The sequence below is a fragment of the Triturus cristatus genome, chromosome 10 (assembly GCF_964204655.1).
Source record: "Triturus cristatus chromosome 10, aTriCri1.1, whole genome shotgun sequence".
NCBI classification, from domain to species: Eukaryota; Metazoa; Chordata; class Amphibia; order Caudata; family Salamandridae; genus Triturus; species Triturus cristatus.
The window spans coordinates 330,313,133-330,443,609 of NC_140593.1; the positions used below are offsets into that span (position 1 = coordinate 330,313,133).

Below are 130,477 nucleotides of genomic sequence, written 5' to 3' on the forward strand. Positions count from 1 at the left end.
ACTTACCATTCATGTCACTGCCACAGACACACATAGGGCCTGATTATAAGTGGTCCTTTAAATTACGATGTCACTGGTACCAAGCCATATCCAGCTGATGAGCCCATAACTAGGGCAAAACCGGTCCCAGGATGCTGGTGTTCTGGTTCTGGGAGGACCTGGCTTGGCAGTTCGTGCTGGGCTGTTCCCATGAGGAACAGGGTCAAGACTGATTTCCATATGGCTGGGTCCAAACTGAGGTGGCATGATGAGCTAAAGAACAATGGGTTGGAGCGCTACCCTGAGCAATTGCTAGTGGTTATACTTATTGCACGAAGCCTCTCATCAAGTTTTGTGTGTTTCATGTACCACCCTAAGTGTCATGGGTATCCCCAGATGTAGGTCCAATGCCCACTGTGTCACTGGAACCATGCTGTACCCTGCTGATGAGTCCATAACTTAAGTGAATCTAGTCCTGGGTTGCTTGTGTTCTGGTTCAGGGAAGACCTGGCTTGGCAGTTTGGACTAGAATGTTCCCATAATGAACTTGGTCAAGACTGAATAGCATATGGCTGGGTCCAAACTGAGGTGGCATGGTGAGTAAAAGAATGATGAGGTGGAGTGTTACCCAAGCGATTGCCAGTGGTTAGACTTATTGAAAGCAGCCTTTTGTGTGTTTCCTTTAAATTACAATCCTGTGCAAGCACCTGTTGCACATTCATTTAGGCCTAGAAAAATAACAAAAATGCTACTGTACCTGCAGGTCTAGTCGCCTGAATAACTCGACCTAACTGTAATGCACCGGACCCAAAATCTTATCTCAAATTATGTGATCCTAGCAAATATTTGATTTTACAGCGCTGCCTTTTTCTTCATTATCACAAATGAGAGCACCTTCAATTATGCAAGTTCAGCATTTCTGCTGTACAAAAAACTATTTTGTTTGATTTAATAGACTAAACTTTTTCTCCACATATATTAAGAATCTAGCTCAGATATAGGGTAGACATAACCCCTGACCTACCTCTTAGTTCACTAATAGCTTTGTCATCAGACCAGAGGCAGGAATGTTTCTCCATTCATGTTTAAAAATTCACTTTTAATAAACGTATTACTAAAGCATGATTTGGTAGTACACTGCCATTTACAAACAGCATATTTTCCATTGAAATAGCCACAAACTTTCCCACTAACATGCAATTTTACTGATAAAAACTATATAAGGTATAAAAATCTGTGGAAATTGGCTTTCAGCAAAAATGTTTATCATTTGCACATCACCAAGTAAAGTGTTCGTATGTTTTTATCCTATTAAAAAAAAATCATATCACAGAATAACAAAAATAAAGTGCTTTCATAACTATAAAAATATATTTTGAAGTGCTTGAACAATTAATTTACAAGCTATTTAAATGTTGTTAGAAAAACACTGACATCCTACAGCCTTTCATTTCACACTCTTTGTACAGCACGATTGTCAGACAGTTCGCTTTATAAAATCCTCTAACTTTGCTGCTTATTTTATCCTGGAGGTTACTTTTCTTTCTCGGACTGTAAATTGTAAGACATAAGCTGACATTTGACCTCTGTCTCTGAACACAGAGCAAACATAACAAGATTTCCTTTCTGAGAGAACAGACACCTGTTCCTTATCAGCTCGCCAGAACGGATTATGGGGGGCGATCAGGAGAAATTCCGTCTTGAGTGCGTTTAGCAAAAGGTGAATGCGGGTTAACCATTGTTGGGTTTTCAGTAGGGCGCGGGTAAGAGTTTTTATATCTTCGGGTGAGGAAACTTTCAAATATAATTGTGCATCATCTGCGTAAATGTGGTAACGTATGTTTGAGTGTTTAAGAATTTTGGTAAGAGGTTCCATGAAAAAGTTGAAAAGCAGGAGCGATAGTGCGGATCCTTGAGGTACTCCAATAGAGACAGGAGTAATGTCCGACAGGGTTTGATTATCTTCGATACGCTGAGCTCTATTATGAATAAAACAGGAGAACCAGCTTAAGACGAGACCAAATAAACCCATCCTTTTCTCCAAGAGGTCAATCATGCGGTCATGTTTGACTGTATCAAAAGTAGAGGAGCGATCCAGGAGCATAAGCAGGCAAGGTTTGTTCTGATCAAGTAGTCTCAGGGCATCATCTACAATGTGGGTTAGAGCATTGTTAGTGCTTTGGCCAGTTCTGAAACCAGATTGGCAGTGATCAAGGAGCTGAAACTGCTCGATGTGGTTGAAGATGTATGCATTTCTCTAGTAGTTTTGCTAGTGTCATAGTGTTAGTAATCGGTTGGAAATTATTGAGGTCTGACAAGTCTGCATTTGATTTTTTTTTTTTTTGGGATGGGGTAACCTATCCTATTTTGAGGCAGTCCGGAAACATGCCCTGAGAGAGAGATGCATTGACATTCAGACCAAAGTGGGATTATAGAAGATCTAACTGGCACATGCATCAACAATGCCATTTGCGATTCCTTAATAGCGAAAAATAAGGACTCGCTAATAAGGAATAGCAAAAGGCTATGCATGTAGAATTCGCTTACAAAATAGCGAATCCTAAACATTCCTTAATTGCTACACGGATATTGCGAGTCGTAATTAAGGAATACCTCCCCATTGATTCCTATGGGCCTAGAGGCCCATAGGAATGAATGGGAGGACTTTCTCAATTTGCTAATCTCAATTAGAGAATCGCAAATTGCTCATGCTATTTCAAGGGTGCCAGGGCGTCAAAAAGGACACCCTGTTGCACCCCTGAAATCTGCATATGAATACATCTTGCACACACACATGCCCCAAGGGCATGTGTGTGTGTAAAATGGAACTTTGAAAAATGAACAAAAGTGCATTTTTCAAAGTTTTTGCAAATTACCATGAAGTTCAACTTCATGGTAATTTGCTCCCCCTATTAGCGAAATCGCTAATTTTTAAACTTTCATGCATTGCATTTAAGGAATCTCAATTTGGGATTCCTTAAATGCAATCGCAATTTAAGGAATCGCTATTTAGAGATTCCTTAAATAGCGATTTTTGCATTTGGGATGATGCATCCCAAATGCAAAAATACCGGTCGCAAAGGGGCAGATTCTGCTAATCTGCCCGTTTGCGAGCAGGTTTCTCGTTGATGCATATGGCCCTAAGCTCTTTGACGAGTTTGACAGGCAGAGGACCTTTGAAGTGATTTGAGGGTTTTATCGATATTATTTTATTGAGTATCTCAACTTCATCCGGAAATTTGAAGGTAGTCCATGTAGCATTATTTTTAGTAGTAAAATAAGTGTGAGAGGACCTTTATTATGGGAAGCATTGATAGGAGATTGGGTTGGTCCTGGCTAAGTTGATGTCGAGAGGCGAGTTGAAGTTATGATTCAATCTTCCTCGTCTTTTTAATAAAAGGAGTGGAGAAATCATCACCACTAGGGTGTGATAAGTTTTCTTTGGAGTGGTGGTTGGATCTGCCATTAGCTTGCTGTTTGATGATTTCGGAGAAAAAAATTAAGGTCTGTTTTTGCATTGTCCAGATGCGACCTAAAGTATTCTGCTTTGGAGCCATGAATGAGTTTGCTGTAGGAGCTTCTTTAAGTACTGAAGGTAAGTTGTGGAAGGAGAGATTCTCCATGATCTCTTGACAAGCCTTAAATAACGCCTAGCCTCGTCAAGGTGGCCGTTAAACCAGGGTTTGGAGTGTCTACTGTGTATTCTTTTAAGCTGCTTTGGAGCAATTGTATCAAAAATGTCTGACACGGATTGGATGTAATGTTGAGTAAGGTCATTCAAATTAGTCATATTTGAGGTTGTTGTTAATGGAGGTTACATCAGTTATGTTAATATTTCTCCGGTCTCTGGACTATTGCCTGGTTTTGCAGAGTTGGCCTTGTCTAATCATCACATTATCCAAGATGAGGAAAGAGATTTGGTAGTGATCTGACCAGTTGCAGGGTAAAATGGATTTAAGTTGTAGGACATTGTCCTTGGCAATGATTAGATCAAGGTGGCGCCTCTATTGTGCATTAGGCCATTACAAGACTGGGTATGGTTGAGGTCAGAAAGGAAGGTTTTAAAGGTGTTCAGTATGGGGTCATTCAGGTCGTTCCAGTGAATGCTTAAGTCACCAAGGAAGTTCTGGTTAGGGGGTTGGTCTATGTTAGAGGAGATGATTTCCATTAAGTGTTCAATGAAAGTTACATTATTTCCGGGGGTTTGGAGTAAGCATACCATCTTGTCATTGTTCCATATTTCGATGCCTAGGTATTTACAGGAGGACACTGAAGCAATTTGTGCGTATTTTAGGGTGAGTATGGAGCAATAGATGCAAGCTATACCGCCTGCCACTCTTTCAGTTTTATCGTGGCTGACGTCATAATTAGGAGGTACTAGAATGTCCATAATGTTTGCGGAGGTGTCATTAAGCCTTGTTTCAGTTAGAATCAGAATATCAAGGTCTTGTGTGAGAATGAGATCAGCGATGTCCGCTGCGTGCTTTACCGCTGACTTGTAATTTAGAAGCATACACTTGATATGTGATTTAGCAACTACTACCTCTTGTTGTGCAATGGAGGCATGCAGTAAATCATGCTTGTTCATAGTCCTATAGTTGAAAGTGGATTCTCCAAGTGGGTTGGAGGGAATAGTTTGGATATTGACCAGAGGGGGTAACGAGTCCTTAGGTGTGGTGTTGCATGAAAACAAAAGAGAGTAAATGTCAGCATCAGATAGATGATAGTAACCCTCTGGGGTCTGGAGAAGGAGTTGCGATCTCCAGTGCATGATAAGTGGGTCCTTCATGCTTGAGGACTCGAGCAAGGAGTGCCTCACCCTTGTGGAGGGATTGATTTGTTTAGTATCTGGTATAGGATTCAAAAGCTTCTCAAGTTTGAAGGTTATGTCTATATGGTTCTTTAGGTCACCCTAAACTAATCGAAGTTCACATTTAAGATCTGCGAGCTTGTCCTCAGGGGATGGACAGTTTGCAGTGCAGATGGGAGTGACGGCTGGCCTAGAGTAGCTAGCGTATATTGCCCTTCAATGGTGGGGGGGGATGATCAACAGAACAGATTGAACGTGGGTGGGGAGGGAAGTGTTCGGGTAGGCAATTGGATATGGAGGGTAAGAAGATGGTATATTAGAGGTGATCTATGGGAGAAGGGTGGAACGATGACTCAATTGAGAGTCATTGACTGGCATTTTGTGGGTTTGGTCATTCGCTGCGGAAAGGTTAGGTGCTATAGTGGTCAAGAGGGGCGCCAATCGGATCACAAAAGGTTTAGGAGACATAGAGCATTGGCTAGAAGGAGGGTAACTAGTAGACCAGCCATTTGCAAAGTTGCTGATGCTTCTCGAGTGGTTAGCATAATTTCCCATTCTATCTTGAGCTGGGGGAATCTACAAATGTTGGAAAGCCCACAAAAAGGTGGCCGTCTGAGGGTTAGGTTTGCTGTGAACGTCCCAATCTACCATAAAATTTACAAAGGAGAGAAATAAACAAGCAGAAGCAAAAATGTAACCAATAATTGAGCTAGCGGCCCTCCCAATGAACGTGGGCGTCCACTCTTAGGCACTGTGTTTCCCCCAATTTAAAAGGTTAACTAAGTTATAATCTGGAATCAGATTGTTTATCATGTCCCCTGACTGGGTGTATTTGAGAAGGACCTGGTCAGTGAGTGGTAACAGATTTTCAGAATCCACATTAGTGTGACAAGCCATGCAGGGATGCAAGTTGAAATCCCCCAACAACAAAATCATTGTGATGTTAGACAAAGAATGGGGAAAAAATCATCTAAAAACCTTACGAGATTTATGACCTTGTCAAGTTAATCTCTGAGAATTATAGATCTTCACAATTAACATACTGTACATAATTTGGAAAGATCAAAAGAACGCCAAGAATCTTAGACGAGTTAGAGGTGATCAACTCTACTTTACAGATCGAACCTAGGTTAATGAGTGTCACTAGGCCCCCTCTGGCACACATGCTTGAGGAGAGAATAGCAGTGGCGGCAGCCATAATGTAACCGTCCAAGTGCCAAAAACCCTGAGCATCCTAGGTCTCTTGGAGACAGATTATATTCTACGTACTCAGCATCGTAGTCCAACACTCAGCAGAAACTATGACCATGAACTCCAGCTACATTCCAGTTTATCACCCTTAGGTCAGTAGGTGGGCTAGATACTTCGGCCACTACTAGGTTACGGGCCTTAGGTGTTGGGATAAATTAGTCAGGATCGTCAAGCTGAGCTCAAAGAGATTACTGAGCAACAGAGTAGGGGTCTTGTCCGGGCAGGAAAGACTGGCATGACCACCGTACAGCCCTGGGTGCCCCCCCCCCCCAACTCCTTTCCCCCCGGGGCCTGGCAATATGGTGCTGTTAAATAAATAAAAATAAAAAGTTAATACAGCAGGAATACTGAAATTCTGTTGCTCTGGGAGTAGTAGAATGTGGCTCGCCCACATGACATTGCGAAAATATAAGAATATGCAATCGCCAGGGCGTGTTTTCTTGGAGAACCCTAACCAAACAAATCTACGGACCATAAAGATCTCTTTGGATAAGGACTGTTCTGGTTCAAACCTGGTTGACAACCAGTGAATGACTTTGTTTTTGAGCTGCCGGAAACTCTATGATTCCTTATTCTTGAGAGGGAGAAGGTTTGTCATTATAAGTACATAGGGGGTAGAGGCAGGGGGCAGCTGGATAACTACATCACATGGATTCTCCCCATGGATGGCCATATGCGGGGGGTAGTAAGCACCCACTTTGCTGCCTGGTGCTTGCACCCAATGCTGTTGAATGGTGGGTTCCTGGATACTTTGGGTGATGTTAGAGTAGTTCAGTATATGGTTATCCAGATATTAGCTAAAGTAGTACCTAGAGCAAAAAATTGTTCTTTCATTTTATATACTTTCTTTACAGGAACGATCATCAGTAGACACAGTTTCATAATTTATTCAGCAGTGACCCGGTCACCTTATGTAGATCTTCGACCACTTTGTACCAGAATTCTGAGATTATAGGGAATCGTCAAAGCATATGAGCAGTAAGCAACAGACTGCCCATGAAGACCACCTTCCCCGATATATCCTCACCAGTCTGAGGTTAGATCGTGGTCTTGTGGACATAGTGAAATTAGACCATTCTGAACCCAGCACTAGTAGATATTTTTTACATATTTGCATGCTTTGCTCCAGTCTGTGCTTGCCACTAGGCCAGAGCCCTCCAACTATTACATGCCTTGTGCGTCTTCCATGACTTTTTGCTCCATCGTGGATCAGTGCTATGTATACATTTTAAGTACTTTCCTAATTCCTGCCAGGCTCAAGATCATTGCCAATGTGTCAGATATCGGTGATGCATCTGGGAATGTAGTCCAGATCTCTCTGGTCATATGTGCCAATCTGACTTTCTGAGGAAATTGTCCCGGTCTTACTCTAATCTCTCCTGTGCTTTGGTAAATGTAAGGAATTACAACACAATAAAGACATCTCTTTCATTATACCCATAAATAGTTTGATATTCCATAAAGACATCTTGGGCGAACAGGGAGCGTTTCAAAACTATTTTTATCTTCTCATAAAGTATTCCTGTTTGTCTAATTACTTAAGGGTAGTTGCACCGAACGTTTCCACCCATTATAAAGGCTTACAGCAATGTTATTAGCGGGTAGATTTAAAGATTTTTCTCCCAGATGGGGCATTCAACAAACTAACTTGGCGCACAGGGCAACTGTGCTGCTGTGTAATAAAGGAATTGGCTTTGAAGCTCAAGTTTTCTCACGCCCAGGGGTGCTTCAGAGCTGCCGGCATGATCTGGTTGCATTTGCCTGCCCAAACTAGGGCGCACCCAACTCTTTAAATATTATAGTCAGTATAGGGCACATGGAGTTTTGCAGCATGTAAAAGCACTGTGGCAGAAAGATCATCTTGGTACCATATGCTAAATAATGTGAGCATTTCCAACAACTCAACTGAATGTCCAAGTCCCTCTAGAAATCGTCCCATATTTAGCGACTATTGCTCCTGTTTAGTGTACGTAATTTAAATGTTTAAATATATGAAGATCCTCTTTCCCCATTTTATACCAAGATTTAGCTCTTCTATTCTCTGCAGGCCGCTGAGCAGAAAATAAATGCGATTCCCAACCAGTTGGCAAGTAAACATGATGCGTCCTTGAACCGGTCTAGTTCGTTAAGGAGAGGGATTGATTGATCTGATTCTCGAAGACACATTTAAGTGTTGCCTGCATACAGTGATACGACATGTTTGTTGCCCACCACTATGCCGTACTCCGCAAGACTGATCTACCATTTGCACTCCAAGGGCTCGATAGCTAATGTAAATAAGGGCGTTTTTATGCTGGCAGTGGGCTTTTTAAAAACAAATTTTTTTAGAGTTTCATATAGCTTGAACTAGACCCGAGACCAGTTTCATTACAGAAGAACACATTCATTTTTGTTAGGCATGGGGAGATTATGTGATTTGCCCAGAATCACAGGATGTGTTGAGCGTCGTTGCCGAGACACGAACCGGGTTCCCCAGCTTCGAGGTCGACCACTCTAGCCTTGGGCTACATCCTCTCCCACTTTAGGAGACATCTAGCTTGTCTCAATCCTTTCTGTCTTCATACTGCTCTTGTACAGACTAGGCCACTAAGCTGCAAAAAGCACAAATGTTGGGAATACCACACTGGCCCTCCAGGTCCCCACAAGTACTCTCCCATTCCACCATCCCAAAGAAAAATCACCAGGAGTATTTTAATGGGTCCTGTCAAACAACCAGAATGAGGTGCAAGTAACACAGTAGATCAGGGCCACGTGGAAGGGCTGGAATAATGAGGTGTTAGAGTTTATCACATTTCTTACACATACATCAAAGCCTACTGAAAACAACTGCCCCGGCACATAGCAAATGAGTAAACGGTGAGAACTGGCACAGGTCTTGCATCTAACATGGGCATTTCCACCTCCCAAAGGCTTAAAACCAGAAACATATTCTACTTACAAGCTGTCCAGTGAGACTTTAACTGAATACTGACAAAAAGGAAAACACAAAAAACAGTAATGTAGAACTGTAATGTACAGTGTGAAATGTTCCAAGTGAGGAAAAAGAGATGGGCGGTTTGACAACTACTACTTAAAAAAATTACAATGTCAAATTTTGAGAAAGAAACGTCAGCAGTGCACATTGATGTTCACAGTGTAAATGCATCTTTCTCATATTGAGTGGCGGACTAGTGGTCCACCAGAAAACGATGCAACCATTTACTCTCAAGGAATCCAACTTAATTCATGAAAAGAAATTATGCAGAATGTAAAAAGTACCAGACTTATAAACACCGAAATTTGAGGTTCATAATTTTGAAAGCATTGCACTGAGAGTGAAAAGGCAACAGGAGATACAAGGCATACTTTTTGCTACTTCCTCTTAAATGCAAATAAATTGTGGTTGAATCCTCATTGGTAAGGCTGGTCCTCATGACTTTGTTGTAACAAATTGTCTTGAAGCAACGGTTTTCAGGTTGCTCTAGAAGCAAATATTACACTAAGGTATCAGCGAGTAGGTATTCAGATATCCAACTAATGTTTTCAATTTCAAGGGTTTCCTTGTTCACCACTGTGTTGAAACCCCTCTTGCAAAGTTTGCTTTTCAGTATTCAGTCCAAAAACAAAATCTTCAGGCAATATCTCGGTTGCCATCTTTGCCAACTGGTCATCATAAGAACGCAATGTCCACAACTTCTCCAGTTCATAAATCTCACGAGTTTCTGGGAGCATGAAATGCACTACCATATTTCCTGTTTAAAGAGGGGGAAAAAAACAAGTGGATCAGTACGTACTCCTGCCCTACTCAGAACCTGTAAAACTCAACACTGCATTAGAGGTTTTATCATCATTTATACAAAAGTGGCTACATTGACTGGGATGTCATCCTATATGCACGAGGACACTCTAAAATATGGTAAACTGCAGAGAAAACCTTCCAAATGGCGTAGAGGCTGGATGCTTACTAGCAGTTTTAGTTCCTCGTTTTTGGACAAAAGTGAACATGGAGAGTTCAACATCAATGCAATTCTTAATCACTCAGTGTTCATTGATGGAGATAAATCAAATAATAAAGATTCAAAATTCGCGGGCCAACATAGAAATGGGGAAAACCCAACACAGTTCACTTTGACTACTCTTTGATGGTATCAATGTTCAATAAAACATTCAATCGGGCACAAGTGGATAGTAAAAAGTATGGTAATAGTAAATGAATCTAAAGGGGAGGCGATGTTTACAGATTCTAGTTTGGTCTCTCATATTACTATATACTTTTCTATACATTAATATATATTCTAAATGCGCCGCTGGAGCATCACTTTTTTGGCCCTCCTGTGGCACAAGGTGCTGCAGCATATTTACAAGGCCGCGCAAAGCTACTTTCCACGGCATTGTAAATATGTGTATCTTTCACGCAGAACGGGGCATTCCATATATGGTCTGAAACCGCCACAAATGTTTAGCTAATGCACTTGAATGCAATGAACTAAGAGTAGTAACGATGCCACTGTTCTTGTTTCCCCCTTATTCCATCCCTCCCCCCTCTCCCTTTCACCTCCCTCCCTCCCCCCAGTGCCCCTTGCGGCCTATCCCCGCAAGCTGCGGTGTGGACCGCTTTGACCGGATTCTTCAAGCACAGTTTCATTGGGAATAATATAGTTAGAGGTGGGGGCGGGGAAGAGTTGAGCAGTCTGCTCCGAGCTGGTATTTGTTGCTTCAAAATAACAAGCACAGCAATTCGCACTCCAAGATGCATGCTTCATGTCATCAAAGTTTATAGTATGTTATACGAGAAATGTTGAAATGTCCTGCCACCAACAATATATAATGTATGTAGGCTGAATCTACCATTGTGTTATTACCGCAGTAAAATATGGAGTACATTGTAAAATCAATAAAATTGTGTGTTAAAAAAAGGGGGAATTTCAGTGGTGTTGCTGTGGGTGTTACCATGCCACACCCATGGAATTTGAAGCATTCCCAGATTTACAAGGAATTGCAAACCTGGGAATGCGTCTGATTGTAATGCCACCCCAGGGGCAGAACATTAGGGAAGTTTAACAAGGAGATTTTTTTTCATTTCTCCTCATTTTTTCCTCTTTTTATATGTGCTGCATTGTGCAACACACATAAAAAGAGGAAATCGCCTCAATTGTTTGATCTTGTGCAGAAAGGTGTTCCTTCCTGCACACAAAATCAATCAGCCCCGCAACACAGACACCCGTGCACCATGCCTTGGCCCATGGCAGCTCATTGTGCGCCACCGTAGGGGAAAAGGGCAGGAATGAGCCATTTCTCATAGCTACGGCGCATTCCTGCCCTTTTCTTTTTACGCAAGGTAGCACAGCAAGATTCCTTGCGGCACTGCCCTGCCCCAAAACCTTGTAAATGAGGCCCACAGTACGGGTGGAAGCATACAGTAAATAGGATTTGGGAAAGGGAAGGGTCCGAACTCAAGCTGGACAGCCTAAAACAAATAAAGCCAGCAAATCGAAGGCAAACAAATGTGACTTGCAAGCCACAAAGCCACTGGTAAGCAATGGGTGGAATGAATTCCCAGAGAACCTTTCCGAATGTCCCCAGGATGTCATTACCAAACCAGACATCTGCGCTGGTTGGTAGGCTTCCACCTGAAAACAAAAACATGTAGGGGACCCCCTCTATCCTGCCGCAAGCAGTCACACGGTACAGTGTGTTTATAACATGCTTGCTGGCGCAGTTCTTCAGCACTTGGTCCAATTAGCTCCATCAGCAGGTGCATTCGCCTACTGAGCTACAATCAGAGCATTATGCGCAAACATTGACAAGCCCGTGGGTTTCATTTTATATGCGGATTTTACAATGGATTTTAAAATAGTGGATGAATGGCTTAGATGGATGCGAGTGCATGTGATCGCACCTGTTTGTTTCTGTATAACAAGTGTATGCAATTGGTCGTTTTTACATTTGATGGAACCTCTTGATGACTCCTTTTCAGTTATTGAAGCCAAATGCTCTCCTTTCATGCGTTTCCGTCTCACACACTGGCAGGCGGCGCAGGGCCAGGAGCCATGCTGATGCTAGATTGATTGAAAGAAAGTTTGCTACAGTGCCTCGCTTTTTGTGGCAGTGCTCTGATATCATACTTAACGTTGGCTGAACATGTAAAAAGGGAATAGAAAGGTAAAGATGACCTGGCCGACAGTAAGCATTCACGAGATCTTGTAAAATAGTAATATCTAACGAGGCTTGGAATGTAAACAAGCAGAAATATTAAGCCAGGAGGCAACGTGCCCGTCCTTGGACAAATTAGTTCGTCTTCCCGTGAAGAAATCAAAAGGCTCCTGTGGGCGGGTCAGACACAGAAAGGGAGGGACGCCACCACCAAAAAAACCAAGGCAACCGAGACTGACACTGAATCAATCCAATCCAATCTTGGGCAAGGATTGGCTCTGTGGAGTAGTGCAACAATACAGCCTGCGACGGACAGGTGGCTTACCTGTCCGCCGCAGGCTGCATTGTAGCCACCTTGGATGCTTGCATGGTGGTGTCCATAACAAGACTGCAAAAAAGAGGGAAAGTGCAGATATTACGCATCACGGCTTCTCGGTCACTTTACAATCATTCAAAGCCAATGCTACCATTTCTTTGTTCCAATATGAATATTTTGCTGTGATGTGCATTAAAACTAAAAGGAATGTGTATACCTGGAGCTGCCCACCTGATGCCGCCTGGTTCCATTCTCTTTTGGCAGCCATCTGATGCCTTGCCTACAATTGAAATAATAAACCGGCAGCAAAGTTTTCTCATCCACTACTGGCGTGGCCTTGTTTTTTTCTTACGGTCTTCAGTCTACGGATATCCGCATTTCAACCAGGGCAGTGTGTGTGGTGGGCTCTGGAATTTCGGCGCTGTGTGCTATGTGCACCCACTTTGTGTGAAGAACCTCCTGTTCTATAATTATATGTGAAGGTTTTTAGCGTTACATTTTATTGCAAGCATGTGGATGAACATTTAAGGGGTGGTACGTAGTTGTTTATGTTTGTGGCACGTGCGCGCAGTAAAAAAACGCGAAAAGAAGTCATTCCCGTTTGCAAAGTCCGGATCTGTTGGCTTTGCCAATGCTTGTCGCTCATTGAGTCCTCTTTTAGCCCCCGTCTGGGACATTGGTCTTCCTTTGCTAGGAGCGCCCTGTGAGTGGAGTTTGAGCTAGGCGTGGGTGAATTCGGACCTAATTCCATGTGTTTTGGGTTCGCGCCCAGTTACACTAGTGGTTGAAAAGAAACAACCTGGACTCGTTGAGAGGTCAGGGGTATCTGTTCAGTCCAGCTGTTTTCCTTCCTGTGCTTTTAGGTACATCCATTACGATGGCGACATGTTTTTTTAGGCTTCTGCATACGGCTCGAGGACAAGAAGGAATATCAGCCCAGCAACTCCCCCAGCCTTGTTGTCAAGGGCCTCCTCTTTTGGCAGGAAAGGAACAGGCGTGATTTATTGCAATTATTAGTCGTTGCACTGAAAAGATTTGTAGTTTTTGAATGTGTCTTATTCTTGCTTTTATAAACCGGAGCCCTCTGGGACTCGTAGTCCTGTCTGCTCCATTTCAAGCACCTGGATTACCAAACCCGAAGCCGGGAACAAATAGCATCAAAGAAAGCCCAGAACTAGAAACCTGGCCTCGCCCTCGCACGGATTCCGAAGCAAGCTTAAATATTATTGTAAAAACTATTGGAGTGCGGTGCAGCTAAAGATTTCTCCTTTTGCATTCATGACGCTACTTAGTTTAAGATTGCTCCAGGGAGGTGAACTGGGGAAAGCAGGTGTCGGTGGAAGTTTAATCTAAAGACACATCTGAAAGGAGCCAGTCATGTGAGAGCATCCCTGCACCCGTCCAAAAGGCCTGTTTCTTCGGATTCCAGACAGTGAGTCAGAGGCACATGAGCGAGGGATCGCTGGGGGTACAGAGAGGCGGGCAGCGTCCCGGCCTAATTCCATCACATGACGGGCCCCGCAGCAGTGGCGCTCCTTGGGCGGGAGGGGGCAGGCTGCTAATCAGCCTCAGCTGCCGCCCTAGCGGGGCTTTAAAGGGGGCGTGGGCGGCGAGAGTTCATTCTCTCTCACAACATGAAGTCGACGGTGGTGCTGTTCGGGGTCCTGCAGCTGGTGCTTTGCGTGGGAGCTGTCACGAGTGAGTGATTTCCCGCTGGCGACAGAAGTTTGCGCGGCATTTGCTGCTGTGGGTGAGAGGAGCGCAACGCCGGCGGCGTAAGGGGCCCTCGCTTATTTTGTAGTTAGCTGTGCGAGTTATAGCCACGCGCGACAGGTGAACTATGGGAGGGCTCTACGCGAAGTCTCCGGTGGGGAGGTCGCTGGGCGCGTGGTTTCTGGTGCGCCAGGTGAGCGCTGGGCGCGTGGTTTCTGGTGCGTGGTTTCTGGTGCGCCAGGTGAGCGCTGGGCGCGTGGTTTCTGGTGCGCCAGGTGAGCGCTGGGCGCGTGGTTTCTGGTGCGCCAGGTGAGCGCTTTGCTGTTTCTGAACGCTGTGTGATTTCTGGTGCGCCAGGTGAGCGCTGTGCTGTCTCTGAGCGTTGTGTGGTTTCTGGTGCGCCAGGTGAGCGCTTTGCTGTTTCTGAACGCTGTGTGATTTCTGGTGCGCCAGGTGAGCGCTGTGCTGTCTCTGAGCGCTGTGTGGTTTCTGGTGCGCCAGGTGAGCGCTTTGCGGTTTCTGCGCGCAATCTCTGGGGCTCATGGTACACACAGACGGAGTAGTCCACATATCGTTGTAGTGTGCGGCTCTTAAGAAATTTGCAATAATGCGTGCAGTTTAAATGGACTGTCTGAAATGCACGTTTATATTTTTTTTTAAAGCTTGCTTCTAAAATCCGTGATGTGAAAAACGGTATGGGTGTAAGTGTTGGGCGGGCGCGTTAAGTGTTAGGTGTGTGTGTGTTTTTTTTTTTTTTTTTAATGTGCGCTCACTTTGCATTGAAGAGAAGCATGTGACAGCGTCTTCATTGTGTACTGTATTTAATATAGGTTACCAGGTTTTGAAAACCGGGGGCATTTTTCCAACCATGGCATGAAGGGCTACAATTCCACAACCACCGACGGGTATGGAACAACAAATCAATCCGTTTTTTTGTAAAGAGCAGCTTATCACCTGCGAGGGTATCTAGGCGCTATGCTGCGGGTGTTCAGTCGAAGAGCCGGGTCTTCTCAACCTGGAAATGAGAACGAAGCCCTAAAGGGATATATTCAAAGGAACTGGAAGCTTTACCTCGTGTGGGGTGGGTATTTATTTATTTTTTACTAAATTGCTTTGATAAGGGCCGATAATTCGTCGTGATCGGAACACATTAAACTTTTCTTTATTTTCTGTTGACCATCTCTGAACTTGGACGTGTATTCGCCGAACTTTGACGGGGCCGCTGGTGGAAACGCGGGAGATCCTAGACGCCTGGTCACCCGAATTAATGCCGTTTATTGTGCGCATCAGCCCTACAGGGCCGTGTGCCCCCAGCCGGTGAGGGGTGATTAGCGGGGTCTCGCAGCTCCTACACAGGGGCGTAACACCCGCCGCGGTGCGGGGCGCCCAAGCTCCAGGGGGCCCCCTCGGCACTGCACTCTGGCCAGAGAGCTCCTGATTGAGCCTGGAGGGGGCCCCTCTTCGTAACGTGCAGGGAGGCCCCCTCAACTTTCGTTACGCCAGAGCTCTTACAGCGGGCCCTCCGCACCTGTCCTCATCGGCACGATGTAGCGTTTTAGTTGCTTTACTTTAGATCACTTTATTTCGGTCAAGGACCATAAAAGTGCAGATAAAATAGGTACATACATAGCACATCCAATTAGAGAATACAAATATAACATTTCGTAAAAAGTGAGATTAAACAGGTGAGTTATCAAAGACGGTTAGAGTAATTTAAAACTAGACCTACAACGCCACATGCCATAAAGAAATCGGGAGACAGCAAATACAATATGCGGAGATGTATCATACTTAAGGACTCTGCGTGCCTGCACACAGTATCGAAAGCCCAAGTTTTTACATAGTGGGATAAGCCAAGCTTTACGAAGGTTACTGTATGCAGGACAGAAAAAAAAGACATGGATAAGATCTTCTCTCTTATAATTACATATTGGGCAATATTCGTTTTCAGACTTAGCCCATTTTGAAGTGAATGATCTAATAGGTAGAGAACCATGCCTAAGTTGGATATATAATTTCCTCGCAAGGGGGGGTTGGACCTCATCCAAAAATTTCTCCCACCCCCTTTCTAATTTAATTGTGAGGAAATCAACGGAGAGCCTACCATGAGTGGTAGAGCTATGTAGAACGCATCGATTATACTGTCTCACCATGCTTAAGAGCTGGGCCCTGGGTATCCTCGAACAGCTCACCTCAGGAGACCCCCCCCCCCCCCCCCCCATAATTGAGGCAGGCCTATTTTTAAAGAGAGGAGCATAATGTGAGAGCCAGGGAATATTTTTATTTTTTAGCTGTTCCCAGACCTCCTGAAATTCAGCTCTGAAGGAAGCCAGCTCAGGTGTTGACCAGAGCCTCCTCCAATAGAGTAGGGTTCGCACATCTACCAAGTCCTCAATAGGTTCCATTGCCATATCCATTTGCAAAGGGATAAGGGGTGTACTTATCGGTAATCCACCAAGTTTCTCAAAAATGCCTGTTCAACCCTCGAGAGGCTTGACACATATTTACGACCCCAAAATTCTGCCCCGTACAGAGATGCAGTCCGGGCCTGTAGTCTAATTCTCAAGGGCCAGCGCAACCAATCTAGATGTCGAAGCTCTCTGGAATTTACCAATGCCCCCAGCTATTTGCGACAGTTTCAGGGCAGAATTGGCGGTCTGGTGACCCCAGCCAAAATCCTCCATCAGCGTTATCCCAAGATATACAAAGGTTTTGACTCGTTCCAACGGAACTCCATTCAAAAGAGGGTTCGGGAGCGTGCGCCTCGGGGGACTGAAGATCATAAACTTGGTTTTTATCAAGTTGATCTCCAGTCGCAGCGCAGAGCCCACAAAACCGTCAAAGACACGCTGAATGCCCGAAGATGTTCGCGACAACAGGGTGTCGTCAGCGAACATTAACGCAGGTACACGTCCATAGGCCAACCAGGGAGCATCATTGTCCTTAACTTCGTTTAAGGTTTCGATAAGACCATTTATAAAGAGGGTAGGGGCCAAGACTCACCCCTGCCGGACGCCTCTAGCAACAGGAAAGCGATCCGAAAGGGCCCCATATCTCCCACACCTGACCTGGGCATAGTTTACAAAATGCAGACGGGTCAGAATATTAAGCAGATAGGGCGGTAGGCCCAAATCTGCCGTAACCACCCACAGTTTTTCCCTAGGGACCAGATCAAAAGCGGCCCGCTGGTCCACAAAGACCAGAAAGAGGCTGCCACCCTCAACCCTGGTAGTTTTCCAAAAAAGGACCTGGAGCTGGAAAATCTGGTCCAAAGTTGAAATTCCAGATCTAAATCCAGCCTGGAGAGTGGACAGTATTTCCCGTTCCTCCATCCAGGCTTGTATCCTGTTCAGGGTAATTCTGCCCATTAGTTTTTGAGTTGTCTAACAAACTAATGAGCCTATAGTTAGAGGGGGAAAGAGGACAACCTTTTTTAACAATGGGGACAATCTCGGCCCGAGCCAAGTATCAGGTGGGTCGGAGCCCATTAGGATCGCATTAAATAAAATAACAAGATAGGGCGCCCATATTTTCGGCTGGGATCTAAACAGATCCCCAGGCAATTTTTCAAGGCCGGGTGCTTTGTTTGGCAGCAAGTTGCCTATAGCAGATTCTACCTCCTTCAGGGTGATGCTCACTAGAGGGTCTGGGGGAGGTGCGCTAAATGTCTGTCCACCGCCCAAGGCCCCCGCCAGTCGATGCTCATGGCGGGGGGCTAGGGCAGGGGGCCGTGCGAGTATCGCAAGTGCCTCCCGGCCAGTACCAAGAATTGGATTTAAACCTGGCTGAGGTGGATCCTCGTGCTCCACGCATGCGTATAAAGCCCCAAAGTGGGCCTCCCACACTGAGGGCGTGATATTTGGAATGATGGCTTGTCCGCCTCCCCTAGAACCCGTAATCACAATGGCCCAAAAGGACTTAGCGTCCCCTGCCAACGGCGCTATTCTCATCTCTTCCCACCGGGCTTCCTCCCAATCCCTCTTTGCACCCTCAATGGCCGCCTTATAGAGCAGACGAGACGCTCTGATTAATAAACTATCCTGGACTTTGATTGCGTTGAGGAGATCTTTCTTGGCTTTCCTGCAGGAGTGGTTGTACCAATGATATGTCTTGACCCCACCCCGACCGGGCATAGTTGATGGGGGGGAAAGGACGTCCCCCAGGGCATTAACCAGATGACTATGGATTGTAACAGCATGGCTATTTGATGACAAATCAGCCATTGCAGCTATCCAAGGTAACGCAAGCTGATAAACTTCACACAGCTTAGTTGGTGAATTCTGTAAGTGGGGCCAATTGACCGTGCGACGGTTATTCGAGACTATGAGTGGGATGGTCATAAGTGTGATGCTGGCTTCGTGGTTAATCAGCCCGAAAGACCCTGGTTTAAGTGTTTAAAACCAGGGCATTGTGATCGCTATCATGTCTCGGGTGCACTTGAAATTCTAAAAGCTTATCCCAAAATCTTGCTTCCATCAAGATGTAGTCGATAGTGGAAGTATGTGATAACCTATTAAATGTGGGAAGTCCCAGGCGATCAGGGTCCAGTCTCCCATTGCACGCCTGCTATGACGTAGCAAGCGAGAATGATTTTTTTTTTTTTGGAGGACCAACCGGGTCCAAGCCTTTACCGAAGGGATCTTTGGTTCCGGGATGCACCAGAGCAGATCTTCGGCATCCTGCACATCCCAGTCCAGGTTGGCCAAGGGCTCGAATTGACAATTGAAGTCCCTGCCAACAAATTTTTATGACTGAGGGAGCAAGTGTCTGGAAAAAGAAATCTAAAGCTTTAAAAGTTTCAGACTCCAGCCCACGACTGACTGGTCTGGAATAGATAATAATTATGGCTATTTTTGGTGAATTTGGGGGTGTCATTAATACACATTGGATATCAGGGTAGTTAGTTTGTATTTGAATAGCTGTAATGCCCAGATGAGTGCCAATCCAAATTGAAAGACAACCCGAAGGACGCCCCCTGCCACCAGATACAGCCAAAGTATGAAATATTGCATAGCCTGGATAAACGCTCTCCTCTAAAGCCCACGTTTCCTGGATCAAACAAATATCATAATTAGCCATAAAGGTGCCCCTATCAGGATTAGATAGTTTACTTTTTATACCAGCAACGTTCCACGAAAGGATTTTGATGGTACTGTCAACTACTTTACTGGTATCAAATGGGATTCGTATTACCGTGGTGGGAGGACGGTCACAGGTAGGAGGCTCTGGTTGGACCTTGTTCTTTGAATTTACTATACAAGATACCAGCCATCTTGGGCGGAGACTTCTTGCACAAACCCCACGGCGCCTGCAACCCTCCCATCATACCCTTCAAACCTGCTTGCACCACCAGACAGTGAAACCACTGGAGGGAAGGGACTCTTAGTTCTTCCCTGAAATGGAAATATGGGAATATCAATAGTGATGTTCAAGGGTATCACCTTGTCAGATGGGCGTCAATCAACCTGGTTCAGTACACTGAACCTATTACTGTGCTCAAGGGATGACGGAGGAGCATTATGGACGTGCGGGCCAACCCAGTTTACTTGCCCCGGATACACTCCAGAGGGACAGTCAATACGGCCCTCATTGTGTCTAGCACCTTTAAAGGGGACAGGTCTCAGAGGTGGCACAGGATAAAAGTAAGACAAGTGAAGAGAGAGAATTTGGGTATTTAATCTAGGAGGGGACGACCCACAGATGTATTAGACAGCAGCAGTGTCCCTTAAAATTTATAACCACATAGTTCCCTGCAATAGTTTTGGGTCCCTTCCCAATCCAATCTACACGTCTTACGGTGAAGATATCCCCCGAGATATAGGGGGGAAGGGGTCTATTAACGTTTAGCCACTGCATACACTTATTCTTTAGCTCAGTGTGGCTTTCGTTTTTCTCCTGGGTTAAAGGTGGCACCCCCGTTAAGACTACAACATAAGGTAGGGACTCAGGGGGAAGATTAATAGATTGTAACTCCGCTGATGGACCTGCAGAGAATAGGTGGGACTGAAACATCTAAGGGCCTCCTTTCGACTCCAGTTCTTGCAGGTCCTATCTTATCTATACTAAGAGTGGCCATTGGAGTGGTTGAAGCGAAAACTGAAATTGCAGCTATATGGGAACCATCAGTGACATTAGATGTACTTACGGGAAGGCTAACTAGACCAGTGGCAGGCCCATTATTAGTAGGGGTTGGTCGTGTAGCTTTATTCCCTAAAAGAGTATTGGCTACTAAGTTAGTCCCAGATTGGGAAGCGCTGTCACCAGCTCCGCTTGGAGCAAAGTTTCCATTAAGGATCGTTGGAGACATCTTTCCCAAACCCTTATTGTTGATAGTGGTAACTAGTCTGTCAATCCTAGATGCCAAGGATTTAATGTTTGCCAATGATCTGTTCTAAGAACAGCTGGATTTCAGCTACTAAACTAGTAGCCCAGAGCGGGGCTACCATATTTACTGGAGAGGGGCCTGTGGTAATTGGTACAGAGACAGGGTTTTGACCTGTGTTTTTACGTTGCTTCTTCACAGGTCTCCTGTTCTTACCTCGAGGACCCGAAATATTAGTTATAATAGTGTTTGAAGGGGGGGTGGGGATAAACTTATAGATTCATTATTTACTAAAATATCTGTAGACGCCTGGGCGCAGGGTAAGTCCACAAAAGATGCAAGAAAATAACTTGCGTCGGGAGGATTAGTAACAGATATAGAATAATCCCCAACCTGCTCTGTTAAAGGTACCACAGGGGTAATAGATAATCTACGCTCCGTATTTTCAATAGCGTTTGCCACTACTCCAATAGTTTTTTGGAGCATCTTGTCAATAGCCGTGAGGGAAGGAAGAGGTGGTGCCATAGCCAACTGTTGCCTCGTCAAAGGGCGGGAAGCAGAAGTCTTTTGATTTTTAACCATTATAAATTTGGGTTTTAGTTGCATGGGTGGGCGGTCTCTGCTGCTTCAGAGGTGGGCAAACCACCACCGCCGCCTTAGACTTGCGCCAGGAGTCCTGGTCCTGAAAACTAAAAGAGCAGCTCAGCCCTCCGATGACCCGCCATATTTATTAGATGTGAGGAGAGACCCAATTCTACTAAAATTCGCTGTTTGTGTGGGGGTCGGTTAACCATAAGCGAAGCAACTCCTCTGATGCTGTAAGTTTGCAGTGGAGTGTAGTAATGTTCCCGGTGACATGGAGTTTTCTGGTAACGTTACCTACTGTGGAAGTTTGGGTTTTAGCCCACGTCACAGTATCTAAATTTGTCACCAAAAGAAGTCTTTCGAGAGGTAAGTTTGAGCGGTTCTAAGTTTATAAATAAAGCAGCTGGTAAACCGTGCGGTCATTCACACAAGAACACTTCTAAGCTTTGTATAGAGCTTTGCAGCGATCTGCTCCTTTGGGGGCATATTATCAAGCCAGGCGATAAAATTATCGCCGCTTTAGCGGCAGAAAACTGCCGCTAAAACGGCGATAATGGGCTTGATAAATACGCTCTATGTAAATACGCTCTATGGAATTCCAATTGAAGCACATGTTAGATGTCATTCACATCTAACATGGGTTTCAATTGGAATTCCATAGAGCGTATTATCAAGCCCACTATCGCCGTTTTAGCGGCAGTTTTCTGCCGCTAAAGCGGCGATAATTTTATCGCCTGGCTTGATAATATGTCCCTTAAGTGTTTAAATTGTGGTTTAACCCACAGCTATTTTCGGAGAATCCCTACACCCCAATAATAAGAGTATTAAACTAACTTGGCAGCCCATCTAGTCAGAAGGTGCAGCGTTTTCAGGTTACACTATGGTAATGCTAACTGTAACGGTCTAGTTGTTGGGCTAGCCAGTAACCCCCGGAAGCATACACACACTATGTAGCACTCTCTGGCCAGGCGTGGCCAGAGAGTATAAATAAACGGGTGGAGGTCGCTCGTGACCTTCCGGCCCACACCAGTACACGTGCAATCATTGTGTGGTTATTTCCCAGTGTCAGTCTCCACGTGGCCCCGCAGTCAGGGGCCCTCAGTAGCAGCGGTGCCCCCACCACAGGGGGTATTTACACTGGCGACGAGGGTGAGCAAGAATCCTCGCTCCCAAAAAACTCCGTAAAGTGAGACTGCGCCCCCGACACTCACTAGGTGCACCAGAAGCTGCGGTGTGCCGGCGTAGATCGGGCAGAGTCTCGTCGATCCCAGCGTCGCATCCTGACTGCAAGCGGCACCTGCTTTCCCACAGAGTGCGTGCTGAACATGTGGACGAGCCCCAGCGAAGCAGTGACTGCGCGAGCCTGACGCGCGGCCCATCGCGACGGCGACAGTGCCGGTAAGCCCAGCAGACACCACGCACACGGCGGAACTCCCAAGTGGAGAGCACCGAGGGGAGCTTTCTTCATGCCACTGCACGAGGACTCTAGCGCTGCTTACAGACATCGTTCACGCACGGTGTCTGCATGGCCCTATTACCGTGTGCAAGACTGAGTGAGGACATAACAAGCATTGGCAAAAGCACAGGGCAATTGGCAAAAGCACAGGGCAAATCGCTCAGTTCTTCAGTACTCTTCACTCAGCACCACAAAGGGGACATACGCAGAGTGGTTGCATGCAGTCCAGAAGAGGGGCATACCACTGCCTGCTGGTCATGTGAATGACACAACAAGCATTGGCAACAACAACTGTCTAATATGGTTCAGGGCGCACCACACGGCTAAATCAACGCAGGGAGGCAAGGCCCGCGCTACACCACGCTGGTAGAGACTCGCTGAAGGTAGCCCGACATTGTAGAGTCGTTCAACATGGTGGACCAAGCGGCGGCTGGACCGAGCCAGCAACCAGTGGCTCCAGCGGCGCCAATTTACTCGCAAGTAAGCGCGCTACCCCCATTCAGTGAACTAATCGACCTGCTACAGCGTCACCAAGATGGAAGGTATGGCTGAGCAGTCTTGATAATTACTTCATAATTAATTCATAGCAGCGAGGGAAACAGACAATAAGGTCAAAAGATCGCTGTTATTGCATTTAGCGGGAGATGAAATCTATAAATTGTTTACGCACCTGCCAAACACTGGGCCAGCAACAGACTATGACGCAGCGGTCAGAGCACTGAATGCGCATTTTGATCCTCAGCTAAACCCAGATTATGAGCGATTCAAATTGCGACAGGCACGGCAACGAGATGGTGAATCTATGGATGTGTTTCACGCCCGTCTTCGTGAACTGGCTAGCACGTGCACGGAGGATGACCCGATTAAGGAAGCACGTGCACAATTAATTCAGGGGTGCCGAAACAAGACTTTGAGGACTCTGATCCTTCGCCAACTCCGCATCTCCCTGGAGGACATCCTAATTCTTGCAAGGTCCCACGAGTTTTCCGATGTCCGGGCGTGGGCAATGGAAGCGGTGCTTCACACTGCGACAGAACAGACGGTGACTGTCAAGACAGAGCGTGCCGATACGCTACACACGATGCCGCGTGGAGGCCATGGAAGGTGGCCTACCAGAACACCACGAAGATTGCAATGTGGGTACTGTGGAAAAGAGGAACACTCACGACCACTGCCCGGCAAAAGGAAAGACATGCACCAAGTGCGGCATCCCAAATCATTTTGCAAGCGTGTGCAGAGGAGGCGCAAGGCCGAGAGGATCATCGGGAAGAAAAACACCGTACAGATAAGTACGACACCTGTCGCTAGACGAACAGACACAAGCAAACACACAGCTCAAGGCCGGCACACCAACAATACTTGAGTGCCATTTCGTGTCATTTGTAAATGACCTAAAACAGCAGCGCCGTCCACAACCAACCTGTGAGATCATGATAGCTGGAACACCAGTCACTGCCCTGATCGACACGGGTGCATCCGTTAACGTCATGGGTTACCAACACTATCAGATGCTCACATCCAAACCTCAGCTGACTCCATCAAAAGTGAAAATCCTCACATACGGGAGCCAGGTTCCGCTCCCACTAAAAGGGAAAATACTAGTAGCCGTCCAATCAGAAGATCATGAGGTCACCACAACATTCCATGTGGTAGACAAAGAATCCGACATTCTCCTGGGTAGCCACACAGCTGAAGACCTTAACTTAGTCACATTCGCCAACCCCGTAAAAACCACGCAAACGGTAAATATTCTGGAACAATTCCCGCAGCTATTCCATGGGCTAGGAAATATCAAAAGGCCTCCCATCAAACTACACATTGACACAGCAGTGAAGCCAGTAGCCCTACGACACCGGCGAATACCCTTCCATCCAAGACCGCTAGTTGAACAAGAACTACTGAAACTCGAACAGCACGGAGTCATAGAAAAAGTGTCAGGCCCGACTCCTCCGTGGGTATCCCCGATGGTGATTGCTGAAAAACCTCGCCAACCAGGAAAAATCCGGATATGCATAGACATGAGGATGCCCAACCAGGCAATCAGAAGGGAACGGCATCTGATGCCCACCGTCTGACGTTCTAGCAGATCTGAACGGATCACAATGGTTTTCCAAGTTAGACCTAAATGCAGGATACCACCAGCTAAAGCTGGACAAACACAGCAGATGCATAACTTTTTCGACGCACCTGGGCCTGCGAAGATACAGGCGGTTGAACTTTGGGATATCCTCAGCCGCGGAGATATTCCAAAACGCCGTAAAAGAAATATTGACAGGCCTGCAAGGGGTCATGAATGTAAGTGACGACATCCTAATACACTCCGCGACGCTGGAAGAACACCACCGCAGACTCAAAGCAAGTCTAGAAAGACTAGCCGAGCATAGAGTAACACTCCACAAGGAAAAGTGTCAGTTCTTTCAGCGCGCTATTGAGTTCTTCGGATATGTCTTTGGTCCGGATGGAGTGAAAGTAGACCCGAAGAAGTCAGAAGTGATTCAATCGGCACCAGCACCCAATACCACCTCAGAGGTCAGGAGTTTCATGGATATGGCCACTTACTGTGGGAGGTTCATCCCGAACCTAGCCACCATCGCTGAACCTCTACGCAGGCTAACAAATAAAGACGCTGTGTGGCAATGGACAAAAAGAGAGGAAGAGGCATTTCAAAAGGTTAAATCAGCCTTATTAGCCAGCACGACAATGGCGTACTTCGATGTAAACCGACAGACGGAACTGATAGTGGATGCCAGCCCCGTAGGGTTGGGAGCTGTATTGACCCAAGAAACTGAACCAGGAACTTGGGCACCACTGGCGTTCGCTAGCAAGGCGCTCACAGCAACTGAAGCCCGGTATTCCCAAATAGAGCAAGAGGCCCTCCATCAAATGGGCTTGCAACCATTTCCACTATACGTCAGTGGACACCCATTCAGAGTGGTGACAGACCACCAACCTCTCCTTCCGTTGTTCCGAGGGTCGGTGCCACATCCCCCACCGAGGATTGGGCGATACAACCCCCAACCCCAACATTGTCCATATATCTCAATGGGCATGCCCGCAGACTGTTTCAAAAGAAGAAATAACGTCCAACATGGTACGTTGGACATGGTTCTCAAAAGAACACTGGACGCAATAGCAAAAGGATTGTGGGATGGTTTTCTCCACAATGTCCAAGGGTGGAGTGAAGCAGAAAGAACACGTCTAAGGAAAATATGGAGAGCCTGGGATGAACTAAGCACGGCAGAATGTGGCCTCCTTCTAAGAGGGTCACGCATTGTTGTCCCCCAGAGCCTGCAAGACCGGGTCACTGTCCTGGCACATGAAGGTCACCAGGGTACCGGAAGAATGAAATCTCGACTGCGTGAGAAACTATGGTTTCCAGGGCTGGAGGAAGCCGCAGAGAGTAGTCAAAAGCTGCCGAGCATGTCAACTGATGGGGAATGCAGAATCTCCAGCCCCAGTGATAACGGAAGACCCTGCCCCAACCCCCTGTTCGTGGGTGAGCCTGGACTTCGGATGTTTCCCCGATGGGAGAGTCACGGCGGTGCTAGTAGACAGCTACACAAAGTATCCCTGTGTCGAGGTTCTGCCATCCACGGCGTTTAGCCACCTAGCCCCAGCGCTCCTGAAGATATTTGCACTTTTTGGCCTACCACACACCATCAAGACAGACAATGGACCCCCATTACAAGGCAGTGAATTTAAAGAGTTCCTGTCCAGATTAGGGATCAAACATCACTGCATAACTCCACAATGGCCGCAAGCCAATGGCGAAGTGGAACGGTTTATGCGGACCATCAACCAGATTTTGCGCGTGGCGGAGCAAATAGATCTGGAGGTAGAACTACACAAGTTCCTGCATGAATACCGCAGCACAACACACTGCACAACTCAGAACTCCCTGGTCGTTGATGCTAACAGGGCCTCGGTGGGACAATTTTCCGGTATCTGATATCTGGGAGCCGGAGCCGTACAACGCATCAGCGCCGCAGAGCCACGACCAATGAGAAGGCTAGCCAACGACGGCGAGCCAGAGTCCGTACCCTTAGGCCCGGGGTGCAGGGTCCTCATAAGAAACAGGAGAAGTGGAGGAAAATTCCGGACGCCCTATGAGAACGGTCCATTGTCAGTACGAAAGATCCGAGGAACAGCAGTAACGGTGGAGCGGAATGGAGAAGTAGTTACCAGGAACATTTCGTGGTTTAAGGAAATTCCGGAGACAGCAAATGAACGTCAGGGCATTCACCAAGTTCTGATATGATCCTAAGTGAAGCAAGACCAGCCCATACCGATGAAACACAACAGAATACGGCACCAACACGAGAAGAAGAGACTGACCGGCCAGATGAGAACATCGAAGCTGGAACTACTAGTCCCACCAGAGGAATGAGTACAGTGCGACACAGATACAACCTGCGCCCTAACCCGCGACCGAATAGCCAACTAACAGAGTTCGCATGGGGTGCGCAGGTTGGAGATGAAAGAAAGAACTGATTTGAAATGGGATGTAACGGTCTAGTTGTTGGGTTAGCCAGTAACCCCCGGAAGCATACACACTATGTAGCACTCTCTGGCCAGGCGTGGCCAGAGTATAAATAAACGGGCGGAGGTCGCTCGTGACCTTCCGGCCCACACCAGTACACGTGCTATCATTGTGTGGTTATTTCCCCGTGTCAGTCTCCACGTGGCCCCGCAGTCAGGGGCCCTCGGTAGCAGCGTTGCCCCCACGCCAGGGGGCATTTACACTAACCAACATTCTGGGAACCTCTAGAAAGGTGGCGAAGCCGAGAAATGGCAATTGTATTTCTGTACAGTTTCTTTGAAGAAGAGGCAGCTGTAAATTTGAGGAAGCCAAAAATGACATGTATTCTGTCTTTAAAACCTGGCATCTGCAGTCTAAATCTGGGATGTTTGCATGTACGATTGGTGCTGCAGACTATGGCACATCGTTTTAAGGTTTGCGAGGGAAAGAAACGCAGTCTTTTTTTTTTTTGGGGGGGGGGGTTATGCCCGAAGGAGGGGAAAGGCCGGTGGCCTGGCGTTTGCGTCTCGTTCTGTAACTGGTCCCTCAGCTAGGGTGACCAGACTTTCTGGACAGTCCCGGTTTTCCACCAGCTGTCCCGACAGATTTCGGCAATTTTGGCGCATGTCCCGGTTTTAGAGGGGGTCGAGTGAGCAGTGGCGGTGCGTCCATTAAGGGCGCTGGGGCATTGCCCCACAAGCCGCCCGCACCGGCAGCTCCCTCTGCGTCCATCATGTCAGTCACAGCAGACCGCATGAACTCGGACTGCAGTGCCCACCCCCTTCAGATTCTGAAGGGGGAGGGCGGTCCTACGTCATGGTGCTGAGTGACTGTCTGACAATACATGCAGCAGACCAGGGGTGGCGCAGAGCGCACAGCAGGCAGCAGTGCGCATGCTGGGTGAAGGAGGCGAATTTTCGCTCCGTGCCCAGTCATGCGCACTACTGTCTACTGTGGCTGGCGCATGCCCATTAGGAGAGCGAGGGTTGAGCAAAGGCTCAAACCTCGGTCTCCTAATGGGCAGGCGGGCGGTGAGTCACCCTGCTGTAAGCCAATGCTGGCGCTGCTGGAGCAGCGTCACTGCGTCAGTATTGGCTTAGAGCTGCCAACCAGTGCTGTAGTGTTGCCTGTTCCTAAGTTAGAAGAGGCGCCAACGGGACCCGGCCGAGAACTTGAAGCAGAGAGGCGCGCGCGGTCCGGACCTGGTCTGGTAAGCTAAAGTTTAGCTTTCTATTTTAAATTGTAACCCCCCCCCCCCCACCCCCGGCGACCTCCTCCCCCCTCTCCCGCTAGTATTGCGAGTTTTATTAGTGAAGTTGTATAGTTCAATATTTTGTTTAATTAAACTTGCAGCCTCCTCGATTAGCCAACTCTTTTTGAGATGTACTTGATTTGTCACAAGTGTTGCATTTTGGAGGCAACGAGTAAACACGGCTGCCAGAGGATCGATCCCTGGCCTGGCAGCTGCTGTGTGTGCAGCTTATTATTGGAAGAGGTGCGGGTCTCCTCAGAGTTGTGCACACCAACATGATTTAAGCTGGATTGTGGCCACCGAGCGGGATCTCCGCGCTGTGGCGAAACGTGAACCTACGCAGACTTGAGGGCGAAGAACTGGGCAGTGCTAGTAAAGCGCTAACTACACAAAAAATGAAAATAAATTAAAATATTAGACAGAAGGGACAGCTCTGTAGTTTCCTTGGGCATCTGTAGTAGTTGTACAGAGATTGGTGGGTGCTTGGCTAACTCAAGTGTTGCATGTATCATGCAAGGACAAGAACAAGTGGTTGTCTGACCAGTACACACGTAAAACAAACCACGGCAAGAATGATTGTGCTCGCCAATCGCCAAGGCCATTTTTTATTTCTGTGCATGCCAAAATTGGTAAAGCACCAGTCCTCACATGGGAATACAGTTTTTAAAAAGTGTACATGTCTATCTTTACATGTATGAGTTGTATTGTCAAGCTGACTGTGTTTACATTGCCATTTGTACTACTGTACGGAATTTCCTTCCCTTAAATCGCTTTCTGTTTAGAATACACCAAGGTCTGGACGAGGTGCCTGTAAATCGTCTGCAGTATTATCTCTTCTGTAAAAAGGAACGTGTCAGCCGCATAGGGCACAATGTAAACACTCTGCTTTTAGGGTTGTGTGTGATGCGTGTGAATGAGTGCGTTCGGTTATATGCTCGGTGTGCGCGTCTGTGGCGAGTGTGAATGCAGGCCTCTCTAAGCTTAGAACTTTTTCAGCTTGTCTGTAATTGTATGTGTATCTGTGAGGGAACTGGGTTTCAGTCTGTTTTTATTTCTGTACCATTCAATGTGCATGTATTTTTTCCAATCGTTTGTGTTTGGACTGCAATTAATGGTTGTTTTTATGTGATTTTTTTTTTTTTTTTTTACTTTATTTAAAATGGCCGGTTTAGATGGGCTGTTTCCAAAGAACATGGGGAGTTTTATATATTGAACATGAAGGGTTTACACAGTACACTGTAAGATTGTTGTTATATCTTACTGATACATGATTTTAGAAACCTTGATTTGACTGGGGGTGGGGGAGGGATCATATAAGTATTACTTTACTGAATGGCGCACTGAGGAAATTGATTTTACACTACTACATTAAATTACATCACACAATCACTGTTATATAACATTAGGCATATTTCAGTGGTGTAGCGCGTGCCACAGGCCCTCATGTCCCGGAAGAGAAGAGCGTGCCCACACCCTCTACTCCCGCTGGCTGCGCAGTAAAATGCACCAATAATCAGGCTGCCGCCATTCCCCAGACCTACGTGCCCCAGCGCCAATGCTCCTGCTGTCTCATTGAAAAGCTATGTCAATGCAGTAATTTTAGTTCTGAGACAGTGATCTGTAGTGATTTGTCCGAATCGCGCATTTTTTATAACAAACTTCCAAAGCAGGAAATGGCGCGGAAGTTGCGCGGGTCAAATGGCAGGGTTGTCACCAAGCAACCTTTCTACTCTATGGTACGCATGCATGCACGTATTTTGCAGCTGCACAATTCTCCAGTGACGAGCACAGGTGTGTTGGAAGTGTGATGGAGTGTTTGTGCATGCACTAATGGTGTGCGTGTGTGTGTATGTGAAGTGGGCTGCTTATCTGTCATTAAAACAAGAAACTGCAGTTTGCCATAACTTGTAGCAGAATATTTCAAAGCCATTCACCAAATCACGCTTGAAGCTCAGCAGTCGAAACACAACGGGAAAGTACTTAACAGCCTTTCATTTTCTCATTTCGCTTGTTATGAAGAAAATAGCTGATCTATTGCAGCCAACCCCGGTAGGTTTTTCGGGCTCGCTCGCCTCAGTGCAGTACCACGATAACTTTCCGCCCACCACTTTCAAATGTCACCAGCCGCCACTGCGAGTGAGAGGACCTTCAGGGTGTTTTAAAGCTGTGCTAGTTAGTAGCTGTCATGAGAAAGCAATTTAAATAATAAGGTATGTTGGCTGTAGAAATTAAATTTGCATTATTTTCTTAATGCATCTTCAGTGATCCTATGTTGATGAGATGTCATTATGCGCCCCTCCGTGGCTGAAATTCTAGTCCTTAGTCTATTTTTACAAGTCTCGTTTTTTGGATCTCAAGATCTGGTCACCCTACCCTGAGCCAGATCGAAGCCCGAGCCTGTCATGGGACTTCCACTTACACCGAGGTTAAACAAAGCCCCTGCCTTGCTTTAGGGGGCATTCGGTGAACGTCACTGGTTTCCGGGCCCCGGCAGAGCTCTCCAAGCACAGGAACGTTCGCGAATGCCTGACGATTGACGGTGATGCGGCGGTGGCTACAAACCTCCAGAGCGCTCCACTTCGGCACACCTCACCCACCTTGCGTACGCGCATCTATCGCGCCTACCCTCTGGATGAACATGGAAGGGCCCGAGCAGCAGCTGGCATGAGATGGAGGGAGACAGGCATACGACCTTCACGGAATTTTGAGGGGTCCAGAGGTTGGCCGCTAAAGACAGTCGGTAGCCTCGACCTTGGCACGTGCGCTGGGCCGTCTCCTGGAGCTCCCCCTGGAAATACTCTTGGGAGACGGAGGGCGCATGGCACTCACTCTTGGTGCTGGCATACCGCTTGGCTAGGACCCATTGCATGCGACGGATTGCGGCAAAGCACCCGCATACACAGAATAGACACGCACATAAATGCAAGGCTTCAGGTGGTATAAATAAACTGGAGGGGGGGGGGTGGTCTTCGAGGAGGGCTGTCTATAATTATCAAGGGTGTGGCTTAAACACAACACAACGTTGTGCTTACCAAGATGTTTCCAGACTGGTATTTTGCGTCCCCTTTTCATTATCGCATCCAGGTACAACTGACGCTACACCGGACACAAGCTAGGACTATTGGCTTTGTCAATGGTTGTTAGCTGCATATCAACAATGACTGTTGTAAATAATATTGAGAATGCTTCAGTACTGAACTAAGTAACGCTCAATTAATGATGACTCCAACTCTAAAATATTTACTGTTATCTATGGTGGGCTTAAATTTAAATATTGGACAGCAGGAGTCCATGCAGAGGCTTGAACGCTGTACACCCGTTACATTTAGAGTCCGATCTCTGCCCTTCACCCCTCCTGCCCCCCTGCGGATTCAGATCACTGTCAGGTGATCCTCTCTTCCGAATAGCGTACTGTCGTAGCATGCTGCTCCACAAAGGAGTCTCTTCAATTACATATAAGGCAAGTGAATGCTACAGCCGCTGAGTTAAGGTGTGTGTGTGTGTGTGTGTGTGGTTTTTTTTTTTTTTCTCTTTTTTTTCTTCAAGGTGTGGGTGAGGGTAAAATTGAGAGTCCGATAGGAACTGCACTCGACACCTGCTTTGTAAAACTGCCGGTGCGGAGCACCGTCGGAACCCGGCCCACTTAAAGCCCTGTATATATAGAACATATATGGGGTTCTTTGACTCGACACCCGAAGAGTTGGGGGCCCTTGGTGGAGCATTTTGTCTTGGATGGCCTAACCTCCTTTAAGTCGATGAGGCTTGTTGCACAGACGTCATAACTTGCAGCTCGTTGTGCCCACCTGTATCGTAGGACCACGTTTAATTATCGCCAATATGAGCTACACTTGTCGTTTCTGGTTATTATAAACCATATCGCCCATAGTGTGTATTCAGACTGAACTGTCCGCTTGTGTTCTGCTCCTCCACATGTGGAAAGGGCTTGGGAATGTAGCTTTCAAGAATCATTAACTCAGGTCAGTGAGTGCTGAGAATGCAGATGAGCCAAGCGCTGGTTCCGAAGCCCCACCACTGAGGGCTGCGGGAAGGCAGTTGTTTCGCAAGCTTGCACTCCTTGCTGTGTAACTATTGCTAGTTTGGGTTCCCTGGCAGGTGATCTGTGGCAGGGGTTGACTTCCTTACTGTTCAGATCTGGGTATCGACTTATTTGGTTCTAATCTGCTTCCAGAATCCTTGCTCTGGGCCGTGGTACAGCTGTCTGAGTTTTATCAGGCATGTCTCGGTGGATGGCCTGCAATATTACGGAGTGCCATTCATTTCTATAGCTCTTACTACCCCTGGCAAGGCGTCTAAGAACTTTATGATGGGCAGCGCACTACTATAGAGCCTAAGCTTAGGGCTAAGTAAAGTGTTATTGGAAGTAGTCTTGGACACTCAAGCAAACCATGTCATGCCTTCGCTGAAGGAATGTGGTAGAATAAGTTATCAGGAGGTGGGTGCTGTCACTAGTGAGTGTGGGGGTTGTATGGCAGCTCATGTTTGGGATTTGTAGGTGAGCTAGAAGAGGTTGCATAGGAAGGGGATGGCTTTCAAGGTGGTCGGGCTTGTGATCTTTGAAATTAGCTGTGCAAAAGTTGCAGAAATGCCTTAATAGCGCTGCAGGCATGCACGTGACTTGAAGATTGTGCCCATGGAGCGAAGACTTTCAGAGGGTGGGGAAAACAAAAGGCCTTTTGAAAGGGGAAAAAGAGGCTGTAATTAGATTTTAAGTGAACCGTCTGTTTTTCATGCTGGATTTTATGAATATAGACACGTTTTGTAACTACATGCAATTTGAGGATGCAAAATTCGGACAGAAGCAACATTAGTTCTGTGTGAAGATAATGCTGTGTGCTGTACTCCTGACATTCATTAGAATCCGATGAACAGTCTGCAATGCTAGGTTACTGCTGGACCACTGCGTCAGCAAAGACAGCTGATCAGTTCAGGGGCTGGAAGCTTCCCCTGGTGCCTACCTGAGAGGATATCGGTTTTCCACTTGCCTCCAGCTGCTTTGCTGTTCCTGGGCTCTGCTTCGCCTCCCCTGCCAGCAACGAGGGACCGGCCGGGCTTGGCTCCGCCGGCCCCGGAAAACTACAACAGCCAGGATCCCCTGGGCTATGATGCGAGTTTAACACGCGCTTAAAGGTCCGCCGTCTCCCTCGCCCCGCGAGAAGCCTGGACATGGGCGGGGCCGTCTGCGGCCAGAGGCCAGGCCGGGCTACCTTATTGACTCTTACAAACTGAGTAAGAGCGTCCCTTTGTTAAGTGCATTTCAGCCCCGTCACATGTGATTTGCGTCCATACATATTAATTTACATCTGTTGGCCCTCAATTTTGTTGTTAAGCATTCAGCTATTGACCATCCAATTATGTCCAGACGCCGAGCTAAACCAGTAGCGGATAAAAACAACACTTTAGATATATATTTGACTAAAGCAGTTGGTGCTCTGGCAGACGAAATTGATCGTACAGAGACAAATTTCTATGGGGACAGGCACAAGGGATGGGGGCCTAATTGATGTGGTGGCTGAGGTCCATACAACTGGGGAAGAAGGATCGTCTCCTGTGGATTGGGTACTGGCTACAACTTCTGAGATAGCATTGATTTACTTGGAGAACTTGCATAGTTCCCGGGTCTCAATTACATCACTCCCATCCGACTCTGCCGCATTACCCCGACCTACGAATTCTAACAAAGGGGTCAAAAAGAGGAATATAGGCAAAGGAAATGGGTCAACCAACTCTAAGCAATTGGTTACAAAAGAGACGTCGGTAAAACAGAAAATTACATTGAACAATTTAATTGCTCTTTTAATATGGAGATCCTTATTGAAAAAATCACGGAGCTAATTCGGCCACTACTTGAGAAAATTGATATTTTAACTAGCGAGGTCCACACTCGATGGGTACATGGCCAATCAGACTACAAGACAACGAACTCCATTTAAATGACCAGACCAACGTGTTAATAAATACTATCCCCGTTAACCCAGCAATTAGTAAATCGTCAAATGCACTATCGGTTGACCCCAATATAGGTATAACTGTAGATAGTAATTCAGACAATGGGGAAAATGTAGAGGCTACACAAATCACCCCTTGCTGGTAATATTATGCCATCAAACAATAAAGGTAATTTAAGTAAAGAAACCCAGGAGCAGGCAAAAAAATTACGCACTATGGATAAACCCAATAGCATTTACATCCCAGCGGTTATCAATTTGCCACATGAATGTGGGGCGTATGTCGCTGTCCTCTCTAATGTACCCAAAATGCGGGAAGGACAATTAGAAAATAAGGAAACTCTAAAAAAAATAAAACCCTGCATTGGCTATCTAAATATTGCGGTTTTCCCACAATGAGAGCGGACCAGATGATACTTACCCAAAGAGTTGGTTGGATCGCCCCCTCGTAAAGAATTTTGACGGTGACTGTATAATAATTAATTTTAAGTCACCAGGTTGGGCGCACAAATCCCTAATTAATGCTCCTTTACCCTCCTGTTGGAATCGTAACACAACATTATTGCCACTGGGCTTCTTTTACAGACATTTGCTAGCAAACGATAACGTTGCAACTCCAAATACCTATTTTTCAAATTTTAACCCAAGGCCACCACTAGTACCCCAATCCACATGCTTTTCTATCCCATTGCATAATAGATTTCAACCCCTGGGTACATTGGAGGACCATGATTGACGAGAGAGCCATGTGGCTGTACCCCTATCTGATGACAACTGACAGTGGGGTAGTTCATAGGCCTATTGAAGGAGGTAGTGGAATCAGACATTAATCCCAATATTCAAACTCCGAGCAGGTGGTTATAGTACATGCTAGCATTGGGAGTACTGATCCTGCTGTTACAAATAATGTTCTTAAACGAGTCATTGGGTTACAGAATGTCGATACCGCATATAATGAAATGGTAACGACTCCTACCACAAGTCAAATAATGCAATCTACACTACAAGGAGGTTATACATTTGTAACTTGGAATATTGCAGGTATTGGCAAAACTGGATACCCCGTTTTGGCAGGATTTTATTTCCTGTGGCAATGATTTTATCTGTCTACAGGAAACATGGTGTACAGTCCCTGTTGTGGTCGAAGGATACTCTTCATATTGTTTGAATGCGATACCATCTACAATTGGCAGAGCCAAGGGAGGATTGCTGCTGCTCATATCTAATAAATTACTTTGGTGCACAATTAGAAGTTATTCACCTATACACAACCATAGCCAGGTTATGAGAATTGAGCTTCCTAAGGGTAAAGACCTGATATTAATTAATTACTATAACTCTATTTTTTCCAACGATAGGGGAGATCTACTAGAAGCCTTGGAAACGGAGATAGATAGGGTTTTGGCAATTTCTGGTAAATTAGCCATAATTCTCTGGTTAGGTGATTTCAATATACATGCTTGTTCTTTAACTCAAACTAACTCGTGGCTATATGAAAGTTATTAAAAACAAAAATGATAATGATCCGTTACATTTTCCTCACTGTAGATATGGCATGATTTTAAATATGATGATGGCAAAATTTGATCTTGATCTTTTAGACTGTTCATTTAGAAAGGGGCACATTAAATGCCCAACTTTTACTGGACGGAATGCCTCTAGTAATATAGACCATATTCTAATTTCAACAAATAGTTTTTATACTGACTTATGGATATCTGAACAGGTTGTGAGTGACCATAATAGTATTTCCATAGCTATTTTAGATTGGGGCAACAAACTGGTGAATTCCGAGGATCGCATTTTAAACATTTTACCTGTTAGATCTAATGGTACGAGAATTAAATGGATTGGAGTGGATCCATTCAAAGTCCAAAAGGAGGTGATTACTAACTGTAGGAACAAAATTGATTACTGTTTAGGTGACAAGATCATCCCTGATATTTTGCTGGAAGCCTGTTTCGATATTAATAGATCAATAAAGATCCTATTAACCAAGTATAACCAATCCGAAAAAGGTAGGTTCGAGATGGTTTGACTCCAAATGTACTGAAGCATTGCGGAAATTGGCACTAGGGATTTTGCCCCGAAACCAACTGTACATACATGAGTTGCGAGTCGCATATAAGCAAATTTTACTAGTCCATAAAAGAGCTTCAAGCGGCTGCATGGGAGATTTTAAATTTGGCTGCCAACACCAATAACAGTAGACTCTTCTGGGAAACTGTAAATAGTCCTTTTTTTAAAGAGAAGAATGTACCCCAGAATTAACGTCACAAGTAAATTTCACAGAATGGGTTGAACATTTTACCTCCATTTTTAATCCAGATAAGGTGCCCTCAACCACCCCATTAAACAACAATTCCACATGGCCTAAATTGCCTTTGTTAATTGATGTAGAAATACATGAAGGTTTAATTGATAGTAAGGGGGGAAAGCACCAGGCCCGGATGATGTTCCGATTGACCTATACAAGAACGAAATGGACTTATGGGCCCCAATTCTGACACGAGTTTTTAATATCGCGGCTACAGGGAATTTTCCAAAATCTTGGGGTCAATCACTAATCATTCCACTTTTTAAAAAGGGCTCCGAAGCCTGTAACTATCGTCCAATATCTTTATTGCATTCTTCCCTAAAGGTCTTGAGCAGAGTCCTTCTAAAAAGACTAGAAACCTGGGCCTCAGACCATAAGATCTTAACCCCCGTCCAATATGGATTTAGGAAAGGCTTGGGTACCCTTGAACAAAGCGTGAACCTCAATTAATTAATAAATGTACATTAGTCAAAGGGGGCAATTTGTTTTTATGCTTTGCTGATTTGAGCAGTGCTTTTGATCTAGTGGACCACTCTCTCCTATGGACCGTATTGCTTGATTCTGGGGCCCCGAAAGAGATAATATTCTTTTTGGCACGAGTGTATGAGAGACTTTCTTGTAGTGTACGCTACGGGCCAACCGGTGAACTAACCCCCTTTTTTGATGTAAGAAGAGGTATCAGACAGGGGTGTGTTTTGGCCCCCTTGTTGTTTTCCCTTTTCATTAATCAAATAGCCACGGTTTTAAGTCAGATTTCAGCAGATGCACCTATGATAGACAAAAAGGCAGTACCAGTATTATTGTATGCTGATGACGCCGTCCTGTTGTCCCATACCCCAATAGGCCTCCAACGACTAATTAATAAATTTGTTGGTTTTATTAAAAGCAGGAAACACATAATCAACAAATCAAAAACTTATACTATGACGTGGCAAAAAATTGAAATCGTCAAGGTCTTTCTTTTAGACGGTTTTAAAATTCACTCCGTCACTTCCTTTTGTTATTTAGGTATTACCTTTGCAGGAAGCGGTAAATGGACCACTGAACAAGAAAATATTAGATACAAAACGATTAGGATCACAAATGGTATATTTAGGTTTGCAGCCAAATTAGGGGACCGGAGGGTAAAGGACATGGTGAACATATACAACGCTAGATGTGTTTCCTCAGCCCTGTATGGGGCTGGAATATGGGGCCATTATCCTGCTGACAACTCCAACAAGAAGAAAATAGTTTCCTTAAACGATTGCTAAGTGCTCTGAGATCAGCCTCCACGGAGTTAATTCATTTGGAAACTGGTCTCAGTTATATTTCTGATTTGGCTGCTTTGCGGCCTTTACTTTAGTGGCGTTCTATCTGGTCCAAGAGCGAAACAGAGTTTACCTACCCCAGACTATCATAAAGGCAGGCGCGGTGCGTCCATTGGGGGCGTACCCCCCGCCCCTGGAACCCAGAACGCTGCTCTGCCCGCAGCTCCCTCCTCGTAAATGTCAGTCAGCATGACGTCGGACCGTGGGCGGTCCGGCGTCATGTTGACTGACATGCATTGTCAGACCCCAGGGAAAGGCAGCACAAGTGGGCATGGAGCTTTATTTTTACTCCGTGCCCAGTCATGCGTACTTGTGTTTATACTGCCTTGCGCATGCCCATTAGAAGCCCCTCGGTCTCCTAATGGGCAGGTGGCGGGCGAGGAGTAGGCTGTGCCGTCAGCCAATCCTGGCGCTGCAGCAGCGCCAGGATTGGCTGAGGGGTTGCCACGCAGTGCTGATGTCGTGCTGTTCCAGTTGGAAGAGGCGCCAACGCAGACCAGGAGAAGAGGCGGTCAGGTAAGTGTCTTTTAATTTTAGTTATAGGGTGGTTTGGCTGGGTTGGGAAGGTTTGGCTGGATTTGATTTGTTTGGGTTGGTGTTGGGAAGGTTTTCCAGTGGTTTGGCAAAATTCTATAGAGTTTTGGCTGATTTTGGGGTGATTTTGCGGGGGGCGCGTGTTTGATCAAAAAGTTGTACCCCTTCCACTGGATGGATTTGTGTAATTCCTGGTGAGATTCTTCGTAATCGCTGGAACTACTGTCCCAGTGAGTTTCAAGAGGATCAAAGTAGGGGAAGTGCAAAAAAAACGTTTTTTTTTAATGCTCGAAATGCAATGTTATCCAATGGGCGTTTTTGAGGTGGTGAAGTGGTTTTTAGGGTGTTCCAGTTGCTCGAGAGGAACGGGGCTGCTGTGAGTGGTAGGGAGGGGGAATTCATGGGTGTGCAGGAAGTTTGGGAGGAATCCATCAATGGGAAGTGCTATGTAAAGTCACATATTTTGTGCAGGCAACTGGTGCAAGTGTCATGCAAGCGCTCCAGAGATGCAATAGATTTGTATAGCACAGGATGTTGATTTTGTTAACTTTTCTACAAAAAAACCAATTTCTGAAACCCTAAAAAGGCAATCAATGTGAGGTGTGTGTGCTGCAACCTGTTTCTGGCACTCATGCGCTGCATTATAATTGTAAAAAAATCTTCATCCAAGTTAAGTGGAAGGCCAATGTAAAACAGTTATATAGTTTCTGCCATGTGTAGGGCCTCAGAGCCCTCAAGTTCCTTTCTGGTTGTCTCTTATGAAGGGCTAAGAGCAAAGAAGTCATCAGGCAGTACAGGTGGCTTGGATGTATTTTCTACCTGCAGAGAGAGGAGAGCAAGCAGTCCTGGAGTGACAGGAGGGGATTTGTTTGTATGTGTAAAGGACATGTGTGCACTACAGTATGCATTCCCTTGCCCGGAATGTAGGACAGCAGGGCCTAGGGAAAGAGACTGAGGGAGAGCGGGAGCTTGGAGGTGGCAGAGACAGAGGCTGAGAAGAAACTTGAAGGGAGAGACTGGCAGAGGCCATGGGACAGCTGAAACTTGGAAGCGGAGGAGAGAGTGCAGAGACTTGGAAGTGGAGGAGAGAGAAGCTGAGGCTTTGAGAAGGGTAAGAGAAAGGTTGAGGGAGAGTGGAAGTGCAGAGGTACATTATTAACCTTCTTGCTTTCTCAAATTTGCTTGAAAGTGGCCCCCCTTATGCCAGTAGGGCTCGCTCGTTATGCTCACTAATCACAGGCTACTAATCTACAACTTTTACGCCTACCACTTTCAAATGTCACCAGCCGCCCCTGCATAAAGGATTGTTTAAAGTTGGATTTCTGTACCTCTATTCCATGGATAAGTTACATTAACCACTGGTACACTCTTTTATTTTAATAACTTTGACGAGTCCAAATATCCAATAATATTGTCCAAAAAAGAGATGAGTCTTTCCTATTCTATAGGGGGGAGAAACGAGGTAGCAAATTACCAGGGACCCAAAGTATGTTTTTGTTTTATAAACAACTTGACCTTAAAAGTGGGTTCCAACAGTATCTGGTTGATGTGACTAGACCCTCGCACGTTTTGTATTATCTCGCCTTCGGTTAGGAATTGCTCATCACTTAGCCTTCCCGGTTATGGGACGTTTTGTATTATCTCGCCTTTGGTTAGGAATTGCTCATCACGTAGTAGCCTTCCCGGTTATGGGACAATGTCCCAAAGAAGAGTGTCCATGTTTTAACCTCTCTAAACAGAGTTGCCACCATTTTTTTTCTATTTTTTGTAACTTTTATGTATAGCTTAGTGTTGGAAATACTCCACTCCCACACCGGAAGGGTTGGTGGTAACGGGGTCTCTCCAGACATACACAGTGGTAGCTTGGCTCGAGTGGTCCGGAATCAGGCACCGTGCTAAGCATACGTCATACCCATACAATAACCATGCGTGCATCCGTTCCAAAAACGACTACACCGTAAAAATTATGAAAATATCTGTTTATCTTCTTTTTCTCTTAGTTGCTGATTAAATAAATAATAACACAATCACAATATACAAGGCTTTTTAAATAGTGCAGGTCAAATACTGTCTTAATGATTCAATAAATAGGGGTGATCATAAATAATTAAGGCATAAATATAAGTGCATTACATACAGGCAATTATTCTGAGGCAATAAATACTGCAAACCAATAAATATTGTGCGACAAATACTGTGGAACAATAAATACAGTGAAGCAATAAATAAGTTAAATACAATAAATACAGTGCTCTCAATAAATAATTAAAAGCTGACAGTGACACTTATAGAATCAGATCACATTTGAGATTACTATGGGCTGATTTGGCCCAGGCACAGCTTGTGGTTAGGTGGATGGCTTGAGGGTGTCTACTCCCTGGCTTGGACAAGGCTGAGGCCTAAACTGAGGTAGTTCAAGGGGGGAATTCTAGAGACCTGGCTCTCTCACTCTACACAACCCCTCTGAATTAGTCTCAGCTCACCCCTGGCACAATCAAGCTGGTTCCAGCACCTCTCTAGCCCCTAGGGTAGTCTCTCAGGATTCCACAGGGCCTTAGGCGCCCTCTATTCCACTTACTGCCCTTTTTCTGAAGCTCCGACGCCGCTGGAGTCGTGTCGACGCCGTGAGGCGGTTCCGGTTCGATGTCGGCGGCCTCGGCTCGATTTCGACCTCCGCTTCGATGACGTCTGGCAGTCTTGGCTCGATGTCGACTTCCGGCGGCTCCGGTCCGATGGCGACCTCAGGTTCGATGACGGCCGGCCTTGGCTCGATGTCGACTTCCGGCGGCTCCGGAGTGTGACCTCCACTCCCGACCTCCGGTGCTCCTCTCCTCCGGTTCCGGCGACTCCGGAGTGCGATCTCCACTCCTGACCTCCGGCACGCTTCACCTCGGTCTCTGGCGACTCCGGAGGGCGGACTTCACTCCCCCGTCGACGCCGCTCACTCGACCTCGGGTGACTTCCTCCTCGACCTCTGGTACTCCTCACGACCTCCGCCAGCGCCCTCTCTCGACCTCTGGCGGCTCCGGGTACGACGTCTGCTTTTCCAGTCAGCGGCGCTTCTCCACCTCGGGCTCCGGGTCTCTAGCTTCTCGACGTCAGACTCCAGGGAAACCAGTATCCAGGTCAGGATTTTGCTGTTCTTGGATTCTAAGGCCTGTTCCTGCTGTCCAGGTCCTTAAGATGGTTTTTCTTGCTTCTTCCCACACAGGGCTCCAGGCTGGGTTCAGTCAGTAGGGACTAGTATCAAGGGTGGGTTTATGGACCCCACTCCAGGCACAAGTTTCCACCCCTGCTGCCTCACTCCTTCCTCCTTCAGGTTTCTGCTGCTCACTCCTCACCAGTCAGGTGCCAACTGCCAGCTCCCAACTCTGTCTTAGCTTCCCAACATTCTAAACCGCCTCCAACTGTCACAGGGCTCCAGAAGGTTCTAGTAAGTGCTGGTGATGTCACAGGTGGCCACCATTTTGTGCTCCAGGCCCTCAGGACAGAAGTTCCAGGGGTAGATAAAATGGCTCCCTGAATCTGCAGCAACACTAAAGTCTGGTGGTTCCCAAAAAGGAAAAATACCAACAGGGTTTGAGGCAAAAGTGGGACAAAATAAATAATGATGAGGAGGGACCACCCAAAGGGCTGACAGGTCTAACACTTTAGAAAAATCGGTTTTAAATAGTATTTCCTAAGTATAATACTCGTTTGAATACTACTGCTATGAAATTACTATGTGTTGGAGAGCCCAGACATTTGTTTTCACGTGGCTAATTTTATAATGAAATGTAGAGCTGCCAGAAAGTCAATAGTACCTTGTTAATGCCGTTTTATTGCAATTCTACATACAAACATGTCACTTTCTAGTGAAATTTGTATAGCTCTATGTATCGTAATAGCTGGATAGATTTTGCAAATTTTGCACATTAGTACATGTCACTTTATTGCGATTTTGCACAGCCTCAAAAGCGGGCTAAACGGACAATTGAATATATGGTCAACGGCATTCTATTGCACTATGCACTTTGTATTTTATTAGCAACATTTCAGATTACTTGTATTGATACAGGTGGAGGAACATTGTTAATTCCGTTTCTGTAATGATCATATGTGAAGACTAATTTATAAATGTTTATCACATTTTTTAGATTATTTGGTATGTATTGTCTTTGCCAGACAGATATTGCAATTTGCACAGTGTATGTCACTTTATTGCGCATTTGCACAGCCTTAATAGTAAGATAAATGGATAATTGTACATATGGACAACAGCATTCTTTTGCACTTTTTATGTTTTTATCATGAACATGTTAGAATATTTATACAGGTGGAGGAATATTCTCAATTCTGTATTGGTAATAATTACACATGAGGAGGATCTTGTAAATGTTTGGTTAATTGTTCAGCTTATATGGTTGTATTCTGCAAACCGAATAAAAGCTTTTGAACCGAACCGACTGGCACAAAGCGTGAAAGATTCTGCAAATGCTGGAGCGGGCGACTTTCAGATTGGCTCAGAGTATTAATTGGAAAGCTAAGTTGGATCCATTTTGGATGCCTCTGGTTTGACATGGCACAAGATGTAGGCCATGTACAACTTCCCTACCCAGTGTAATTGTATTGCCTGCATTTCTGTGGGTGGAGGGTATAGGTCCAAACCGTTAGGGAGCAGCTGTTGATTAGACTCTCAGGAGCGCTGCTTCTGGTAGAGGGGGGGGGGGGGGGTGGCACTGCAGATTCTCTTGGGCAAGATGATGGGGCCTTAAGGGGAGGCCTTTGTCTTTGATCACACTGTTGGGTTTATATTAGCCAGTACAAAAACCTCACACATTTGTGTTCCAGGCCAGAATAGCCTGCTGTGAGCCATCTCCAGACAAAGGACGGTTTGGAGCAGCCTGGAATGAACATTTGTAAGAACTGCCCCAAACCTGCTATGAGAAGTTAATCCATTCATAGGGAAAAGGACCTCTTGATGCACAGAGCTACTCGTATGAGGCAGGTTTTTGAAGGGGGTAAGCATGCTGAAGGGAATCCAAAGAATATTTAAAGGCATAGTGTAAGAACCATTCACATGGCCATAAATGGGCAGTCCAAGTACCCTTAAAATAGAAAGCTTGACATAGATGCACATTTAATGGAAATACACTCTTAAAGCCTCAGACACTCGAAGGGTGTACAATCATGCAGGTGATGAGCATCATTAAATACAGCAAACTGCAATAACTTGAACTTTTTTAGAGCATTTGGACTAAAACGCAAACAAATGCATTGAATGTTCTATTATGCCACCTGGAAAACACTGAAATCGCAAATGAATGGAATCGCGGTGACCAGCTGATCCTTAGTCACCAGGACAGTTACGGGTTTTTATAATCTGTCCTGGCAGATGCTACTAAATTCAGGACCTTTGTAAAATGTGCCAGTTATTGGTTTTCAAGATGGGGTCACTCCAACTGGAATGTACTCCCAAGTTCTAAAGCTTTGAAGATGGTAAACGCCCCCCCCCCCCCCCCTGCTTTGGAACACATTATTCCCAATATTAAAGGGGCAGAAAACCAAACCAAGGGGTTAAGAGGGCCATGTATGAAGTGTAACTAGCATTAAACATGCCAGCAGGCCTGGCTTTAAAGGAATGTTGTATGGTAATGTGAAGCTTTGCAAGTAAACTGCATGGGAACGGATATGTTTCTGTGTGAAAGCAAAGAGGTGTAGAGTAATGGCGTAGGGGAAAAACTGCAGGTGAAAGTGGCACTTACAAGGCAGACCTAAACATCATGTTGGTTATTGGCTGCCCTCTTCCCTTCTGTGCTACAGCCAGAGAAAAACGCCATACATTATCTAGCTAATTAAAACACTTTAATAGCATTACAATGTCGGGTGGGTGTGTGTGCCCCTGATGGCTCAAGTTGAGGCACCTGGATAAACAAATGATCACAGCTGTGTGGAGGGTAAGTACTGTTTTAGGGAAGCACACAATGCGTGGTATAGGCATGAAATGCAAAAAGTGCTTGCTAAATGAGGCAAAGGCATGTGATGTATGTACCAGCGTTGTACCATCGTACAACCATATATACCAGGAATGCTGTCTCGTGGGGGAGGGGAAGAAAACCAGTAGGCCTGTCTGCTCTATAACATGGGGTGTTATGAAACATTTTTTTAAAATGTATTATGGTTCGCATGAAGGGTGGATGGGAAGTGATGAGACAATTAATCTATCAGGTCTTGCATTGGCTTGAGGGAGGCATTTATGAGAAACTGTTGACTTTGGCATGAATGGGATCTTTGCATGTTTTGGAGTTTGAGGTTTCCAGGAAAAGTGAGATGAATGTCCTGCATAGAGGAAAATGAAGCGTGATTTCTTTGAATGCTCTTGTTGGATCCAGAGGATATGTAGATGAGGTGACTCTTGTATTGAAAGGAGAGGTGACGGGTGAGATCCAGTAACTTGAATGTTACTGGCCCACCTAGCAGAAGCGATGAGAGGGGTCTGGTAAGTGGATCATTCACATTCAGGAACCTTGTCACAAGACTGAGTCCTGGTGGGTCTACTTGGCTTTCTGAGGTCAATAAAACAAGTACCGTTGAGTTGGGCCGACTTGGTGCTCAACGGATGTTTGTCACCCAAGGGGTGAACTTGTGCTTTACAGAGGCGCTTGTATTAGGATTTATTTCATCTTGAGGAAAGTAGACTTCTACTCATTTGCTGTGTTTTCTGGCATGCTACTTACTACACCCTGAATGACTTGTAAATGGCTGCTTTAATATATATTTTTTGTTGTTGTGGTGTTGTTGCACCCTTAGCTGGAATTCTATGAAGATGCTTATCTTAAGACTATCACGTGGCAACGTCCAAAAATAAGCAACGAGTGACTGGGTCTTATAACAGGTTTTTTTTTTTTTTTTTCGTTTAGTGGTCTGGTCTTAGCATGCATAAACAATGAGCACATTATTTTTTTTTTCCAACACCATGTGTCCAAATAAACGAGGGGCAATAACCTAATTTTGGCCGACATTCTTGCAATAACATTTTAAAATTAACAAAATATTCACTGTAGCAGCAATTTTAATAGGGCATTTTTTTAACTTGTAGTAGTGCCTTGCATTTTTATGAATTGTGAAGACTAGAATAAGTTGCCACTTAACACAGCTCTCAAACTGCAGTCTGCTACAGTGTGACGACTCTTGTACTTTCTAGTGGCAACTGTAAAAATGAGACCAATTGCCATTTTATTTAGGCACCTGAATTGCAGGCAAAGACAGCTAGTATTAAAAATAAATATTAAAACACTTCTTGATGTCACTGAAGAGAAAGGGATTCTTAGATGTGGCCAACTTGCCCACGCTTTGTGCAGTCAGTGTATGCTTTGTAGGCAGAAGCAAAGCATGAATTCCAAATTAACAGACCAATGGCATAAGCTTGCTGACCAATTGGTCCTCTTGTCTATATTATGCATGATTTTATTTGGGAAAAAGGGAGCCTGGCCAGACCACTAGAGTCCTTGACAGCAGACCGAAAAATCAGGATGGGGGGCATTGGCTTCTTCCCCATGATCTTCCACTACACAGTAACTTAATTGTCTACTGGCTGTTAACCAGTTTACAGATTAACCTAACCAGCAGTCCATTGCTGTTCAAGTGGACCATTGCTATTTGAATGTAACCGCAGGCACAGCATATGGGCGGCATGCAGTGGGTGCTACTGCCCGCTACATGCCGCTGCACATGCACTACAGTCGCCCTTTATGAATCTTCCCCAAAAGTTCCTCCATGTTGGTGGCCTACGTAGGTGCACACTCCTGACTCTGGTTTGAAAACCATGGTCTGTTCTCCATTTTAGATTGGCCGGATTCCTCTACTGGAGACTGCACATTCCTGCAGTGTGGGAGATAGGGGACACCTGCCCCCGACTCTCAGCTCATCGCCCCTGGCATCCCTGAGAGCATAATCCGCGTACGCCTCCCTAGCCGGTTACTGGTGTCCTTCTGCCATCCGAATGCCTGGCACCAAAGCCACGCAGCCGTTCTGTGCAGATACGAGGTGGTACTGCAGCAGCTGAAGCACCACCTCGTGAGTGGCCTGTCCCAGCACAGGAGCCTGTGCTGCATGCTACTCTGGGTCAGCCAGGTGCCACTGCGCATGCCACTGCAGAGCGAGGCACTAGTGCATGGTTCGGGATTGTTGTGGTGTCCTCCATGGTGGAGCTGCTGTGCATGTGAGCAGCAGGCTCCGCTCCATAGCTCTCGGCCACAAAGCTGCGCTCTTCTTAGGTCTTGCCTGGCGAGACTTTTTGTGAGGTCTCAAAGTGCTACCACTGTAGCCTAGAGCTACAGTGCATGTGCATGGGCGCACCGTACTTTCGCGGCCGCATGGCCGCTTTGATGTTTGATCGTGATCACTTTCACCGCCGCTTTGATGTTCTCCGTGAGCCAGTTTTTTTCCCCTGTTTATTAGTTCTATGTAGTAATGGTGGCACCCGTGCTTTAGCTTAAACATTTTAGGCTAAAGTCGCGTGCTGGGATTGCTTCATAAGTAAAGAAATAGACAATTCTTTACTTTGGAAGCAATCTCGGCACCCAACTTTAGCTTAAGATGTTTAAGCTAAAGCACGGGTGCCGCCATTACTACAGAGCAGTAATAAACAGAAACCAGCATTGGCATAGCCAATAGGTCTCGCTTTTGGGACCTTATAAGTATTTAGTTATGCAACTGTTGCATGGCTAAACACTTATAAGGTGCCAAAAGCGAGACCTATTGGCTATGCCAATGCTTGTTTTCTTTTCTGGGGGAAAAATAAACTACATTGTAGCGTTCCATGGTGTGACTATGTCAGATTAGAGAGTGGGGACACTGAGCTGAGGCCGCGCTCTAGTGTTTCAGGTGCCCAGTCACTGGTGGCATAAAAAGCATGGCCACAGCATGGGTGCACCAGACATTCGGCCTTTAGCTGGGGGGAATTTTGGAATCTGCTAAATTTAAATGCAAATAACGAACTGTGAACTTGAATGCAAATTACCTTAAAATACTTCTGCACTACTCTGCCTTAATATTTTTTAAAACGTCACTGTTTTTATAAGAATTACTAGTGCCAATTAAATCACCGTTTTTAAGAGACTCGCAAGGCATAGGCTTGGAATACTTACCAGTACTCTGATTTGAACTGTAACACACTCCACTGAGATCCAATCAGAGGGCAGAAAACTGAACAGAGGCAGCGCTCTAGTGTTTCAGGGGACCACAGTAATTAGTGGCACACAAGCATGACCACGGTGGGCGCACCAAAGGCAAGCCTGGCCAGTGCCGGTTACCATGCCGGTGCCAGCTTGGAGGTAAGACCCTCAATCCCCTACACCTCGGCTGAAATACTTCATTTAAAACCCCACATTAAGCAGTGTAACAGCCCTATACTCGCAGACTGCAAGGGTCCTATCTGTTGCTCTTACGTACTCCCGCTGCATCAGTGTTTAATCTGTAAAAAAAAAAGTGGCAGGGCTCTTGCCAGGAGGCCACTGCAGCTTGCACCATACATTGCCCCTGCCTTGCAGCCAATGATAGTAACTACACCACTATTAACTATCACACTTAAAGTGTGACAATTCAGACTATTTCAGGCCTCCAAAGCTATAAGAATGGCGTGGGCGGCAGGTAATAGTCCTTTTTAGTGGATATTGAATTAACTGTTGTGGTTTTCTCTAAACTAGACAGACTGTGCCACCTTGTGGCAGCATGTCCGACAAGCTCCAGTGCTGGAAAGTCAGTGCTGGTGCCGAGCACAGAAACCACCGGCTCAAATTTAGCACTGCTCTGCATCCTTTAAATCAAGGAGTCTGATAACCCGGAGCTGCTGGATACCCACAGGAAGCTAAAATCTGCACTAATAAATGTTTGCTTACTCCAATAACACGCCTTAGACGTATAACTTAATTGAGAAAGAACAATTGGATGTTCTCCTCATGACAACATGGTCAACTGAGGCTTCCTAACCAGACCTAAAAGTTGCTGTGCCAACCCCCACACGCTATGCTTCCCTGCATCCTCACCAAGAAGGGCGGTGGGGTTGTCATAGCCTTTAGGAAATCATTAAAATGTACAACGTTCAGGTTGAAGACCTGGTGGATGCAGAGGCTTTGTAAATGTATTGTAAAGCGCACTGCTGCCCTGAGGCGTCCTGGCGCTGTAGACCGCTGGGGGAACCCTTCCTGGCTATCCCTGTGAGATGGTCCCTTCTGGGTATCTCCAAGGTGAAACAAGGCATCCCCGGCGAATGTGGGGGGCCGTTGTGGAGATGAGGCAAGCTAATGCCCAGAGTTGCCGAGAGTGATCCCTGGTTAGATTAGGCACCGAGGCGAGAATTATCGAGTCCGCTGGCCCTGATCCACGACCCTGCCGCGTCAGGAATTGAACCCTGGTCCCGGGCCATCCTCTGCTTCCGGGTCTGCTGCCTCTAACCAGTGAGCCACACCACTCCACAAGTGGTTCTCTCACCCTCCACTCAATGCTACTTTGCTGGAGTCTTCTTTATTACCCCCCCACCCTGGTAATGTAGGCAACTACATACACTTTCCCAAGCTATGACTCACAAGACTTGTCTTATTATGCATGCTTCACTGTCTTGAGAGATTTCAACATTCAGTTGGACAACTCTTAATAGCCTAGTATCAAAAGTCAGGCTCGCATGACCCTATAGGGTCCCAACACATAAAGCAGACTACATAGATGCTGTAATCTCGAACATCCTGCTACAGCATGGCTGGCCAAAAGAAGTTCTCTGGTCAGATCACTTCATACTACTATTCTCCCGACCCCCTCCAAAGCGTCAAGGGATGGCAGGCCTCTCTCAGAATCACAACTGGAATAAGGTGGATACATATCCCTGTTGAAAGATGCACTAGATGCCACCAAACCTGTACTAATTGGCCTCGTAGTGCTAGATCCGGTCAGAATAAATAACTGGCTCACGAAGGCCGCTTCCACAGTTGCCCCAGAGGTTAATGAAAGGAGCCCTAGATGTGAAAGTCAGCCAGCTGGCTCACCAGTGAATTATCAGAAGAAAGCACTGTAAAAAGTTGGCACGTGTATGGAGGAGAGAACATGAAGCTGACAAAAGCCAGTACAAAGCCGCTCTAAGCACATCACATTAATCTGAAACTTGCTTATTGCACTTTTTATTCCAACACATAAGAGAACACAAAGGAAACTTTTAAGATCTGGTACAAAAGGCACTGCACCCCCCCCCTCCCTCCCTCCCAAGCAAGGGTCTGCCTATATTCTCAACTGACTGCATTCTCGAAGGATAAAATCCTAAATCCAGGGTACGATCGCAAAAATGCAAAGTAACCTATATATTCTACAAAATATGCCTTATGCTATACCCAAAACCCTCTTTCAGAGGGTGGAGGCCAAATTATGTTCTCTGCTCTGGGGCAGAGGTGCCCCACATATAGCGCTTCGTAAACTACAGAGGGAAGTATGAGGGGGGCTTAGCACTTCTAGACATTATAGGGCATCGCAATTGGTTAAGGAGGGTGACAATGGGGAGGGTGCCTTTCACTACTTTATTGTTGTGTAGATCCTATAAAACTATACAGTATCTGTGCGTTTGGACAGCATACACTGTAGGATTGGTGTCAGACTGATTCTGAACACCCCCACTGGGTATGTTGGCCTTTTGTACCAGCTGGCTCACAGTGTCACTAGAATCTCCTCTTACCAAGGAGAGAATAGTTCTTGGCACCCATCGAACATGGCAACCCTGATCCTGCAGGACCATGGAAACCATATACTACCTTTCGCTCACTCGTGTTTACTTGGTCTGTCTCGGAGAGATACATGGAATAAACAGGCTGGGCGTTTTCAAGAAGTATTTATTGAACAGTTCTGGTGTGGAATAGATGAGCTGCAACAACCGTTAGACAGTAAGATATAAATGATTAGCAGTACTATAAAGTTAAATGGATGGTATAGCTCTACCATCTTGCAATAATCATGAATACATAGGAGTATATAAAACACATGATGATTAAAAGATGCGTGCTCCTACTATGCCTCCCTAACTAGATTTACCGAAGTGTACCTAGCATGTGTGTAGGTCTTAAGCCAAGAATCCCTCTAGGATAAAGTCAACACCATTACCTGAAGTGAGACTCGGACCCCGTCCTCCTCTCGAGTTTCACCCCGCGAGGGATGTTTAGACCACTGTAAGCTGTAGTGTCTGCATGCAGGAACCTCAGCTTCTCTGGTCCGTGTCTGTCTGTTGCTAATGAGGGACTTCAGCAGGTCAACAAACTGTACCACTTTAAGTGGAAGCTACTGGGCCTGGAGAAACTTCGGGATGTGAGGGGAGATCAGGCCTAGATCAATACGAAAAACTACAGCAAGAATGCGAAATGGGAAGGGGCGAGTGGCTGAAATACCTACGGCCTGGCCATGCCCTTAGGGTGCACATTTTTGAAGGAGAGGTACTAGCGGAGGCCTGCCCCCTTAGAAGATCAGTTACCCACAGACCTGCTTACATCAGAGCAATATCACGAATATATAAAATAATGAATAACACTCCTGATACTATGGGTCTACTGAACCACGTGGGAGGGTGACCTGGGCAACCTAGATGAGGAGGAATAGGTGGAGGCACTGCAAGGTCCTAGGGAGGTAGCAGTAAGATCCACGTTTAAGACTGATGCAACTTAAAATTTCGTACTTACTATGCCAGAACACAACTACATTGAATAGGGCACTCTGGGACAAGCCAATGCCAGAGGGGGTGTGGCCAAGAGGGGACCTTCTACCACATCCTATGGGCGTGTCCAATCATTCAAACGTACTGGCAAGGGATAGGGGGGATTATGACCAGCATAGATCAGCCAGTACCTATCTAACCCTCGCAGCGGTAGTGGCAAAATGAAATGTGGTAAGATGCTGGGAGGCAGCGGCTTCTCCACAAATTGCAGATTGGAAGTCTGATATGGACTGGTCTAGCTTAGCTCAAAAACGGTATATAAAAGTAGGAGCTGCCCAAAAAAGTGGGAAGTCTGGAGTAGATGGCAGGCATATAGAGGGCTATAAATAAACGGGGAGCCCCTAACAGTCTACTCTTGACTCCAAGGTTGAACGGTGTAGAGCAGAGGGTGGGCATTGAAAAATTGCAATAACTCCGCAACTAGTCATTTTTCGGGGGGGGGGGTGATGGGTGTTTGAATGGGGAAGATCAAAGTTTGATTATACTGCAAAGATATTTTGTATGTGGACGTGTTAACAAAATGTAAGGCCAGAATCTCAGTTACAACACTTGGTAATTGTATGTTGTGTTGAGCACGTTTCAGTAAAGTTAAAAAAAAAAATGCATAACAATGTGCCCATGAGCGATGTAAGTCAACTAATACCTATGGTGCACAACAAATGGTTGCAGTTTAACCCTCTAGGAAATGACTTTCTTCACAAAGTAAATCTGGCTCCCAGCTGGCACCCCCAAGTTACGATGGGGGGGCAGGCAATAGCCTAGGTCCCATTTATCAGGATCTCATTACTACCTCCCTGCACTTTGGGAAAGTATCCCCTTCACCTAATTCAGATCCTAAACGTCTGACTTTAGAGTCCTCTACTTGCTCCCTGGGGTCTTCAAGACTCTAGAAAAAGCCCTTAATGCCCAGCTGACGTCATTCTTGGAAACCTTCAAGCTCCTCCACCCATCACAATCTGGCTTCAGGGCCCTCCATAGTATGGAGACTGTACTCTTGGTTATTAGACTTCCATCAAACTTATGCTGGCCACAATGCTGCATTAGTTTTGTTAGACTACATTTGACACTATTTCGCATGCGACCACCCTGATGCGTGCAAGACGTAGCAGGGAGGAGAATTCTGGCTTCATTGGGCTCTTTCAAGAGCATGGACAGGCATTTTGGCTCCTCATTTTTCACTGAAGCCAAAACAATCCAGTGTGCCGTGCCCCGTGGCTCAGCCATGAGCTCCGCACTTTTAAACATCTGATGCTGCTGATTTACTTTCTGGAATCCTTTGGCAGGCAGGTTGTCTCCTACACCGACAATACCCATATTCTGTGGACCTATTATAAAAGTAGGCCAGAGGACAAAACTAGATTTGCAGCCTGTATGGTATCCGTGATGGACTTGCCTGAGAACCAACCCCCCCCCCCCCCCCCACACACACATCTTCCTGGATCGTTAGGGTCGGGGACAACGAGCTGAACGGCTCCATCTTGAGGTGGCCAGGAAAATAGGGACCTCTTGACACTTATCCCTTGAACTCAGCTGTGGTCACATCTGCCCGCTGGATACTAAGGATGCTGAAGAATTTCCTCAAACGTCTGCCTTGGGAAGGCCAGAAAACAGTGGTACAGGGACTGATCCTGTCTAGGCTGGACTATTTCAATGTCTTGCACATAAGACTCCCAGACTATCTTATCCACAGGCTGCGAAAGGTACAAAACGTGTCGGTCCGCCTCTTATTTAACCTATCCCCTTCCCAAATACTCCATCACCCAGTACCGTAACCAGTTGCACTGGCTACCACAGATAAGGGTCACTTTACTGTCTTGACAGTAGCACACCTCTTTGGACAAGGTAAGTCCAGCTACTTACATGAAAGGTTGACCATATATTGCCCCCAAAGATCCCTGCGCTAAGTCTGCGTGATTACTGGCCGTTCCTTTCACCAAACGAGTGGGTGGTTCTGTTTGTTTGGTTTTGCCTGCTCAACAGTAGAATGAACTCCCTTTACCAGTCAGACGCATACTGGATAAAAAGCGATCCGCAAACAATTAAAAGCCCATCTGATTAAAGAATAAATTGACTGATCCTCCTGATGGTCTTTTACTTTAGCGCCAGGACACTCTCGCAGTAGCCGGCCGCTTTATAAAATAGCGGGGAATCCTTGCATTTAAAGAATACACAAGCCTGGGGCACAACTTAATCGACTATATCCTTACCACATTTTTCTTTTGCCCACTATGGCATGAGACAGTGGGTCGACTTCAGCAATTATGTAACTTCACTATGCATGAGGGCACTATTCTTTTTACGAGGGGCACATGCCACACAACAGCTCCCTTAGTCCCGGGGACTGCAAATGCAATCTGTGCTTTTTGGGATCAAATGTTTGCTTGCTTTCATCTTCCCCATATACGGAATGCCCTGGCATTTGTGGGGCGCTCACCTATACCAACTTGATGCACAGTTTCTGATCTCTAGTTTGTCTGTTTTCCTCATCTTGTCCAATTCCAAGAATGGGAAGGTGGGGATGGGGATTGTATCTTAACTAAACATTACCCTTTCTTGACGGGTTTAAACAATAAAACGCTATTTTAAGGAATAACTTTCTTTAGTTTTTCTCGCAGGCACTGCAACTATGTAATTCTGCCCGAAGGGCCATCTGTGTTAGCAAATACGGAGGATGCGCCTTGTTGGGTGCGTGGCATGAACGCCGTAAAATCAAGGCAATGTTGGAAGAGCGCACGCCTCTGATTGGCTAGACCGGATGGCATACAAGGCTGGGTAGACCATTTATTCCACTGCGCAACCCTGGTGGGCTGGAGGCCCGTTTTGAAAGCCTAGGCGCCTGTCGCTTCCAAGCTCCCCGAGGAAAGCAATTGGAGCGGAGGGTAGAGGAGAGAATAGACCAAGCGACGAAGAGGGTGGTGGGGGTTGCTGCCATCTGAAAGTTTAAAATGGTGAGTTCTTAAACTGGTGGCCCACTGCTACCAGTCTGAAGAATGTCTAACGGCGGGGATGTCAGTCAATGGTGCGGTGCTCCTATATACTTTAGAATATAAAAAATGTCTTACCTCTAGCAAAGTAAGATCTGTCAATATATGATTGCATATCACGCGGACTAGCAGTGCACCGTGTGATCTTAAACTAAAGAGCGTGTTCTCCCGGGTTCCTTTTCAAGTGCTACAAATGGTGCGCTACCTCATAGTGTAGTACTGTGCATGTAGACTTTAGATTAGAATGAAAAGGAGTCTTCGCCATAATCCCTACTTAAAATTTGCCTGCGCGTGCAGCAAATTTACGCTACGTGGGTTGGAACAATAAATTTTCGTTCCTGATTGTAAAGACCCTTTGGCAAATCAATGGGCCTGGCTTTAATCTGTTAACACTGACTTGTACGCATGCTTTTTGTATGCACTGGACTAAAAGCCAGACCTATTGACTTTGCCAACTAAACTTTGGCACTACTAAGTTGAGTAGCGGAGGTTGGGGGAGGGTTTGTGTACTGCGTCCTGTGCTATTGTCCTCATAAACACTGCATGAAGTAGCTGCACTGTGCACCCCCTCTGAAGCTGAAGTAAACCCTTTGTGTGTGCTCACTAAGGACTGCTGGTTAATCGTGCCTGAGAAGCAGACTATCGCAGCTACAAGGCTAGCAATGCCATGCAAGCTACCCAGAGCGCATTATTTTCCCACAATGCAAGATCAGGAGCAGCCGCTAGGGAAATGTAGTGGTGGGGGCAAACTAAAAAAAAAAGCTCTTTCCAGCTGGTCGCCACTGCCTCTCCTCTGCTGTAGTCTCCAGGAAGCACAGACTCCCCTAGCCCTTTTAACTAACTTGTAAAGCGCATAATCGCTGTCAGATCTGGAAGCGCTGTGAAAGAGCCCTAGCCTAGCACGTGGTAGGGGTATAGTTGATTAGGTTGTGCCCCAGGCTTCCGCAAAAGTTTTTAGCTTCTTCCTAAATGGGAGGGCGTGTTCCTTACGAAGGTTCTCCGGCAGCTTGTTCCATAGTCGGGGAATTGAGGTTGAAAAAGCTCTACCTCCTTTGGAGGCCATGTTAAAGCGGGGACAGGCCGGCCTCTGAGATACGAAGTGACCTGCTAGGTGTGCAGTTTACTAGACTATCTTTAATGTAGGTTGGGGCCAGGCCATAAATGGCTTTGTGCTCAATGCAGAGACCCCTAAACCTGGTTCTCTACCTGACCGGTCAATCACAACGCTATCACCAGCATGACCGCAGCATCTTGATTGGTCTGAGCACCCTAGTTTGGCCCTCAGACTGGGATCTGTGCATGTTCTCCACCCAGCCTTGCAGTACAGCCAGGTGGAGAACCTGCTAAGGGCCAAGGTGGCCAGCCACACCGTCATGTGCACTTATGGTGCAGCAACCACTCCTCCCTGTGAGGACAGCAAAGCCCTGCCCTAACCTGGATCAGGTTCCATACAAAAAAATGAAATAACGTTAACCTTGTGTTTTATCATTTTATTTTTCCATTGAACTCAATGTGGCGATGCTCTTAAGCGGCGGAGCTGCTGCTGAATAGGATGCTTATACTTATATTTTGCTGGTTTTTATGACTACTATGTACCTTAAGCGGATTGAACTACTTATTTTCGTTTAGGATTTCGTGATGTGTCCCGACAACGAAGAACCTGTGTTCCAGGTCCTGGCCGTGAGCTGGAAGGCTGGTCTCCAAACAGCAACCCTTGGGATGAGAAGAATTATCCAGCCTGGGCAGAGGGCGACTTTAGATGGGCCAAAAGTTGGAAAGGTGATGACTGGATACTGACATTATTCATTTTAGTCTTCTATTGGTCAGCAGTTTGCTGAAGGTCCTGTACTAGCCCTTTGCTGAAACATTATCCGAGACATGGTTATGTGTTTCTTTCCCATTTCATAGGCGGAAAGGTTGTGGCACGCTTGACCAGTGACAGCCCAGCTCTTGTGGGATCAAATGTGACGTTTGTAGTCTCACTGGAGTTCCCCAGGTGCCAGAAGGAAGATGAGAATGGAGACATAGTGTATGATCACAGTGGGAAATGCAGAGATGGTAAGAATATACTGCTTGGCAACAAGATTGCCTGACTGCCACCACCCCAGTCCATCCTGTGGGCTTCTGAATGGTCTTCTCTCCATGATGCTGGAATGCAACAAATTTAGAAGTTTCAGCAAACTATGGTCTTTAATTGTGTCTTCATATCTTAAAAGGAACACCAAAGTGTTTGAATCTTGTTGCTTATGTTGTAACTATTCTTGAATGTGTTGCAGATCCATCCGTGCTTTCAGGTACATTTGTGTACAACTGGACGCAATGGCTTGACTACAGCTCTCCAGGCTACTTCCCAGATGGCAAGCCTTTCCCTCGTCGCCACGACAGGCGAAGGCACAACTTTATCTACATCTTCCAGACACTTGGTAATTTGGCTTTATGTATCTTGGCGACTGTAGTAATTGGCTGAATGTCCAAGTTGCTGTTCTCTTGGCCCCGCTTGCTAACTTAATTGTCTTGTTCTAGGTCAATATTTCCAGCAAATGGGAGGGTCTTCGGTGGTCCTTTCCTTGAACACTACAGATATCCCCCTTGGCACCCAACAAATGGAAGTGTCTGTATATAGGAGGGGACGCCGGCAACACACCCCAGTGGCCAACGCAAGTGCTCTCTATCTTGTAACAGGTGAGCATCACCATAAGTGTTAATTCCTGTGGGCTACAAAACCCTGATCTCATTTGTGTAGCTTCTCTGTATTTACAGATACTAGAACGGTTTGCAGCATGGCTACAGTGCAAGGTAGCGCTGTAAATTGAAAAATTGGTGCCAGAATCTCAAACTGATTGGCAAGTAGGGCAGTATAGTGACGTCCATGTTAATTTATCTACAAGATAATAGTTTATTAGGATTGGAAATACATGGTTGATCAATGAGCTTTTTTTAAGCCTACAGGTGGAGTTCTTCAGGGGAAGGGTAGAATGACTGGTCTTGGGGTGAGGAGTCTGAATGGAGGGAAGCCAAAGCAAATGTGTCAATGTTCATGGGAGGGGTTATTAGTCTGCCCTCGGTACCCTCCGCTCAGATGAAAGTAGTTAAACTTGCCTGTGCTCATTTTTAGCACTTCGGCAGAGTGTAAGGGCGGTATAGTATGACTGCTCTCTGTGGTGTATCCAATTTAAGTAGCCGTGCAGGGGACCTGATTAAGTGTCATCATTTTGTGACTTCTACTGCTATGCTATAGCAACTCAATTTGTGGATATTGGAGCAGGATCCCTCCTGATGCATATCGTGGCTGGCCTTCAATCCATTTAAACCAGAAGGAATTGCTGCTTTCAGAGAAATCACAAGCTCGCCACTTGGCATTGCACGAGCAGAAAGATTCCTCCCCCATGAAAATGTATTTAAGAACTTGGGAAACTCATTAAAGTAGATTCATTAAGCAACTCTTCAGTTTGCAAAACTGTTGGATGACCGTGATCCTACTTGGCACAATTGATTGCTAAGCACAATGTAAGGCTGACTGGAATGAGGGTGGATACAGTTTAGTGGCTTGTCCGTTGAAGTTCTATGGAGAACCGGGACTTGAGCACCCTCTGGTGCGGAGGAGATGGGACATGGGTTGGGTACAGGTTAGCACTTTATAAAAAATGTCATTTAAATCCTTAAACTGGGCAGGGCTGGAAGTTGTGGCTGAACTGGACTTCACTTTTGGCTACTTTTCATGGGTCCATCTTAGTTGTAGCCTTAAACCTTGTGCTACAAAGTTGCAAGCGGTATCAACTTGGTGGAAACTAAGGTTCCAATTTTTCAGCAGCCACCTGGAACCACTTCTGGGAGAAGTCAAAGGATCCACTCTCTATGGCAAGTTGTTGCTAATACAAGAATATTTCTTGTGTAGGCTGGCTTGTAATGTGCCCCATCTGTCGGGTGTATGCCAAACATAGGATTACTTAACTACTAGTTGTTGCGTTTGTTTAACCTTCTGACTTTACTAATGGCGAATATAGGGGAGCAAAACATTGTTACTGGGAGCCTTCTGTACCTTTTAGATATTTTGACACCTGATCCCTGGATTGGATGGATAACTAAGCAAGTCCTGGGATCCAAAGAAAGGTGTTCGGCAGCAATTTGCTGATGAATTTCAGCTCTAATTTGAGGCATCCATATTGCTTGACCTGCAATTTTTTAAATGGAACAAAAAAAACCTGACTATTAAACCTTTAGCTGTAGTCCTTTAAGACCATATTCTCAAACCAAACCATTCACAAAATGTAACCCTTCCAATTTGTTTTACAAGTATCACTTGCAGCCATTCAATCTTCCCAAAGCACAAGTTACAAAAAACATTGAATCAGAAATAGAAATGTCACTTCTATCAACTTGGACCCTTATCCTATATATTTATCAAACCAGATTATTTAAACTACATGTTTAATAAAACTGAAACCATTAAATGTCAATCTGTACATCACCGTTGAAACCACAGCTACAAATTCAATCCCTGTCCAAGAATTTTAAATCCAGTAAATTGGCATAAAAGGGATTTAAACCTGATCTAAATGTTATGGCACCAAGCATAGGTCTGTTTGGTTAAATATGTAAATGAGGAAAGATACCTTTCTAAGAATATCTCTAGCATAGCGGGTATACATTTATTTAAAAAAAAAAGGCCAAATATCTCTGGTTTTTCACTTCATTCCACAGCCCTTGTAGCAGACAGTTCCTTGTTAGCTATTTCTATGAAGCGATCTGGTTTCCAGTCATTACATTGATTAACTTCCATGCACAAGCAGTTCTCAACATATTGGCCCAGCTTAGCTTGCTGTTCAGATCTACAAAAACTAGACTGAACTGGTAAGCTAGTTGCCTATTTCAGAACTAAGTTTAAAAGCCACACTTCACCGGGCTTTCAAACTGGCTTCCACCCTAACAGCGTGTACCATGGAAAAATTGGGAAGAGTTTTCAGATAATGGCCTACCTTCTCCTAATCCAATTTACCACTCATTCATCTGCAGTCGTGCCAAGGTTTTATGAACAGGCTCCAAAGAGGATCAACCAAAATTCCACATCACCAATTGATGATGCCCTGGATTTTAGAGTGGGTGTAATCTCCAAACTAAATATTTGTAAATTGGTGTGGCAAAAATCTATAAAAAGCTTCCTCTAGCGTTCAAATCCCCAATAGACCCTGTGAAACACTTTTATATTGAACCAAAGTAACTTTGTTCACTCCAAATGTATTTAATTTACAATAGTTAGAATGTACTTTTTGCAACCCAATTTGTGTTCTATTGGTTATTACCAAATCAGCATGGCAAGACCAGTATATAGTGCCCACACTTTTGGCCAAAATGCTTGCGAGTTTGGAAGTGTTCAGGAGATTTGCTAGATTTAATGCAAATGGGGTAGGCATCAAGACACGTCCTTGACACTATGCATTTTCAAAGGAATTCTGAGTCAATGTAGATGGATCAAGCTCTACTCTGGCCCAGTTGATATCATTTATTTGGTTAAGAAGCACTAAGCTTCTGTGAATTTCCATTTGTTCCAACTTGAGTCCCAACATATCTTGGCTAACTAAATCTAATATGGTGCGCAAGTTAGCAAAGCAGGGAGCCACTGGTTTCAGTGGCTTTATGGGCAATCTGTTTAAAACGGTGACCAGTGGCCACGTCCTCCTTTTAAAGCCTACCTATTCAATCTGAGATTATAATCCTCAATCCAGATCAAAGCTTGATTTAGGTTAGACATCGGCTCGTATATTTACTAGAATAATCCTCCATCAATGTTTCGGACCGGAGTGTTTATCTCTTTATGGATGGGCTTTTTTATTGCCCAGTTTCAGCTGCCCAGATAATGCCCAGTTTGGGGAAATAGTACGAAACAGCTAAACAAATATTCTATTCCCCCCCCACCCCCCAAGATTTGGCTTTCATTATTCAGGTAGATGGTCTGTAGCTGCTGCTCTTGATTAAGAGAACAGAATATTTTTTTAAAGTTACAGTAAAAAGAGCGTCTTTCACACTTGTAAAGATCGGCTTGAGGGGCCAGACCATTGTTTGACTAGATTTCTTTCAAATGACCTACCCAGGCTGCTTCAGTAACCATGCATTGTGAGACAGTGGTACCGCTGCTCATGCCAGACATTGAAAAATTCCAGTGCATTTTTAATGACAAATAGCATTTGTTCCAGTTAGATATTTATATTTGGGCCTTATGCTTTTTTTATAATCGACTTGTATTGTCTTCATTTCACAGTATACTTGAGGCTATCACCCCCTTTTTAATCCCCTTCTTTATCCTTAACTTTTCATCTTTGCATTGTGCATTCTTTGTATGAATTTGACCACTTAAAATTATCCTTTTTTCCAGTTGACCTTATATTATACCACGCTATTACCTCCCCTTTTTTTAATTGCGAGATTTTTTAAAACTTTGTGGTTCTGTCTGCAAGTAACGCCTTTTGATTAACATGTAGTTAAACATCCAATCAAATTTCAAAGGGTAGGATAGTTTTCCTTGGATTTAATTTTCAATTTTACTAAGGTTCTCAAAGGGAAGGGATTACTTCCTTTTTATGTAGACTACCTGAAAATCCGCAATTAACTCAAAATGCCATGCTTGAATGAATAGAATTATTTGGACAACTTTGTTTACCCTGCTTAAGTCTGAACTATGAGGTCTCATTTGCACGTAGCATTTTGAAGCACAACTCAAAAATCTTGGTCTGCTACTAACCAGAGGCAGATAAGGTACCGGAGGCCACACGGGCTAATCCTGACCAGCGTAATGCAAGCTGGAAACTGATGGAGGCACGAGGATGCACAGTAGGAGGAGTATTTAAAAGGTCCTGAGGAGCATGTAGCTTGTTGCACAAAGCAAGATTTGAAGCAATTTGTATGCACGTTTATAAATCTGAAATTTCAGCAGTTTGTGCATGGTGCTACATGGCACGATTATAGCTAATCTGATTTCGGTAAATGTAAAACCAGTTAATTTGACACCCTTGGGCATGTCTCAGTATCTGCTTAAAGGTTCATGGGTTCCAGATGTGGGTGGTGAGACTTGTGGCCCACAGGCGTCTTTAGGTTTACACCTAAAGCAGATTGCCCTAAACTAATATGCATTTTGAGAAAAATCAAAAACGATGTTTAAGATTAAAGTGCATGTGGGAGCCTGGTGGTCCAGTTTGTCAGCCCTAGTGATAAAAGGGTCCGAGTGACCACATGAAAGGTGTACCATTAAGCTATTGTGAAAGGTGACTGCAAATGTACTAATATAATGAGAAATGCCAATTATAAACTTTTAAAAAGCAAGCTATTGTGAAAGGATCTGACCAGGCGATGTTAAGAAACAACTAGAACTGAACTCTTGTGATGCCTACTGATGTATGAGGAGCACCTTGATGTAAATTATAAAGGTTGGATATTAAAATAAGTTCAATCCGATTTTATACTTGTGCATTGCAAAGGGCTCAACGCTGTGTAGGTATGATTCAGTAGCACTCTTGAAAGGGCGTTTAAAAAAAAAAAGAACTTTTGTCCCAACTAGTATGACGTTTGGCACTAGAGGATCTGACCCAGTGGAAGACTGCTGAATTGACATCTGCTTCAGCAGGTCTTTTTTAAAGACTTCTTGGCCGTGTGTGATCAGTTTGAATTCCTTATGAAAGTTGCAGCCTGCAATCCAGCGGACCTGACAGACTCCACCTAAAGCACCTCCTACGCCCGCTGCATTACAAACACTACAATTTCCTAATGTTTTAACATGTGATCAATTTGCTACATAAAGGGCTCCAGAGTCAATGCGGGGTTTCCTTGCACGTCCCTAAACGTACCTTGAGATGGCACTCCAAACTGTCTTTGACTAAGAAGGACAGGTCCTGCTGTAATAGACCTTGGACTCGCCCAACACCAGTTTTACATCTTTACAAGCTTTCATTCTGCATAGGGCATAACTTACTCCTCTGAAAATACAAAAGCTTTTCTCAGTGCCCTCCTCGCCATACCACCACTGCACATCTCACTCCTATGGTCTGGGAATGCCTAAAGTTGCGACTGCTCGCTGTCGCCACTCGCTGAATGGCCAAGCTGAAACGCCTTGATTCCTTTTTGAAAGGAAGGGGAGAAACCCCGACTCCAAAGGTCAAAACTCACTACTAGGTTCCTGGACCACTCCAGCTGGTGTGCTTAACTATTACTTAACTATTACCTGAGGCTGGATGTCTTCTGCGCCCGTCTCTGCTGTCCCGGCGCAGGCTAAGGGCACCTCCCGGCACAGAAGTGCAACCTTCACTGTAGTCCAGTCTCTGACCTCTGGGACACACTAGTACATGCCCAGAAAGCAGTGTCCTCTCCTGATTGTCTTCCTTGAAATGCTGTCCTGGCTAGATGACTGCTGTGCTAGGTCCTTGCACTCTTCTCTCCTCCCCCCCCCCCCCACCCCCTACTCCTGATTGCACCCTTTCCTCTCCTGTGCTGGGCCGCCAAAGGGAATTTCTATTCTTGTAGAGCTAGACATTATGATGCTCATATTTGGTATCTGTACTGCACCAAATAATCCTGCTAAATATGCTATGACCATCTGCGCCCCCCCCCCACATTAGTTGTAATTGCATATTAATGTCTAGACCCCAGCATTATGGGGTTTCATTAAACATGGAGTCAGCTACTCTCCTGTAACTGTATTGAATAATGCCGAATTGTGTTTGCTTTAACCCTGTGCAAATCATTGTGTAACTGTGTAATTATAGGATTGCACTAAAATCCATAACCAGAAGGGATCTGGCATGAGTGGCCAGGGCTGTGGAAGCACTTTGAATCTGCTCATCCTGTCACCTAGGCTGCCTGCTGTATTGCAGCTATGCCCCCACCCTGCAGGAGAGTTGGGCAGCTGTGGCGAGTGGGCCCTGTGGTGACTAGGCCAGGAGACCCTGGGACATGCCTACACCAAACCCTGGGCTCACAGCAGCGGTAGCCCCCTTCCTCCAAACCCAGGGTTTGGCAGTCCACCTATTGGACAGTGGAACAAGCAGCGTTGCGAGCCCAGACATGTCCACGTATCTACTACCTCCGTGATACTATCCAACGGCTCGTGGGCCACCTCTGAGGAAGGAGGCCCAACAAGCTAGCTTTAGACTGCTGGAGAATAAAAGCCAGCTGGACCAAGGGAAGTGGAGACCAGGCCTGCAGCTGTATGGTAACGACTGGCAGGGAGGGCTAACTGGCCACACAGTTCATCAATCTTGCCTGACCAACCTTGGAGCTGGTTCACCGATCTCCTCCCCAGATTGCCCCATCGGCGTCTGTTCGGAGCCCCCTTCCCCCAGGGCTGGGGTAATCTGGCTGGTTCCTCTGACACAGCTGCCTATTACCCATACAGGGCCTATTGCACAACACTCTCCATGACCAGATGTGGGGATACCAGGAGGTTACCGCCTTGCAAACCAATATACTGCTTAAGTGTCCTGAGCTGTAAATATTTAGGAGTATATACTTCGTTGAACACTTGCCTTGCATGGAGTCTTAGCCCCCCCCCCCCCCCTTCCTTGCCAAAATGATAGATTTTCGAACTGTGGATAACCTTCCAGTAAAACGACTTGACAACTACAAACATTCACCCCCAGACGAGTTCCCTCTTTTTCTGGTGGCAGCAAAATGATGTTACATGCAAATGGATGACTTTTGCCCCACCTACATGATCCAAATGGCTGGCGAGAAAAGACGTGTGCAAAAATTGGAACCATCAATGTATCTTACATGGGGTTGTCCCTCCAGAAACAATTGAGAATTTGGAGCATGTGGTGGACACTATGGTTTGGTTTTGCTGTATATACGTTCTGTAGGTAGAATTTGAATTGCAGTGTGGGTAAAGCAGGAATGTGTGTTCATTATGTAGAATTTGGTTTATCCAAAATAATTCCAATAACTATTTTGGAGGAAATGAACTTGGGAGGGGTGGGGGAGTTAAAGGGATGTGAAGGGTTAAAATTATCTCAATTTAGCTTCCATGGGAAATTCTCCTCTCCTACAACCCAAACCGCTAAAAGGATTTACACCAAACTTTGCATGAAAGTAGATCATTACTAGGGGCTTGCTTTTGTTTGAGTAAACCATCCATTCAGTAGTTTTTGAGTTACTAGCATGAAGTTGCTAATTGGGCTTTAAAGGATTAAGACTTTGTACAGTTCTGCTTAACGTCAAGCTATGATCCATGGACCCTGTTGGTCATTTTTTTCCATTTTGGAGAAATGGGATTACAGGGGTGCCTCCTCCACAATGGTGGAGCATCGCCACTGGCTTAAGCCAGCAGGTAAAAAATAAAACTCTTTTCTATCGGTTTACTTTTCACCTGCTGGCTGACCCAGCAAACAGAGGGCCAGGGCTGGCCGGGACCATGGGACCATGGGAGAAGGGCGAACTGGTTTTTTTTTTTTTTTTTTTTTTTTTTTTTGTGTGTGTTGCTAATGCTTCCAGTGAAACCATCAAACTGCTTGCCAAGGCCTGCCACTGGTTTTGCTAGTAGTTGTTGTGCTTGGTTTTAATTTATAATCCATGATATTTACTGAACTGCTACTCCAATTTTGCTCTGGAACAAACCACATTTTATTGCCACTGTTCTTCTGTTACAGACCAAATTCCTTTCCATGTGAGTCTCTCTCAGAAGAATGATCGTAATGCAACAGACAACATATTTATTAAGGACTCTCCAATATCATTCACTGTGAACATCCATGACCCGAGCCATTACCTGACTGCTTCGGCTATCTCTTATGACTGGAACTTTGGAGATGGCAGTGGGACATTTGACTCCAATAGTCCTCTTACAATACACACCTACACCCTTCCGGGGAACTTCAGTGTTAACTTGACCATCAAAGCTGCAGTTCCAGGACCATGTGTGCCAACCACTACCGGGCCACCGCCAACCACTGCTCTGCCAACCACTACTGGGCCACCGCCAACCACTGCTCTGCCAACCACTACTGGGCCACCGCCAACCACTGCTCTGCCAACCACTGCTCTGCCAACCACTACTGGGCCATCGCCAACCACTGCTCTGCCAACCACTACTGGGCCATCGCCAACCACTGCTCTGCCAACCACTACTGGGCCATCGCCAACCACTGCTCTGCCAACCACTACTGGGCCATCGTTAACCACTGCTCTGCCAACCGCTACTGGGCCACCGCCAACCACTACTCTGCCAACCACTACTGGGCCATCGCTAACCACTTCTGAGTCTATGCCACCCACTGTCAATATATCCTCCCTAGAGCTGGAAGGTAGGTTTTATTCACAGAATTCAGCTTTGCTAAATGTAATTTCAGTTTATTGTTTGAGATTTAATTTGTGAAGGGTTTTACAGAAAATGAATTGATGAATTTTTGAAGCATTACTTGCTGCAGAGTCAGGACAGCCGCCCCGTGCAACATGAGATCCGACTTGTTGCAGGTGTGAAGAGATGGTGACTTGCCCAGGGTGATTCCTTGCGGTCATGATACAACCTCTGTTTCAGCTTATCAGGTTTGCAGCGAGTCCATGGGTGTCTGTTTGTCCAGAAAAGTGTGCGCTCTATAGCATTTTTAAGTATCTAATGAACCATCTGGATAGAACTACTAGCCCACGCCTTGTATAGCCACTTTTCCAGGCACTTCAGTGTGGTGCAGCTGATACCCGGGGCCCTGCCTTGCAACGCCTGGTCTCTGTTCCTGGCAAAGACTGGAACAAAGTGAGCCCTGTTTATCCTCTAGTTGACACATTGCCAAACTGAAAATAGGGACTGGAGGGGTGATGAATGGTAGTATGTTCAAACGAGTGATGCGGGGGGCTGGCGGTTTAAAGTGTCAATGTGCGGCAGTGCTTTCAATGGCCTTTCCACCATGCCAGTCTTATCCTATACCCCTAAACCTTTCAAGCTAGTTTGTCATCTGACCCTGGTTGGGCCAATAAACCAGTAGAAACTGCTACCATCTACTTATGCTTCAGGGTTTCCCTTGACCAGGATGCTGTGTGGTATAGGGTGCTTCATGTAAGTGTCCACTGACCCTGCGGTTGGTGAGGACTGTGCATAAATGCTTTTTTGGGTTGACATGTTTATTGTTTTGGACCGTATTACTCGGATGGAAACAGGGGGCAAAACCAATATTCCATAATGTTCTTGTGTATATTGTCAGCCAAAACGTCCATTTGACTTTTTTTTTTCCTCTTCTCAACACATTAGCATTTCAACTCTGATCACAAATTTATCGGGTGAGGAATGACAAAGATTGGCTATATAGTCTGACCTGGTTTTCAATATTCTATGGCCATTTGAGATTTATTTTTCTCTCCGCATGATTCCAGTCTGAATCCTAGTGATGCTTACACCAAGGAAAACGTCCACACAGCTACTGTAGGAAAGTGGCAAGGCTGGGTAACCTTGTCGTGTAATATCTCAATACCCCAAAGATGCTCCTTGGATTCATAGGAGTGAGCTAAGGATTTATTACGGAGTGTCAAAAGGCAGTCTGGCTTTGCTAGAGTAACGTGTGTTAAGCATGTCAGAGGACCAACATGGAATAGAAGTAATTGGCACAGCTCAAGCTGACACACATTTATATAAAAATAGGATCTTCATTTCAACACCAGAATGAATGAAATGGCATATATAACGAGTTGTAGATTTTTTTTAAGTATTAGTCACTCAATGCAGTAAATGTGTAGACTGAGTAACATGGTGGCCAATGACAAAATCCACTAGTGACAATCAGTCACTGGCAGGTCAAGTTATTTGGAACCCTTATAGAGTTATGGTGAGGTGTGCCCCAGGCCACAAGTCTGTTTTTTTTTCTTCATCCTTGGTACTAAAACGGCTGCATGTTTTTTGGTTTACTGATTATGACACAAATGTGTACACAGCTGCTGACTTTGTATGATAGTTGCACTGTTCGCTGTAGCATCAAGTGTGTGTGTGAGGAGTGGGGTGGTTACCAGATTGGTAACCAACGAGCCTTGGCAGTAGTAAGCACAGCAAATCTTCTGGCACTTCATGGGTCGTAACGTATTGGCCTGAAACTTTGGGGCAGGCAAGACTGCCTCCACAAGGCACTTAACCACCTGTCCAGATTTAGTGGTGTGGGAGCTAGTAGTTAATGGGCAGCTAGTCCCTGCAGCTAATCTGCCCCGAGGTGACCACATCCAGTGGTGTAGGTCACCTTCTCTACCCAGAATTCACTAATTCATCCTTCCTAATGATGGCAGAATTCGATTTTTAGGTGTGCGGATCAGGCTGCCCACCTTGGTGTGGCCAGCCTTCCTGGATATAAATGACACCTGAATAGCTAACTTCTTGCCTTGCATAGGTGCAAATGCTCCTTGGACATCGCTATTTCTTCCACTGAGACCCCACCCTGATGCATATATGAAGCAGTGCAGCCTTTGAAGCTCACTGCCTTGATGTGCCACTAGCCTGCATGGGAGGAGGGATGTATGAACTTCCATGCCCAAGTCTTTTCTGACTTCAGGGAATGATTGCACTGGCTGGCAGGAGGCCAGAATCCGGTCTTGGCAGCAGGTGTGGGAAAGCACATGCTGATTAGTCTGAGCTCAGTACAGCTGGGGACAATAAGGTGGGCAACTTCAGAGGTGATGCCTATGTGCATGCCACGTCGCCCTGGGCATGATTGTCAGGAGTGAAATGTCATGCTTGGTATCAAATATGCCTCATTTTAGTGGTACCATAATGGAACTGCTAATCTCGTGCTCTGTTGGCAGCCCATTTTCAATGGACCGCTAACACTTATAGTAGTGTCAAATGGTCAACGCCACTAAAAGGACATAGTCTTGCACTTATGTCCTCCCCTTTAATAGACTGCATCTAGCCTCTTGGGCTGAGGAGCCCTACCTTAGGGGTTCCTTACATATATTAAAGGCAGTGTATGTACCACACATGGTAAGGGCACAGTCTAGTTCAAAATGTTTGCACTGCTACAACAGTCTACAATGACAGGCCTGCCAGTTTGCTTTTGTCAGCCCAGGTGGTACAAAACCGTGCTGCAGCACTGGGTATCGTAAGTCCCTAGTATATGGTACCATTAAAGGGTGAAGTCTTTGCCAATTTGGAGATTACCAAGTCGCACATACGTTTTTTGAAGTGGGCACAAGCGTCTGGACAGCTGACTCCAGTGTACCATCACTCATCAGCATTTGGAGCAAAAAGTGGGGGGTGATCGTACAAAAAGGAGCACTTTGCTATGCCTACAGGTTATCCATAAGCACTGTACCTGTCGACTGTTGAAACAAGCTTTTCTATGTAGCAAACTTCCTTCAACCTGACCTAATGCTAAGGTTTGATATTGAGCATGTATGCCATTAAACTGCACAATATAGGTGGTTTGTAGGTTGGAGGGAGCCGCTGCAGTTTATTTCGTTAAACCTTTATTACTTGGAGCACTTTGAGCTGGAGTTGGGACAAATGCCACCCCCCCGCCCCCCCCCCCCCCCCAGTTGTGGCAAACTGTTTGGTTCAGTAGTGCCAATGGTCTGTTCACTTTATGAAACAATCGAACCGGGGGTCTCTGATTCTGTCCGTTTCGGTTCTAGTTGTATTGTGTGACTAAGCCCACACTGAACACCACCACTACCCACAATTTTACTAACCGGCTACACGTTACCCAGGCAAAAGCAGAACTTACTTTGATTTGAAAAGCCCACTTTGGAAATTGAAGGACTGACTGATCCTGGGAAGGTAGCTCATGCATATCTTGGTTTAAAAAAAAAAAAAAAAAAATGTAAACATTTTTAAACCACTTTTGTCAAATATATAGAACAGGGCCCTTAACCCAGGGACATCTGCAAAATAAACATAGCATTGTGACTTTGACCTTTTCAATATGAGAATCAAGAAGAAATACAAAGCGATACAAATAAAACAGAACCACAAAACCCTCCCCGACAACCCCTCCACCCCAACAGCTTCTCAAGATCAACCGAGCCATGAAGGTTGCACCATAACCACGCTCTACTATATACTATAAAATAAATCGGTTTGCACCCGCAGAGTAGAGTTAAATTAAATCTAGGGGTGCCAAGGCTGGTTCAAGCAGCAAACCCCAGTAGTCTGCCCAACGCTTCCAGATTCTAAAATGTTTCTGCGGATAACCCCTTGCAATGAAAAGGAGTTCCAGGCCCATACAAAAGTAAAGTCCCTTCTTCCATGCAGACACTGAAGGTGGTGCCGGTGCCTTATATGCCCTAGCAATGTCTGTCTTCCCCAGAGTGACCCCCAGCAGCATAAGATGGCGTTTATAAATATTGCCCCCAATTCCCTCTGACGTGTAGAAGCACTAATTTCAAAGTGAGGCAAGACCCAGCCCAACACCTCTGACAAGTCAGAACCCCTCTCCAGAACCTTGACCAGGAGAGAGTGCCAAATTGTGTGTCAGGGTCCCCTCCTGCTCACATCTGAGACCTACTGGGGAGGCCACAAGCCCTGCCCGCCACAAGCGAACCAGTGTAAAGTAAACCTGTTGTAGGTATTTAAATTGGACAAGGTGCAGGCGCACCGATATGGCAGCCCCCCATGGAGAGGCAAAGGCCTCTGTCTAGTCTTCCTCGTCCAGTGAACCAACGTCTCCTTCCCAGGTCTCCCTAAGCTTCTGCAATGTCGGAGCAGTGAGTAACTAACTAGGGATTGGTAAATTTTAGATCTTGTGGCCTTGAAGGTCCCCCATAAATACCTTTGCCTCTACCGGACTAAATTTGTCCAGAGACTCCAAACCCTCCAGGCTAGGAGATAGGGCGTGACTGAATTGGAGATATTTGTAAAATTGTTTTTTCGGCATTTGGAAATCGTTCTGTAGGTCTTGAAAGGACTTCAGGATTCATCATGAGGAGATGGGGGGGGGGGGGGGGGGTTCCATGTCAGTGTTCCACCACCCATCTATCTCAAGGCCTGTCTCCAAATCTGCAAAACCACCTGGGTCGCCGGCGGCAGGGAATTGCGTATCTGCGCAGAATGCAGAATCGTGTGTAGAGATTCAAGCCCCCCCCCCCCCCCCCCTCCCCAAGACTCCGTTCAAGGGCGTAGGCTGGTTCGTCCTGACACCCCCCCCCCCCCCCCCCCCCCCCCGTACCACCACTCGCTTGAAACCAGCAGGTGGGAGGCCATATAGTAGGATAGTAAGTCGGAGGTCTGTAGCCCACCGCACATCTTTCCTTTTAAACTTACTGGGCTCCTGACTTTGTCACTTTTGTACACCTTGCTCAGCAGTTAATTAGGCTGATCATCTTTTAATGACCCTTTTTCAATTTGTGCAAAATGCCTTATCTTTCCCTTGTCCCACAAGCCTCCTCACCAGGGTTTGAAATGGAGTCCTTGTCCAGCACCTCCTGACCCGTTGTGATTCCTGAATGAGGAAGGATACTGCACTGGGGCAGCTTAGTCCCATTTGCCCTTGATTACACCTTTGGTAGATGAGCCCCCTTAATTCTCCTACGCCTGGTGTGATGGGAAGAGCAAACCACTGGGCAATAAATGTGAACAGGCCTCACGGAAGGGTGTTTTTGATTTATGAGCAGTTTCTCAGGAATGACCCAGAAAAAAAATCCTACCCGAATTCGCCTGTGTGATGTAAATGCAACTGTTCTGCAAAGTGTCTTGAAGCCTGTCTCCTTATGGCATTAGTATACCTCAGTGCAATGTATAGCCAAGCATTACACTAAAGACCAAGATTTGAAATATGTACAAACTGGTACTTGTAACATTTTGAGGCACAGTAGTGTATACCCTGTGACTACATTGCCAACAGTAGGTGCTGTTATACATGCTGTGTAGTGAATTCTCTAACGAGTGCCTAGCTTACCTATTGGTGTCATTGGTCATGTTAGTTTCCAGCTTCAAAGAAGCCCCACCTGTATCATAGGGGTGACATAGGAGCGAGGCATTGAACTCGTGGGTGCTGGGTTGTCTATTGTACTTTCTTCAGGCAGTATAATTGGCATTTGACATTTGTTGATAACCTACCGTTGTGTTGCACCAGAGATTTGTTTCTCTGTATTGCCATTGCTGGGTCCACACAGCTGATACTGCTCTTATGGCATCCAACCTTAAATGGGCTGCTCACCTGGTGCTCCGGCTGACTGGCATCCCTCGGCTATCTAGAATTGTGAAATGTTAAATGCCACACGGATACAGTTCAGGGGCAATGACTACGTATCATTGGGCATAAGTGCATTCATAAAAAATTGTTTTATGTTCTAGAAGTAATTACAAGAGGGCATGATCTGTCCTTTAAGTCAAAGTGGACTGAGCACATGTTTATAAAGTGCTGTGCTATCCTGTACTGAGGCCTACCTGTGGGTGAGGCTCGGATGGTGGGAGTGGCTGTTCTTGGGTAACCACTTGGGAATAAACCGAACCCCCTTGGAAGGGTAACGCTCATTAAAATGTGTATTCGCTTATACTTAGAATTCAGGTGTTGAGTACTTTTTGTTGGGCTTGCTTTCCTTGCACTTTGGATGGTGGTTTTGCAACGATTTCCTATTGAACGTGCAGATCTCAATACAGGAGATATTTGGAGATTTTGTTAATGCACGCTTCCTATGGAAGAGCCGCACGTGTCTGTGACGGTCGCACGCTCTTTCTCTTTATTTTAGATCTCTTTGAAGTGGAGAACCCAGAGAGAGTGGTGCCTCCACGAGCTGAAACCTCCAGCCCTTCAACTCCTACTGCTGAATGCGTCCTCTACAGATATGGGTATTATACCGGCAACATCACCATTGTAGGTATGGCTTCTAGACTTTGTGGGTAATGGTTGCACTTTGAGACTGTAGGTGGTGCATGCTTCTGCAATTATGAGTATTACTCGAAGATAAGTTTACATATGGCCGGTATAGTGCCACAAGAGGACCTTGTAGAGCGCCCTAAGGAGTCACTAGTCTTTCATTGGCTATAGAATATAAAATGGACTCTTAAATGGGCCATTCTAGCACCTTGGGAAGAAACAGTCTTGAAAGTGTACTGTACTTTAATTTCTTTAACTTTAGCAGGAAAAAGCAGAAATGTAGCTGTTGCAGCGCGGAATGCTAAATCCCTCCCTACTGCCACGGACTAAAAGATCTCGCACACTATCTATATATTCGCTGGTGGGGCCCATAACACCAACGCACACTTACCATTAGTCCGTGCGAGAGGCGACTATCCTTCCAAACGCTGAATAATGAGGGAGGAAGATACCACTTTACCCTAATGAGCAATAAACCTACAAACCCTTCTCATACCCATTCGGCCCTATATTCCACATTTGGTATTATCCTCCTAACCGGGACGGATCTGTTAGTTGTAGTTTTAGTGAAATCCTAATTCTCTAATTAACCTTTACATTTACACGCTTCAATGAATAAACAACCCGACTCATTTCTGTAGATGTTCAAATCCAAATTTATATTCATATTGCAGATTAAATCATTCATTTAATCAAGCTGCCATTCATATTTACCTATTCTGGCTAAAGTCGTCCTCTATGTCAAATCTGGTAGTCTCTCAATTCTATGCCCATCAACTTAGCAGGTTAAGTTCATCAGGAATTTGGGCATTAATTCAGTCCATCAGCTGTCCTGCAGTGTCACCGTCCTCTCCGTCAGCATATCATCAGGAAATTGAAAAGCGCGCTAAACACCTCTATTCTATCATTTATAGTAAAATCAATATCCGAATGTATCAAAGTTAGGGGCATCCGAGTTCGCTGATTGGACAATCGGATCATCCTTTTGGTTTCTCACGAAGTGTCTTTTGGGTTATGACCCTTGTCAGTTTCGGTTCACACAACAGTCTTGGTTTGGAATATTTGGACGGTGTCTCAGACTGTCCTTGAAAGGTACATGTTCATCTGGGGTCAGGTCCAGGCCACTGTATCTGTTATCAGCGCAGGCGCACTTCACCCAAGCCTTGTTCAGCGTTGGTAGTCGGGTTAGGCACCAAAGTCAGCCATCTTTTGGCAGGCCAAAATGGACAACTTAAGCAAAGAAACACAAACTTAATTAATACATAGAAATGATTATTATAATGTTATTCCCTCGCTAATACCCATATGTGTATGTATTTATCTAGCAAAAGCAACACTCCATGCGATTTATACTTACAGAATAAAGCACGAATCACAATTACACCACTAAAGCAACATATATCATGCAACATTCTATTTATCTTTAGTATGCGTACGGAATTTAATTCACGTCATTAATTAGGCCATGCAGATGCAAATCCCATGTGTATTTCGGTCATTAATGAGGTTGGTTAGTTATTCTCGCATCACTCCAAACCATTAGTACAATTATAATTAATTAATCTAATTAATAAGATGACATGCAAAATGGGGTGGGTATACAAAATTTTGCATAACCCGCTCCAGCAATCCCCCCTTTGTTGATTTTATCACCACACCACCCAAAAATGTTGTTCCGTCTTTACGGAATCTTTAAAATGTTTTCTTCCTCTTAATCATAATTCAGTTTCACCTATGTCTTCTCTTTTTACTGATTCATACATGCACTCCTTCCACTCCTCCAATTCTATTTCTTCAATTTCTCTTTCTTGTTTCTTATCTTTTCTTTTTGAATTTTCTTTTTATTCTTTTATTATTTTTCTTGTTTATACAGCACATACAACATAATCTTATCATTAAAACTATGCAGATTACACATGTTAATGGAAACAATATTTTACCTAGAAGTGTACTACCTATTTTTACTAAAATTCTTAATAGCAGCTATTTTCTTTCCCATTCTATCCCAATCACTTTCAACCTCCGGTGGTGCAAGTTCATCATGCAATTCAGTAATATTCTTAATATAAGTTTTCAGATCTTTGCTTTCGTCTGGAATGTAAGTACAACAATGTTGAACTTTCAGCATTCCACAGACTCCACCCTCTTTTGCCAATAAAAGATTAAGGGCAAGTCGATTTTGCATTACCATAGCACGCATGGCAACCATTTCAGTATTAACCAATAAAAATCCTCCAGCGGTGCTTGTTGACAAGCGATCCACTACTGTTGACAATTTTCTAATTGTTTGCATTCAGTTATTCCCACTGCTGGTATCAATGCCTGAAATATCACCTACAATTTCTGCCCAAGATTCTCTTGGTCCTAGCTAAATGATTACTTAAGCGATGTACACCATATTCTCCTCTATCCATATGAAAGATTTTTGGAAAGACCAGGCCTACGTAACATGTGCCATACCAATGGTCTGGCAAACTATAATATGCCCTGTTCCCACAAATCAAATATAATCCAGGAAAGACTGGATCTCTTCCACCTTTGAATCCCCACCCACCCATTGACGTTATGTATCATGGCACTCACTATTACCTAGAAAATAATTATCATGTGCCGTTTGATTCCTTCGAATGCAAAATTTCCCTTTCTGAGGCCAATCTAAAGCTATAGTTGGACTAGCTTCTCCTTTCAAATGTTTTTCTTTCTCTATATCCCAGATTGTTTTCTCCACTTTCCCTTCTGCTGCTTTCCTTTGCATTTTCAATCTTTCCTCAACCATGTCTAGGAATGTCTTTTCCTCCTTCAAATTGCATGTTAAATTGTTTATAAAAAAGTACTCTAATGTTGTTCATTAGTTTCCAAAAAGAATTCACCTAATACCTTAGCAGGCTTTACTTTGTTCAATTTGTTATAAGAAGGCACTTGTGCAAAAATGTTATCTACATCTGAAATATTTGATCTCATAAAACAAACTAGATATCACACTACATGTTATACCATACGTTGCTGGAAGGTGATGTCACTCCCTCAAACAGATGCAGGTAACTGCATACATACGTAGCAGTCCCGTACGTCCATTGTCTTTACATATTCATACAATAATTTTGAAAACACATTAGAAAAATCTGTTATTGACCTGTCTTTATGCAAATTTTTATCTATTCTAGTCGGAACTACTTTTGGAATCTTCCCTATATTAGTTTTATTCTCACTATGTCCATCTAAAGTGTCTACAGTAGCCTTAAAGGAAATGACAAGAGCAAGGATGCTCCATAAAAGCATTAATAATCCTGTACAACAACACATTTTACACCATCTCTTCCTGAATGTACATCTACCTTTACTACTTTCTATGTTGGCCTTTTTATTAAAATGGACCTTGTCTTTTGACTTCGCCTCTTTCACTTCACAACTAGTTTTTCTAACCTAAGGTTCTAACACCCATTTGGTTCTACCAGTCACTATTTTTAATTCCATGTTTTCTTCATCAATAGTTTTCTTAACTTATTCAGTTTGGCATCTCATCGTTCTCCACTCTCCTCTCGTCTTCCAAATATGGATTTTCCTGAACTTCCATTTCTTCTTCTCCAATGTCGGACAAGAACTCTCGCTTTCCGATTCCATTTCATCCTCAACCACTTTCAGTACAGCCTCCCCTGGATTTCCTTGACTATCTGCCTCTTCTCCCTGTTCAGGCAGAGCCACATACGTCCATTCTGGTGACTTGTACTTCTGGTTAGGTTTCCTTGTTCTTCTACTCTTTGTTTTCAGTTAATTCGTCGTCTTTTGATTTTTCTTGACTTGTCACTTCATTCACCTGTTCAGCTCTTGGTGAATTCCCTCGTGTCAGTGTGTATCTCAGTTTCCTTATTTTATTGGGCCAAACATCATCTCTTGCAACTCTTTTTACTTTACTTCCTTTGTCATTCTTTTCATTCCTCCAAGCTCTTTCTTAGAACTCGACCTTCAGGTATTTCATTTTTACTCTCTTCAGACTGTCTCAACTTGCTTTGTCTTTTCAGCAACTTCTTCTTCCACCACATGTTTAGTTTTCCCTACTTCTGTCCCTCCTCGGGTCTCCGGCACGCAATCTTCCTGCTGGCTACTTGTCCCTTCACCTAACTGGATGTTGCAGTTCCCTACACCTCCTCGGGGGGTCTTCCCCAGAAATCTGTCCCTCTCTCTGTACCTGTCCCTTGTTCACTTTGATTTGTTACTTCAGGTGGAATTTCTCTCCGTCTCTCATTTGGTACTTTTTCACTATTTCTTTTGTTGCGTCTTTAATACTCTTTCCTCTTTTCTTCCTGTGTTCCTTCTTGGAACCCTGCGCTTCTTGCTAGTTTCCAGAATCACTAGATTCGGAAATCTGCAATCTTCTTCTCCGAGAGCTACTTCTGGAGATTAAAGCTGATCTTTGTTCTGTTCCCCCCCCCCCCCCTCCCCCCTTCAGAGTTTCCTCGTGTCTTTGACCCTTCGTCATCTGACTCAGTGCTTGATTCTGATTCATCAAAGTATTCTTTTCCTGTGCTGTCCACTGGATTTGGAATTCTCAATGTATGACTGGCATGGATCCAGTTTTTCAGTCCAGCACACTTCACAGCTGTTGTCGTGGTCAACATGACTTGTCGTGGTTTTCCCCACCTTGGAACCAGACTATTTCTTCTTCTGTTGACTTTTATCCTTACCCAATCACCTGGGCTCAGATCATGGGCTTGCTTCTTTTCAAGTGTGGTGGCATCTGGTCCAACCTGATGAAACACAGAATGAACTGCGTCAGCCAGGCCTTTACAGTATTCCAACACCATGTCATCAAATTGTCATCAGCTTGTTGACTGGTAAAAACACATGCCTCATTGCACGTCCCATGATTATTTCATGAGGACTCAATCCTGTGGTTCTGTCTGAAATGGCCCTAATTGTCATGAGTACTAGAGGCAAGGCATCAGGCCATTTCATACCTGTGGCCAAACACCTTATCCCTATTCTATTTTTGATAGTACCATTCATCTGTTCGACCACACCAGAAGCCTCTGGTCGGTAGGCACAATGTAGTTTTTGTTGTACATTCAATGCTTCACAAACTAATCCTACAATTTCATTATGAAAATGTCCTCCTTGGTCTGATTCAATTCTCACCATTTCTTCTTGTTGGGAATGCTTCCACCCATCTGGAGAAAAGGCAGACCACTACCAAAACATACCTCAATCTGTTACAGGGAGGCATCTCAATGAAATCTACTTGCATTCTGGTGAAAGGCCCTCCTTCTCGACCTATTCCCAGACTCACTACTGTCTTCCTGCCAGGATTGTACTGCTGACATATTAAGCATCTCTGACAAAGACTTTCTGCCACAAGTCTGAGTTTTGCATTGTACCAGGTCTGTTTAAATGGCCTGATCATAGCATCCCGTCCAATATGTTCCTGGCCATGATACATCTGTGCCATGGTAGACATCATGCTATCAGGCACAACTGGTCTGCCATCTCGATAGACCCACACATGATCATTTTCCCTTGGGGCACATCCTGCTTTTACCCACTGTCTCATTTCCTCATCTCCTGCCTCATCCTGCAATTGTTTTACCTCTTCCCAATTTCCCACAATGTTAGTGAACATAAATGAGCAAGAAGACATTTCTCTTTCCTTAGCCCGATTTGACCGAATTCTGATTTTGTGCACTATACTGCGCCATGTCATCGGCCTACCTGTTCCCGGTGGCAATGTAATCACCACCTTGACTATGTGCAGCACACTTTACAACAGCCAATTGTTTAGGCAGCTATATCGCCTCAAGGAACTTTCCAACCACTTCTGCATTCTTAATGGGAGTTCCACTCGAGGTCAGGAAACCTTTGTAGCCAGACATCCTAAGAGCAAAAAAACGCTTATGTAGGAAACATGAGAGAGCATGGCGCCTAGACTTTCTACCTGAGAGTCCCAATACAAAGAGGCAATCAAGGCTTATAAAGACGAGATTAGGACGGCTCAAGCCGCTTATTTTTCAGCTAAAATCATGGAAGCCAAATCCAAACCAAAGGAAATCTTCCACTTAGTAAAAAGCCTGACAAAAGTGAATAACTCAGCCCCACCCTTGGCAAAAACACCAGCACAGTGTAATGAGCTAGCGGATTTTTTCCATAATAAGGTCACCAAGATCCTCTTTTCCGACAGTAGACATAACTTCAAGAACAGCTGTCCAGGTACCACTGAAACATATAACTCTCCCAGACCAGCCTACCCTCGAACAGTTTCTCCCCTTAGATCTGGAAACCCTTAATCATTTGGCCTGGCAAGTCAAATCTGGCTCCCCACTCGACCCAGCACCACCGGATGTCATGATGCAGGCTAGCCAGGCTACCCTACCCGTGGTACTGGATCTGTTAAACTCCGCCATTTCATCCTGCACTGTGCCCACAGTATGGAAGAGAGCCATGGTGCGGGCCTTGCTTAAAAAGCCCAATCTAGACCCTGAAGACCACGCCAATTACCGCCCAATCTCACTGCTCCCTTGGGCAAGCAAAATCCTTGAGCAACACATAAACATCCAGCTAATAAAATTTCTTGAGAACCACTTGTTACTGGATGCTTCCCAGACAGGGTTTAGACCTAGGCACGGAACCGAAACCGCACTGTTAACGGTTACCGAAGAGTCACGGAGGATACTGGACCAAGGTGGTTCAGTGGCAGTTATCCTCCTCGACCTAAGTGCGGCCTTCGACACGGTCAGCTACTCCACTTTGCTGAACCGTCTATCGAAGATTGGAATAACAGGCAATGCACTTAGGTGGCTCAATTCCTTCTTGAGCAACAGAACATTGCAGATCTTCGATGGTGACAGTGTCAGCTAGCAAACCACTGAGCTGCGGGGTGCCACATATATATATGAAACCACTGGCTGGGGTCGTCCAACCGTTCGGTATTAAGATCATATCATACGCAGACGATACCCAGCTAGTGGTGTCTCTGGCGCAGGAGGGTAACAGGCACACCTCAGCAGGCCTCATGAAATGCCTAGAGGATGTTAAGGAATGGATGACAGCCTCCTCCTTAAAGCTCAACGGAGATAAAACGGAGCTTATGCTCTTGGGTCCAACATCTCCAGTGTCTTTCATCTTCCTCTGGCCGTCCTGTCTAGGCCCTCCACCAATCCCTAAGGAAAGTGTAAAAAGCTTGGGAGTGTGGTTAGACAACTCTCGTTCACTACCCAAGCCACCAAGCTGTCTGCCACATGTTTTGGCTTACTTAGAACACTGAGGAAAGTCCTGCCCCTCCTGCCGATGGAAGCTAAACAAGTAGCAATACAGGGACTGATACAGTCCCGGCTAGACTTCAACAACGCCCTTTATTTGGGTGCCCCCGAATCGACCTTGCGGAAGCTTCAAGTGGTGCAGAACTGTGCAGCCAGAACCCTGCTACAGATCCCACGCAGACAGTCAGTCAGGCTCGGATTAAAAAGATTGCATTGGCTTCCGGTGAAGCAGAGATTTGCATTTAAGGCATTATGCATCTCCCACCAAGCCTTCTGGAACACGAGCCCAGCAATTGGTGGCAATCTAGTTACCCACTACCATCCTAGCAGGAATCTCCGATCTACGGGGGCTTTTCTAGCCTCAGTGCCCAAAGTTAAAAGAACCAGAGCCGGAGGAAGGATGTTCTCCCTAAATGCCCCAAGCTATGGAACTCTCTCCCTCTGCAACTTCGCTCTGACCCTGACCTGCTCTCATTTCGTAAACCACTGAAGACCTTGTTGTTCACACAGTCTCCCTGATCCCGATCACCTCCTTAACGATCACATCTGCACACCTAGCGCTTGGGCGCCCTTGGGGCAACAACCGCGCTCTACAAATCCACATACAATACAATAGTTGGCCGAAGTCATGGACGACTCCAAAGCCATACTGGCTGTCAGTTATCACAGTCACACTCACACTCTTCCCAATCTTGCATGCTCTAGTCAAAGCCACAAGTTCAGCTACCTGGGCTGATTTCACTCCTTTCAAATATGAGGCTTCAATTACTGCTGCGACTGTACATACTGCATACGCTGCACTTAGCACTCCTTCATCCGTTCTCAAACATGACCCATCAACGAACATCACAATCACTTTCAGTCAAAGGTACATCTTTTATATCTGGTCGTGGTTTGGTACAGAAATCATGATCCACTTAATCTCTTACCTCCACGATCTCATTATCAGGCAACAATGTTGCTGGATTCACATTCACACTTCTTGCAAGACTCACATCAGTTGCACCCAATATGACCTTTTCATACTTAGTCAGCCGACTGTGTGTCATATACTGAGTACGACTTCTTGTCAACAGAATTGCTACATCATGGGGTACAAACACTTTCAATGGATATCCCATCACAATTCCTTCACTCTGCTCCAAACTTCGACATGTTGCAGCCACTGCTTTCAGACATCCAGGTAAACCTACAGCTACTGGATCTAGCATTGATGAAAATATACAATTGGTCTTCTAAATGTTCCATGTTTCTGGTTCAACACAGTGCACATCCATTTCTCTCACTGCAATACAACTCCAATTCTTTTTCATAGTCGGGCAAGCCTAATGCAGGTGCTTCACACAACCTCCATTGTCTAAATGCTGCCAATTCTTCTTTGCTTAATTCAAGGGGGTCTTTTACATCACTTCTCGTCAATCGCACCAAAGGCTTTGCAATCAAGGAGAAGTTCCCTATCCACTGACTGCAGTACCCGACCATTCCCAAAAACATTCTTACTTCTCTTTGAGTCATGGGAGCTCTCATTCCTTTTATTATTCTGATTCTGTCTATGGTTATTGTCCTTAATCCTTTCTCAATGTTGTGTCCCAGATACTGCACTTCCTTCTTGCAAAACTGTAGTTTTGCAGGTAACACTTAAAGTCCTCCATTTGCCAAATGATTCAGTAAGGCTATTGTATCTACCTCACAGGCTTCACGTGTTTGACGCCACCAAAAGGTCGTCAATATATTGCACTAGTACATAATTTTCTGGCATGCTAGACTCTCCAAAGACCTCTTTAACAACTGATTGAATATTGAGGGGCTCTCTGTATACCCTTGTGGGATTTGGCACCATGCCAAAATACGCTCACCAAAATGAAATGCAAACATTGTCTGACTCTCATGGTGCAATGGGATGGAAAAGAAAGCATGACACAGATCAATTACTGTGTACCATTCTGCATCATGGGGAATCTGATATAAAATCACTGATGGATTTGGTACAATGGGACAACATGATACCACAATTTTGTTCACCTTTCTCAAATCTTGCACTATCCTGCATTTCCCATTAGGCTTTTTCAGTCCCATTATCAGTTAATTACATGGACTACTCATTATTTCTCACAAGATCCCTTGTCTGATCATTTTCTCGATCACAGGAGTTACACCTTCAATTATTTCAGGTGTCAATCTGTACTGTGGAACATTCGGATATGTTACTCCTTTTACAGTTATTGACTGGATCTACATTTCTTCTCCAGTGAAATCCCAAACTTCAACCTTTACAGATTTTCTCAGTTCTTTTGGTAATTCATCAGGGTTGAATACAGCATATGTTTCAGTAACTTCACTTTCTCTGTTAGCTAGGGTCATCTTATACAATACATCATCTGGCGTTTCAAAAGCTAATCCATCCGGAGTACAAAATATAGTGCAATTCATTTTGCACAACAGGTCCCTACCTAATAAATTCACAGGACTGGTGTCACACACCAAATCGGTGCATTTCTGAATTTCCCTATGCTGACTTTCACTGGTTCTGTAAGATGTCTTAATATGCCTGTTGGACACACCAACTACTTGGATCGTTTCATCCGACAGAGGAAGATTCTTAACATCAGCTGATCGAACAGTTGATCGAGTAGCACCAGTATCCACTAGGAAAGCAATATTTTCATCATTAACCCTCCCATCTACAAAAGGTCCTGTCTGGTCTACTTCTAGAGTTGCGCCAAGTACGCACTCTTCTTCCTCCCTTCGGCACCGTCCTCCCTTCGGCACCGTCAATGGCTCTCTTCTGTGTCACTCATCACGTTGCAGCCAATACTGCGAGACAGCGCTAGCGCGTGGCAGTTTATTTACCTGTTCTTCATTGTAGAATCCCGATTCACTACTATACTTGTGTGTTTCTGCTCTGTGGAAAAGGCAGCTTTGGCACCTGATTCTGTGGGGGAACAACTTGCTGCAGTTGACCACTCACCTCATGCTGCACCTGTGGGTTCAATGATGGATTTTCATTGTTAGTACTCGGAGGACAACTTACACTCGGATTTCCAGTGCCCTATCCTGCCGCAATCATGACACGGAATTTCTTTTTAGCTTCTTCAATGTTCCCTTTGTACTTCCCATTATAAAATTTTGGCTTGGTCCCTGCTTGTTCCACCAATTGTGCTTCCTGTCTCCGCTACCTTTACCTGTGCCCACATTGCCTTCTCCTTTAACTTTCGCTGTTTTGCTTCAATTTCATCACTGAAGTATTTAGCATGTCTCAATACTTCATCTATTTTCTTGTTTTGCCAATCTACCGCATGCTGTTTAATCATATCACCAATTTCTGGTCGTAAACCATATACAAATCTGTATACAAAATGACTCCAATCCTATTCACTCAGATTCTCGTCTCCGCTAAACTGCTTAAAAGCTTGCATTAGCCTCTCATAGTACGCATGTACTGACTCTTTACTTTGCTGGTGTTCGATCAATTTTTACCCAGTGTTTCTTTAGGGGGCACTTTATTTTTCATAAATACCATAACCTGCTCATACTTTATTACCTCGGGGTCTGGTGCTCCTGTTTTAGGATCCCTTGGATATTCCTTGGTTGGCCAATTTATCATTAATTTACACTCTGACCATAGGTCTGCTGGTACTATTATGTCAAACCGACTATTCAAATCCATCCATAATACCTTTGACAATTTTACAAATCTGTCTACCTGTCTGTACCACTCGACGGGCTTTTCGTGTAGTCGAGGAAAGTCATTCGTAAATGACAAAATATCCTGTCTTGTCCATGGAACATGTACATATCCTCCTCCTGGAATCTCTCTCATAAGGCACTCTGTCACTACTTTCTCTTTCTCTCACAGCAAAGGCTGAAAATGTCTTATCTGAGGCATCATCTCGTTTTCTGTACCACCTGCTTCTCCATTCATCCACGTGTCCCCATTTTCACAGCAAAATGATTGTCCTTAATTTGACCTATTCGTCCTGTGGTGTTCATGTTCTCAATGTCCTTTTCAGTTAATTCTACTTGATAAGGTTTCTGTAAGGCCTTTACCTTTTCAATATCTATTCCAATTTCTTTTGCTACTTCTAACCTTTCATGCAAGTTTTTCGCTCTCCAGGTTGCACTTTTGCACAAAAATAATAATTCTTCATCCTGATAGGTTTTCAATTTTTCTGTCTGCATAGTCCCTACAATTAACTCTTCCAATACCATTCGTAGCTTCGCCACATCAACTGATTGGGATTCTTTCTTCTGCAAGCTTCTTAACCATTCACTTAACTCGTCTGTTGGCCCTACTGGTTTTTCTACACTTCCGTGTCCAAAATCATTTTGTGTTTCTGACACTGTCTCTATCATTGTCATGCGTCTCTCTGCACAATTCTGATCTAGAAATTGATTATTTGTAAAATTTGGTTCCATTACACTTAGTTTGCCTCCATGGATTCTCATTCTGTCTCACTCTTGGTGGTTCTACAGGGTTACTATTTCTGTAAGGGACAGTCAAACAATGCTCACTGTCCTTATGTTTTTCAAAAATGGGCATAACTGGACCTATCGTTACTGGAACAGTTACTGCTTCTATATTCTTGGTCAATTCTCTTATTTTCTGTCCATTCCAAAGTGGTTTTTGCTAATTCTACGGAATTTACTCCATCTGTTCCTTCCGATCTCCTTTCTACTTCCCCGGTACCACTGTCTTTACTCGAGCTTAGGGATTCTGGTTCCGATTTTATAATTCGCACTCTTTCTCTCATTGGGTCACTTGGAGTTAACATTTCCTGTTCTGATCTATACGGTAGTGGATTTTTATCAAACATATCAAGAACATCCTCCTCAGACTCATTCGCTCCATACCCTCTCGACTCCAAATTATGCCTTTTTCCGCACACTTTCCACTTTCATTCTCTCCTACAGTTCTTACAGGGAACACACCTTCAGTCATGCTCGCATCTCGCCATCTTTTCATTCGGTCACTATGCGTTTCATGTCTGTATGGTCTTCCAAACCTGTACCTATATCCTCTACCACTTCTTTGTCTTTCTCGTTCATGCATTTCGTCTTCCCATTCTGTCAAAGCCTCAAATTGTGTCGGTCTAGGTTTTGGTTCTAAATTCGTCATCCTTTCCCTCAAGTTTCTTAAAACAGCCAAATTAAATGAACCATGCTCTGGAAAAGCAATACTCCGTCGTCCTTGGTGTATCTCACCCAGTTATCCAACCAAATACAAGTATGATGCCCATATTTCGCAATCCTAAAGGATGCAGGGGTTTTCGGTGGAGGAAGTAACTGTCCTTCCCTAGTCTTGACTGGTTGTCTTTCTTAAACCAATTCTTAATTCTCCCTAACCAGGTCTTCTCCGTCTCTGGAGGGTCGTAATGCATTTTCTTGTCTTTAGCGCAACGCTAGTCCCTCTTTACAACTGTACCGCTAATCTATCCAATCACAGCGCGACTTCACACTCGTGCACCTATTCAGAGCGTCCACGTCACTGTCACAGTCCTCATTCTAGTGCGACTCACAATAACGTACCAATAAAGGAGCGTCTACGTCACCCGGTTTCTTCTCCAATCCTAGCGTGGCGTACACTAACGCACAATTCCGGGGCGTTTCACAGTTCTGACCGACTGTCCAATCCCAGCGTGGTCGTTCTGGCGGCAGCTCCTGCTCCTGTCTACCCCTCCTTTACAAATCCGCTCAGTAAGTTAGTTTTCGATTTCTATACTTCTGTTAGTAACATAGAAACATCTCCATTGTCCGCTTCGCTAACCAAAGAACAGCAAATGACCTTTCTCACGAATTCCGTCTTTCCCGGGAGCAGCGCTTACCTCTGCCCTACTACAGAATCATTACTTCCGTTGATAAAGTAGCACATCCCTCTACTTCACCCTTCTAACAAGCATTAGCTAATTGTTTCTCTAGTATTTAAGACGCGTAGTTGGAGACCCAATGCTCCTGAGAAATAAATCTAGAGTTTCACAATCAACCCAAATGCCTTTGCATTCACACTCGTTCACACAAGAAAATGTAGTACATTCTCACACAATCCTGTCTTTCCCGAGAACAGCGAACAGTCTGTTCTACTACAGAATTATGACATACGTTAACAAAGCAGTGCTTACCTCTCCTTTGTCCTTCTAACAAGCTCAGAGAGTACCTATTACCTTTCCAGTGATAAGCGTTATCGGAATGCCAGTTGGATCCCTGGTACCTTAGATCAGAATTTCACCGGTAACCTTCGCTCTCATACACATTTCTCACACAGAAAATGTCTCTAATGGCAACACACGACGATGTCACCGAATCGAACCCAGACAATGCGCCGTGCAACTTCAATTGTCACACGTTTCCCCTGTGTACCTACAGGGCAACAACAATTCCGTCTTTCCCGAGAGCAGCGCTTACCTCTGCTCTACTACGGAACCGTTACAAACTTCTGACTTCCTACATCCCAGAAGCCGTGCAAAAAACATATAACTCAACATAGTGTTAGTACATAAATCAATAACCAATGTACAAGCATTCACTAAACCAAACAATAACTAACCATCATACTGCTACCAGAAAAACTGATGCAGCGCGGAATGCTAAATCCCTCCCTACTGCCACGGACTAAAAGATCACACACTTCATTTGATCAAGTTGCCATTCATATTTACCTATTCTGGCTAAAGTCGTCTATGTCAAATCTGGTAGTCTCGCAATTCTATGCCCATCAATTTAGCAGGTTAAGTTCATCAGGAATTTGGGCATTAATTCAGTCCATCAGATTTAGGCTAACAGCTGTCCTGCAGTGTCGCCCTCCTCTGTCAGCATATCAGGAAATCGAAAAGCGCGCTCAACACCTCTCTATCATTTATAGTAAAATCAATATCAGAATGTATCAAAGTTTGGGCATCCGAGTTCGCTGATATCAGGGATCATCCTTTTGGTTTCTCACAAAGTGTCTTTTGGGTTATGACCCTTGTCAGTTCCGGTTCACACAAGTGTTTGTTTGGAATATTTGGATGGCGTCCCAGACTGTCCTTGAAAGGTACATGTTCATCTGGGGTCAGGTCCAGGCCACTGTGTATCTGTTATCAGCGCAGGCGCACTTCATCCAAGCCTTCATCAGCGTTGGCAGTTGGGTTAGGCACCAAAGTCAGCCATCTTTTGGCAGGCCAAAATGGACAACTTAAGCAAAGAAACACAAACCTAATTAATACATAGAAATTACTATTAAAATGTTATTCCCTCGCTAATACCCATATGTGTATGTATTTACCTAGCAAAAGCAACTCTCAATGCGATTTATACTTGCAGAATAAAGCACGAATCACAATTACACCACTACTAAAGCAACCTATATCATGCAACATTAGTATGCGTACGGAATTTAATTCGTCATTAATTAGGCCATGCAGATGCAAATCCCACGTGTATTTCGGTCATTAATGAGGTTGGTTAGTTATTCTCCCCATCACGCCAAACCATTAGTACAATTATAATTAATCTAATTAATAAGATGACATGCAAAATGGGGTGGGTATACAAAATTTTGCATAACCCGCTCCAGCAGAGCAACTAAAGCCTAGTCTTAGTTTATTGGTCTGTTGGAAACTAAAATTTATAAATCAAAGTTATCAACATTAGCCACCCAAACCACTGTTTTCTTTGATAAACAGAATGCGAAGGGTCTGTATTCACCTTGGATTAGAGTTCTGAAGGAGAGGGTGCCTAGTGCCCCAAGTATATATTGACTCCTTGGCAAAGGCAGGCTACGAACAACCACTGAAAGCATTTCTTTGCCTCATTACCACCTCTTGATTGCCATGTCACTAGTCCCTGTTTTGAGTTCACTGAAGTTGGATTTGGCGTGTTTTCCTTCTTGCTAATTTTACCTCAGATTGTGGTATGCAGCCTTTCATATCTGAATTCATTGTCCATGTTTGTCTTGCTATGTTGAGACGCCTGCCAGGACATGGAGGGTAAATCAAATGTTCGGCGTGTTTATAAACTTCAGATAGAAAATTGGCAAGAGTCGACACTGATACTAATGCTGCCGGTTCAGTATTATCAACCTTTTGCTGTTAGACTATTTTAAATGTGTTACAAGTTATGCAGCCTTTGATGTCACAAATTTGCCCTCCGTAATTTTCTACCCCATTTTGGCGTAATTAGTTGCGCCATTTCCAATATTTTTATCCTATTTAGAATAGAGTGTGAACTCTAAACTGTCTTTAGGCACAACTTGTTTTCTGGAGATGTAGAGACTAACCCCTTATTATACATGTAAAACCTGTTCCAAAATAATTCTACCTGCCAATCTGAAGTACAGATGGGTGACATTGCGGTGGTACAGTTTGGGTACTGTACATGCTTGCACATTCTACTGGAAGGCAGTGTAGAGATGAGGTGGTCTAGTAGCTGGTGTGGGCGGAGCAGAGGGGGTGGAGGAAGGAAGGTATGGCCTGGGACAGGAAGGGGCGGAGAAAGGGGATAGCCAGGGCAGTCGAGTGTAGGGCTATGCTGGTGTAAGGACTTGAGAATAAAGTGTCCTGAATAGAACCCTTCGTGTCTGTCCTTATTGATGCCCTTAGGACACGACAGCTGGCGACGAGGGTGGGATCGAGCTAGCTGCTCTCCCCGGAACATCAGCACACTAGCGAGTCCGGTGAAGGGCTGGTCAAGAAAACCAGCGGAAGCGCCGCCACTCGCGACACACCCGAAGCGTGTGAAAGCCCCGCAACAGAAAAGAACAGGATCGCGAGGCGCGCCCTGCCTGAGGAGAAGCCGGCACCAGGAACGGCAGGAAGGGAAGCGACGACGCTGACGCGCGCGTCCCCCGAGGCAGACTGGAGCAGTGAGCGCGAAGAGACCCCGCCCGCCTACCTGCTGCCGAACAGTGAGTGAAGCGGATGATGAGAGGGGCCGCCTGAGCAGCGCGCAGTCCTGAAATGAATGGAGTGAGAGCCCGGCACCACGTGTGGTATCTACGCGCGTTATTCAGCCGGCGGCCATCTTGAAGTCAGGCGGATTTCCAGACGCCCCATACAAGTAGACCCGGGCGGCCATTTTGAAGTCAGGCAAAGCTGAAATTTAAACAAGCACAGGCTAATACAACAAAAAAAAAAAAAAAAAGGAAACGAGGAACATACCTGAATATAGCTTGCAAGATTCCACGTAGGATTCCCTGGGCCTGCTTTGCGCCGACGCTGCGCACATCGCACGTGCACCACGATGTCGAACCACGGATCCCCTGCTCAGTCTCCAGCGCGCCAGGATGCGAAGCCGATCATCATGGGGCTGTCGCACCTGCGCCCCCCAGAACCCTTAGCGCTCGTGGTTGGGAGCAGCATGGGCCCTCGCTGGGAAGAGTGGATTGAGGACTTTGAGGACTACATCAAGGGCTCGAAGGTGATAGGGGATGAAGATCAAATGATCGCACTTCGGAACCTCGTGGGCAAGGACATCAGCAAGATGATAAAGGAACTTCCTGCCGCAGACGCGGGAACGTATGCAAACGTGCGTGCAGCACTGGATCGGAAGTTTGTGCACAAGAAGAACGTAGATTACGAACGTTACGTGTTCCAAAGAGCGCGACAAGAAAAGGATGAGGTCATGGGCTCATACATCACAAGGCTGCGGCGACTGGCGCGTCACTGTGAATTCGACAAGTTCTCGACGGACGACGCCATACGCCTGCGGGTGATCGACGGTTGCCAGTCAGACGCTACGCAGGAAGCTACTAAAAAAGAGCCAAACATTGGATGAAATAGAAGAGATCACAAGGCTCCATGATCAGACGGAAGAACAAGCCAAGACCATGGAGGCAGGACGCGTGGATCGCAAGGAGGCAGTGTGTCAAGTGCGCACCGACCGCCCTCGCCGGGGGTCGAAAGAACGGGAACGACAAGCACGGCCGCCATCGAGACACCCCCGTCGCTCTGGCCATCGGCGGCCTGACTCGGGGAAGAGAAGCCGGCGTCAAGACTATGGGAAGAAGGCGCCGTTGAGAAGATGCTACCGTTGTGGATACGACTTCCCACACATCGGGGCGTGCCCGGCCCTGGGACAGAAATGCCACAAGTGTGGTCGCAACAATCATTTTGAGACAATGTGCGGGGACTACCGCCGGGAGAAGGAAAAAGCCTCCACGAGGTCACCAAGAGGCGAGACGCGCCGCCATCACGCGCGTGCGGTACGAGACCGCCGGAAGTCCTCCTCCAAGTCCTCTCAGTCCAGCAGGGAGTCGCGGTCCTCACGGTGGTCTAGAAGGTCACCATCCAGAGACTCCGAATCACTTTCAAGTGAACATGAGTACTCCGTTGAATATGCCAACATGATCGCCGATCCAGACCAACTAAAAAAATACCCTCGGCTGGACATCAGCGTTGGCACGCATCCTACGAAGTTCGTGATGGACAGTGGCGCATCCCTCAACTACATCCCAGTGACGGAATACAAAAAGATGAACCCTCGACCTCGGCTCAATCCCGCACATGTGCGTGTCTACACCTGGATGTCCAGGAAGCCACTCCCTTGCCTTGGGAAGTTTTCCACGACACTGAGGCATCAAACAACATCTATTCCGGCTGTAATTCACGTCATCGAGGGACCGGAAGCTGACTGTCTCCTCAGTCTCCCGACTGCTGAACGGCTGAAGTTGGTGGAAATCCTGTACCGCGTCACCAGTGACAATGACACCATTCACAAGTTCCCGAGGCTGTTCTCCGGACTCGGAAAAATGAACAGGGGCCAGATCCGCCTCCACATAAATGACCAGGTCCGCCCGGTTGCCCAACACCCGCGGAAGGTACCGTTCCACCTCCAGCAAGCGGTGGAGGAGGAGCTGCAGGATCTGCTGGACGCCGACATCATCGAACGGACAGAGGGCGCCACACCGTGGGTTTCTCCAGTCGTGATAGTACCGAAGAAAGGAACACCAGGGAAAGTACGACTCTGTGTGGACATGAGAATGCCCAATACCGCCATTGAGAGAGAGCGTCATCCGGGACCCCACTTAAGTGACATGATCGCCGCCCTCAATGGGGCGAGGGTGTTTTCCAAGCTGGACTTAAACAAAGGCTACCATCAGCTGGAACTACACGAGAGTTCCCGCTATATCACGACGTTTGCAACACATCTGGGGTTGTTCAGATACAAGAGACTGAACTTTGGCATTTCATCAGCCGCGGAAATATTCCAAGAAGCCATCCGGCAAACGATACATCACATCCCAAATACGCTGAACTACAGCGATGACATTCTCGTCTACGGGGCAACACTCCAAATCCACGACACGGCCTTAGACAGGGTCTGTCATGCTCTACTGGAAGCCAACCTCACACTCAACAGGGAGAAATGCGAGTTCCATCAGTCGCAACTGAAATTCTTTGGCCACATCTTTTCAGGAGCCGGAATGCAACCAGACCCTGACAAAGTGAGTACTCTGAACAGCACCAAGAGTCCACTTGACGTCAGTGACGTGCGGTCGTTCCTCGGCATGGCGAGTTACTGCTCAAGATATATTAAGGACTATGCCACCATCAGTCACCCACTTCGCACTCTCACCAAACAGGGGCAGGCATTTGAGTGGACCCCTGAATGCGAGCAAGCATTCCAGGACATAAAGAAAGCTGTGGGCACAGTGGAAAGCCTGGCCTATTTCAGCCCGGATCGCAAGACCGAAATAACAGTGGACGCGAGCCCCGTCGGGCTGGGAGCCATCCTGGCTCAATATGACAAGGACACGGACCACCGCCACATTGTGGCGCACGCCAGCCGGAGCCTCTCCGACACGGAGAAGGCCTACTCCCAACCGGAAAAGGAGAGCCTTGCGGTCGTGTGGGCGTGTGAGCACTTTCACGTGTTCATCTACAGGAAGCATTTCACCATGGTAACAGACCACCAGGCGCTCGTCACAATCTATGGCAACCCCCGGTCCAAAATGCCACCACGCATCGAGAGGTGGGGACTCCGTCTGCAGGAATACACGTTCACAATCGTGCACAAGCCAGGGAAGGCTGCCAACCCGGCCGACTACATGTCGCGCCACCCGGAAGACTCGCAGCGACTCACACCGTCCATGGCAGACGAATATATCCACTTTGTGGTGGACCACGCGCGACCGCCTGCAGTCCCCCTAGAGGCCATCCTGGACGCCACCCAGCAAGACACCATGCTACAACAGGTGATCCGAAGGGTCCGAACCAACAGGTGGCGGCACGAAGAGCCGGAGGACGGGAGGGGTGACAGCACAAAGCGTCAGGAGTGGCAAGCGTTCCGGAATGTGTGCGAAGAACTATCTGTCACGCCCGATGGCCTACTGTCACGGGACAACCGAATTGTAATACCCCAGCAACTGAGACAGGGAGTCGTCAACCTGGCACACGAAAGCCATCGAGGAGTAGTCACGACGAAAAGAGCACTTCGTGAACGTGTCTGGTTCCCCTTCCTTGACAAGATGGTAGAGAACACTCTGAAAGACTGTCTGCAGTGTCTAGTGGTAAGGCAAGGAGACCCGCCAGCACCACTTCAGATGACGCCCCTGCCACCAGGAGTATGGCAAGAACTAGCCATGGATTTCCACGGCCCCATGCCGTCGGGCAAGTACGTGTTAGTCATAATAGATGAATATTCGCGGTTTCCCATCGCCCGGTTCGTCCCATCCACCAACGCGGCTGCCACGCTTACCATCCTGGATGAAGTCTTTGCAGCATGGGGCATACCCGCTGAGGTGAAAACAGACAATGGGCCCCCTTTCAATGGCCGGGAGTTCAGTGACTTCCTGACGCCCATGAATGTGCGACACCGACGGATAACACCACTATGGCCGCAGGCCAACGGCACCGCGGAAAGATTCATGGCCACTCTCAAAAAGACATTCCAACAGGCTGCTCTAGACAAGAGAGACCCGCAAGCAGCCCTCAATGATGTGCTCCGAGCCTATCGGACGACACCGCATGCTACCACCGGCAAATGCCCGGCCACACTCATGCTGGGACGCCCAGTCCGGACACGGATACCCACCTGGTAGGGGGCACTACGACCCATTTCGCCCAGCCGCATCCATCGGGAAGTGGAAGCCACCGACAAAGCTCGCAAAGAAAGCATGAAGGCATACGCGGATGGCAGAAGACGTGCTCGGTCCCTCTCATTCCACGAGGGAGACTGCGTGGTCGTCAAGCAGGAGCAGTGCAAGAAGACGGATAGCAGGTTCAGAGCGGAACCTCTAACGGTCACCCGACAAAGAGGTACCATGCTGACAGCGGAGTCAGACAACAGGCGTGTAACAAGAAATGTGTCCCACTTTCAGAAGTGCAGCCCGGGCCTACAAGAGACACTTGAGTCGCGAGTGACATTGTCAGGAACTCGACAGTTCGAAGCACAGAGCGACGGTGATGGCCACCTGGGACAGATATCCGGCGCCGACACCGCTGCAGTGCCTGAAGGCCGCACACTCAGACCACGACAAACAATCCGCCAGCCCAAGCGGCTGATTGAAGAAATGTAACTCTTGGTGACTCATTTCTTGCTAACAAAGGGGGAGATGTAGAGATGAGGTGGTCTAGTAGCTGGTGTGGGCGGAGCAGAGTGGGTGGAGGAAGGAAGGTATGGCCTGGGACAGGAAGGGGCGGAGAAAGGGGATAGCCAGGGCAGTCGAGTGTAGGGCTATGCTGGTGTAAGGACTTGAGAATAAAGTGTCCTGAATAGAACCCTTCGTGTCTGTCCTTATTGATGCCCTTAGGACACGACAGGCAGTGGTTAAGATTAAAGGGAAACTTGAATGAAGATCTCATTTCAGACCTTGGTGAAGCTTGGGCACTACGATAGAAGTATCCTATACCACAGAATATTAAAGTGAGACATGAGTGAAATGGGTGTTAGTTTTTATCCCTGATGCCCACACATTAACGTGGACACAGCTAGGCCGGTGGTGAAGACCTGGCAGTGTACTTGTACTGGGCATTGTCATACCAAAATCCACTGAGTAGTAAATCTCATTGAGGTGGGGGGGAGGGGATAAAGGGGTTCCATCAGAAATGCAACCTGAGATGAACCTCCCTCTGGTCAGCAAAAGACACTAACCTTACCATCGTCACTTCCCCTCAAATTGTGGCTTGCATTAAAGTGCACAGCACGCCTTGTTTAGGCATCTGCAGGCTTGCCTTCACGGGTGCTGGGATTCTGTACAAGCCTTTGCTCCGCGTAGAAAACGCAATGCCCAGGTGCTTCTGTTGCACCTGTGCTCTTCAGGTGTACAGATGGGCACAGCAACTTCGAAGAAAGGGGCTCGACTTTTATTCCAGACTAAGCTTTGTGTGTTGCATCATAGCTTACACTAGGAGACGGCCTGGTCCAACATGCACACCCTGCTGGGAAAAATCGCATGGGTTTAAGTTTTACTCAAACCTGCTTCTTTCTTGCTACTACTGTGCCTGTGCTAATGTGTGGCTTTATGATGGGATTAATATAGAGATGTAGGGGGGCCTTGGGAAATAAAGTGGCTGCCCTAACAAATGTTAGGTGTTCCTCTAACACGTTCATTGCATCATAAAACGAATTCCTCATTCTTGACCACCACGAGCTTACTTTACAGTTTGCAGATTCTGAAACAGAGTTAAATCTAGTTACCTCCAAGCTTAAACTCCTTGCTTGTCTAAAACGTCAATTTGTTTGGTCTGCATAGATCAATTCATGTTCTAGAGTTGGGAATGAAGTTTGATCTGGTTTCCTTTTTGGTCTTTGGCCTTGGAGAGAGTGCTCGAGCTTGATGCTAGGTAGTGCTGCCCATTGTGTCTGTTCATGAGACTGTCTTGTTTCTGTTTAGAGGGAATTCTGGAAATGAATATCCTTCAAAGCACCGGAGCGGAGGTGGCCACAGCACTGGTTGACGCCGATATTGACTTCATTGTACGCTGCCAAGGCAGGTAAGTACTGAGTCATAGCAGCTCTGGGCAAAGGTCTGTCCCTTAACCGTGCCACCTCTGCCCCGGGCAGGAGACTGGTTACATGCTTGGGCTGGCAGTCTGACCCGTGTAGGGAACTTTTTGGTTGCTGATGGAGTGACTTGACAGCAACTGCATGTGTTTATCATGATGTGCGTTTCCTCATTCATAAGTATGGAGAACATAGGCATCCATAGTGAGCACTTATAATTCAGGGTGGTTTTAGGTCCAGCCTGGGCAGCGAGCATGCGCTGCTCTGCAGCATGCTGTATTGGAGTATGAAATTGAAGCCCTGCCCACTCCACCCATATTTGTCATTGACTTGTTTCATTTCCCTTCGTAAATGCTGGCTTCTGATTACTTAACAAGCTTCTTAGTCTCTCCTTAGTACTGCCTCGTCTTCATTGGTAACCTCCCATGAGGACTGGCCTTTTTACTCCAGTTGTTACACGGTATGTCTCTTTTAGTCTGTAAGCACTATTTTCTTTAATGAGTTTCTCCTACTGCAGGCATGACCTGCTTTCTGTCAACATTCAGCGCACCATGCGCGCCTTCACTTTCAGAGCAGCCCAGGATAATGGCGGTCGCTTCTTTGAATAGGTCTCACCTTTGCGAGAGTTTGAGCTATTAGCATTGTAAATGCCAAATCTTTTTCTTTGTGTTAATTAGCAAAACAGATTAATAAAAGGCATTGTCATTTACAATGCCAATAGCTTAGACTCTCGCAAAGGTGAGACCTATTGCATTGCAAATACTTAATTTTTGCTTTTGTTTTTCAGCATTCCCAAGGATGCCTGCACTGTCATTTCGGACTCCACGTGCATGGTGCCTCAGGGAACAGTATGTGACCAGGTAGCCCCCACCACCGATGAGTGTCTGCTGACTCTGCGTCGGTCATTCAGCACACCTGGAACCTACTGCGTGAACTTTACCTTAAGTGATGATGCGAGCCTGGTCCTTGGGGGTATAATGGTGTCTGTGCAGGAAGGTGAGTGCTCCAGATAACATATTGTGTTCTGGACTAGTGAGGGCGGCAGTGGCTGGGACTCCATGTGATGCAAGGTGCAGATATAAAAGGGGGTGTGGGGGTTGTGGGGGGGGGGGGGTTTAGAGGGCTTTGCCTCCTTGATTAATTCTCGGTGGTTACCTCACTAGTGAATAGTATGGAGTGGAATAGAGGGGTGACTGCTCCATTAAACTCATTTCTACTGTAATTGTCTCAGGGTCTGGAAGCCCACGGACAGCGGCGGCTGCTCTCCTGTCTCTAAGCGTCTTGGTTATTCTGGTTGTAGTAGTAGCTGTCCTACTGATCAAGTAAGTGTTGCTTGTCCATGTTCATAGTGTTTAGGAATGCGGTTTCTGGGTGATTTGTGGCATTAAGAGTGCCTTTCTACTTGCAGGCGATACAAACAATACAAGCCCATTGAAAGTGCTGGCGACCACGCGTCCGGCGAGGGCCTTGGCGTTTATTTCAGCAATATGAAGGCTGTCTTCATAAACCGGAAGAACGAGAACCGCCCCCTGCTGAAGGGCAAAGATGGAATCATTTAAAGGACCTGGAGACATTCTGCCCTTGCAGCACACCGAGGGACAGACTGAAGCACTGTAATTAAAGCTTAGCACGAAAGCTGCTTAACAAGCCTGCATCTATAGCACTTGCACTACTGAATGCCCTTAATTGGTGCTCTGATAACCTAATGTTCAAAGTAAAACATTTTCTTAAAGTCTTGGTGATTTATTTTTTTATCTTAAATTTGTGTCTCTAGTGGAAATGGGTATTGCCTGAACCGCAGTAGAAAAGTTATTTGTTGCAAGTGCGTTTCCTTATGGTGTGGGAACTGTGCCTCAAACTGTCGCCAGGAAGTCGATGGCCCCCCTGTAACTGAGCATAAATGGTTTTAGAACCAATATGAGCCTTCGATCTGCAGTAACACTAATGTCAAGTGGTGACGACCCTAAAGTCTTCACGTTAACTATTTAGTGTACGTCTCCTTTGCTTCCGTGATGGTGACCAAAGGAATAGTGGCAGCTACCTCGTGGTTGAAGGCGGCTTTTTTTAAAACTGGCCTGTCTAATCCTTTGTCGTTGATTCCTTTTGTGCATTACATGCAAGCCTGGAGGTGTGCTCCATTGGAAACCTGCCACTTTGTGTAAACCTAGCCGACCCGGAGTCCCTGAGAACCATCTGTACCCGTTATCTGCTGCTCACCAGGCCTTTTGCAAGGCAGTGGGATTCTCTACCTCCCTTGAAGGCTCTTCTGCCTGGTTTTGGAGGCACTCGTGACGTGCAGGTCTAGCAGGGGGAGGGAGCTGGGGGGGGGGGGGGGGTCATAGTTCCTCCACTAATGGGTGGAGGAAGCCTGTTAGAATCAAGCAGTTACATTTTCTGCTTTACAGTGGTAGGGAACGCTTATTAAGAATGATGGGATAACAAGTGCCAGGATGCAGCTGTGAGCAGTCTAAGCCCAATCGGCGGGCTTGAAGTGCATGATAATGGACTTGTGTATGACGTGCAGCGTGCTAAGAGACTCCCCTTGATAAAAACGTAATTCTGATATTAAAGGGGGGGGGGGGGGGGGTGGTGTTTGCAATTACGACCATAGATGAGCATTCCATTGATTTTGAACTCTTGCAATGTAGTTGTAATCGGGGAGTAAAGAAGTCCATGGACCTGAGAACCAAGAGGATGGTGGAAGTAGTTTAGTCCCAGAAAAAAGACTTCAAACCTCCACTGTTGCCGAAGCTGCCTGTCGCTTGACGTCCAAACCGTGTTCATAGAACATGGAATACAGAACCCAATGACTTGATGGTGAAGCACACGAGCCTAGCCTGTCCCGCCCGTCTTCTCCCCAAAACATACACCCAGCACAAGCTTTATAAACCAGAGTTTTAAATTCCACAGTGGCGTAGCGAAGTGGGTGGTCCGCCCCGGCAGCCCTGTTGGCGGTGTGGCGGCACTTTACCCTTTCACTTCACCCCTTCACTTGCGCATCCCCCCCTTACCTGCATGCACCGGCAGTCACTAGGAAGAGCTAGCTATGCTGCTGAAATTCCATATGCGCCAATCTTTGAGCTTCAATACACCACAAAACAACTTCTCTTTAAGAGGCTTGCTGGTTTTAAAATTACTACAAGATTACACAGGGATTTTAACATTCACCAACATTCACTTACTGGTTCCGGAGTAGCTTGCTACTCGCTGAAAAAACAAAAGCGCTATATAAATGCAATTCACTTTCATATCTACACCTTGTGTATACATATGAAGTTTTCCTTTGCACTTGTTTGTGCTCCTTCTAGAAAATGATCTACATTTCCCGGATTGTATTTAGGCCGGTCACTTTCATTCTGACCACTCCTTTGAACTTAAAGAGGACACCTTAGTATTGGGCAATCTGTCGAACTAACGTAGTATGTGGGTACATTTAAATGCCTCAATCCTTATCTGCAGTCGATCTTTCAAAGAGCATGTGGGAGAGACTGGTAAGATGCATACTGTATTTGTATTGAGTTTTCTCAACAACTCAATCAGGTCATTGGTCTGCGGATGGTAGAGTGAACATTTATGCTCTGATTACTTTCCGGGGGATCCTCATACTTATTTATGGCTCGGTAAAGGATGAGAAGGACTAAGAGTAATGGCTGGGTCGAGGAATTTGGAGGTAATGCCCTAGTTCCCCCCCCCCCCTCCCTTTAAAAATTCCTCCATTTAAACATGAACCCCATTATGTAAAACTGTTCCTGGGTTACTTTCTTTACTGAATAGTCTCCAAAAATAACAAGCTGTAGTAGCCTCTCGCCACCGCTACTTCTGACCACCTAGAATACCTATCCTTACCTTCTAAAAAGTCTGTGTAGTGATCTGCTGGTCACTCTTCTAGTCTTGCAGTTGTACCAGCCGCTCCCCTAGGGCTGGCTCTCATCCCCCACCCATCAACACGTGTTGCAGGATTATGACCCTGACAATAAAAGGGGCCGGGTGCATGTGCCCTAGGCCAGTTCTACCGACTATGATACTGTGTCCATGTTGCGATCCATGCATGGAGGCCTAGGGCCCCACAGAATTACATTGGAGGCAAGCGGGTTGGACCTGCTGCCTTGTGAGTGGGGAGGGGGAAGCATTGCCTGTGTCTAGGTCACACCTGCCAACATTGAGGTGGAAGGTGAACTTAGTGTGCCCCAGAAACAGAGGGACAAGCTGGCCGAGTGGTCTGCCTGTCGCGATCTCGTCGGCAAACAGCTGAAGTGCCATCTGACTCGACTAGCATGAGGTGGGCCTGGGAGTGTGAGGTGCATGAGGCTGGGCCTTCATAAGGGCCCATGAGAGGAGATGGCCCCAGAAGCCTGCAGTGGCAGCAAAGCATGCCCACACCCACTCTGACCCGGCACCAGTCTGTAAGGAGTGTGTGGCGGGGGGAGAAGCTGGGCTGATGGCACCTGTAAGGTAAAGGCCCTGCGGCCTCTGCCATACTGCCCAAGCAGCAGCAGGAGGAGCTGTTCTGTCGGTCGGAGGTGTCTAGTCACGGTGCTGGCTAAACTTCCCCTGCATGGGGAAGTGCTGGGCTGCAGGCGGTGTCATGCCTGAATGGTGTGCAGCCCAATATGGTGGTCGGGTTGCAGCCTTGAGTAATGGTGCCCTGCGGCGTAAGTGGGGGGGCAGCAGGGAAAGGGCCTTAGGGACCATCCTGCTGTCAGCCACTCTATGCAGGAAGCATGGGAGAGCCCCCAGGGAAGAAGGAACCTGGAGTCAATCTAAAAGATAAGTGTGATGGGAGCTGCTGCGGTTGCCTGAAATAACCAAAGCCTTCAGGAGTTCTGCCACCCCAGTCATAAAGGTGATTGCCCTCAAAAGAAAGATCAGATTGGCATGTCCCACAACCCAGCACCACAGTCAATACATAATGAATGTGTTTACATCACCTGCTGTAATGATGGGAGCCATACAGGAAAGGAGATGGTGAATTGCTCTGTGGTGCCGCAGGAAGCATCTGATGCAGGGGTGAGGGGCTGAACTGGTGTGGAGAGAAAGCTACACTAGCCCTAAAGGAGGACAGAGGCAGCCTGCACTGTGCCAGTGTGTGCCTCCTGGTTACAGGCAGCCAGGAGGATACCTCGTGGTAGCAAAGAAACCTGAGATGCGGTCGGTAGTAGGAGTAACTGCAGGGCAGTGGCGTGGGTGGGGGGGTAGTAAACTACGGAGGTTTACAGGTAAGTGAACATATACTAATAAAACTAATTTCGTTGAGTGCATCGCATTTGGGGATGCAGTGCACGCAACGAAATTCGTTTTATTAATGTATATGTTCACTTACCTGTAAACCTCCGTAATCCATAGTTTACTACCCCCACCCTGCCTCTCCCCATGTCACCGCCCTGCAGTTACTCCTACTACCGACCGCGGCTGTTGAGATGAAGAGCAAGGAGTCCTGTAGCATGTAGGACGCTGCTGGGGCATAGGATTACTGCAACAGTGACCTCTTGTGGCAAGCTTGCAGTATCTCGCTCGGTGAATGTTTGCAAGAAAGACGAAAAAAAGACCAGGAAAGAAGTGACTGAGTGCCAGCAGGATATGAAATGGCAGCCCTAGGAACAGTGCGGTCTCTGTTTTCAAATGAACTCGCAGAGTGCAAAGGAAACCACTGCAGCATAAGGACAGCTGCTGCAGCCCAAAGTTTGGGGGGAGGGGGAGGGAAAGGGGAGATAAGGGCATCAGAAGAAACTTTAAGTGAGGAAAGTGCTTAGGAATTGACTGAAGCGTCAGATACCCCGAATACCTTGTCATGCAATGTCATCAGGAAGAGAACCCCAAGGAGAGAGGCTGCCAGGGCTTGTGAGCAGGAATGCAGTGACACCTATTGGCCATGGGTGGTTACTGCAGCTGTTAAGACACCAGTAGTTAATGCACCAGGATGGCATGCAGTGTACGGGGAAACAGCCCAAAGGCAGCAATACCGCAGAAAGGGCACAGCAGGTGTCCAGTGATGTAAGGACAGCCCCACAGGAGGAAGAATCCGGTGTGCAAGGCACCAGAAGTAGGACTACCTTCAAGTGACGTACAAAGGGCGCACAGCGGAAGCTCTCTGAAGACAAAGGGAGGATGATTGTCAGAGCTGGAGCCTGACGGAGTGCCCTGTGAGGAAGAGGGGCAATGGTCAGAAGGGGGACTGATTCTGTGAAGCTGGCCCAAGTGGAGGCTTCAAAGAACCACATAGGTGTGGTATTGAGGTACCGGGAGCGTGGTCTGACGAGATGACTTGCCAGTCAAAGTAGGGAAGCCTACAAGAGGTAGAGAAAGGTAGGTGGTGATGACAGGTCTGGTCACTGAACAAAGAGCATGCATTGTCCTAGGGGTAGGACTGGGCCAGGGAGACCTGTGGACTGCACATCACATGGAGAGGCCTGGTCAGAGGTGCAAGACCTGATGGGACTAGACCGTGTCCAGAAGTTAAACAAGAAAGAGGAAATTGCATGGCATGAGGCCACCACAAAAGAAGTTCCAAGAAGAAAAGTGTGATCAGACAACTCGCACACCACAAGATGGAGGTCAACAATGCGAGAACATCGGTAGCACTGAGAGGCTAGCTGTCCAGAGGTCTTACATACCACCAAGCAAACCTGGTGACTGCAGATGTGAGCAAGCTGGACCATTTAGGACCGCCTCCTTTGCGGTTGCACGGGAGACTGGATGGTGAGACTCCTCCGATGTCCTGAGGGACCTTTGATATGGGGTGTAGAAGAGGATCCAACCACTCCACACCAGACCGTGGCGATCCAGGGGCAAAGGTCTTGGGCCGGCCGGTCAGAGCAGGCTCTGCCATGAGAGAGGAGTTTACAGCAGGTCCCAGGAAGACTAAGATCTCAAGGTAGGTGGCAGTGAACCTATCAGGAAACCTCTACTCTCCAGGTGGAGTGAGGGACTTGAAGGTGGAACTTGTAGCGCTTCCTCCACAAACCTAGAGGGTGGCATTTGGAGTGACGCAGCAAAGCACACCCAATCCAGTGGAAACCTGGTGGGCCTCCGGGACATCCCGTGAGGGGAACACCTGGGAGAGGGGCATCCTGGTGAGAGTGGGAAGTTTGTAATTACTCTTAGCTGCTGTAGCTAGAAGCAATGCTGCCTTTGTGAATATGCAACAACCAGGACTGATTAGTGAAAATGTGACCTCTACCAGATTCACTATCACTCTGCCTGCACCCTCAAAACTGTACATATAGCGACTTGGGTGTCAACTTCCCCACCTGGAGTCCGAGGAGGACCAGACCCACCTGGAGTCCGAGGAGGACCAGACCCACAGAGCAACACTGAACTGTCCCAAGCGGAACTGGTGGTCTTCGCTGCAGTTGTACCATCATTGTTTTTGCAAGCAGCGGAAAAGACTCGAAGTTTTTGTTATTGTTTTCTCTCCCATAGGTTAGACTTTGTTCCCGTTTGAAAAAGGTTTGGGAGGGATTTAGTGACCTGCTGGTCACTGTTCTAGTCTTGCAGTTATACCAGCCATTCCTTGAGGGCTGGCTTACGCTTACACCCCTCCAACACAGCGGTCACAGGACTTGTGACCCTGAGAATAAGAGTGTCTGGGTGCACGTGCCCTGGGCCAGTTCTATAGACTGATACTGTGTCCATGTTACCATCTATGCATGGGGGCCTAGGGCCCCACAGTATTAATCTGTAGTTGTAGCACCAACCAGCGACGGACCCAAAATGTGTAACACCCTGCTTTCAAGGACTCCCCTGGAAGGCCTCTAGGCATCATAGTTGGAGTCCTCGGGAGGAATATTTTGCGCTAGGTTGTAAAGTATAGTAAATTAAATAAATATTATATATAGTTGACGCCAGTGTCCAATTTGATACCTGATCTGAAACTCGAGTAATTTTTTTCTTTTCTTTCAGGATTTGAGTACACAACCGTAATTTATATTTAAAAAATACCGTAGATGGCGGTGTAGGTCCCCGGATTCTTATGGAGAAAGCAGGAAATGAAGCGTTTAGAAGATTAGACAAGCTGCGACCCTCTGGGTTTACGCTTATAAGGGGAGTCCATAACTGCCCCGTTTACTGAGGCAGAGCAATGGCCAGAGGACCTGTGTAATAATAAAGCATGAAAGGCGTGTCGCAACAATAAATCCGTCCATGCTTTCTGTAAGGGCAGTAGACCACATACTAGGAACTCACTCGATCGTAGGGAGCTTCTCCCGCTAAGGCAGCGCGTGAGCACCTGCACGGCCTCTTCTGCTCATGCAGGTTAACTGACAGCATTGTCCCTGTTAAGCCAACAAAAACAAGGAAATGTGTGATAGAAACAGATGCACTTTGCACGCCCTAGTAAACATGAGGGTACACAGGAGTAAAATGTACAACGTACCTTCACTTCAGTAGCCTTGCCTTATTGTTGATCATGGGATACTGGGTTATTGGTAGAGGGTGAGGAGCGGGAGGTGGAAACCTCTCTGGCTTAACTTGGAGGCAATGTGTAAAGTACTTGTGCAGCATACAAACAGCAATAAAGTGAAAGCAGAACACACAATCCCATAGTCTGGCTGAACAAGTTAATTTCAGGTTTGGTGGGCAGAGTTTTAAAAAAACACCTCAATTTCACAGAGCAGTTTCTTGGGGATCAGAACCTCACCCCCGCAGGGCTCGGGCATAGCAGGTCAGCTCATCAGTTTCAAGAAGGCAGTGCTTAATTTGCAGCCTAAGGTGCTGGTGTCCAAAGCACTTCTCCACACAGCATGAATATGCCTGAATCCACTCCTGCCTTCCTTAATCCACTGCTAGATGCTTCCTGCACCTTTGTCACTGTTGCTGCTCCTTATTTGGCTCATAACGGGGGCGTAACACAGGCCCCGCAGCCCCTGTGGTGGTGGTGGGGGGGGGGGGGGGGGTCACACAGCACAATACTCTGGCCCAAGAGCTAGGATTAGATCTGGAGTGGGGGCCCCTCAACTTTCGTTACGCCACCGGCTCATAGTGGTTTTCCTGCATTATCCTCTTCCTGTTTTCCGCGCTGTTGCTCTTGGTGAATGTCTGATAAGGAAAAAAAAGTACTGGTGGGCCCCACTGGCTCAGATTAAACACTGTAAGGAGGCATCTGGAGCTGGTGTCCCTGTAGCTTGGAAGAGGCCATCCAGATGACCCTTGGAGCTAATCTGGTTAGCCTGGGCTGAAAGGAGCAGGCCCAGTTTTCCTCCTCAGGGCAGGCCTCCAACAAGGCAAGCCTTAAGCAACAGAGCCCTGCTAGCATCAAACAGTCTCTTGAAATGGGCATGTGTCCAGCAGCTGAGCAGTCCTCTGCTAGCATCAAGCAATCCCCTGAAGAACCAGGCAGATGTCAAGCAACAGGGCAGTTCTCTGGGGGGACATTAGCCCTGTAATGTCCACAGGTCCAGGAGCGTATTGAAGAGTTGCTACCAATACTTGGTGCCAGCCTTTTAAGTGGGAGAAACATCTGCCTCCCAAATCGGCGAACTTCCTCCCCCCCCCCCCTTCTCTAGTTCTGGATATTTGTCTCCCCACCAGTCTCACTATACATAAATGATCAAGTCCCAACTAGACACTTGCTAACTCTTGTTTCTGTAATAGTTATCAGATTCAGCAGATGGCCATAGTTGTGTTCAACCAGGATAGAGGCATCAAGATTAGAAGTGGGGAGGGCAATGATTTTTCAGGTATCTACTTAAATTGATGCATAAATAATGGAATTTCCAAGTTTGCTGACCTTATAGAATAAAAATATTGGGCTTCACAATCTTCCCTTATTTGGCAATGAACAATAAATCTAATCAGTCCCTTTGTGACCACACTTGTTACCATTTCTGTATAAAAGTCCCATTTAAACAATGTCCTACTATCCTAAATACTTAGTTGGGGAACATGGCTGACAGGATGTGAGCTCTGGCCAGCCACTATCACTAATCCCGCCACCCTGCTGTCTAATCCTGCCCCCATGAAGCTCGCTGCTGTCCTGCACCACCAGGACTATAGAGGCTGACCTCCGATGCCTGCAGGTTCTGATGGTCCTGGGGGCTTCCGTTGCAGGGAATTTAAGTGAAGTGGTGTGGCCCAGGCCCACAGGAGCTGGGGACTTGCCATGGTCTGTTTCCTGCCTGGGAAGAGCCTGGTTACATTCCAGGTCCTTGACTCTGCCCCATGAGGTGGCTGCAGCCTGTAGGGATCGTTGGCTCTGTCCCTGGGCAAGAACAGTGCAGGGGAGGGGCTGTGGCCACTCATGTCCATGGGTCATAATTCCATACATGTGGGATCTACACTACAAAACTTCAGCTGCTGCACAGTGGAGCACAACATGTTGTACTGCCTACCACCGTTGTGGATCTGTCTGATAGGAACTCAGGTGAGGTGCCTGTTGCATTGGTACTGATAATCTGCGACTGCTGACCAGGAGTTCCTTTGGCACTCTGGAAAACGACCAACTGGCCTGGGTGGCGAACACCATAATACAGTACACTATGCCGTCATCACACCAAAAGGTTAACTAGACAAATGGGAGCCCCTGACCCAGAGTCTGCCAGACTACTCTTATGAGCTGTCCAGATCTGACATCTTAGCAGCTATACAGGGCTTTTGAGCATAAAATAGAAGCTGTCTCCATCAACGTTCACCTTCTCAGGGTGGACTTGAAGAACATCAGGCAAAGTGAAGTTGCCTGAGGGCAACCTATTCGAACTACAGGAGGCGGCTTCTGTTCTAAAGCGCCAGATGACCCCCAACACAGTGGATCGGGAGAGATGGGCAGAAGACTCGGAGGGCTGCTCCTGCTGGAGTAAAATTCGAGTCCTGGGGTTACCGGAGCGGGTGGAGGAGTCCTCCATAGAACAATTTCTGGAATCTTGGATATGTAATGAACTCAAGCTGCACGGCTCATCAGACCTTTTTGTGGTGCAAAAGTTGTACAGGTCCCTGGTGCCCCCTTCCTGGGTTAACATAGTTTGTTATCCTGGCTATCGGGACAGGGACGGCGTTCTCCACGTTGCCCAGGAGCACCTGGCTTCCCTTTTTTGTGAACTGTAGGATCGCCATCTACCCCGGCAAGTGGCAGCTTGCACAGGTAATGCTGTGGGGGCGGTGGGTAGTGGAATCTGGCATATGACGCCAAAGGTGAAAGTAAAGAAATAAATAAAACCACTGACTTTGTGCTCGCTGCATCAGATGGGTTCAGGGGGTCGCAGACCTCAACAGGGTCTCACATCTATATGTCTTGCTACCTGTAGTGACCTGCTGGTCACAGTTCTAGTTGTTCTGATGTATCAGCCACTCCCAGACAGCTGGCTTACACCCCATCCACCACAGGCGTCACAGGACATGTGACCCTGCCAATAAAAGGGGCCAGGCGCAGGTGTGCTGGGCCAATTCCACTAAGTAACCACCTGTGTCTGTGTATTCATTATGAATGCATGAGGGCCTAGGGCCCTGCAGCATTACATTGGCGATGAGCGGGGACCTGACCACGTGTGCAGCTGCCTTGTTTGGTAGATGAAGGGGAAGAGTGCTGCCCGTGATTGGGAGCCCACCTGGCATGGCGGCACCCAAAGGAAGGATCGTGTGGCCAGTGACGGGGCCAGTGGCAGGACTCCTGCCAGCAATGTGCTGAGTCCCCGACTGAAGAGCGAGCTGAGCGGGAGCCCACCCCGCATCGAAGTGACTGCCTGCGGGGCAAGAGGTGATCCCGAGTAGGTGCAGAGAAGTGATCAGGCTGGGTGAAGAACTAGCATAGGGGGGAAAGGAGACTGCTGCAGTAGTCCACAGTGAAGCAGGCCTCCACTGGACCACTAGGAGGTACGTTGCCAAGAGAGCAGAAAGTGCTGCATGGGTGAGCAAAGGCGAGTGGCAGCACCTGCAGCATGAGTGAAAGCGGCGACCCAGCTCGGTGTACCTCGCCATCGGTAAGGAGAGTCAGGCAAGCCTGGGTAGATGGGGAGCACCCCGCAAATGTACTGGGGCCTACTGGTAGAACTAGTACGGCGCAGGAACTGGAGTGCGGTGTTGGCGTCTGCATGGCGTGAGGGTCCCACGCAGCCCAGGATTAAAATAGGCTTACTGCACAGTGAGGTGCCGCTGCTATACGGGAGGTATCCTGCTGTTTGAAGACCAGCAGCGGTGTTCAGCGATGGTGCTCCATCTGTGGGGGAAGTGAACACTAGAAGGTCGGCCAGAGTGAGGCTGGTGCTGTGGCCGGTGTGAAGAGGAAATGGATGCGAGACCCCTGTGTGGTTTGAGGAGGGCTGTGTGACAGACAGTACCTCATAGCTGGTGCGGCTGACGCGAGTGGATGGGCTGCTGCAGAGCACGAGGCAGTGCGAGGGTCCCCACTCCCAATAAAGAAATAAATACAAAAGAAAAAAACGTACAGTATTGAGGAGAGGACCTCCTCCAGCCGAGTCAGGCAGCCTGGAGATATCCCGGGCAGGACGGGGGGCTGTCTGGAACGTGCCTCACCCATGCCAGCCAGTGGGAGGTATCTGGCTTCATGCGGTCGGAGTGACGCAATGAGAAGGGACAGTGTGTGGCCCGCGGCTGCTGACAAAGAGCAAGGACTCCCTGGGGCAGGGAGTTGTGTACACCCAAGCAGCATGGAATGGCAGAATCAACGGCAGCAGGGGAAGTGCTCGTAGAGAGCTGCCCCCACCAAGAAACAGACGAGACACGAGGAGCCCGGTCATGTCTGCTCAGCGGGAGCAGTGATTACACAGGAGGCCTGCAGTGTTAGAAAACCATCGGGTTTTTAAATAAAGCAGCACTGCCATCTAGTGGCCGGTTTGTGATACTGCACCAATGGGTAAATGAAAGAATGAGAGGACGATCGGGGCACAGTGAAAGGGCCCCGCAGCGCAGGGAAGGCTGCTGAGGCGTAGTGACTGAGGGAGGAGAATGTCCAGCAGTACCCTACACTAGAAGCAGCTGGAGCAAAGCAGGGCCTCCAGAGAGGGACTGTGCACACCAAGGAGCAAACGGAGTCCCAGTACTGTAAAGTTGGGAGAACCAGACAACAGTAACTGGCAAGGAGCAGAGGTGATGCTGCCTACTTGAAAGAAGGGGACTGCAGCACAGGAACAGTGGCTGCAAACCCCTATTTAAAGTTAGGAGGACACTGTCAAGATGGGAACCTTGAAGACCGAGACTACCAGGACTGGGACAATGCGATCATGTCTAGTGGCCACAGGCAGTTACCACAGCAAGCAAGGACATCGGACGTTTTGCCACCAGGAGAGAAGGCAGCAAATCCCTGGAGAACAGAGGAAGTGCGCAGTATGCACGCCCAGTGGTGAAAGACGCCACCACAAGTGGAAGACTAGAAAAGACCGCAAGGAGCGACATTGTGCCAAAGATGTACCCTAGACACAGACGGTACAGACTGGAGCACGAGAGTCAGCGCCCTGCAAGGAAGAGGGCCCAGGTGGTCCGACGGCGTGACTCCTGTGAAGCCGGCCCGAGAGGACGCTGTGACAAGGGAGCCACGTCGGTGTGGTATTGAGGTGCCGGGAGCACGCCCTCGAGAGATGACCTGAGAAGAGGTCAGCGAAGCGGTGACCTGAGAAAAGGCCAGTGAAGCAGTGACCTGAGAAAAGGTCCGAGTGACGGTGATCAAAGAAAAGGTCAGAGAAGAAAAACTTGGAATAAAAGAATGAAGACCGAGAATGACTATTGACAAGAAGGTCGCGATGACTGGTCTGGTCACCAAAGGAAGAGAATGCATTGTCCTAGGGGTAGGACAGGACTAGGGAGACCAGTGTGAAGTGCACATCACACGGAGAGGCCTGGTCAGTGAAGTGGAGCAAGAAGATGGGACTAGACCGCGTCCCAAAGCGAAAGAATAAGGAGGAGGAAATTGCGTGGCATGATGCTACCGCAAAGAAACTTCAGGAAGAAGAGAAGAGTGTGTGGTATGACAACCCGCACACCGGAAGGCAAAGGTGACGTGCAGGAACATCTGGCCTGGAGCGCAGTACCTGGGGAACATCGGTGGCACTTGGAGAAACTACCTATCCATGAGTCTTCGGAACACCTGGTGATTGCAGAAGCGAGCAGGCTGGACCATTTGTGACATCCACCTTTGGGGTCGCATGGGAGACTGGATGGTGAGACTGCTCGGACGTCCTGAAGAAGAGGATCCGACCACCCCACACTAGACCGTGGCAACACAGGGGCAAGGCCTCAGGTATGACGGTGAGTGCAGGTCCCGCCATGAGAGAGGAGTCTATAGCTGCTCTTCCGCAGGTACAAGGAAGACGAAGATCTTGTGCTGAGTGGCAGGAGTAAACAACTACCCTTCAGGTGGAGCTAAGGACTTGAAGGTGGGACTTGTAGTGCTTCCTCCACACACCCAGCGGGTGGCGTTGAAGCGACATGGCGAAGTGTACCCAGTCCAGTGGAAGCCTGGTGAAGAGGGCCTTCGGGATATCCCGTGAAAGGAGAACACCTACGAGAGGGCATCCTAGTGAGAGGGATGTCTTACAACTACTCCACCATTTCATAGAGAGAAGCAATGCTGCCTGTGGGAAGTTTTTGCAGGCAGCTAAAGCGACTCAGCGGAAGTTTGTTATTTTGCTTTATTCTCTCCCACAGGTTGGACTTTATTGTGTCCAGTTTGAAAAAAGTTTGGGAAGGATGTAGTGACCTGCTGGTCACTGTTCTAGGTGTTCTAATGTATCAACCACTCCCAGAGGGCTGGCTTACATCCCACATCCATCCACCACAGGCGTCATTGGACATGTGACACTGCCAATAAAGGGGTCTGGGCACACGTGCCCTGGGCCAGTTCCACTAAGTAACCATCTGTGTCGTTCATTTTGAATGAATGAGGGCCTAGGACCATGCACTATTACACTACCCACAGTGCTGTCTGTTGGACAATATTAAGCACCCAAGAGGTAGGCAGATGCAGTACTAGTTCCTACAACTGGTATTAGTCTTAGCCAGATGTAGGGTAGCTATCACTTGGATGGGACAGAGGGTGCACAAGCTTGCACAATGTTACAGATATATAATGGAGTGGGCCTTGGCTAAGGAAACACACTAAGGAAGCTCAATAGATGCAATGAAAGGGTGACCGACCTGGCTGAGTGGAAGTATCTGTGTGCCACGTTGCTTGACCTGAGCTTGGACATGGTGTTGGAGGGCAGTGATGACAAAAACGATTGTGTGCAATGTATGGGAATAAGTTATGTATACAGAGGCTCTCTTATGTATACCCATTGTCAACAGGAGTGGCGCATGCATGATTCGCTGGATGGTCTTAGTCCGTGGACTGCAGTTTATTGTCCGAGGCCATGCTTGTTGAAAGATCTTGTTTCCTTGGTTGTGCTTTATCTATTCACCATGCATTCTACTGCTTTCTTTTTGTATTGTTATTTTTAAAGTGAAAAATAAAGGCTTTAAAAAAAAACTAAATAATTAGTTAACATGTTACAGTCCGGTTGATGCATAATCCACTTTCCTGCTCTAAGGTAAGATGAAGACCTGTTCATATTAATTGAATGTTCTATATGAAAACCTCCCTCAACGCAGACCCGTATGGAGCAATATGCCACGGGTGGGAGCTGGTCTGGTGAGGCTGTCCACAGCGAGACCATGCTGTAAGCCATACCATCCTCGCAAGATCCTGTGGAGGGTAAAATAGGAGAGGTTCAGGTTGACATGGCCCTCATAAGACAAGACCTCTGCAATGCCATGGCCCGCATAACGGAAGCAGAATCCCGCCTGTCTTCAGTGGAGGATGAGGTATACTTTCTAAAAGAACAGGACATGCAACTCCAATCCCACACGTAAGAGCTACACAGGTGGGAAGAGAATGCAGAAAAACGGTCGCGGCGTAACAATCCCCGCCTGGTAGGCATTCCCGAGGGCGCGGAACCTGGTCAAGTGGCGACCTTTGTCGAGACTTGGAAAAAATCATGGATGCCGGCGGATGGGCTCTCCGCAAGGTTTGCCGTGGAGCGTGCCCACTGGGCTCTGGCACCCAGGCCGTCACCAGGTGCCCCACATTGACCATTAATTGCTAGAATCCTCAACTTCAACGACAGGGATGCTACCCTACAACCGGCCCGCTCCCAAACACCCCTGTCCAATCAAGGCCACAAAGTTATGATTTTCCCAGCCTATATTAGGGAGGTTCAGGCACAGCGCCGATCCTATGTGGAGGTAAAACGGAAATTGCAAACTTTGAACCTCCAATACAGACTGCTATTTCCGGCTCACTTCAGAGTGGTCTTCCAGAACAAAATCCTCTTCTTTGATACCCCATAGGCGGCATGGACTTGGGCAACTGAAGAACGCCTCCTCCGGCCCCACGGGGTCACCTCTTATCCTGCAGTGTACCCCAGGGTCAAGGTGCCTAAGGATCCCGGGCCACAGGGACACGCACCCGCTTTCGCAGGGGAGGGAATAACCGTACAGACTGGTCCGCCTACCCCACGGCTGCCGCCCAGGCCTCCAGTAAACCGCTCAAACTTCCGCAAACCACAGACCAGATGCTAGACCGTGAAATGGAGGAGACCAGATCCGAAGGAGGACCTCGCTCACTGCCGATTCTTGGATCGGGGAGCAACGAACGGTCGCACACCCAGACGATCTAACAGACATGCGGCTGAATCTAGTCCCTGCAGCCATTTATAGAAGACTTCCTTTAAAATCCGCCCTTATCATTTATGGCCCCGGTATAATTAGCGTGTCTTGCTGAGAAACTTGATCACATCCTACTACATGGAGGAGTCCACCAATTAATTCACACACTAAGCTAATAGTTTAGTCTTCTTACATACCCTGTTATAGTTAGGGCGACAGTTGCTGCCTTTAAAAAGTATAGGGAGTGGGGTTGGATTATGAGATGGGATTGGGACCGTTGTCCCAAAGTTAAGTTCAGTTCCGCTTCATGGACGCAGCATTTACTACATTACACACATGCCCACATTGCCACCAGTGTCTATTTTGACCTCCAAACTGCTCCGGGCAGGCTCCCCGGCCCGCCGAATGGAGTACTGCTACTCCCTAACCCTACCCACGTGCTATGGCCATGACACCATATTGGGGAGACCGCTTAGGGATTCTGTTCTTTAATGTTAATGAGCTTCTTAACAAAATAAAACTTACTGCGGTGCTGACACACTCAACGACTAGCCACCGAAATCCATTTGCTCCAAGAGACACATCTCATGGGTAACCAGAGTCTCTTCCTTGCCAGCCACGAGTTTGACGGAGTTTGGAACTTATTTCCTCCCTGCCCCCGGGCTTAACGATAGTTGGGGTTGACTTCAATGTAGTCCTGCAGCCAACCCAAGATGACTCTGGCACACCAACCCCACATACGCCTCAGCAGGCAAAGCGAATGATGGAGTGGGCAACACAAATGAGGTTGTGCGATGTATGGAGGACATGAAACACCAGAACATGGTAATACACTCACACCACGCTGCATATCATACCCATGCGTGCATCGACCTGCCGTTCAAGCCGGTCCCCGACTGCCGCGCGGTAACAGACGTCCATATCTTTCCTCAAGGCATATCTGACCTTTCCCCCCGCCCTAATCCTCCTCCAAGTGCTGGCACTCTGCACCACCTCTGGCGACTCAACGTCTGGTTTCTTCGATAAGTTTTGGCGCACTCTTGGGAAGGATATCAAACAATACTTTTGGGATAACCCTAGCAATGTACATTGTGGGATGCTAGCAAAGCCACTATTCGAGGTCTCGCTAAGAGCCATCTCAAAGCCAAACAACTCACAAGGGAGAGCCGGCTCGCCCTCCTGGAAGCTCAGGCGACCCGCCTGGAGCAGACCGTTACGGGGCAGAAACAGAGCAAGAAACCCAACAACTCAAGCTCCTATGGGAAGAAATAAAACCCCTCTTGCTTGAGTCGGCAAAGCTTCTGTGGAGGTCCTCGGTTTCCCAGGTCTATGGATGGGGTGACAAAAATGGCAATTTGCTGCACTGGCTGGCCTCCCAATCCTTGGCAACCCGAATAGTCCCGGAGATTCTTAACCATCAAGGTCAAATCCATCACACGCCTATATTTATCACCCAAAGCTTCGCCAATTATTACTCCCAGCTCTACACGGCTGATCGTCCCCACAGCCGCGGGCCATTGGGCCTCAATCTCCTTCCTTGTCTAACAGAGTCAGAAACGACCCTGCTGGACCAACATATCACGATGGACAGAATAGGAGAGGCAATCTCCTTGACCGCGGCTGGAAAGACACCCGGGCCAGACGGGTTCCCAGCAGAATTTTATACAGCGTTCTGCGACACTGATACCTCCCTTGCATGCACTGTATGCGGAAGTGGTAGAGACGGGAGACTTTACGCTGGAGACAGACATGGCAACAATTGTGGTTATACCCAAAACGCAGCCCCTGTTGACCTCCTGCTCAAAGTATCGACCTATCTCGTTAATTAATACAGAAGTCAAAATCTACGTGACGGTCCTAGCCGCATGCCTTAAATCGGTCCTTAGCAGCCCCATAACCTGTGCGGTTTCATGCCACGCCGCAGTACAAGTGTATAAAGAAAAGAATATCTCAACAGGTGTTATTTCATCTCTAGTAAATAAACATGCACATTTAGTTGCAAAAGAAACAAATGGGGAGACACAAAGTTTTTTAAGGAGCGCCAGAGGCATATTATATTAGGAATACACAAGGTGGAAACATATTTAGAACTAGCAAAATGGAAACAGTAGTATCAGCACTGTTAACAGTAAATGTGGAAGTAAACAGATGAAACTTAGTGCACATACGTGCTCGTGACACACAGGGTGGACAGCGCAAGTGAAAACAGAAAGAGTATGCAGTTCCTAGGGGTGTCGCAGGATGTGGTAGGATAACGAAAGGTGCCAAGGTGATAGTGTTGAGGTACGCAGGAGAGAAGATCACTCCTTGTGGGAAGGAGACCCTCACACACCCAACAAGCGGGTGTCTTGCTTCATCATCGGGTCTTGCTCCTTATCAGGCCGGCGGTGCAATGCCCGATCAGGCACCCAAATGGGGCCTTCTTAACGGAGATCTTTTTTTCCCAATGCCGATGGGTGGGGTGTGTAAGAGGTGTTCCTGCTACTACCTAGTGTAGGTGCACATGAGGTGTGAAATAAGTGAAAAAAACAGGGAAAGGTGATCCACTCCAAACTATTTTAATAAAGCATGGTCACCATCCTGATTAAAACCTAAGTGAAACGCACATTCTCACCTTTAGGTATATGAGTTAATGTGCTAAAAGGGTCAACATGTTTCTTGCCTGGTAATTCATTAATTGGCAATTCTTCAGGACCGAAAATAAGGCTACCTACACTTTTTTGGTGGTGGTCACAACCTCAAGGAGGTGTCAGTGGTGACCACGCGTACAGCACCCTAAAAATGTGTGGTACCAAAAGTTAAATAACACAACCTGCGGGATAAAAGAAAAGGATTAAAAGTATTGCAACAATACAATAATGGCAACATGAAATATCAGAATTGCTCAAAACATGGAATGCACTATGGTAATGTCAAACGTCAACCGTGACATGCATCAACTGTGAGCAAACGTGTAAGGACACACTTCACACAAGCAGCAATACAAAGTACACTTGGTGGTCCCAATGCATGAAGAGCTCAATGGTAAGAGGCAGTGCAAGGTAACTCACCCTCATAGGCTGTGGTGAAATTGGGACCAAGGTGGGAGAGCACTAGTATTCTAGTGTCCTAAAAATGCTCTCCCACCTTGGTCCCAATTTCACCACAGCCTATGAGGGTGAGTTACCTTGCACTGCCTCTTACCATTGAGCTATTCATGCATTGGGACCACCAAGTGTACTTTGTATTGCTGCTTGTGTGAAGTGTGTCCTTACACGTTTGCTCACAGTTGATGCATGTCACCCAGGCAACTGAAGGATTAAAGTGAATCGCTCCAAATTCAATTAATCCAGACAACTACAGTGCAATCAAGTCAGATGCAGCAGACTTTGAACAACACAATCCCCAAGAGCCAACACAACATTCATACAAAGATATACAGCTCATCAGCATGCTGTTGTAAACCTTTTGCTAACTAATTTTTAGGTCTCGCCTGACCCAGCGCATGCGCTGGTCTGGCGAGACTTATTGAGAGGGCTCCAAAAAGTGCTACCAGGCCAGCCTAGAGCTTCAGTGCATGTGCGCGGGAGCACGCGGCGCTTGACCGTGATCACTTTCCCGGCCGCACGGCCACTTGGCATAGCCAATAGGTCTCGCTTTTGGGACCTTATAAGTATTTAGTTATGCAACTGTTGCATGGCTAAACACTTATAAGGTCCCAAAGGCGAGACCTATTGGCTATGCCAATGCTTGTTAAGAAGGTGGTAACACAGAGTTGTGGGAGCAGGGCAGGACTGATGACAAGAACTCATAAAGCTGCAACCATTTCAAAACAGCAGCTGGCAACAAATTTCAAGGAAAGGAGGCGCATCCTCCTTTTTAGGTCTCGCCTGACCCAACGCATGCGCTGGTCTGGCGAGACTTATTGAGAGGGCTCCAAAAAGTGCTAGCATGCCAGCCTAGAGCTACAGTGAACTTATAAGGTCCCGAAGGCGAGACCTATTGGCTATGCCAATGCTTGTTTTCCCTTGTTGCAGGGCAGACTCTAGGCCGGTTCGACCGGTGCAAACTTCGGGTGGGGGTGTCCTGTTTAAAAGTATATTATGGCTTTGAAAAACACCTGCTGTCCCGTTCCTTGGCTCCAGCAATTTCGAGACAACAATAAAAATGTCAAGATAACTCCGGTGATTAATGTTCTTCCTGGAGGGAGAGAGATCAGTTTTGTCTCTCTGTAAGGTAGCGCAAAGGGTTAATGTGCCTGCTGCAAAGATCACCATTCAGATGACAAAGTGCATATCTTGTAAATAGGTCAGTGCTTTTGTCAGAGAGATCCTTTTGTATCTTGCAGTTTATAAGTTTATCAGTTTATAAATTGACTCCTTTTAATATAGAACAGTGAGCGTTGAACTGTGATTAAAGAGCTGCATGCAACTGCAAGCTATAAATTGGAGTGTTATGATTTTTCCCAAGTCTTTCATTATCCTAATGTTGCAAAAAGGCTTCATTTGGGTAGAAATCAGTTATTATTAAACAGAACCCTCCATCATGGCGTTCCGTTATAAATTCAGAGTTTCTGCTTCTTCAGACCAAGCACTCTTATACTATACTGTCTACCAGTATGGATGACATGTGACTCCTACACCTTGTAGTCTTTTGTCGTATGTAACACTCCCTATGCACTGATGTATGACTGATTGTCTCTGTTTAATGTGTGTGTGATGTAGAGTGCTCTGACACCCTACATTGGTATGAGAGGCGCTATAAAATTAATTGAATGCATCTGAGAGAGAGGTTATGGAGACTTGAGGGGGCAATGTTAAAGGAGGGTAGTGAGGGAATCTGTGGCAGAGGTGGTCATTGGGGGGCGCCAACACACATTGTTGCACCAGGCGCCACCAGCGCCAAAGCCGGCCCTGCTTTGTTGCAATAAAACTCTTATTCTCTATAGCGTTCACGCCGCTTTAAATAATCCATTTCAATATAAATGTTTAATATATGACCTGCAGACCACAAATATTTAATTTGCTGAACCATGCGGGTATTCAATGGCAGTGACAAAAAACGATACCCCATAGTGACTCAGTATGGGTTAAGACTGTGGAAATCACGACAGGCACAAATATATGTTCAAAAGGCTTCTTTACCTAAACAGTTCAAACTAACCTGGCAATGCATCCCCATATAGTCAGCTTCTACAACCTCTCACTGTCTATTATGAGTTATAACCCACTAACTGCACTATAGCTGTTCCAAGGTCACCATCCCTTTAATGTTGTCTTGCCCTAGTCCCATGCCCAATTAGCAGTTCTCTATTTCACGTCTGCCCTTTTCAGAATGTAAGGACTGCACATCCCCCCCCCCCCCCCCCCCCCCCCAGCATCCTGAGCTGGTTCATCCGATCAGTGGCAAAGCCAACCCTCTTGAGACCCCTCTAAGTGGTCCAGACTGCCACCCATGAAAATCCCTCCTCTGAGTTTTTTTCCTGACCAAACACCCGCATATTCCCCACCTGATGTATGCCTTCTGCTAATCTTATCTCGCCCCACAACATATCATCCTCAGCAAACAAGCGACTGTATCCTTAAACTTCATCAGATACTGCTCCCTGTGTTGTTAAGCCCTGATTATAACCAGTGGTTAAAGTGCAATCCCTGTTAAAACAGGAGTTATATGTAGGGTTTGGAATTCCACAATGAGCGAGGGTTATCACCCACCCCCTACTTTTGGCAGGTCAAACCTACTGAAATTCATGAATGCTTTAAAAAAGCAAAACCTACAGCTACTCGTGCAGTAAACACCGAATCTCCATGCTGTGCCTGACTCTACCCTCCAAAACTCGGAATAGTAGATCATTACTGCGCCTGGTAAATGCCGCACTCTGGTGTAATGTGATTTACCGCGTGTGGTCAAGTGCAAGTTCTATTCCAACCTGCTCGGAATATGGTCATTTGAAGGAAAAATGCACCCCAATTGTCCCAGCCTTTAACTTTCAAGTGTTTTCTTTTTGTTGCATTCTTTCAGTGCCCTTGGCAGCTTCCGAGTCCCTCTTCTAACCCCACTTGAAATACATTCAGTCCAAGGGGCATATTATCAAGAACGGCGTTAAAATTATCGCCGCATTAGCGGCAGGAAACTGCTGCTAAAGTGGCGATAATGGGCTTGATAATATGCCCTTGAGAATTCCCATAGAAGCCCATGTTCTGGTGTAAACCTGGGCTTCTATTTCAATTCTCAAGGGCATATTATCAAGCCCATTATCGCTGCTTTAGCGGCAGTTTCCTGCCGCTAAAGCAGCAATAATTTTAACTCCGTTCTTGATAATATGCCCCCAAGTCTGCCAACAACTCAGCCTAGTAGATAAGACCAGTGACCAAACGAGTCAAACAAAACACCCTCACATTTCAAAAACTTCCTCAAGCTTTTCAGTTGTTCACTTTGTCTGCTCCTGATACCAGCTCACGGGATCTCCACTACTGCCAATGAGTGTTGTCAATTCTCAGGATGTGTTGCTCTAAAAATGTTGTCAAGCATCCCTGAACAAAAGGTTTCTTTAACCTCAGCAATTTTTCTTCCTTCGTTTTTTGCCCGGAAGTTAAAGGTACCATACTCTACTTATCAACACAGAAAGCCACTCGTCTGCTGACAACCTACTCCACAACGGTATAGAAACCAACAGTTGAACACCTCCAAAAAAGGCAACTCTCCTACCCTAATTCAGCTAATGTTCTAGCCACTGTCCATCACACGCTGCCAGAAAAGTTCAAAACTCCCCTGGGCTTGCTGTATCAGTTAGTGAATTGCACCTGTCACTCTGCTTCTTTATCCAATGGCCACATGGTCACCCTGTGTGAGGATTTGGGTGTATTATATGATATGGCGGTGGGGCCTTATCGTGGAATACACTCTGAAAACCTATCTTGGGTCCACTCTGGCTTGCTTATAAATCTTACGCTCAAGCGTGGGTAGCTGTGGCTTCGAGCAGCATGGCTAAACAAAGGAACTTAGTGTAAAGATATAACAGCACCAAACAACAGAATAGGAAAGTCGTACAACAAGAAAGAGACACAGCAACAATTTATATACACGGAGCATATTTTTATGAATTTTTAGAGTCTGTTATCATCAACATCCTGCAAAGAGTTCCAGAGATACAGGTTTTAGAAGATATAAATACTTTTAAATCCAACTGCAAATCAGCATTGGTCAACGAAAACGTTGCAAACTTTTGAAAAAATTGAAACAGTTCGACGACTCCGGCCCGGCTTGGGAGACCAAATCCGGCAGGGTGGAGGTCTAGTAGGCCAGTAAGGTATTTTGGACAGTTACCTGGCTACCAGAGCCTTCTCCAGTCAAGTTCTACCCTTTAGGAAATGACCGCCTTAGATTAAAAAGGAGTAGTCCTGATGCTGGGGATGCAGGCAGAAAAGGTGCTCCATGATACTACTGGAGCTGTACAGTCGACAGGGGTGAATTGCGGTTTATCCCTCGATCCACGGGTAGGGTGAGGCAACTTCGACCACACAACTTGGGGTCCCATGACATCCTCTTTGCAACAGTAAAGCCCAGCTTCAGCTGGGCTACTGATCTCACAAGACAGCAGTCACAGCGAATATTCTTGCTGGGGGCTAGTGTCTCTATTAGGTGACACATCCAGTCTCTGATAGCACTCCCAGGTCTGGAAAACATGGGTGCAACTTTTGGCTTTCTCGGATTAGTCTCTTGGTGTGCCCGGTGGCCACCAGTGGCGATTCCTCAGAAGGGACTACTGCTTTTCCGGTTTGGGCTTCCTCAGCTTTGATGTCCCTATTGCTGTTCAAGAGGGCCGGCCATCTGACCATTGGAGTCACTGCTTCGACCTGAGGCTGGGGATAAACGTTTGCCTGAGCCAGGAGGCACAGTCCAAACTCACTATCCCAAAGTGCAGCAGGTGCCATCCTTCCGACGGTGCAGGCTGTTTTTGTGCATCTTCAAAGGCAGCAGGGCAGTCCTCTCTTTAAATCTGTGCACTGAGGTTCAGGGTGCCAATTATATCCAGGGGAAGTGCCCCGAGGGGACAATACTGGCACTAGCCAATGGGCTAGTAATTCCCCTCCTCTTTGGTGACAAAGTTCCGTCGATGTGTGGCATTTGACTATCCCAGAGTACAAAATTCTTGCTACTTTCAAGATGTCTGAATCTTCCCTCGTGAGAAGCTTGGTAGTCCATCAACGGGTGCGGCTACCTGAGTGCTAGACGCTCATGGGAAAAACTGGTTTGGAGACTGTTTTCCAACTTGTCTACAGGAACAAAAGGCAGCCTACTCAGGTATGTTATCACAGGTGGCCCTTCAAAGGGGGCTTGCCCTTTAAAGCTCGCCTTTTGGGCTAACACCACTTAAAGCCTTCCTGGAAGAGGAGGTCACACTGTACTCTGAAGGAACTGCATTTGTTCCTGAGCCTTGGAGTCGTTCCCACATCTCCCCAGGTGGGCAGAAAGCTGTCTTTTGCCATGGCTTGTGTAAGCCATTGGATCAGCTGGGTCACAGAGTGGCAACTTTCAAAAAGTTGCTCAACTTTGAAAGTGACAGAAATCTCGACTTGAGTAAGGTAAGATGTCAACAAGGCATTCATTTGGAGTAAAAAGAATAGTACTTGGATTATTTAGTGATGGCCTAAAATATTTAACTCAAATAGTTACAATGCTAAAAATCCCATGGCTCGTAATTACGGCTGACAGTAACTAATCCTATAAATGCTGAGAGTACTTTTCACTTCAGGCTATTGAAACTTTCCCTAAGCATTTGCTCTGAACAAATTCAACCATCTCGTATGCTCCTCATCAGATACTCTTACGATTGAGGAGCCCATTAGCTATTTAGTTTATCTCAACTGGGGTCCCATTTACATCTTCACAAAAACATTACAGTCCTGAAGATGGTCTTGTGGATACATACTGTATGAGACCGAAATGTCGACGTACAGCCCATCTGTCCGTTGGATTATTCACTCCATCGCAACAAGTTTTGTCTTATGCTAAGACAGGCATTCTTTTGTTGATCTGAGAGAGTGGGTTACTAGAACATTGTCAAATGTTAAAAAGCATCAATACTTAGGTTGTTTGAACTATATACTATAATTTACCTTGAGGCTCTTTATTCCTTATTTGTTTGATTCTTAAACAATCTGTAATAGAATATAGACATGTCCATGTGATTTATTCAACATCTTATTGTCTCTAAGAAGCGTAACTAATTAAGTTAAAGATGTCATCTTAGGACATCACTAAATAATCAAAGTACTATTATTTTACTCCAAATGACTCCCTTTTTGGCATCTACCCTACCTAACCATAGATACCCAAGCCCACAAGGGAATACTGGATTGCTCTTTTGTGCATTACATAAATCTCAACTTGGGCATCAAGTCGGATTTAATGCCACTATTAATTTGATACCTACAGTACCCAGTTAGGTAGTCCCATTCAGAAGTTAGCCAGGCTGGGATGCCAGCCGGCACTCCTCTGCTAGCCAATGGGGCTACTAACTTTCCTCTCCAAAACAACTTTGAGGGTTTTGCTGCTAAGACATATATAAACCTATACATCTTGCTTAACACTATGCAGCTCTCTGCAATAGGGCTCAATAGGCCTTCCTTAAAGCAGACTTACAGGTACTGTTAAGGGAAGGGAGGGCTTTGCCATTGGTTTTAATGGCACAGTCGAACTAGCAGTAAACACACTGCTCTTTCAGGGGAAACAGCCATAACAATGCATGCCTTACATCGCATGCCTTTACAACGACCGCGTTGTTACAACGTGAACCATTACATCGCCGTTACAATGACTGGGTTGTTACAACACGAACCATTACATCACAAGTCGTTTCAACGACTTGCTGTAGGGGCGCACTGGTGTTGGATTTCGAATCCAAAACCTTCCCTGTAGTTGCACAAACTGGAGTAGGAATAGTAAATTATACTATTCCTAAGTCCAGCGCGCCCCCTACAGAAAGTTGTTGAAATAACTTGCAATGTAATAGTTCGCATTGTAAAGGCATGCGATGTAACGCATGCAAAGTAAAAGTATATATTCCTCTTTCAGTTGACAGTGGCAGACTAGTAGCCATTTCGACGTTTGTCACACTCAGGGCGGCGCAAACAGTGCTGCACCCCTATGTGGACACTATATACTAGGGGCTTATAAGTAAGTCAGTACTTGCCAATTGGGGACATTTAATTCGACATAACGTTTGCAATGGGCCAGAACACTGATACTGAGTTCTGGTTAGCAGGCTTCAGTGCACTCTCAGAGTCAAACCAAACTGAAGCTAGTAGTCCAACTGGGGGCAAAGGGTGGGGGGAAAACCCAACAGGGTGTAAGGAAACAGGCCATTGTTTAAATTGCTGTCCATATTTGCAGATTTGTCCTCACTACCAGCTTCAGCCTTGATGTATAATGCTACAGCACTATCCCACATATTGCAAAGCTTACATATCTTCCAACAACTGAACTTCAAGTGCCCAACAGAACCTGTATTTTTCTCAATTCCAGCTTCTTAACTGCCACAGCTTTCTTAAACAGCCTTATTATAAATTTCACCTTTGGTCTTTGTGGTCTCCTCTGTAGCCTGTAAATGTCCAACACAATTCCTAACAAGCATTTGCAATGCAATAGGTCTCGCATTTGCGAGAGTTTGAGCTATTGGCATTGTAAATGACAATGCCTTTTATGTATGTGTTTTGAAAAGCTGCAAGCAGTGCATAAACACACACTTTGTACTTCTAGTCCTTGCTTACGAGACGCAAGGCTGGCAGTAAAAGATGCACAGTTATTGCCAGCCTTGCATCTCGTAAGCAAGGACTATAAGTACAAAGTGCGCCCTCGAAACACAGAAATGTAGAACCAGCTTTTAGAGACCCCTCCCGACTGGAGGGTCAAAGTCAGCGGTGCAGGGGACACCTAGATACTACGGGTTCACCTTGATTACTCATGCATTACCAAAGAGACCAGGACAACTTAGCTGTGGAGGAAAGTAAATTTAATTTATTAGCTCGAGCTAAGGACAGGGTCCCAGAATGGTACAAAAACAATTCTTCAGAGACTGCTGCTTCACTCCGCAGTACACACATAATTATAGTACTAGCCACACCCTTTACACATCCAACAAGTTCCTCATCAGTCTCAGGTGGCGTAATCATGGCCAGAGAGCGTCGGTCTCTGATTGCACAATGTACACATCCTCTTGCTTCAGCGCCCAGATGGCGTGGTCACGGAGCACTGCTGATGGTGTAAGAGGCTGAGTTACCTACAGTGGACAGGATGTGGCTAACCTGGGGGGGGGGGCGAGGTACACAAGCAGCTTCTGGAATCGGCTCAACCGCAAGGAGCGAAGAGGGTTAAGCAAGTTCTAACAGGGACATAGAAAGCAATCCTTCACCAGGTTGCTGAGAGCATGGCAACACGAAATGGAGTCTCAGTGGCCATTTTAAGCATAGTTCAACAGTCCCTCCTTTTGCTATGAAGAGGCAACTTTCAGTTATCACCTAGGTCAATGTCCATCATATTCTGGACCTCCTTCTCAAGTATCATCATGGCATTCTGGTGGTGTGAATTTACTGGCTTGGGTGTTAAAGAGGTGGCACAGAGGCCACATAGCGCGGGCATACATTGAACACAGAGGCAGCAAGAAAAGAATGCGGCTGCTATGATGGCAACGAAAATCAATATCTTCCATCCCCACTGAGAGATCAGGCCCCAAAACCAACCAGTTAGGGACCATGAACCCTCATCCTGATGGATGTCGTAAACAATCTTATGGAGCTTCTGGATTGCTTGATAAACTATCGGTGCATTATCAGGTATATATACACAGCAGCTGGTTCTGATCAATTTACAGACTCCTCCACGGTCTGCTAGGATTATGTCAAGAACCATCTGGTTCTGCAAAGTCTTGAGGCGGTCCGCTTGAAGTTCAGCAGTGATGTTACTGAGAGCACCGGCAGTCACGTTGATGGTGGCCTCTACCACTCTTGTAAGGTGTAGAATATTGCGACTATTGACCACAGGGCCCCAAAAGGGGAGGAACCCTTTAGCAAAGTCTTCAAATTCTTGGCCAACTGTGTCTCCAGCGTCAATTACACCTCTCTTCTGGATGTGGTGTGTTGCATCGGCTGTGCATGTTGGGGGAAGCAACCAAGCGATGTAACAGGTGCCAGCCCATGACTTGGGCAGCCAGGTGTAGGCCTTGCTCCCGCACACAAAATAGGTATAGAGCGAAGCCACCAGAGCTGGGCGAGTCGAGCCATTAAGCTGGAGCGTGTAGGTGCAGTCACTCTCCCCCACCCATCCTGTTCCACTGCTCTCGATGCAGTATCATCCAGAATGTGGGTAGACAGGGAGGTCCTTGAGGGGCGGGAGCCGTCGTCTCCCTCCACTGCCGGTGAGGCTCAGCGGATAGAAAGACCCGAGGTTGTTCTCATATTCATCCTTTTCGGGTGAAGTACTATTCATATTTGGCCACTCCGTAGCCAAAATGTGGGTGGATGCTTGCTTGCTACTATTTTTCCCTGGGGATCGCGTAGATGATTTACCTGAATAGAAGGCATCAAAGAATACAGTAAACCATCCGTAGGCTGAACCGGCTCGAGAAAAGAGAGCTGGAATCAGGGGCATCCCTGTGCCCGCAGTATGGGGCAGCAACCCACATACCCAACAGTTTGTTGTATTCACCACAAGCTGGTGTAACATCTGAATGAAAGTATTGTTATAAAATTCTGCTCTTCTTGTTTGCACGTGGGGGGGCAATGACACATGCTAATGAGGTGATTCTGTAGAGGTAGGAGACTCAGGTGCTGCAATGGCAGCGTGTGTTATCCACCCGAGGCAGGCCAGTACAAGTAAAATAATTATGAGTACAAGTAGACAGATCGTGTACCGGCCTTGTATTATCTTTATGTACTTTCTCTTCTTCATTTTCCTGTCCTTCAAGCTTTCAGCGTTCATTTTTGTCACCGTCATGCCTCACCCGGTATTCCCTAGTTGCTGCTTGTGATTGGTGGTTGCTTCACCGGACAGTGATTCCAGCAGTCCTATTGACACACTCTGGTCCGCTGCACCGGCACCGGTCAGATATATCCACCAGCAAATATCACAGCCCTACAGCGAACGTCAGGCCAGGTGAGGTAAAGGGCAGAGACCTTAGTCCTTTTTTCTGGGTCGAACGTTGTACCTGGTAGATCCAGGCGTTGTTTCATCAGGAAACAAATGCTCCGGCTGTTGAGTGTCCCGCAGCCTCAAACGTGGAGGAACAGCAGCTTGCAGGATGTCGTCGTCCTCTCACTCAGATGAAGCCCAGGCAACGTCGTGTCCCAGGCCCTCCTTGACCCACTGGTCGTATGGTAGTGGCAATCGTTTGCAGTGTGTCGCGTGTACCCAATTCTTCCTTCCTGCCACTTTCACTGCAGACCTGGCAGCCAACAACACTTGCTGGGGCACTTTCCACCTCGGCTCCAGGTTCTTGGTCCTCTGGAAGTTGCGGATGCAGACCCAATCACCTGGCTGGATGGTGTGGCCAGGGCCCTTGGGTTTGGGTGGCAGGATGTCCTGTACCTGACGATGAATGAGACGCAGGTTAGTGGTCAATTCATGTAAGTAATCAACCAACAAGGGCTATTCGATATCAGAATATTTCTTTGGGCGGGGCACTCCCCAAACATTAGCTGGTCGACCAAACACTATTTCATAAGGAGAATCGGGAATGTGCCGTGGCTTTAGTGTATAAAAGGGCAAGGGGCAGGGCGTCCGGCCAAGACAGTCCTGTGTCAGCCTGTATTTTAGCCAATTTCAATTTCAATGTCCTATTGTGGCGTTCAACCAGACCGGCTGACTGGGGGTGATTGGCGTTATAACAAACAAATGATGGACGGAATGCTGACAATGCAGACATTCTCCCCCAGTCAAGAGATCTGGGTTAAATCCATTGTTCTTTTGCCCACTACGCCACCCCAGTTCAGACATGGCCATATGCAAATCAGTCTTGACCCTGTGCCTCATGGGAACAGCCCAGCCCGAACTGCCAAGCCATGTCTTCCCTGGACCGGAATCAAGCATCCTAGGACCGGTTTCTGGCTATCAGCCGTCATCAGCCAGGATAGCTTGACTCCAGTGGCGTAGTGAGCACGGGTCCCACGTCTGGGAATACCCATCCCACTTAGGGCGAAAAGCGTTACAACAAACAAATGATGGACGGAATGCTGACAATGCAGACATTCTCCCCCAGTCAAGAGATCTGGGTTAAATCCATCGTTCTTTTGCCCACTACGCCACCCCAGTTCAGACATGGCCATATGCAAATCAGTCTTGACCCTGTGCCTCATGGGAACAGTCCAGCCCGAACTGCCAAGCCATGTCTTCCCTGGACCGGAATCAAGCATCCTAGGACCGGTTTCTGGCTATCAGCCGTCATCAGCCAGGATAGCTTGACTCCAGTGGCATAGTGAGCACGGGTCCCACGTCTGGGAATACCCATCCCACTTAGGACGAAAAGCGTTACAACAAACAAATGATGGACGGAATGCTGACAATGCAGACATTCTCCCCCAGTCAAGAGATCTGGGTTAAATCCATCGTTCTTTTGCCCACTACGCCACCCCAGTTCAGACATGGCCATATGCAAATCAGTCTTGACCCTGTGCCTCATGGGAACAGTCCAGCCCGAACTGCCAAGCCATGTCTTCCCTGGACCGGAATCAAGCATCCTAGGACCGGTTTCTGGCTATCAGCCGTCATCAGCCAGGATAGCTTGACTCCAGTGGCGTAGTGAGCACGGGTCCCACGTCTGGGAATACCCATCCCACTTAGGGCGAAAAGCGTTACAACAAACAAATGATGGACGGAATGCTGACAATGCAGACATTCTCCCCCAGTCAAGAGATCTGGGTTAAATCCATCGTTCTTTTGCCCACTACGCCACCCCAGTTCAGACATGGCCATATGCAAATCAGTCTTGACCCTGTGCCTCATGGGAACAGTCCAGCCCGAACTGCCAAGCCATGTCTTCCCTGGACCGGAATCAAGCATCCTAGGACCGGTTTCTGGCTATCAGCCGTCATCAGCCAGGATAGCTTGACTCCAGTGGCGTAGTGAGCACGGGTCCCACGTCTGGGAATACCCATCCCACTTAGGGCGAAAAGCGTTACAACAAACAAATGATGGACGGAATGCTGACAATGCAGACATTCTCCCCCAGTCAAGAGATCTGGGTTAAATCCATCGTTCTTTTGCCCACTACGCCACCCCAGTTCAGACATGGCCATATGCAAATCAGTCTTGACCCTGTGCCTCATGGGAACAGTCCAGCCCGAACTGCCAAGCCATGTTTTCCCTGGACCGGAATCAAGCATCCTAGGACCGGTTTCTGTCTATCAGCCGTCATCAACCAGGATAGCATGACTCCAGTGGCGTAGTGAGCACGGGTCCCACGTCTGGGAATACCCATCCCACTTAGGGCGAAAAGCGTTACAACAAACAAATGATGGACGGAATGCTGACAATGCAGACATTCTCCCCCAGTCAGAAGATCTGGGTTAAATCCATCGTTCTTTTGCCCACTACGCCACCCCAGTTCAGACATGGCCATATCTTGACCCTGTGCCTCATGGGAACAGTCCAGCCCGAACTGCCAAGCCATGTCTTCCCTGGACCGGAATCAAGCATCCTAGGACCGGTTTCTGGCTATCAGCCGTCATCAGCCAGGATAGCTTGACTCCAGTGGCGTAGTGAGCACGGGTCCCACGTCTAGGAATACCCATCCCACTTAGGGCGAAAAGCGTTACAACAAACAAATGATGGACGGAATGCTGACAATGCAGACATTCTCCCCCAGTCAAGAGATCTGGGTTAAATCCATCGTTCTTTTGCCCACTACGCCACCCCAGTTCAGACATGGCCATATGCAAATCAGTCTTGACCCTGTGCCTCATGGGAACAGTCCAGCCCGAACTGCCAAGCCATGTCTTCCCTGGACCGGAATCAAGCATCCTAGGACCGGTTTCTGGCTATCAGCCGTCATCAGCCAGGATAGCTTGACTCCAGTGGCGTAGTGAGCACGGGTCCCACGTCTGGGAATACCCATCCCACTTAGGGCGAAAAGCGTTACAACAAACAAATGATGGACGGAATGCTGACAATGCAGACATTCTCCCCCAGTCAAGAGATCTGGGTTAAATCCATCGTTCTTTTGCCCACTACGCCACCCCAGTTCAGACATGGCCATATGCAAATCAGTCTTGACCCTGTGCCTCATGGGAACAGTCCAGCCCGAACTGCCAAGCCATGTCTTCCCTGGACCGGAATCAAGCATCCTAGGACCGGTTTCTGGCTATCAGCCGTCATCAGCCAGGATAGCTTGACTCCAGTGGCGTAGTGAGCACGGGTCCCACGTCTGGGAATACCCATCCCACTTAGGGCGAAAAGCGTTACAACAAACAAATGATGGACGGAATGCTGACAATGCAGACATTCTTCCCCAGTCAAGAGATCTGGGTTAAATCCATCGTTCTTTTGCCCACTACGCCACCCCAGTTCAGACATGGCCATATGCAAATCAGTCTTGACCCTGTGCCTCATGGGAACAGTCCAGCCCGAACTGCCAAGCCATGTCTTCCCTGGACCGGAATCAAGCATCCTAGGACCGGTTTCTGGCTATCAGCCGTCATCAGCCAGGATAGCTTGACTCCAGTGGCGTAGTGAGCACGGGTCCCACGTCTGGGAATACCCATCCCACTTAGGGCGAAAAGCGTTACAACAAACAAATGATGGACGGAATGCTGACAATGCAGACATTCTCCCCCAGTCAAGAGATCTGGGTTAAATCCATCGTTCTTTTGCCCACTACGCCACCCCAGTTCAGACATGGCCATATGCAAATCAGTCTTGACCCTGTGCCTCATGGGAACAGTCCAGCCCGAACTGCCAAGCCATGTTTTCCCTGGACCGGAATCAAGCATCCTAGGACCGGTTTCTGTCTATCAGCCGTCATCAACCAGGATAGCATGACTCCAGTGGCGTAGTGAGCACGGGTCCCACGTCTGGGAATACCCATCCCACTTAGGGCGAAAAGCGTTACAACAAACAAATGATGGACGGAATGCTGACAATGCAGACATTCTCCCCCAGTCAGAAGATCTGGGTTAAATCCATCGTTCTTTTGCCCACTACGCCACCCCAGTTCAGACATGGCCATATCTTGACCCTGTGCCTCATGGGAACAGTCCAGCCCGAACTGCCAAGCCATGTCTTCCCTGGACCGGAATCAAGCATCCTAGGACCGGTTTCTGGCTATCAGCCGTCATCAGCCAGGATAGCTTGACTCCAGTGGCGTAGTGAGCACGGGTCCCACGTCTAGGAATACCCATCCCACTTAGGGCGAAAAGCGTTACAACAAACAAATGATGGACGGAATGCTGACAATGCAGACATTCTCCCCCAGTCAAGAGATCTGGGTTAAATCCATCGTTCTTTTGCCCACTACGCCACCCCAGTTCAGACATGGCCATATGCAAATCAGTCTTGACCCTGTGCCTCATGGGAACAGTCCAGCCCGAACTGCCAAGCCATGTCTTCCCTGGACCGGAATCAAGCATCATAGGACCGGTTTCTGGCTATCAGCCATCATCAGCCAGGATAGCTTGACTCCAGTGGCGTAGTGAGCACGGGTCCCACGTCTGGGAATACCCATCCCACTTAGGGCGAAAAGCGTTACAACAAACAAATGATGGACGGAATGCTGACAATGCAGACATTCTCCCCCAGTCAAGAGATCTGGGTTAAATCCATCGATCTTTTGCCCACTACGCCACCCCAGTTCAGACATGGCCATATGCAAATCAGTCTATGGGTCAATACCTATTATGAGAGCACTGACTTGCTAAGTGCTTCGCTTGCAACTCGGAAGAATGCTCTGCTGCTATGTCTTAGTGAGAAGGAAAGATTTTCTCAATCACTGGAAATTGTGCAGGTCTTAAAGTGCAGATCTGGCCGCACATCTGGTACCAGCTAGCATGTCCAAAGCAATACCAAGAGAGTTCTATGGTACTCTACGACTAGCTCCTCTCGAATCATTTACCTAAGTTGCGACTTGGTGTGTATGGTAAGCTAAGCCAAGGCTAGAGAAAGTTGACTGGTCCACACTTCACTGGAAGGGTCACCAACACCTACAACAAAGATCTCTGCCGGGTGTGTGTCCAAGATGGCCGATGGGTAGGATGTGCAGTCTCCCTCTCTGCCCTAACAGTTCAGTAGCTCATGCTTCCATCGTGGTCAAATACTGCACCCAGGAGCGTTGCCAGCAGCAGAAAAAGTTGGTGCACCTGATGAAGTCCCCAATAGGGAGAAAGAGCTGTTAAAGCCCCAGAAATAACAAGCAGAGGTGAGAGATGGCATTTTCAATATGGTGACCAAGGTGGGATGGTGAGGACACTACAGACTTGTGTTCGGAGAAGGAATACTAAAAACCTCATTCCAGGAGCTCAGAGGCCCCCAAGAACAGCACACAATGCTAAATAGCGGCCATAAGACCTGAAACGTTTAACAGACTCAAATAAGGGTATGTTCCTGTAAAGTGGAACAGCATGCTACTGGGGGCAATAAAAGGTGAAAAAAAACAAGAGGTCGAAGAGCTTATCTTCAGAACATGTGATGAGGCTGGAAACAAGGCAGGAGAACCCAGCACAGAATATAGATAGCAGTGCCTAGACTCGAGTTGAGACCGGGGAAATAAGCACTGCTGTGGAAATGTCGCAGTGCTCCTGGGACACGATGATGGTCTGTAACGATAGGGTTAGGGAAAGGAGCACGACCCGATAAATAAATCATTGCAATCATAGGCATGTAGAGGAACAGAGGCAGCTGTAAAACAATGGGACATGGAAGATTCTTGGGGAGCAGAGAATTGCTGAAATACTTACCATTCATGTCACTGCCACAGACGCACATAGGGCCTGATTATAAGTGGTCCTTTAAATTACGATGTCACTGGTACCAAGCTATATCCGGCTGATGAGCCCATAACTAGGCCAAAAACGGTTCCAGGATGCTTGTGTTCTGGTTCTAGGAGGACTTGGCTTGGCAGTTTGTGCTGGGCTGTTCCCATGAAGAACAGGGTCAAGACTGATTTCCATATGGCTGGGTACAAACTGAGGTGGCATGATGAGCAAATGAACAATGGGTTAGAGTGCTACCCTGAGCAATTGCCAGTGGTTATACTTATTGCACGAAGCCTCTCATCAAGTTTTGTGTGTTTCGTGTACCACCCTAAGTGTCATGGGTATCCCCAGATGTAGGTCCCATGCTCACTGTGTCACTGGAACCAAGCTGTACCCTGCTGATGAGCCCATAACTAAAGTGAATCTAGTCCTGGGTTGCTTGTGTTCTGGTTGAAAGAGGACCTGGCTTGGCAGTTTGGGCTAGAATGTTCCCATAATGAACTGGGTCAAGACTGAGTAGCATATGGCTGGGTCCAAACTGAGGTGGCATGGTGAGTAAAAGAACGATGAGGTGGAGTGTTACCCAAGCGATTGCCAGTGGTTAGACTTATTGCAAGCAGCCTTTTGTGTTTCCTTTAAATTCCAATCCTGTGCAAGCACCTGTTGCACATTCATTTAGGGCTAGAAAAATAATAGAAATGCTACTGTACCTGCAGGTCTAGTCACCTGAATAATTTACTCAACCTAACTGTAATACACCTGACCCAAAATCTGGTCTCAAATTAAGTGATCCTATCAAATATTTGATTTTACAGCGCTGTCTTGTTATTCATTATCACAAATGAGAGCACCTTCAATTATGC

At 46.6% G+C, this 130,477-nt stretch overlaps 1 protein-coding gene across 2 annotated transcripts; it reads left to right on the plus strand.

The window, feature by feature from the left end:
- Positions 1-14,055: 14,055 nt before the first annotated feature.
- On the plus strand, positions 14,056-95,827 carry LOC146789405 (protein QNR-71-like). 2 transcript variants are annotated; one of them, XM_085631529.1, is made up of 11 exons: positions 14,056-14,186; positions 55,797-55,946; positions 56,076-56,225; positions 56,444-56,590; positions 56,691-56,849; positions 64,796-65,449; positions 71,802-71,930; positions 93,983-94,082; positions 94,880-95,088; positions 95,324-95,414; positions 95,501-95,827. In XM_085631529.1, the coding sequence occupies exons 1-11, from the start codon at positions 14,123-14,125 to the stop codon at positions 95,649-95,651; spliced, it is 2,004 nt and encodes a 667-aa protein (XP_085487655.1). In that variant the 5' UTR covers positions 14,056-14,122; the 3' UTR covers positions 95,652-95,827. The 2 variants fall into 2 exon arrangements, with proteins under 2 accessions (XP_085487655.1, XP_085487656.1); XM_085631530.1 differs by lacking the exon at positions 71,802-71,930.
- The last annotated feature ends 34,650 nt before the right edge of the window (positions 95,828-130,477 follow it).

What these genes read in the sequence shown, in the direction of transcription:
- LOC146789405 (XM_085631529.1), top strand. Translation starts at nt 14,123, where the DNA reads ATGAAGTCGACGGTGGTGCTGTTCGGGGTCCTGCAGCTGGTGCTTTGC. An exon ending in TTGCGTGGGAGCTGTCACGA is followed by an intron (nt 14,187 to 55,796) that starts GTGAGTGATTTC and finishes ATTTTCGTTTAG; the next exon opens with GATTTCGTGATGTGTCCCGA. An exon ending in ATCCTCCCTAGAGCTGGAAG is followed by an intron (nt 65,450 to 71,801) that starts GTAGGTTTTATT and finishes TCTTTATTTTAG; the next exon opens with ATCTCTTTGAAGTGGAGAAC.